The sequence below is a fragment of the Megascapheus bottae genome, unplaced genomic scaffold (assembly GCF_031878675.1).
Source record: "Megascapheus bottae isolate mThoBot1 unplaced genomic scaffold, mThoBot2.hap1 H_1, whole genome shotgun sequence".
NCBI classification, from domain to species: Eukaryota; Metazoa; Chordata; class Mammalia; order Rodentia; family Geomyidae; genus Megascapheus; species Megascapheus bottae.
The window spans coordinates 1,455,323-1,599,501 of record NW_028327858.1 but is presented as its reverse complement, the minus strand read 5'-3'; the positions used below and the strand labels follow the sequence as shown (position 1 = coordinate 1,599,501).

Genomic DNA, 144,179 nt, shown 5'->3' with positions numbered 1-144,179 from the left:
TTTTTTTTTTTTTGCCAGTCCTGGGGCTTGAACTCAGGGTGTGAACACTGTCTTTGGGCTTTCTCAAGGCTAGAGCTCTACCAATTGAGCCACAGCACCATATCTGGATTTTTCTATGTATGTGGTGCTAAGGAATCGAACCCAGGTCTTCACACAACACTAGGTAAGCATTCTACCACTAACACAAACTCCCAGTCCTGAAAATGGCTTTTGAGCTACAAGGTTTTTTAAATTTTATTTATTTATTTTTATTAGCTACGTACTTTCGTGTGTGTGTGTGTGTGTGTGTGTGTGTGTGTGTGTGTGTGTACATGCACGTGCACCAGTCCTAAGACTTGAACTTGGGGCCTGGGCCTGGGCTTTTTAAAATTTCTTTCCAAGGCTAATACTCTACAATAGGAGCCACAGTTCCACGTTCAGCTTTTTTTTTTTTTTTGCCAGTCCTGGGCTTGAGCTCAGGGCCTGAGCACTGTCCTTGGACTTTCTCAAGGCTGGAGCTCTACCACTTGAGCCTCAGCACCACTTCTGGCTGTTTTCTATGTATGTGGTACCAAGGAATCGAACCCGGGTCTTCATGCATGCTAGGCAAGCCCTTTAACCACTAGGCCAAACTCCCGGCCAACATTCAGCTTTTTTCGGTGATGAATTGGACCTAAGAGTGTCATGGACTTTCCTGCTTGGTTACCTTCAAACTGTGATCCTCAACTCTCAACTTCCTGAGTAAGATTACAGATGGAAGCCATTGGCACCTGGTTCTGCCAATGTCCTTTCTCACAAGCAAGGAGATTTTAATTCTTTCTCTGTTTCTTCAGCATCCACCCATCTTCCAAGAACACATCAGGAATCCTTCTCCCACATTCTCACATTCTCTTCCTCTAAACCACCAACCCAGAGGATGTCCCCTTTTACTATCCGCATAATTCATTTGCTGATATTCTTTCCCCGCCTCTGTCTCTCTCCTGTTGTTTGAATTCAGGGCTTCATTCCTGCTAGGCAAATGCTCTACCACCTAAGCCACCTCCCCCTTTCTTCATACTGAGGTTTGAATTCACGCTGCTCTGCATGCTCAGTTGGCTTGCTCTACCACATGAGCTCAGCTTTGCGCTGATTATTTTGGGGATGGAGCCTCAAGCTCAGTCCTCTGGATCTCAAACTTCGGAGTATCTAGGATTACAGGTATGAACCACTATCTCCTGGTCCGTTCTATTATTTATTTATTTATTTAGTGCCAGTCTTGGAACTCAGAAGCCTAGACACTGTCCCTGAGCTTTTTTGCTTGAGCCACAGCCCTACTTCTGGTGGTTAACTGGAGATAAGAGTCTCATTGACTTTTCTGCCTGGCCTGGCTTTGAATAAAACACTGAAATCTCAGCCTCCTGGGTAGTTAGGATTATAGGCAGGAGTCACTAACACCTGGTTATTTATTTATTTATTTATTTATTTGCATTTTTTTATTGTAATTAGTAAAAGGGTTACATGATATTTGCCAGATAGAAGGTGCATTAATTCACATACATTGATACCCTTTCACATGTCTTGGTACCCATTTCCCTCCCCCCCACACCCCCCACCCCTGGTTATTTATTATTATTATTATTGTTATTATTATTATTCAGATAGGGGCTCTTTCTTTCACATAGAGCCAACCTTGGACCATGATAATCTCATCTCTGCCTCTTGAGAATCTGGAATCACAGGTGTGATCTACTATGCTTAACTTGTTTTCTGGGTTTTTTTTGTTTTTTTTTTTTGGTCCATTGTGGGGCTTGAACTTGGGGCCTGAGCTAAGTCCCTGAGCTCTTCGGCTCAAGGCTAATGTTCTACCACTTTGAGCCATAGCTCCACTTCTGGTTTGCTGGTGGTTAATTGAAGTTAAGAATCTTACATCCTAGAGATCATTTCTTCAAGGCTCATCCTGTATGAACATATGTATATAGCTTTTGAGCTATTGTGATCCTCTGCTAGGAGAATCCTAGATGTGTACTAATTATTACAAATGAGGGAAACCATGGAGCCTATGTTCCTTTGGTTCCTGGCTTACTTCACTTAATAAGATTTTTTCCAAGTCTTTCCATTTCCTTATGAATGGGATAATGTCATTCTTTCTGTTGGCAGCATAGAATTCTATTGTGTATAAGTACCACATCCATTCATTTACTGAGGGGCATCTGGGTTGGTTCCCTATCATGGCAAATAATGCTGCAATGATCATGGTTGTGCTAGTAGCTTTAGCCCTTGTTTCTGGACATTTGGGTAAATGCCAAGGAGTGGGATTTCTGGGTCACAGGGGAGCTCTATGTTTAGTCTTTTGAGAAATCTCTTTTTCCCTGTATGGTTAATCTCATGTGGTTACTATATCTGACTTTGTTACTGGTACACTGTATATACATTTATTTGTTTAGTTGAAATAGGGAAGGAAAGGGGTAAACAAGATGATTGGGAGGGGTGAAGAGAGGAAAAGGGTGATAAAAACATGAGAAGGGGTATCAAGGTTGGAGAAGTAATGCACCCACTTCCTGACAAATATAACTGTAATCCCTCTATATTGACAATAAAATACAATAATAATAGTTTTTTTTTAAAAAAGAGCTGGGCATGATGGCTTACACCTGTAATCCTAGCTACTCAGGAGGCTGAGATCTGAGGATCATGGTTCAAAGCCTGCCCAGGCACTAAAGTCCATGACACTCTTATCTTCAATCAACCACTGGAAAATGTGAAGTAGTGCTGTGGCTCAAGGGGTAGGGTGATATCCTTGAGATGAAGAGCTCAGGGACAGCACCCAGGCCCAAAGTTCAAGCCCCACAATCGACTGAAAAGAATCTCACAGACATCTCTGTGAACTATAATCCTTAGATCTCAGCCTCCTGAGTAGCTAGGATTACAGCCATAACGTTTTTTGTAAAAAATAGTATCTCACTAGCTTTTTGCTTAGGCTAGCCCCCAATCATAATTGTACCAATCTCTACCTCTGGAGTAGTTGAAATCACAGTCATGTGCTACCACACCTAGCCTTGACTTGCTTGTGAATGTAATTAGATATGAGCACTTTTCTTTCCTGAGTAGGCTGTAGGTGCTTCACAAGGCTGCATGGTGGCTCCCTGAGCTGAGTACAGAGCTTTCAACAGTTGCCCAGGAGTGCAGCCTCGGTACCTGGACCCCTCTGATTGTCCTTTCCAGTCCTCAGCTGCTTTACCTGGCTCCACTGACAGACAGGAAGAGCATCTGGAACATTTATATATGTTGCATCTCTCCACACCAGGCAGCCGAGAATACACAAGAGATGGCTGTGTTTTTGTACAAAAAAAAGATATCAGAGAAATGGAATGTATTATCATTTACTATGTACAGAGGCGTATGTCAGAAATCACCACTATCCCAGACTCTCCAGGTTTTCTTTGCAAAAGAAACCTTTTATTGTTGAACAGCGCTGAACCAGAGAGAGAACAGAGAAACAGAGAGAGAGAGAGAGAGAGAGAGAGAGAGAGAGAGAGAGAGAGAGAGAGAGAGAGAGAGAGAGGGCTGGATCCCCAACCCCAAAGGTGGGACTGTAATCTACTACTAATCAGCAAAAGGCCAGAAGTAGAGATGTGGTTCAAATAGTTGAGAGTATCTCACACCTGTAATCCTAGCTACTCAGGAGGCTGAGATCTGAGTATCTCGGTTCAAAGCCAACCTGGGCACTAAAGAACCTGAGACTCTTATCTCCAATCAATCGCTAGAAAATGTGAAGTGGCGCTGTGGCTCAAGGGGTAGGGTGGTAGCCTTGAGCTGAAGTGCTCAGGGACAGTGCCCAGACTCAGAGTTTAAGCCCCATAACCGACAAAAAAAAAAAAAAGAGGGCTGAGTTCAAGCCCCAGGACAGGCACACACACACATGCAAAAATAATCATAGAATAAAGGTAGGCACTTGTGCCAGGCACTGGTGGTTCTAGTTACTCAGGAGGCTAAGATCTAAGGATTACAACATGAAACCAACACTGGCAGGAAAGTCATGAGATTCTTAGCTCCAATTAACCATCAGAAGTGGAGCAATGACTCAAGTGGTAGAGCTCCAGGTATGAGTAAAAGAAGAAGAGGGACAATGTCCAGACCCTGAGTTCAAGCACCAGTATCAACACAAAAAGAAAAAGAAAAAAAAATCCAAAGGGAATTGAATATATAACTAAGTGCTATGTTAATTAGATAGCAACTCTTACTTAAATATTCTCTGCCTCTGGAAGGAGAACTGTAATAATATATGGTTGGATATGTAAATGCATTCCCTTCCCCTTATTTACGAATCAGAATGTGCCAGAGACATACAATCCAGCTAGACAGATGAGGTAAGAAATGAAGCAAATGGGCTGGATCTCTCTTATGGGCAATCTGCAGGGAAAATAAAATTGTGGGAAGGACTTAGAAAATCTATCGTCATAATGATGAGAATAGCTAGCATTTGCCGGTATTTATATACCACTTAAGTCCATTTGCTGTCGCTATAACAAAATACTGGAGACTGCAAATTTAGGAAGAATAAAAGTTTTCTTAGCTCACTTATCTCCAGACTGGAATATAGTTTTCAAAATTTTTTTTAAAAAGAGACACAAATAGCCAACGAGCATTTGGAAAAGTATTCTATGTTACAAATTGCCAGGGAAATAAAAATCAAAACCACAATGAAGCTGGATGTCAGTGGTGTAAAATTTAGGGTCACCTAAAGGTTCAGTCATGATTCTCATGCTCTTCCGCACATATCTGCCTCCCCCCAGCTCCTCACTGATGAGAAGGAAGCCTGAGCAGAGTGTTTGCCAGGGCCCTCTTGCTGGGAGTCTGAGCAGATTCCAACTCAATATCCAAGAGAGATTGCAACTGAGCTGCCAAGCATTTCTGAAGAGGCTGAGAAGATCTAGAATCATTAACACATTCAAGTAAATGTCAGGGAAACGAGAAAGGTCTACGTGCAGGAAGGCAATCATTCTCATTCTGGATTCCCGTGCTATTTCCCCTTACGACAGAATCAGAACAGCCATGACTAGGTACACACCTGAATAGGCCTCTTCGGTACTGAGAACACAGTCCTCAAACTGTAAGGAGGCCCTTTGCATTCCATTTCCAAGACCTAATCTCTCTGAGTGGGTTATGGTTATAACTAACCATTGCATGGGATATTTACTTCCCTGAATATTATTAATCTGGCAATGTCTTAGTCCATTCAGGCAGCCATAATAAAATACTAGAGGTTAAACAGACTATTAAAAAAAAAAGAACAACAGAAATTACCCTTCATAGTTCTGGAAGCTGAGAAGGCTAAGATCAAGACAACAGCAGATTTGGTGTCTGGTGAGGGTTTCCTGATGCATAATCTCTATGTTTGGGTTCCTGGTTCATGAGTTGTCCTTTTAAGCCATTTCTAGAGCTACCTCAGGCACTAAAGACTGTGAGACTCTTATCTCCAATTAACTACTAGAAAACCATAAGTGGGGCTGTGGCTCAAGGAGTAGGGTGGGTAGCCTTGAGCTGAAGAGCTCAGGGACAGTGCCCAAGAGATCAAGCCCCACAACTGACCCCCTCCCCAAAAATAATAATTATAGGAATGAGCCATTGCTGCCACTTCTTTTTATTTTAGTTATATGTTCTGACACAAGAAGTATTTTGTGGGGCAGGGATGGGGGGCAGTTGTGGGGCTTAAACTCAGGGCCTAGGTGCTATCCTTAAGCTTTTACATTCAAGACTAGCACTCTAGCACTTTGTGCCACAGCTCCATTTTTGGTTTTGGGATAATAAGGTGAAGATAAGAGTCTTACTACTTTCTTGCCTGGGTGATCCTCCAGATTTCAGCCTCCTGAGTAGCTAGGGTTACAGGTGTGAGCCACTGGCACCCAGCTAAGAAGTGTTTCTTTCCTCTCCCCTTCCCAAGATGTCAGGCCCGGTATGCCAACAGGAATATGGCAAGATGGCCTGTCCATGGAAGTGAAATCACTGAATCTGTGGAATTGCTTCTGTAATGTAAAATCTCCGTGGGGACACTCTGGTCACCATAGATGTTAAGTGTCCACTTTGTTTTCAATCCCATCCAGAGATGCCTAACCAATCGGGGATGATGGAATGCCATTTCTTTCTTCTTCATTACGTTAAATTAAGCACCATTAGAAAGGTAAATGTTCTGCCTACAACAAATAAGTCACATTCCAGAGAAAACCTTAAATTAGTGTGTGTGTGTGTGTGTGTGTGTGTGTGTGTGTGTGTGTGTGTGTGTACCAGTACTGGGGCTTGAACTTGGAGCATAAGCACTGTCCCTTAGCATTTTTGCTCAAGGCTAGCACTTAAGCCACAGCTTCATTTCCAGAGTTTGGTGGTTATTTGGAGATGATAAGAGTCTCGTAGACTTTCCTGCCCAGGTTAGCTTCAACTTGCAATCCTCAGATCTCAACCTCTTGAATTGTTAGGATTATAGATGTGAGCCACTGGTGCCCAGCTACCTTTATTTTTAAAATAACCTTTCCTTTCCGAACTTCCAAGTCAACATTGCTTCCCTGACAGGAATAATTGAGAAGTGACACAAAAAGAGACTTGCCAGTAGCTTAAGCTGCTTTGCAGAGAGCCAGCAAGGCTACTATGGAAGACTAGAATGACCGCATTTGGGAAGATGTGTCAGCCCTGGGAACACAGGGGTGGTAATTTCTGCATTTGCAAGCTATGACTCATAGCAAAGCCTGCTGTGCTGTCGGGATAGACTCAGCTCTGGGTTGGATGTTTTCCCTAGGCAGAGTCACCCAACAGGATGGGGGAGCTTATTAATCCTCAACAGGGTGTGATTATCATTGCCAACCCAAGCCATCCTTGAGCACAAGTACCCTGCTGCAAGTCTCAGGCTGGGACACGTGCCACAGGACTTGTGCAGGAATGGGAATGGATGGGGACTCTCCGTCCCCTCCCTTGCTCACTGCTCACAGCAAGAGAGGCTGTTTGCCCTAGGAGGGAAGGACACTAGACTGGGGTGGAAGCAAAGTGGGCAGAGACAGAGGCAGGATGGGCAAGGATGGCCTTAGAATAGTCATGTCTGCCATCCCTTGGCATCACAGAAAGAGGGTAAAGTAGCCATGCCTGTCTCCAGGCCTGTTGGCAAAACAAACAGGTCACTTGAGGGTGAAGTAGCTAGGAGATTCTGCTTCCTTTTGTCTATGACCCTGAGCTCTGACTTAGAAGAGAGCTCTTCCTTCATTCCGTTTTGAGTCAGAAACTCATTCAGTAGTATGGTCTGGCCTTGAACTCAATGTCTCTGTCTTTCAGGTGTGGGGATTACAGACATGCACCACCAAATCTGCCCCTGCTTCTGTTTTGGAAGCAACCAAACAAGGGTACAAGGAAAAGGAAGATATCCCCACACACACCAAAAACAAAACAAAAAAACAAACAAAACCTGTGAAGTATGGGTAATTCCAGGCAAATGTCAAAGATGTGATGGTGTTTGGAAGAGCCATGGAGGTGCCCTGTAAACTTAAAAACCTCTCAAATTCCTCCCCTTCCTAACTTCTGTGATTCTTGTATAGTGGAGGATGCTAAGCAATAAGAAATAGAGTGGTAGTTGCGCTTTCCGCCTGGAATGTGCATTTTATAGCCTCTTCCTCACCAGCCCTAGATTGCTGACAGCATTGTTGAATGCTAGAGGATAGCGAGGTTGGATGTGTGGGATGAAGGACAGGGAAACAGCAGGGCAGTCAAGCTGAAAGTTTAGGAATTCGCTATAAAACAGATTGGAAGCCAGGTGCTGGTAGCTCACACCTGTAATCCTAGCTACTCAGGAGTCTGAAATCTGAGGATCGTGGTTCAAAGCAAGCTCAGGCAGGAAAGTTCATCTCCAATTAACCATTATTTTTTTTTTCTTTAAGCCAGAAATAGAGCTGTGGCTCGGGTAGTAGAGTACTAGCCTTGAGCAAAAAAGCTCAGGAACAAGGCCCAGGCCCTGAGTTCCAGCCCCAGAACCAGCACAAAGATGGGGAAGGGGGGAGGAGGGATGGTACCAGTTCTAAGGCTTGAAGTCATGAGCTAGGAGCTTCCCCTGAGTTTCTTTTGCTCAAGGCTAGTGCTCTACCACTTTAACTATAGCTCTACTTCCTGTGTGTATGTATGCGTGTGTGTGCGTGTGTGTGTGTGTGTGTGTGTGTGTGTGTGTGTGTGTGTGTGTGTGTGTTTAATTGGAGATGAGAAGAATCTCACAGACTTTACTGGCTGGCTTTGATCCTCAGATTTCAGCCTCATGAGATCTGAGCTTCTCAGCCTCCTGAGATCTGAGCTACCAATGTGCAGCTAGAAGAAATTATTTTAAATAATTCTCTTTTATTTTTCAAATTTTTAACTAGCCATTAGGTGCTGGTGGCTCATACTGGTAATCCTAGCTAGTCAGCCAACAAAACTATGCATAGAAATATCATGGTCTAGACAAATGAGGCTAGGGGGTTTGGATAAAAGAGGCTTGGATATACCTTGGGAATTTCATTACCTCCCACCAGAAAAAGATATTGCATTTCCTGGGATGGGGAGTTTGGCCTAGTGGTAGAGTGCTTACCTAGCATGCATGAAGACCCAGATTCAATTCCATGGTACCACATACATAGATAAAGCCAGAAGTGGTGCTATGGCTCAAGTAGTACAGCCCTATCCTTGAGAAGGCCCAAGGATAGTGCTCAGGCCCTTAGTTGAAGGCCCAGGAATGGAAAAATAAATAAATAAATGGAGTGTCAAGGTTCTACTTCTCCCCTCCTCTCCAACAGTATTGTTTTCTAAATATAATGCAGCATTTGCTACTTTTATTTTATTTTTGTGTGCTGGTCTTCGGGCTTGAACTCTGGGCCTGAGCTTTTTTGCTCAAGGCTGACATTCTATTGGAGCCACAGCTCCATTTCTGGCTTCTTTGGTAGTTACTGTAGATAAGAATCTCTTAGGCTTTATTGCCTGGGCTGGATTCCAACCACAGTCCTCAGATCTCAACCTCCTGAGTTTTTAGAATTATAGGCATGAGCCATTAGTGCCTGGATTTACTGCTTTTGTAGTTAAAGAAAAATGTGAAGCCAGGAGCAGTGGCTCACGCCTGTAATCCTAACTATTCAGGAGGCTGAGATCTGAGGATCACCGTTCAAAGCCAGCCCAGGCACTAAAGACTGTGAGACGCGTATCGCTGATTAATCACTAGAAAATGGAAAGTGGGGCTGTGGCTCCAGGGGTAGGGTGGTAGCCTTGAGCTAAAGAGCTCAGGGATAGTGCCTAGGCCCAGAGTTCAAGCCCAATGACACACCAAAAAAAAAAAAAAAAGAAACAAAAAAGAAAAATTTGAGGCCATATCTAACAAAAAATAAGCTTCGCTGTTAAAGAAAAAGTCTTATAAGCTGTTTAGCATAATAGAATTCAATAGACGGGTTAATTTATGAAGAATAGAAATGCGGGGCCGGGAGTTTGGCCTAGTGGTTAAAGTGCTTGCCTAGCATGCATGAAGACCCCGGTTCGATTCCTGGCACCACATACATAGAAAAAAAAAAAGCCGGAAGTGGTGCTAAGGCTCAAGTGGTAGAGCTCTAGCCTTGAGAAAGTCCAAGGACAGTGCTCAGGCCCTGAGCTCAAGCCCACGACCGGCAAAAAAAAAAAAAAGAATAGAAATGCATTTTCTCACAATTCTAGATGTAAGAAGCCAGGGTACTGGCTTCTGATGAAGGTCTTCAGCAGAAGGTTGGGCAAAAGAGATGTCCGTCTTCCCAAAGCCTCTTCATAAACCTCCCTCCGCCCCCGCAGTCCAATTCATGGGGAAGGAGCCTTTATGACCAGATCACCTCTGAGACAGGGTCTTGCTGTGTTTTCCAGGCTGACCTTGAACTTCTGATCCTCCTGTCTCAGCTTCCTAACAGCTTGGATTTCAGGCATGCCTCTGACTACTTCTTTTTTTTTTTTGCCAGTCCTGGGCTTGAGCTCAGGGCCTGAGCACTGTCCTTGGACTTTCTCAAGGCTAGAGCTCTACCACTTGAGCCACAGAACCACTTCCGGCTTTTTTTTCTATGTATGTGGAACCGAGGAATCGAACTCGGGTCTTCATGCATGCTAGGCAAGCACTTTAACCACTAGGCCAAACTCCCGGCCCTCTCTGACCACTTCTTAAAAGCCATACCTTTTTCCCTTTTATTTATTTTTTTAAATTTCTTTTTTTTTTTTTTGCATTTTTTTATTGTAATTAGTAAAAGGGTTACATGATATTTGCCAAATAGAAGGTGCATTAATTCACATACATTGATACCCTTTCACATGTCTTGGTACCCATTTCCCTCCCTATTTTTTTAAATTTCTTATTGTAATTAATAGAAGGGTTACAGTTATATTCACCAGATAGAAGGTGCATGACTTCACACACATTGATACCCCGTCTCATGTTTTTGTCTCCATTTCTCTTCCTCCACCCCTCCCCTCATCTTGTTTTCTCCCCTTCCCTTTCCTATTTCAAATAAACAAATAATTGTATATACAATATACCAGATAACAAAGTAAAATACTGTAACAATATGAGAATAACCAAGGGACAACAAAAGAGATGAGAAATAACATAGTACATTAAAAAAAACAATCACTGGGCTGGGAGTTTGGCCTAGTGGTTAAAGTGCTTGCCTAGCATGCATGAAGACCCAGGTTCCATTCCTTGGTACCACATATATAGAAAAAGCCGGAAGTGGTGCTGAGGCTCAAGTGGTAGAGTTCTAGCCTTGAGAAAGTCCAAGGACAGTGCTCACGCTCTGAGCTCAAGCCCAGGACTGGCAAAAAAAAAAAAAAAAAAAAAATCACACATTATATGGCTCCTGTTTCCATATCCTGGAGGTCCTTTCATTTAGCCTCATCCAATATGGACTTATGAATCTAGGTTTTGCGCTATTGTAATCCTCTTTTAGGAGGGTACAAATTATTACAGATGAGGGAAACCATTGTGTCTATGTTCCTTTGGGTCTGGCTTACTTCACTTGTTATGATTTTTTCCAAGTCTTTCCATTTCCTTACAAATGGGTCGATGTCATTCTGTCTGATGGCAGCATAGAATTCCATTGTGTATAAATGCCACATCTTGTTGATCCAATCATCAACTGAGAGGCATCTGGGTTGGTTCCATATCTTTGCTATGGTAAATAGCACTCACATTGACAAAACTTAAATTTTGGAGGCACAGCAGTCAAACCACAGCATCAAGGGTAGGGAACTGGTGGTTTGTGTACTTGTTACAGAATAGATACCTCCCTGTTCATAGTTTTGATAGGGAAAGATCTGAAGGGGGTTAGGGTGCAAACTGGGGTAACAATGTTAGTGAGGAGAAAAAGGAATACAGCTCATGGAATTAGAGTGTTTATGACCGGAGAGGAAAAGAGTTGTAAGTGTAAATGTGGTCATTTGTAGGTATAGACACAGTCTTGATTTCCCTCCATTGATCCAGAAAGGCTGTCTGCAGAAGGGGAGATTTTGCACAGCCACAGTGAGTTAAAAGAAGATACTGACACATCACTCCATTGCCAAGTGGCAACCAGTGTCTGGAACGGCTGAAGATGAACCTCTGCTAATGGCCCTAGATTGTGTTACCCCCAGTATAGCAGATGCATTCAGGGTTCTGTCATGAGGTTCTAGCATGTTTGTGGCTTGTTCTAGATACTACTGCGTTACTCCCGGTATGAATTTCACTCCTTCCCCATGGATAGAAATACCACTCTCCATTCTGTAAGACCTATCTAACGTTTCTTTATTCACTAAGTCAGATATGAATGAATCCACTTTCCAGCTGGTTTCTCAGAACTTCATGTTCTCTGTGTTTGGGAACTTGCTAAGGCCCCCATATGCCTTTTTTCTTTGGAACCTGTGACATCTGATCCTGCTAGAGTCATTTCAGGACAGAGAGCTTGCCTTTAGTCTGACTTCCTGATGACTGTTGATTGGAAGCCAGTATTATGTTCAGTCTGAGAGTGAGTGTACACGTGCTTCCTTGACTTCTGCTTTGAGAGGTTTAATTTACTGGAGGGGAAACACCTGTATTCCCTGTTTGGAAAAATGTCTGCTTAATAGCAATTTTCCCGGATGTTACCCACTTGACAACGAAAGTTCCGATGGAATCAGATTTCACTGTAGCCATTTCATGTGTAGATATAATCAGACATTTGGCCAGCTATTTGGAAATGGCTGGGTCCACCAGATAGCTTTATCTTCATCATACCTATCTGATTTTATCAAAAGCTCTAGTTCTTCTACCCCTCCATTTTCTACAAATCAGCACACCCCCTGGCATATTTTTCTTCTGCACCCTGATAGATGCCCACAGCATCATCTCTGACATTCTTAGTCTTCTACAGATTATCAAACCAAGATGGGCAATCATGTCTATAATCCTGGCTACTCAGGAGGGTGAGATCTGAGAATCACAGTTCAAAGCCAGACTGAGCAGGAAAGTCTGTAAGACTCTTATCTCCAATTCACCCACCAAAAAGTCAGGAGTGGAGCTGTAGTTTAAATGGTAGTGTGCCAGCCTTGAACAAAAACAAGCTAAAGGATGGGTCCTAAGTTCAAGCTCTACTTCTGGCACACATACCAAAAATAAAAACAACAAAACAAAAACAAATACAGAAAGCAGCTATGTTATCAAATCAGAATCAAATCTGCCATCCCTCTGCTTCTATGCCAAGGCTACCAACTCTTGCACCAGGACCTGGGTTTAGGCTCTAGCATTGTCATTAGGGAATAGTAAGGCAAGGGTTTGGTTCTGTTGGGAATGAGTGGGGCAACAATACAAGGACTAGTCTAGGTAACCAGAACATTGGTTACATACAGGGAAGACTAAACAAGTGTACAGATATGGAGGATAATAAAGGCAATTCTTTCACTATTAGTGAGGAGGATTACAAAGGAGAAGGCTAAACTAAACTGTGATGCTGGATAGAAATTTGATGCATGTTTGAGGACTCATGGCGTACATGTGTTCATTTGTATTTTCCTCTCTGTGCTAATACATAAATTCCTATTAACCAGATTGGAGACAATTTGAAGATCAAAACCTAATAAAACTAATGGATCACAAACTGTTAAATAGAATAGGAATCTGTGAATTATATAGGGATTCACTTTTAATGAAAAATGAACAATTTGTAAGGTTAATACCACAGATAGGAATAACAAAATATATTGCAATAATATATACCAGGAAGGATATAAATGCAAGCAGACTGGTGTATTTCTTTTTTTTTTCTGTGGGTCATGGGGCTTGAACTTGGCTTGGGCACTGTCCCTGAGCATTTCAGCTCAAGGCTACCACCCTACCCTTGGGCCTGGGCATTGTCCCTGAGTTGTTCAGCAAAAGGCTACTACCCTACCCTTGAGCCACAGCCCCACTTCCCATTTTCTAATGATTAATTGGAGATAAGAGACTCACACAGTCTTTAGTGACCGGGCAGGCTTTGAACCTCGATCTCAGACCTCAGCCTCCTGAGTAGCTAGGATTACAGGCTTGAGCCACCATGCCTAGCTTGGTGTATTTTTATTCCTTATACATAAAGTGATATAATCTTATTTCAAGATATATCTGTGATAAGTTATGAAGATAAATTATCATTGCTAGAGCAACTATGAAAACAAGACAAACAAATATGAAAATACTAAGTGGCCAATGGAGAAGATAGTAAAGAATGTTTTATTCTAAACAGTTGGGATCGGATGTGTGTCAGTGGTTGAATGTTTGGCATGCGTGAAGCCCTAGTTCAATGCTCCAGTAGCAGCATCTGGGATTTATATTCCCAGGACTGATATGGTAAATTACCACAGCCTCAGGATTTTGCAGGAATATATCTCAGGACATGATTACTTTCCATATTGAATATGCCTTGAGTTTGTTTTGTTACACTTTGTTATATAGCCCTATTTGGAAAAAGCACCCCGATTCAGACTTCAAAGTTGGAGGTGATAATGATTACAGAGTCATGAAATTGGACTTGGAGATGTCTCTCCTACCTGAAAAAAATTTTTTTGGAGATGCCTTGCTCCGACCTCACACTTACAGATAATTGGTCATATCTAATAGAAATTATTTCATACCTCCTGCTGCAGTCTTCCTTGGAGGAAAGCTGGAGTAGAAACTTCTTTTTTATGTGGAATGGAAACCTGCCTCACTGTAGTTGAAATTTCTCTGCATCTAATGTTCAATGCCTCAATGCATTTAGTGAGTGGGACTGAAGTGTAATGGAATTTCTTTTGGTTGTTTGTGTTTTGTGCTGGTATGGGGGATGTGAATTCAGGGCCTTGTGTTCTCCTTTAGCTATTTCCTGTCAAAGCTGGTGCTCTACTTCCAGTTTTTTGCTGGTTAGAGATAAATGTCTCAAAGACCTCTCTGTCTTGCTTGGCTTTGAACCATGATCCTCAAATCTCAGCCTTCTGAGTAGCTAGGATCAGAGGATCAGAGGCATAAAAAAAGTACCAAACCAAATTAGTAAGGGTTTTTGACTTGAATATATTGGCTTTTATCACCTTCACAAGGCCTGTCAAATGGCTTAGGTGTCAAAATTTAATCCCTTGGCCTTTGTTAAACCTTCCCGATATCTTCTGTCAAGAGGTTTCCTGGATGTTTGAAGGGAAAGTAAACCACATGGCGTTTGTTTCTTCATAAGTGAAAGCAAAGCATTTGCAGAGACATGCTGGTCTATTTTTATCTGTGTGTGTGTGAAGGGAGGGAGAAGAGTTGCCAAGAATAAGAAAAGGTGTTTTCCTGTGGTTAAAGACCAGAGACCAGATGGAGAAGGATGGTTCTGGATGCTGGAGGAGGAGGATTCATGAGCAAGATTCTGAATCTGGGCATCATTGAGATGATCTTAGACCTCTGTTCCAGATTCCCTTATTTTCCACCTCACTTTGTGTGTGTGTATGTGTGCCAATCCTGGGTTGGTACTCCACTACTTGAGCCACACCTCCACTTCCAGCTTTTTGCTGGTTAACTGGAAATAAGCCTTTCCAATGTGTCTGCCCAGGCTGGATTAACACCTGGATCCTCAGATCTCAGCCTCCTGAGTAGCTAGAATTACAAGCACGGACCACCAGTGCCAAGTTCCACTTCACTTCCCCCCCTACTCCCTCCCTCCCTCCCTCTCTCCCTCCCTCTGTCTCTCTCTCTGCTTTATTGTGGGGCTTGGACTCAGGGCCTGGGCTCTGTCCCTAAAGCTTCTATGTGCTCAAGGCTAGCACTCTATCACCTGTACCACAGTGCCACGGTGCCACTTCTGATTTTCAAGTGGTTAATTGAAGTTAAAAGATTCACAGGCAGCCAGACGAGGTGGCTCGCGCCTGTAATCCTAGCTATTGGGAGGCTGAGATCTAAGGATAGTGGTTCAAAGCCAGCCCAGACACTCAAGGTCCAAGAGACTCTTATCTCCAATTAACCTCTAGAAAATGGAACATGGGGCTGTGGCTCAAAGGTAGAGAGGTAGCCTTGAGTTGAAGAGCTTAGGGACAGTGCCCAGGCCCAGAGTTCAAGCCCCATGACAGAGAGGGGGGAGGGAGAGGGTACTTTACTGCCCAGTCTGGCCTCAAACAGTGATCCTCAGATCTCAGCCTTCTGAGTCTCTAGGATTAGAGGTGTGAGCCATTGGTGCCCAGCTTCCTTTGCATCCGTACCCCTAACGTTTCAGGACTGCATTAGATATTAAGGTTTTGGTTGGGCCAGTGTCCTCAAAGCCTCTTGTAGGATGCTTTAATCTCTGGTATTTGGAGCCCAAAGCCCATCCTCACTGACAGGATTCTGGCACTCCTTGGCAGCATGCAATGGCTAGACAGGGAAGATACAGTCCTCTGTGACAGTACAAGATGCCAAAGAGTCAAGTGAAGCCTTTAAATCTAGAGTCTGCTCCAGATTAAAAGTTTCAGTTGACTCCACAGAAACACTAGCTGAAGAGCTGCAGGGTTTCAGAGCCAGGACTATGGGACTATGGGATGAGGCGAAGCCAGAATCAAGTGAAGGCAATTTGAGAGTAGACCAGCGTTAGGCTAGGCCCTGGATTATTTTCGCATTTATGTTTAATGACCCATAATTAGGTGTGATAGTCATAAGTGTGCATTGAGCATAACACTTTTAAATAGATTTTTGTTTGTTTTGCTTGATTTTTCCTGCCCCAGTGGCCCCAGATCAAGATGTGGTCATGAGGGAATTTGGGTTTTCCTCACATTAGTTGTACAGGGAGAGTTTCAATATATCATTTCAATACATGAGTACAATCCAACCAGGTCAGCCTCACCTCTATCATCCTTTATCTCTCTCCCGCTTTTTAAAACTCCTCCAACAAAGTTCACTGTTCTATTGAAACAGATTTTGTATATGTGTGTCCCTGAACTGAGTGTCTTGGGGCTAGCACTTAGCGGCTGGTAATTGAGGATAGAAGCCATGAGCTAGGATCCTCAGATCCCAGCCTCCTGAGTAGCCAGGATTTACAGTTCTGAGCCTTGTTTAAACACAAAAAACTTAATGTAGATTTTTGAAAATGCAATTTGTAAAAAAATCTCCATTTCTAAGCCTTGTCCTCAGAGATTCTGGCTCAAGAGTGTGAGTTTAGGCATAGGAGGCTGAGATTTGATTCATTATGCAAAAGGTACAAGAGTTAAGGCTATCTAGCTGTTTTGAAGCCAGTCTAGACAGAAAAGTCCTTGAGTCTCTTCTCTTCCATTGACTAGCAAAAAGCCAGAACTGAAGCTGTGGCTATTCTTGAGCAAAAAAGATCAGAAATAGCTCCCAGGCCCTGAGTTCAAGCCCTAGGTTTCAGCACAAAAACAAAACAAAGTCCATTTCTTTCTGAAAATTTTCCCAGTGGATCCATGCTTAGCACAGTGTGAAGACATGGAGGCACAGAAATATGGAGAGGACTTGACTATTTTGCACATATCACTGCATTACCTGCTTGCATTAACTTTCCTCTTGCTTGCCTAAATGACTCCTACCACTCTGTCACTTCACTGCTTGGTCTTAGCAGACATGAGCACACGAGCATTATGTGTACAATGCATAGCACAGGGCTGGCATTTACTAACCACTCTGTAAAGGTCAAGTATCATTACCTGTGGTGAAGATTACATAAAACCTCTAAGTTGCATGACTCATTGAACATGTAATAATAATATCCCTGGAATATACAGTGAAATAGGGTCATCTTCTTACCACCACTAATCCCTAGCAAGCTTCCTGCTTGGCCCTATTGGCTTTTCACTTGGCACCAGTGTGACCTTCTTGGACTTGCTTTCTATTCTTTTGGCAGGCTCCAGAGCAGGTGTAATCCTCTTTGTGTTTGTTTAGAAATACTCTCGATCAGTTGGGAGGAATGAGGCTTCTCTCACCCAGTGTTTGGGTGGGTTGCTTCCATTCCTTTGTGGCTCTGTTTATTAACACTCTTTGGAGCTGAAATGTCATTTCTTTGGAGACAGGAGCCTTCTGTAGACATAGTCACGTTCCTTGGTGCTGGTGAGTCTTGACTCTAGAACTATGTAGAGTGGATAAGTTTAACAGTTAAAATTAAAAGGAGGGCCAAAACAGAGTCTATTCACTAATTTGGCCAATGATTGTGAGCTCCTCTAATGTACTAGACCCCATATTAATACTAAGAAGAATAAAGCAAGCCTGGCCATTCCACCACATTGTCTACATCTTTTGACCAATCCAATCAGCCTGATCCACCCTTACTCATTCATGCTCACATTTTCTGAACACTTATGTGTATTAGGCTAAACGGCTGATGGTTAAAATCTCTGTATGTTGGGCATTCATAGGTTGGCAATTTGGCAAGCTCAGAAACACACAAGTTGAGCCAGGAGTTTGGCTTAGTGGTAGAGTGCTTGCCTAGCATGCATGAAGATCTGGGTTCGATTCCTCAGTACCACATATATATAGACAAAAACCGGGAGTGGTTCTGTGGCTCAAGTGGTAGAGCTCTAGCCTTGTGAAAACCCAAGGACAATGCTCAGGCCCTGAGTTCAAGGCCCAGGACTAGAAAAAAAAAATTTTTAAGAAACACACAACAGTGGGGCTGGGAGTTTAGCCTAGTGGTAGAGTGCTTGTCTAGCATGCACAAAAACCCGAGTTTGATTCTTCTGTATCACATACATAGAAAAAAGCTGGAAGTGGTGCTGAGGCTCAAGTGGTAGAGCTCTAGCCTTGAGAAAGCCCAAGGACAGTGCTCAGGCCCTGAGCTCAAGCCTAGGACTGACCACCACCACCAACAACAACTCAAGGACAGTGCCCAGGCCCTGAGCTCAAGCCCCAGGACTGGCAAAAAATAAAAATATAAAAACACAACTGAGTCAGGCACCAGTATCTTACACCTGAGAATCCTGTTTTGAAGCCAGACAGGGCAGGAATATTCATGAGACACATCTCCAATTAACAAGTAAAAGATCAGAAGTGAAGCTGGGTTTAAGTTGTAGAGAGTTAGTCTTGAATGGAAAAAAAAAATCTAAGGGACAGAGCTCAGGTCCTAAGTTCAAGGCCTAGTACTGGCATAAAAAGAAGTAACTAACTAAACAAACTACAATATTTCAATACCTGTTTGGAAGGAGTAAAATATTTATGGTTTTCATGAGCTTAAGTACTAGAGTTACAATAGAAACATATGCAGGCAAGTGGTTCTGTGGCTCAAAGTGGTAGAGTGCTAGCCTTGAACAAAAAAGCTCAGGAACAGTGTCCAGGCCCTGAGTTCAAGCCCCATGACTGGCAAGAAAGGAAGAAAGAAAGGAAGAAAGAAAGAAAGAAAGAAAGAAAGAAAGAAAGAAAGAAAGAAAGAAAGAAAGAAAGAAAGAAAGAAAAGGAAAGAAGGAAGGAAGGAAAGAAAGAAAGAAAGAAAGAAAGAAAGAAAGAAAGAAAGAAGTATACACAGCACAAAAGTCTAAGAATTAAGTTTGATTGAAGGACACTTCCATTTTAATAAGCATTTCCTGTATGCACAGTGTTGTACTTGGCAGTAGAGGAAACAGCTTCTATTTTTATGGAATGTCATTTAGAAATAGACTTTAGAACAAGACAAATCTATGATTGTTACCCAGGTAACAACACTGGTGCCGTGTCCAGCAATGTGAAGATGGGCAAGTTACCAACCTCACCGAGCCTCTATTTCAAACCTCCCATCCAAGCATGGGAGGAAATGTCTTAACACAGGATTATTAGGAAGGATTGCTTTGGGGGTTTTTTGGTGGGTCATGGGGCTTGTACTCTGGGCCTAGATGCGCTCTTCAGCTTAAGACTACTGCCCTACCAGCGCCACTGTCGTCTTAGCCAGAAGCGGTGGCTCATGCCTGTAACCTTAGCTACTTAGGAGGCTGAGATCTGAGGATCTCAGTTCAAAGCCTGCCTGAGCACTAAAGTAAAGTCTGTGAGACTCTTATCTCCAATTAACCGCTAGAGAACAGAAAGTGGTGCTGTGGCTTCAGGGTAGGGTGGTTGCCTTGAGCTGAAGAACTCAAGGACAGTGCCCAGGTCCAGAATTCAAGCCCCAAAACTGAGAGAGAGAGAGAGAGAGAGAGAAAGAGAGAGAGAGAGAGAGAGAGAGAGAGAGAGAGAGAGAGAGAGAGAGAGAGAGAGAGAGAGAGAGAGAGAGAAAGAGAGAGAGGAGAAGCTAAGGGACAGCACCACCCAGGACCTAATTACAAGTGCGCACACACACACACACACACACACACACACAGAAGTCAGAATGAAGAGAAGTGAAGAGGTGAGCTTGACCAAGAATACATTGTATGTATGTATATATGGATGAAAATGTTGTAATAAATCCCGTCAACTAATATACGCTAATAATTATTTGTAAGAACATCAGCTGAGCAATTTGCTCTATCAACCACCACAGTTGTCCAGTGCCTGATTTTTGATCTCCCCCCGTGTGGTGATTATCATAGTCAACACTGTATTTGCTGTGACTGTTGCTTGTTGGGTTGACTATCCCAAGCTCACATCTAATCTCAGCCAACATTTCCACAGGAAGAAGGCCTGATACTGAGATGGTAAAGAGCCAGACAAGAATGTACTGTAACTCTGGGGAGAGCAGTGAGTTGGTCTATCCAAAGTCCAGCCAGGAGGCGTGAAAGAACTAAGGCTTTTTAAGGGAGGGACTCATGCAAACAGCTTCCTCCCTGACTCCTCCACCCAAAGTTCCTCCCTTTGGGAGAAACATTTTACTAGAGATCAAAATGTCAGCAGTGGATGAGTTATGTCATAGTCATACAATGAAATGCTATACCTCAATAAAATGCAAGTCAAAATTTTATCTTACGGAAAGAAATGTGATAGCCACACTTTGGTCAGTAATTTTTGCCTCTAGAAATTTGTGTTCTCCATGTGTTTTCCCAGGGGTTGAAAGGTGAAATGTACAAGAGGCAGCCTGATGAGTGTTTCTACCCGTTAAAAACTACAAATACCTTACATGCCTTGATAGATGATTAGTTACATAGGCAATATCCACAATATCCAGGTGATATTCCTTGAAATGTGCACATGGGATAGACAAACCTGACCACTTTCACAATGGAGCAGAATTTTAGTGGTACTTATACTAGCAGAAGTTGTAAGCTATGACTGTCCCAGGTAAACCGGGCATATGATTGTACTATTTTTGTTGTTGTTGTCAGTCATGAGGCTTGAACTCTGGACTTGGGTGTACTGTCTCTGAGCTCTTCAGCTCAAGGCTACCACCCTACCTCTGGGCCTGGGCATTGTCCCTGAGTTCTTAATTAGAGATAAGAGTCTCATTAGTGCCCTGGCTGGCTTTGAACCTCCATCCTCAGATCTCAGCCTTCTGAGGAGCACAGTGCACAGTGGCTCATGCCTGTAATCCTAGCTCCTCAGAAGGCTGAGATCTGAGGATGGAGGTTCAAAGCCAGCCAGGGCACTAATGAGACACAGTGCACAGTGGCTCATGCCGGTAATCCTAACTCCTCAGAAGGATCCTCTGAGGATCTCAGCCCGGGCATTAAAGACTGTGAGACTCTTATCTCCAATTAACCACTAGAAAACCAGAAATGGTGCTGTGGCTTCAGGGGTAGGGCCTTGAGCTGAATTCAGGGACAGCGCCCAGGCCCAGAGTACAAGCCCCATGACAGACAGACAGACAGACAGACAGACAGACACACACACACACACACACACACACACACACACACACACACACCACCATGTATAGCAGTAGGTATCGTGTGTTTCTATCTGTAGTTTTTAAAAAGAATATTCATATTTACATGGAAATACATACATTTTTATGAGAAGGATGAAAAGGCTGTTTAACATGGTCATATCTTTGGAAAACACAATACCAGACCCATGATTATTTTATGCTCTTTATTGAATGATTTATTTTCATAATAAAAATCTGTTAGTCACTGTGGGCTATGATAGTAAAATATCATAGCCTCTAGTAAAATATCCTGTGGCTTAGGAAACAACACAAATTTATTTTATTATGGGGGGCTATGTTCAGTTTGGAATCTCACCCTTACAACTTTATTTAACCTTAATAGCCTCCTAAAAGCCTTGTGTTCATAAACAAAGAGATTAGGACTGAAATGTGTAAGTGTTGGAGTGAGGGACACAATTCAGTCCATAGGATTCACCAAGTAGGCAGATGCCATTAGTGTTAATCCCAAATAGACTTGAGACTAAAGAAGATCTGATGTTTCAAGTATGAGAACAAGATTAAAAACTCAGAGTGCCAGGGGCCTGTGATCCTAGCTACTTAGGAGACTGAGTTCTGGAGGAGCAGAGTTGGAAGCTAATTGGGACAGAAAAATCAGACTCCATCTCCAAAAGAATCAGCAAAATAAAAACAGGGCTGGAGGCATGGCTCAAGTGACAGAATACCAACCTTGAGCTCCTGAGTTCAAATCCCAGTAACACCCAAAAATGAAATAAAATAACATCATAAAATACAAGTTTGTCTGGATACATGTACTACTAATTAAAAATGAAAACTTGCTGGGTGCAGTGAATCAGACCTGAAATCTTAGCTACTCAGGAAGCTGAGATCTGAGGATAGAGGTTCAAAGCCAGCTCAGGCTCTGAAGACTGAGACTCTTATCTCCAATTAACCACTAGAAAATCAGAAGTGGTGCTGTTACTCCAGGGTTAGGGGGTAGCCTTGAGCTGAAGTGCTCAGTACAGCGCCCAGGCCCAGAGTTCAAGTCCCACGACTGACCAAAAAAAAAAAAAAAAGAAAACTTAAGGCTGGGATGGTGGCCTAGTGGTAGAGTGCTCACTTAGGATGCACAAAGCCCAGGGTTCGATTCCTCAGTATCACATACACAGAAAAAGCCAGAAGTGGTGCTGTGGCCTAAGTGGTAGAGTGTTAGCCTTGAGAAAGCCCAAGGACAGTATCCAGGCCCTGAGTTCAAGCCCTAGGGCTGGCAAAAGAAAAAAAAGAAAGGAAAAAGAAAAAATAAATAAAACTTAAATAAAGCCAGGGAAAATAAAGTACACCTTCACGGAAGAGTTTGCTCTCGGTATTCCTCTATTTTATGGGTCAGCTCCTTCGCCAATTGGTTCCTTTGTAATCCCAGCCCATCTCCTCACACACCATTGATTCTGAATCTCATAGTACCCAGAGGAGGCTAGGCGAAAGCAAAGCAAAGTAAATAAACAAACAAGCTAGCATCACATATGATAAAAATGCTCCCAAATTACCAACTGGAACAATTATAAAAGTTATACAAATTATAAAATTATCCAGTGACAGGTCTCTCAAGCTGCAAACTTTCCATTCAGATTAGAGTGACCAGGTGGCCAGTTTTAGAAAATAGTTCTCCTTTAGATTCCAAAAATGACTGCAAGAAAATAAAATTCTTCCACCTATTCCTTTTTAAAAATCTGCACCAAAGGAAGGAACAACAACACATACACACACCATTTTTTTCAGTGATAAGTTTCTCCCAAGAAGGGAAGGAAGGGTTGAATTTCAGGTCATTTTTCCACCCACTTCCTGAGAAGAGGTCACTTCCTTAGTCACTATTAGGGCCTTGTCTGAGAGCAAGGGAGGAACTATTTCATGGTATCGTGGTTTGCTCAAACTGCCTCAGAGGGGTCAGGTTTGCCTGAAGATCTGTTGATTTCCACAGATTTTTATTTATTTTTTTAACTTCTGGGGAAAGGAACGGGATAGAAACTGAAGGTTTGAAAGAGAAGGCTGAGGTAGTTTGACTCTTATTCCTTTCATTCAGGGAAAAAACAATCCATACATTCTTTTTTTTAAATTTTCTTACTGTATTTTATTGTTGCAGTAGAAATTTGTGTATTATTTTGTCCTTCTTTTTTCTTTTTTTTTTTTTAATTTTTTTTATTGTAATTAGTAAAAGGGTTACATGATATTTGCCAGATAGAAGGTACATTAATTCACATACATTGATACCCTTTCACATGTCTTGGTACCCATTTCCCTCCCCCAATCCATACATTCTTGTTAGGCTCAGTTCTGTCATGACCTTTCCCTACCCCTCAGGAACACTTAACCAGAGGCCCAGAAGTGGGAAGTGGTTGAGCTAGGCTCTGACCAAGTCTACCAGCGTCCAAGAGCTTTCTTAGTTTTCCTTTGTGCTTGAACTCAGGGCCTGGATGCTATCAAGTAGCTTTTTCTCTCAAGGCTGGCCTTCTATCACTTGATCCACAGCTCTACTTCTGGCTTTGGGGTGGTTACTTGGACATAAGAATCTTATGGACTTTCCTTCCAGGGCTGGCTTCAGACTGAGATCCTCAGATCCCAGCCTTCTGTGTAGCCAAGATCGGATTTTACGTGTGAGCTACCAGCCTCCAGTTACCGTTGAAATCTTCCACACATTGGTCTGTCCCTCTTCACTTAGGGAAACTGGGTGACCCCTCTCTGATGGAGCTTTTCACTGTTCCTTCTGTCCCTCCACGGAGATGTCCACTCTTCACATCCCTGGAGCCATCCTCAGATCTGATCTTGTCCAAGTAGGACAGGATAAAACCTCCTGGTCCTATCTCTCTCACAAACACTACCCAGGGCTCTGAAAACCATTCTAAAAAGGGCAATTAAAAATGTGCAACCGACAACAGATTATTAGCACTATCAACAGTGCGCATTCAAGTGGGAAGCAATGCATTCTCCCAGTTCTGTGACCTAGAACCCCAGCACAGCCAGGAGGGCCAGGCAGCTCTCATTCAGAGGGGAAAAGCTAAGCCAGCCAGAACCATCCTGACCAGAGGCAAGGAAGAAAACAGGCTGTAGTTTGCATGGGAAATCCCAGGCTGTTTTGCCACAAACAGATAAGGAAGCATTCAGCATTTCCCACTCCTAAACTGGTACCATCAAAACAACTGGTGCACTGTTTCCAAGCACAACAGAACATGTATGATATTACTATCGGTAAGTTGTTTTGTTGTGCTGGTCCTGGAGCTTGAACTTTGGGCCTACGCATTGTCCCTGAATTTTTGGCTCCATATCTTACATGCACTGGAAGGAATGCTGATTTGTGAAGGGGATGAATCTGAGCCAGGCTCTACTTTGCCTGAATGCATTGCTGGTAGGGACAGGCTGTATTGCCTTACCTTCTGTTTTTGTTTCATTTTTTGGTACCAGTCTTAGAGGTTAAACTCAGGGTCTGGGTACTGTCTTGAGTTTTCTTTTTCTTTCTTTTTTTTTTTTTTTTTTTTGCCAGTCCCAGGGCTTGAACTCAGGGCCTGACCACTGTCCTTGGGCTTTCTCAAGGCTAGGGCTCTACCACTTGAGCCATTGCACCACTTCCAGCTCTTTTTCCTATGTATGTAGTATCGAGGAAACGAACCCAGGTCTTTGTACGTGCTAGGCAAGCACTCTACCACTAAGCCAAACTCTCATTCTCCTTTTTTTCCCCAAAGGATAGCACTCTATCACTTCAGCCAAACTCCACTTTCAGCTTTTGGTAGTTAATTGGAGAGTCTCACAGTTTCCTGCCTAGGCTGGCTGAACTGTGATCCTCAGATCTCAGTCTCCTAAGTAGCTAGGATTACAGGTGTGAGCCACAGGCACCCAGCTCTAGCTTACATTTTGATTCCCTGATAGCTACACATTGCCTGAGGTGCAGAGTTGAACAAATATCCCATTGTATTCTCGTTGCCAACAGTCTCTATATGAGCACAGGCAAAGATTTTTTTGTTTAGCTTTGTGTCTCTAATGCTTTCTTAGTGGCCTATAAAGAGTAAGTATTCAATCAATGTGTAACAAATGACTGAATTAACGAGAAACTAGAATAAAACCACCACAAAACTATGTAAACTAAAGGGGAAGGCATACTAGGCATAAGACATCACTAACATCTATTGGCATAAGTCAGCTAGGCCTTTTATGAATCTTTGATTTTCCCGACACCCAGTTCCACAATTCAGCTAAGTCCTTCCCTTCCTAGGTCCATATCATGTTTCCTAGCTCACCTCCTAGACAGAGTATTGCCTTACTGACAGACAATTCCTATTCATTTCTACCCAGGAGCTCACCAAACAGGAACAGCTCTCTGAGGGGAGACTGACAAAGTGTGTGTGTGTGTGTGTGTGTGTGTGTGTGTGTGTGTGTGTGTAGTACATGTGTGTTAGTGCTTGAACTCAGGACCTGTATACTGTCCCTGTGCTTTTTCTTTCTATGCTCAAGACAAGTACCTCTACCATTTGAGCCACAGCTATACTTTTGTTTTTCTGGTGGTAACTGGAGATAAGAATCTCACAGACTTTCCTGCCAGAGTTGGCTTTGAACCACTGTTCTCAGATCTCAGCTCCCTGAGAAGCTAAGATTGTAGGTGTGAGCCATTTGGTGTCAGGCTTAGAGAAATCTTGCTTAGGTCTCAGGAAAGAACTTGATCTTGGGATTGTGCTGAGGAGAATTACCATACAGACAGAAGAGGCCTTCAGAGTCCATTTCCATTGGCACAAAAAGAGAGGATTTGGCACCCAGATTGGGACACGAATAAGGAAGGATCAATCCTTCTCAGGCTTCCCTTTGCTTAGAGTTCTTAGGAAGGACCAGGTAGGAACGGGAGAACCGGCCCTACCTGGTCATAGGCTGGGTGTTGCTACTCAACCCAACTTCCCTAAAGTTTTGTGATTAAGACTTTCAGCTAGGGGTGGGGCAGAGGCTTGGCTAGCAGGATGAAGTAGCCTTGGGAACTTGTGGCTCAGGAAGGGCAGGGTGGAGCTGGGTGATGAGGGGTGGGGCTGTCCCTGGCAGGCAGGGGCACATCTGAGGACTGGGTGTCTCCTGCACAGCTATACTCTATTATAGACTCTGAAGCCCCAAGGCGTCTGTAGTTTGGTCTCTCATGTCCTCTGCTCTCAGATCTTAGGACAGCCATATACTGTCTCTAGTGCCCCTCAACGTCATTTTATAGAGCTTTAGTTTCTCCTTCTATAACGTGAGATCAAACACTTAGGTTGGGGGTGACAAATGAAAATGCAAGATGAACCTCAGTGCCTCTACCTTACTGTTCTAACACAGCCTAGATCGCCAGAGCTGACAAGGTGAGCAGAGTTGGGAAGTACCAAATTATTACTCTTGGATCACTTTTGCCTTTCTAGGTTATTTTTTACTGTAAAATATGTTTAGAAAGTTGTATATTATGACAACATTGCTAAGATGAATATAACTTGTATATAAATATGTATGAGCTATATTTGTTATCACATAGTTATTGGTGCTGCCCTCATTTTTCTTCTGATTATGAAAGAAATCTTTTTTTATGGCTCCCTAAACAATCATGAACTACAGCATTACGCACTGTGCTTAACAGACTAACCAGCTCTAGTGTCTGGCAGAAAACTATCTCTGCCAGCTCAAGACTCTTCCTTCCTGATTTGTTTTTTGTTTGCCAGCATCACTGTTTATTAACAGACCCAATCACAAAAACAGCGTGGCAGACACCTCAGTTCATCCTAATACACCTATTGATCTGATCTGCCCTGTTGCCAGCATCTCCACCTTCTACAAAGTGGGTGGTCTTCTTCTTCATGCCACCTCGTGGAGAAGATAACTTGAAGGGCCACAGGAAGTTATTTGCTTCCTTGAAGCGTTTTCCAACAGTATAGATCTCATGAATCAGATCCTCCATGCAGATGATGCCAAATTTACCAAGAGATCGGGCAATCAAAGCGTTGTCTGTTAAGGCAATTCACTTCTTATTGATTTTGCCATAACCATGCTTGTAAATGAGCTCATTGACCGACTTCAGGTTTGGGTACCCCCATGCAATATATGGTTCCACAATCCGAAGCATATTAATCGAAGCCTTATTGAGCTTCACAAAGGTGCCATTGAAGATCTGGCGAAGGCGAAGAAGCTGCAACACCTTACGGACTTTTGGACTCACACCACTGATACCTCTGATTCTGATGACAAAAGCCAATTTAGGCTCTGCAGGTACATAGAAGTTGCCCGCTTTTCTGGCCATTCTAGCCATTCAGATCTCAGTTCTGTACATTTGCCGGTATTCCTTGTGACAGTGCTTAGCTTTCTCATAGATGAGCTTCCTCCTTGCCTTTCGAAGTATCTTTTGGGCACATTTCTTTCTCAGACGCTTTATTTTCAGCTCAGCGAAATTCCTTCGCTTTTTCTTAAGGGTTTCTGGCACAGCAGGAACCTTTTTCTTCTCTTCGGCACCCTCCATGGTTCCAGCCAGAAAAGAGGCCTTCCTGATTTTTTAAATTTAATTTTTTTTTTGGTATGCTATTACTAGGGCTTGAACTCAAGGACTTTGGCGCTGTCCCTTAGCTTTTTTGTTCAATGCTAGCACAGTACTAGTTGAGCTACACTTCTGGCTTTTTGGTGGTTAATTAGAGATCATAGTCTCTGGCTTTGAACTTCCATTCTCAGATTGTGCCCTCCTAAATAGTGAAGATTCCAGGCATGCAGCTCCAACACCCTGACTTTTTCTGCATTTTTTGCCAGCCCTGGGGACTGAACTCAGGGCCTGAGCACTGTCCTTGGGATTCTTTTTCCTCAGGGCTAGAGCTCTACCACTTGAGCCACAGCACCACTTCTGGCTTTTCTATGTATGTGGTACCAAGGAATCAAACCTGTGTCTCCATGCATGTTAGGCAAACATTCTAACCACTAGGCAAAACTGCTTTTTTCTGCATTTTTGAGTTCGGTTGCAAATACGAGGGCCCAGGATAGTGAATAGAAGAAGAAGCCTCTGTCCTACAATGTATTTATTTATTTATTTATTTTTATTTTTTTTCCTACAATGTATTTATTAGCAAGAATATCTTTATTATATTGCATTTGCCTGGGCTTTTTTCTGCTTTTGGCTGTAAATTCCCTGATAACAGCTCAGACTACAAGAGCAGCTAAACCAGGTGGAGTTACCAGAATTCCTCCCCCACCCTGCCAGGAAACTCCCTCCCTTTCCTTTGTCTTCAGAGCAGTGCTCCAGAAGCCCACCTAGATGATAGGTCAGCTCAAACAGCAAAGGTGTCAGTGGTTGTCCCAGCCATCACTCAAGTATGTTAAGATTCCATGGGCCACCTGTGTATGGCCAAGCCCAACCACATGGCTGGTGGCCTATAAAGGTAGCCTGTGAGATTAGCCGGGGTCACTCTCTCACATCTTAGAGACGGCCCTGACTGGTCAGTATGATTCTCGATGCTAGGCATGGAATAAAACTGTTTAACTTCCACTTTTGTGTCAGATTCGTTCCTTTGATCACGGACCCTAATATTGGGGGACTGGACCCTAACACTTGGTACCATAGGCATAGAAAAAAAAAAAACAACAGAAGTAGTGCTGTGGCTCTAGTGGTAGAGCTCTAAGCCTTGAGAAAACCCAAGGACAGTGCTCATATCCTGAGCCAAAGCCCAGGACTGGCAAAAAAAAAAAAAAAAGAATGAAATGGGCATTTACTGAAGTGGGTTTAGACTTGGGGAGGACACCAAAGTTTGGCTGTGGATACTGAGATGATTAGTAGTTAGAGTTGTCTCAAATTGAGGCATTGACTAACGTATTGTACACCCCTGCTGGATCAAGCTTTCTGCCCCTAGTGAGGTAGCACTGGAAAAGTACACAGCTGTGAGCCAGGATGAGTCAACACTTCTAAGTTCTGAGGGGGATTCAGGATGGTCTATCACAGTGAGCCCTACAACCCACAAGGCAAATCTACTTGCTTCTTATGAGAGAGTTTAAATTAATGTCTGGGAGTAGGGGTCTGATTGGCCTTTTAGGAAACTTAAAGATTAGTGGGACGAACTAGTTACTCTTCCATCCATTACTGATATTTGCAGTTAATCAATGGGCCACAGCATCCACCTTCCAGAGGCCCTTATTCCTTGGCTCTTCCAAGTGGCTTCCCTGGAGATATGACCCAGACCTCCACCCCAAAAATATGTATAGCCAGAGCTTTCTGAGACTAAGGCTGCTCTATTTTTCTGCTTACCTTTACCATTAGGAGGAAAGATGTCTCCTTGGATTCCATGAATGCTGAACATTTTTTCTGCCAGCACATAGGAACAGCCTTATCACCTGCTGATAAGGTGATAACATCCTATCACCTTCTGCTAGTCAGGGTGAAGCCCCTGGGAAGAACTCACTCAGAAGGGGACAGCTTTCCGTATCTGCTAGTTTTTGGCATTAAGCTTATTGGAACTACCATACCTCCTCCTGGTGGAAGTATTCTGCTTTTTCAAACCAGGACTTTCAAAGCCATAGAGCCTCAAGTTGCTGGGAAAAGAAACCCAAATTTTTTCAGCAGGTAATAGGCAGGATGATAAGTGGTTCCCCTTGGTTCACAGGTCTGCTTACTGGGTATCAGTGCCTTATAGTAGTTGCTGATTTAGGATACCACCAGATGGGGAATCACATGTCAACTTTGCAGGAACCTTGTGATTTTTCATTCCTCATCAATACATGATGACTAAATCATTGTCTATTAGAAAGGCATTCTCTTGCCCCTATCCTTCAGGGTTGCCATGAAATCGGCAACCATGGGGGTACCAGTCCATTTGAAATGGAACGTTTCCACCAAGCGTGGCTTTCTATCCTCTTCCAACTTACCATAAGGATCTGTAACAAGGAAGAAACAGACAGACAGACAGGGGGAAGACAGTTGAAAGGGAAATGCTTCCATTTTAACCAGAAAGCAAGAAGGAAGCGTGCAGGTAAAAGCATTTGGAAACACAACATCAAAGCTAAACCTCTATGGAAAGCCAGAGAGGCTGGAAGGTCAGAGTCCACAGGAGTATACAGAATACTTGAGATAGCTGTTGACAGAGAAATGTGAGCCAATCGGAGAAACTCAGTAGAACTTTCTTTGGTCCCATATGGATTTAGTGATCCTGAATTAGCTGGAAACCTAACGTGTTTGATAAAGATTTTCCCAGAGGTTGTTTGGGTACAGACAAGAAAGTACGTAGCTTGGTTCATGTGGAATGAGGTTTAGCCATTAGGAAAGATGGAATGTCTCCTGTTTGCTTAGAGGCCTGTGACGATGAGAAAGAGCTAGTTGCTCAGCTTTTCTATAGAAGCAGAGCCAGAGGGCAAGGGGAAGAGGGCTAATGAGTTTCCCCGCTGTTCAGCTTCCAGCCTCCAGTCCCTAGGAGAGCTGGCCTGCCTTTTATTGCCTAGCACATTGCCCATGCAGCTCAATCCTCCTGTTTGCTGTTCTGCAGGCTTGTCAGGAACAATCCTTTCCTGTCTTTAGAAAGGTCTTTTCATATACTCTGCTTCTTGATCCGCACTGTGCTAGGGAGTGCTTGGGAGGGACAGGGGATGGCCCCCTGTGGAAGGTCACTGTTTAAAGTCATGAGGACACAATAACTTCATTAATGCTTCCCACTCACTTAATACTCAACAGTAACACTGCCCATAAGCAATAGGACTTCTCTTCCCTCTGGCCCTGTGTGCTTCAGCTTGTCTGGCTCCAGGGACTCATCTAAATGAAAAGGCATTGTCTGACAAAGGTTGGGGGGGGGGGGGCACTTTCCATTTCTGGACCTGTGACTGCCTCTAGAGTTTACAAATGGAACAGGATGGTTTTTAAGCCTCCTTTCAATCTATATGACTGTGACTGGTTTGAAATGTCACCAGATTTTATTTTCTAATATGAGTAGCTAGAATTATAGGCATGAACCCTAGGCACTCAGGCCATGTAAAGCATTTAGCATAGTGCCTTATAGTTAGTGTTCTATAACGATCCCCTCTCCCTTCCCACCCAACCTTAAAGGAGGCTTTACTGTGAGAATAGAATAAGGAAAAGCTTAAGGGAAGGCTGGCCCTGGTTTCAGTGTAAGCTCACCTAGCTACATGTTTAAGGTCATGTCAAGACAAAGTCTTTGCTAAGCACAGGTGGCTCCCGCCTATAACCCTAGCTACTCAGAAGGCTGAAATCTGAGGATCATGATTCAAAGTCAGGGTAGGCAGGAAAGTTCTTTAGTTTCTCATCTCCAATTAGCCACCATCAAAATAAGCCACCAACCAACCCCTGGAAGTGGAGCTGTGGTTCAAGTGGTAGAGTACGATGAGACGAGTAAAAAGCTCAGAGACAGCATTCCTGAGTTCAAGCCCCAGTTGTTCTCCTGCTGTCCCAAGACTCAAAGGCACAAAAAGAGAGCAGAACATGGTCTTCCTAGTCCAAAGATGAGGTGATCGCCATTTCCCAGGAAATGATCCTTGCACAGGTGGAATTTGTTCAAGATGAGAAAAGACCTACATGCCAACCAAAGAATGTCAGGAATTAATGCAAGGAATACAACAGTAGCTACAAAAGGTACCTGGAGAAGATAACCTGGAGCTTGTTCTGGGTATACAAAGAGTTCTAGCTGCATTTAGTGTGGGATCCTGGCTCCCAACTGAGAATCATACAATATAACACGAATTATATAATCATACTGTCTACTCAAACTTTTTTTTTTTTTGCCAGTCTTGGGCTTAAGCTCAGGGCCTGAGCACTGTCCTTGGATTTTTCTCAAGGCTAGAGCTCTACCACTTGAGCCTCAGCACCACTTCTGGCTTTTTCTAAGTATGTGGTACCAAGGAATCGAACCCGGGTCTTCGTGCATGCTAGGCAAGCATTCTACCACTAGGCCAAACTCCCGGCCCTACTCAAACTTTAAATCCTTCTATTCCAGAGTCTCATGTCCACCCTAGACAAATCTGAAATGGAACTGGTCAGTGGTGGTTCAGGACCTTACATTGTCTTCCTCCAACTTAGTTCATGACACAAAGAGAAAATAAAGCCATACTAATCGGTTTTGATATTGTTACAGTATCTCACTTTATCTGATATATTGGATATATATATATATATATATATATATATATATATATTTTTTTTTTTTTTCGCCAGTCTTGGGCTTAAGCTCAGGGCCAGACGTCTGTCCTTGGATTTTTCGCAAGGCTAGAACTCTACCACTTGAGCCTCAGCACCACTTCTGGCTTTTTCTAACTATGTGGTACCTAGGAATCGAACCCGGGTCTTCGTGCATGCTAGGCATGCACTCTACCACTAGGCCAAACTCCAGGCCATATTGGATATATTTGTATTTGGTCATTTGAAATTGGATAGGGAAGGAGGAAAAAAAGATGAGGGGTGGGGGAGGGGGAGGGAAATGGGGACCAAGACATGAGAAAGGGTATCAATGTATATGAAGTAATGCACCTTCTATCTGGCAAATCTAATGTAACCCTTCTATTAATTACAATAAAAATATATGAAAAAAATTTTGCTGTCAGTCTTTCTTCACCTTCCTTCCTTCCTTCTCCTTCCTCCCTCCTTTATTTTCTTCCTCCCTCCCTCGCTTCCTTCCTTCCTTCCTTCTATAAAAGGCAATGATTGAGGCCTGGAGTTTGGCCTAGTGGTAGAGTGCTTGCCTAGCATGCACAAAGACCTGGGTTTATTGTTACTGTATCTGACTTTGTTACCTAGTATATTGTATATATGTTTATTTGAAATAGGAAAGGGAAGGGGGGAAAAGAAGATGATTGGGAGGGGGTGGGGAAGGGAAATGGGGACAAAAACATGAGAAGGGGTATCAATGTGTGAGAACACACCTACTACCGGGCAAATGTAACCCCTCTATACATTACCCCAACCAAAAAAAAAAAAAAAAAAAAAAAAAGACCTGGATTCAATTCTTAGTACCACAAGCTGGAAGCGGGGGATAATTGAATTGAGTGCTTGTGAGACCTTCCATGTCTGAATGGTTTGTCAGTCATGGGGCTTGAACTCTGGGCCTGAGCACTGTCCCTGAGCTCTTCAGCTTAAGGCTACTGCCCTACCCCTGAGCCACAGCACCATTTCCAGTTTTCTAGTGGTTAATTGGAGATAAGAGTCTCACAGTCTTTAGGCCTGGGCTGGCTTTGAACCATGATCCTCAGATCTCAGCTTCCTGAGTAGCTAGGATTACAGGCATGAGCCACCATGCTCAGCTTGCAAATCTGAACTTTTGAGATTATTTTGTGGTTCTGAGATAAAAGCACTTATGTGCTCAGTTAGCTCAACCTCAGGAAGAATGAGACTTACAAACTTTGTCCAAGTAGCATTATTCTCAAGCTAGCCTTATTTTATTAAGTTTTTGGTGCCCAGTATTGGGCACTTGGCTTTTTTGCTCAAGGCTAACAGTCATTTGTGCCACAACTCCACTTCCAGCTTTTTGGTGGTTAGTTGGAGATAAGAGACATAGGGACTTTTCTGCCCTGGCTGGCTTTGAACTGAGATCCTCACATTGAGCCTCCTGAGTGGTTAGGGCTACAGGTGTGGGCCACCAGTGTCTGGAAAGCTAGATAGTCATCCTTTACCACAGATTTGTGGAATCCTGGAGTCCATCTGTGGACTTCATAATGCCTACAAAATTGTCGTCCCTCTCCATGCTTTTATAAGCAGTGTTCTGTGTTTGTCTCGTGTGTATGCCCTTAGATTTCAAATATTAGTATAAAATATAGATATCCCTAAATGATTAAGAAAGTTGAGAGCTTTTCATATACAAACACTTATGCTCTCAAAACTACTTGAGTGTACGTGTGTGTGTGCGTGTGCGTGTGTCCTGGGGCTTGAACTCAGAGTCTGGATGCTGTCTTTACCCCCTCAAGGCGAGTGCTTTACCACTTGAACCCCAAGTCCACTTCTGGCTTTTTTGGTGTTTAATTGGAGATGAGTTCCATGGCTTTGAGCTAGGATCCTTAGATCTCTGCCTCCTGAATATCTAGGGTAACAGGAGGGAGCCACTAGTACCTGACCACTATTGCATTTTATCGGATAAGTATTTATCTGATAAATATGTTAGTTCCAGTTGTGGTGAAGGAAGTCAGAACACAGGTATGAAATGGTCATTCTGTCTATGGAGGAATTCGGAATATTCTTTTCTTTTTCATCAGTCATAGGGCTTGAACTCTGGACCTGGGTGCTGTCCCTTAGCTCTCCGAAGAGACACAGATAAGTGGCTAAAAGTGTGATGGCATCCTGTCCAAAGAACACCTGCTTAGTGTATTCCAGCTCATATGACACAGACACCTTGAGTGAGGAGCAGTATATGAATTCTGCATGTCTTTGTCATGTCATAGTAATTACACACACCTTTGCAAAATGGGAAAAGAGAAAGGAGAAAGCAGGACTCTCTCCTATGAAACTTCCAGCAGAGGCATGCCCATTTAGGATGACCTGTTGGGCTGACTGCCTGAGTCTCCTTCAAGAAAGTGAAGGAGTTGGAATTCTATCTTCTTTCTCTCAGGCCTGCCTATTTGAGCACCTCAGGCAGTGCCTGCAGGGCTGGTCATCTGGACTGGAAGTGAGAGCTTGTCACCGTGGGTCAGGGACATGGAACTAGAGTGCTGCATCTCTGACGACAGCTCCCAAAATAAGGTGCCAAGCCCTACTTCTCACTTTCCCCTTGTGCCCTGTGAAGCTGTTGGCATTGCCTGTGGAACCATTACTCAGCAGCTTGATTATGCATTAGTAGATTGTGTACTGACTCAGGAAGCCCAGCTCCTTCCTGGTGCAGGTCCTGCAAAATACACTGAGTACTGCCGTAAGGGGTGCAGATAAGGCTGTGTGGGGACATGATTTCATCGCCAATTTCCATTTCCTGTTATCCTTGAGCTTTCTCAAGTCTATCACTCTACCACTTCAGCAACAGCACCACTTCTAGCTTTTTCTGTGTATGTGCTACCGAGGAATCGAACCTAAGTCTTCATGCATGCTAGGCAAACACTCTACACTAGGCCTAACTCCCGGACCAACCATGTTTTCTCTGCTTTTTTCTAGTAAACTCAGAGCTTTGTGCTATACCATTTAATCGAGAGGGCTAGAGCAGGCATCTGCCTGTGAGGCAGTACATGATGGGAGTTAAAACTGTGGGCTTTTGAGTCAGGCCTAAACCACAAGCTGCCACTTGCCAGCTGTGTCCTTAGGCAAGTTAACTTGTGCTTTAATTTCCTTATCTGTAAAAATTGGGGATAACCACACTCATTTAGGTATTGTGTAAATTACCTTTGATTGTATTCTTATGCATTTGGTCTTGCAGGCACACACACACACACACATAGAAACACACACACAAAGGCAGCATTCACATAACTTGTAGGCTGTAAAGTGTGTTCAATGTTTATCATGGGTCTCAACACTATTCCATTACTCCTTGTGGTGGGGTAGCTAAGGTAGATATCTGACATATGGTTTACGTCCACCAAAAATAATTTATCATACCAGAAGATTGGCTGGAACAGAAACAATTCCTAACCATCCAATCAACCACATTCTGTTTCCTTATCCTGCAGGCTTTCCACACCCAACTCCAGAGTGTCGTTTAATTATTTTGTTGTTGTCTTAAGAGATCATTATTTTAAGTTAGATTATTATAGGTATAACACTACAGAGATAACTTAATGTCTAATTAAGGAGCTACGAGTGTTTATCATAACCACCCTCAAATTACTAACGTTCATTTCAAACTTGTCTTCTAGTCAAAATATGTTTGTGAAGACAATTATGGACTCTTGAGTGTCATGCTTCCATATCCGGCTCATCACAAGGCTTTTCAGGACACAGCAATTGCAACCTGACATTAATAGTTGCTCTGGGAGTCTTTAATTCATTTCCCGTGAGAAGAGCAGAAAATAGTTCTTTATTGATTTCTTCTTACTGTTAACACTTATTTATAAAAAATAAATCCTTGTTAAAGTATTAAAGCTTATTATAAAGACACCAGTGCCATTTTATTTTATTTTTTGTGGGTCACAGGGCTTGAACTCTGGGCCTGGGTGCAGTCCCTAAGCAATTCAGCTCAAGGCTACTGTCCCCTACCCCTTGAGCTATAGTCCCACTTCCCATTTTTTAGTGATTAATTGGAGATGAGAATCTCACACTTTTTAGTGCCTGGGCTGGCTTTTTGAAGCACAATCCTCAGATTTCAGCCTCCTGAGTAACTAGGATTACAGGCACCAAGCCCAACACCAGTGCCAATTCTTGAACCACTAAGTTATTTCACAGTTAATAAGCTCTATTATGCTTCTCTTCAGTAGTTTTTGGAAAACGGCTAGAGCATATTGCAGGGGATGAGAAAGAGTAGTAGGAAGTAAAATTGTGAGTGGAATATCGAGTGATATATGACAATATTTGCTAATCCTCCATCAACATAGCAAGGCCAGATGGTTCCTTAAGTGTTTTGTTTCAGTTACTTGTATCACCTTGTAATACACCTCAGGAGGAAAGTGCTGGTTTGTATTATCATGGTCTAATGATCCTGACTTTAAAAATAAGGACTCCGTTACAGGGGGGAAAATCAATCTTAACACTTTAATTTGACTCAATATCTTCAGCACAAACATTCTGGAGGAAACTCAGGTGGCAAGATCATTTGCCAAGGAGCAGATGCCAGCTCCTGATAAGAGGATGCTACATTCTATAAGTTCCTGCAAATTGGAAAGCAGGGTCTCAAACGTCAGAGGCAGTGTAAATTTGATGCTCGGATGTTGATCAATGTTCAGTGTTGGAACTGTCCTATCACAATGTTCAAAAAACTTTCATGGTGAATATTTTGACACTGAAGTGACAATGGCAGCACATTCCTGGCATTAAAAGGAAGGTGAGGAAAAATCTCAAGTGAGAGCAAAGCAACTAGTAAACTCAATATTCCTCAAACAAAAGTTTTTTGCTTTGTCTATGTACATGGTACCAAGGAACTGAACCCAGGTCTTCGTGCATGCCAGGCAAGGACTCTACCATTTGGCTAAACTCCCGGCCCCATCCCTCTAATTTTATTTTCGTTTTATTTGGTATTACTGGTCAGGCATGGAGTGATCAAACTGGCACTAAGACTTAGCAAACATCTGTAGCTTCCTCTCTAAAAGTGATCAGAGCTGAACCAACTGGCAGAGCTGGAGACAGCAGAGAACAGGAGGGTGGCACTTTGTGTGAACGAAGGCCAGGACAAAGATTTGCAGATTATAGCCCATTTAAATAGCGGCCATTGAAGAAATAATGTCCAGAATGACTCCTGTACCTCTTAGCGACAAAGTCACAGTATGTCTTGGAATCTCAAGCCCCAGGAAAGCAGACCTTTCCCACAGGCCCACTTCTCCTGTTCAAAGAACTGGGATTGGAAGGTGCAGTACTTGTTTAATAAAAAGGACAAGCTTGCCAGGTGATTCTTATTTAGCGCCCATATCTTGGTTGGATGCAGATTTTGTAGAAAGGCAATAGGAGTGAAATCTTTATGTGAATTTGTCAAGTGTGGATAGTAAGTCCTGCCTTATGAGAATAAGAACCAACAGCAATTGTTCAATAAATGTCAGCTATCACTCCTCCCAAGGTACTGTTCTAAATTTTACATGCAGTACTACATAATCCCATTTTACAACCAGAAAATAGGTTAAAAAACTTGCCCAAAAACTTGCCCAAGGTTAAAAGTAGGGTTTGGGCACTCACAGATAGTAAAGACTACAATGGAACATAAAAACTCTACAATAAAGAATAAAATAAAAACATGGATAATCGTTTCGTGTATTAGTCAGCTTTCCATTACTATGACAAAATATTTGAAATAAATCAATTAATGAGAGAAAAGGCATAAAACTCACTGTTTCGTGGTCCCTTGGGTCTACTGCCTGTGGGGCCTGTGACAGCATAATAGCTCAATGGTGAAATCTCACCTCATGGCAATCAAGAGATAAGGACTCCTAACCTCTTTCAAGGGCACATCCCCAATGACCTAATTTCCCCTACTAGGCTCCACCTCTTAAAGGTTCTACCACCTTTTAGGTGTCAAGACTGGCAATCAAGCCTTTACCACATGGCCTATAATGGACATTTAAAGTCCAAATCATGCTGGGCACAATGTAATCCTAGCTACTCAGTGGGCTGAGATCTGAGGATCGAGGTTCAAAGCCAGGCCGGGTACTAAAATCCATGAGACTCATCTTCAATTACCAGCAAAAAGCTGGAAGTAGAGGTTTGGCCCAATGGGAGAGTGCTAGCTTTGACCAAAAGCTCAGGGACAGCACCCAGGCCTCAAGTTTCAAGTCTGAGGACCCAGTACAATACAAATAAAAATTAAAAAATCTGATCATGTGGGGTAGGTGGCTCAAGTGGTAGAGTACTAGCCTAGTAAACATAAGGTCCTGAGTTCAAACTCCAGTCCTGAAAAAAAAAAAAACTCATCTATGTCTCTCAAATGCTGATTTAGCCTACTGAATGTGCCAGTTTATAAAAGCAACTACTTTGAGAACTGAAAATAAACAGAAAACTTTCGCAAACAGGTGCCACACACAGGACTTGGCACCCAGGTGATGAGTAAATGATGGCTGAATTGAATATCTTCCAATCAAAGGCATTTCAAAATGTTCTACTGCTATTCATATTCTACAAAATGGCTTGAATACAATTTAGGATGTCATACAGAAAAGGGTATGTGACAAGTTAAGGAAATTGGACGTGAAATACTAAAGCTCAAAAATGAAAAATAAAGACCCTAATTATGTTTCTTTGAAATGCTCTTCAATCGGATTCCAAGGATGGGGAGAAATGGGCTTCTGGGATCTAATAAGCCTGATAGTTAATAATATAATGCTTCTAATCAGTGTTGTATATGTTGGCTAGTCATACTGATCTCAACAGGATGCTTAATATGCACCTGAGCTTATCAGCTGACATGTTTTTGGGTATGTGTATGCTGGTCTTGATGCTTGCTGCTGCTTTTTCATTTAAGCTTTGCCTCCATTCCAGCTTTTGGCTATTTATTTTGTAGGTGAAGTCTCAAGAACTTTCCTGCCTGCTGGTTTTAATAAAAAGATTATATCCTTGGGAATGCATTTTATTCAGTGAACAAGTAGAGGAGATTCTTCACTCTTATTACAGTTCCTTTGCAAATTGCTTCTAGGTTAATGTAAAAAGCTTGGAAAAAGACATCAGATAAGGTAAAAGGTGTGATTATTCAGGATCAACGCAAAGCCTAACAGGGACACAGGCAGGGATAATTATTACCCTCATTTCACTTAATCTTTGGCACTTGCAGCAGTAGTTTCACAAGTGGGGCAGATTATATCCACTAGTATCTTGGCAGTTTGTGACAGCCACATTTTACTCCAATTTCACTCATTAGTGTGACCAGAAGATATGAAGAGATAAGGCCATCCACTTGAGTAATTCTTTTCTTTTATTTCAGAGTGATATTTAGTACTATTGATAGGTATGGGGCATAAATAACACCTTCCCAAATCCTAAAATTAAAAAAAAATCAAACATTAAATAAATGTAACTAGATTTCCTATTTTGGTTGTATTTGGTTTTGATCACAGCAATTCTATGACTTCCTTTTATTTTTTTCCTTGGATGAAACCATGAAGAACTTATGCAAACCTGGTTAACTCAAAAGAACTAAAAGAATTTTCATTAATAGATTTTAAAGTCAGGTCAAAAGTGGAAATAAGGTCTATCTAGTTCCCTGGGATATAAATAAAATGAATCAAGTTTCATAACTGGAAAGGGATCTTTGCCCAATACACAAAGCTTCTTTCCATAAGGGAACACAGGGGAAAAATAACACACAGGTTCATTTCTGAACGACTGATGCATAATTGCTGTTTAATGAGAAAAATGTATTCTGCACATCATTAGTCATCTGATAACTGTATTGAACATCTAGATAAAGTTCCTTTTTAAAGACTATTCTAGAAGGCTATATCTTTTAAAGGAAAAAAAAAATCAAGAAAAAGTCAAGGTTTATTTTTCAGGTTTTGGATTTTCAGCTTAGCACTAGCATCTTTTATTTTTTTTAAAAAAGAATAAACCATTACTTTAAAAATATCTGATAACTTTAATTTTCTTGAAAGCTGCAGACCATGAAGAACTGAGGATGACACCTAAATTTAAACCCTAGCTTCAGTGTATGACTAATTATTTATTAATATTTAAATATCCTCCCTTATTAAGTGTAAAAAAAAGCATAATCTTCCCTAGGAAGTGATTATTTAGGTTATGAGTACAGAAGATGGTTTGGTAAGAATATGGAGACCTTAGCTGGGCATGGTGGCTCACGCCTGTAATCCTAGCTACTCAGGGGGCTGAGATCTGAGGATTGCAATTCAAAGCCAGCTTGGGCACTACAGTCTGAGACTCTTATCTCCAATTAAGCACTAGAAAATAGGAGTTGGGCTGTGGTTCAAGGGTAGGGTAGTAGCCTTGAGTTGAAAAGCTCAGAGACAGTGCCCAGGCCCAGAGTTCAAGCCCCAAGACAAAAAAAAAAAAAAAAAAAAAGAATATGGAGACCTTAAATCACAGAGATGTATTTCAGGGAAAAATGATGAATCAGAGCTTTATATCTCTGCATCCTACTTTCTCCAGAGTGCACATTCATTTATTAATTACTGCATTTAAAATGAAGACATTTTGATCAAGAAATTTTATTTTAACACAACCAGTATAAAGGAGCTAATCCGATGACATTTTTATACATTTAAAAAGTCACAAAGCATGTGAGAAGATTTATCTATTTCAAATAAATGTATGCTTGCTAGAGGCAGGACAGATCCAGATGTATGGGGGATGTCTTCAGCAGTTTGCCTTCTAACAGGCCTGTCCTGTAGCTTCCAGACATCCACTGTAAGTGAACTTTCAGGATAAGGAGACATTGTCTTCTTCTGCTCTCATAACCTGAGATGTCATTATTATAAAAAGTGTGTAATTTAAAAGGTACAGAGTATTCATTCAAAATGTTAGAGTGGCAAATTCACTTTATGAAATTTAAACAGCACTCACTGTGATGTACTGCAAGCAGAACCAGTGTAGGTATAATAAAAAGATGTTCTCAAAAAAAAATGAAAGGATGGCAACTTCTTTAAAGAGCAAAGAGCTACTCTTCATTGTTAGTGGACCAAAGTTCAGTTAACTCACTCAAGACTGGAATCTATAGTTCTGTCGAGTGTTCAGGACTACAGAAATCTTCTTGAGACTTCCTATGAAAGTACGTACAGATTTTCCTCATGGAGCTGGGCGTAATGGTGACCTAGAAGAAGGAATTTCAGAATTTTTCTAAGAAAACTACCTTATTAACTTACCTCTAACAGTGTATTAACTTAAAATTCCAAAATATTTACCAGGTAAGTCTATTAGGAACCAAAAAGGTTTTGTTAGCTAGTGTGCGAGTGGTTCATGACTATAATCCTAGCTACTCAGCAGGACTGAGGCAGAAAAGTTTCCATGAAACTCTTACCTCCAAATACCCACCCTCCAAAAACTGGAAGTGGTGCTATGGCTCAAATGGTAGAGCATTAGCCTTGAGCACAAAGAGCCTCAGGGATAGCAAGTAGGCCCTGAGTTCAAGCCCTACAACTGACAAAAAAAGAAAAAAGGTTTTCACTTTGGAATGAAAAAAAAAAAATCCTATGCAAAATCTGCTGTTTTATTGGTATGTGTTCAAGCTGGCAACTCTAAAAAATAAACAGATTTAAATGTTCTGACTTGGGAACTGTATCTAGAATCCTTCAAGTTAGGAAATGTATCCTACCTTTGCAGGGGACTTACCGGGCCAGGTGATGTCTTTCCACTCTGTCTCCTGGAATTGGGTGTCTGGGCTGATGGACTTCGTGGAGATAAAGCCTCAGCCTTCCGTTTGGCTGCCATAGCCAACAACCAGTTTTTATTCTCTGGGGAGCTATTCTCCTTGCCTACCACTTCAGAGCCTTCTCCACAAGGTCTCAAAGGAAGAGGCAGTGTTGCACAGCTTTCTGAAGTGTAAGGACTGACAGGAGACGGAGGCTCAGAGACACTTGTACTAGCTCCTTCAATCTTACTTGACTTAGCAGGACTTACAGAGTCCTTGCTAAGGTCTTCCTGGTTGCCAGCAAGGCAGCACAGATCCAAATGAAGATTTTCAACTTGGCCATCTAGATCAGTCACACAATTGCAACTCTTCACGCACTTTTGTTTCACACTCTCTAGACAGCTTGAGTCTAGCCGCCTCTTCACTCTATTTCTAGACTCAGAGCAGGCGTCTGCTTGGGATGATTTCTGGCTCACAGGAATGAGGGCTTTTCTTGGAGATGTGATCTTTGTCTCCGAAGCAGGTGGACTGATAGGTGATGAGGAAGGTGTTCGAGTCACCCAATTTCTAAGTGACATCTTGAAAGATGGGAGTGGCTTGGGAGAGACAGAGGAGGTGGAGCTCCTTCGGCTGACGGGAGACCAAACCTTGGCAGGTGGGGTTTTAATGGACAACATTGGCGTGTTTGATGGAAGAGGGAGGTCTCCAGAACAGCTTGGGGCACAGGCTGCCGATGACGGGGAGGAAACGGATGGAGTGCTCTTTGCCTTGGGTGCTTTGGCAGGTGTACTCTGGCTACTTGTTACTGCTACTGTAAAATGAAGACAGGATCATGAACATCAGAAGTGAAGCTGTAGAAATTCCCCAAATTCTTACAGACAATAGTAGCTAAGTTAACCACCCAAGGCTTGATTTGACAGTCAGTAGGTTACACAAATCATTTGATTCCTACCATCTGTCCTTTCTCCATTCCCAACCATCAGATTTCCAGCTACCCTGTTGTAAATTATATACTCGTAAAAATCTACAAAATAAAAAACTCTCCAAGTGCCCAGGTAAACCACAGTATTATTTCTATATATGAGCATGTTATAAAATATATACCTCAAAATTTGCCTATGTAAAGACTACAGTAAAGACTACTACTGAATAATTTTTTTGTCTCTAAGAAATTATTTTTGTTATATATGTATTTATGGAGTACAATATAACGCACTCTATATATACTGTAGAATGATTAAGTCAAGCTAATAATATATCACCTATTTTTTGGCATGGTGAAAACATTAAAAATTTTTCTTTTAGCTGAGAGCAGTGGCTCACGCCTGTAATCCTAGTTACTCAGGAGGCTGAGATCTGAGGATCAAGGTTCAAAGCCAGCTCAGCCCAAAAGGACCTGAAGACTTCTATCTCCAGTTAACCTCTAGGAAACGGGAAGTAGGGCTTGGCTCAAGGGTAGGGAGGTAGCCTTGAGCTGAAGAGCTTAGAAACAGTGTCCAGGCCCAGAGTTCAACCCCATGACGCATACAAAAAATTTTTTCTCTTCAGTCTTCAAATAAAGAAAGCAACATTATTAATTATAGTCACCATAGTACCTTACAGACTCCAGACTTACTCCATATCCCACTCTCAAATTTACCCTCACATATACATTAGTGATAATCAACTTTTCTTTCACATATCCACTTAGGTTTTCTTTCAAGAAATGTTTTAAAACTTTTGTCCCCCCTGCTTTCTTTTTTTGGCCATTCCTAGGGCTTGAACTGGGCTTGGGCCTGGGAACTGTCCCTGACCTTATTTTGCTCAAGGCTAGCACTCTACCATTTGAGCTACAGCACCACTTCCAGCCTTTTCTATGTATGTGATTCAGGGAACCTAGGGCCCTGGGCATGCTAGGTGAGCACTCCCAGCCTGTCCATTGCCTCTTACTACTCAAACAATAGTGAATTTTCTGCCTTGGGGCAGAATAAACGTTTGCTTAAATGTTCTTTGCAAACATACTTAAAACCAATCAAATTTATATTGCTCTTTCATTAAAACCACAACTGGAAAACACTTGCTTTGTCATATTGTGTTACCGAAAGGACAGCCTGATTATGGTCATCACTTCAGGAGGCAGTGTTGTTCACTTTCTGTACTCCTCAGAGCTATCTAACTTACTCATACTTGCATTGCACACACTTCCAAGTGTTTACTACAGGTCAATAGAAATCTAAGATGTTAAAAAGTTGGGGCATTTCCTTTTTCTACAGGATGTTATGACCCTAGAGGTTAAAGAATAGATTTTGTTAACTCTGAAGGTGAGCAAAAATTTAAACTTTCGTTTGAAGTTTAAACTGTAGCTACATTATAGAAGTATAAAATTTCATATAAAAGATTCTCAAGGGCCGGGAGTTTGGCCTAGTGGTTAAAGTGCTTGCCTAGCATGCATGAAGACCCGGGTTCGATTCCTCATACCACATACATAGAAAAAAGCTGAAAGTGGTGCCGAGGCTCAAGTGGTAGAGCTCTAGCCTTGAGAAAGTCCAAGGATAGTGCTCAGGCCCTGAGCTCAAGCCCAGGACTGGCAAAAAAAAAAAAAAAGATTCTCAAACAGTGGCTGCTCACACTTGTAATTCTAGCTACTTAGGAAGCTGAGGAGCTGAGTATCATGGTTCAAAGCCAGCCTAGGCAGGAAATTTTATGAGACTTTATTTCTGAATAAGGCTAGAAGTGAATCTGAGGCACAAACAGGTCAGGGATGGCACTCAGACCTTAGAATTCAAGCCCTTGGACCCCCTTTCATTACATATATACTTCCAAATTCAAACGAATGAAAAGGAAGAACGAGTTAAAGGTCTTCTTGGATTTTCTCATTTCACTCACATTCATAGGTGTACCATAATTTTCTACATGTGCAATTATCAACATGTATTTCCTTAAAATAACTCAAGACACAGCTTATATTTTACATGTTCATGCTCCACAACTTTAAAAAAAAAATCATTTTCTCTGTGTCTCTTTAAAAAAATATACACAGACGCACTGCATTCTTTCTAACAGCATGTCATTACATTGGCAATCCCTTACAGGCAAAGTATGAGATCCACTAACACGTACCAGGGTGGGTAGCAGAAAGTCAGCTCCTTTGAGGAATTTTAGAGTTTACTAATAATCTACCCATCTGCAGTTTCTTTCTCTATATATGAAGGCTAACCATCTGGTCTCACCCTACCTTTTCAGTCTTATCACATACTAGGCTCCTTTAGGATCCTGTTATAGATTATTGCTGCTTCCTGAACAAGCTGTGTTACTGTCACATCATTGTCTCTGTGCACGTGGTTTTTTTGGCCAGTTCTTTGCCGGGCAAAAATTCTTCTCATGTTTCAAGGCTCTCCATTGTGAAGCATTCACAAACTGTTTTCCTCCTCTCCCACAGGAAGTGGGTGTTTAAAGCTCTTCATTAATACAGCTATAAGAAATATTTACAATGTACTGTAGTTTTTGCATCTACCTCCTAAATTAAATTGTGACCCTACAGGACAAGTGATGAGACCGGCCTTAAACTCAGCTTCCTGAGTGCATCACTACACCAGGATTGGATGACTTATGGCTTCTGCTACTTCTCTGGTCTAAGTTGCCATTAACACTTCTTGGATTATTTCAATGCCTTATAAGCCTTGGGCTTTTACCTTGATTCCCTTAAAATTTGTTTTTAACACAAGAGCAAGAACATTCAACTTAATAGTCAGATCATGCTATTTCTCTGTTCAAAACTCTCTAGTGGCTCTTTGTCTGTGAGAATAAATGCCAAAGGCTGACGAGAATTTCTTTTCAACTACTTTTCTCTTCTCTTTCCTTTGCCGACTCCAGCACAGGTTCTAATGCTGAATTAGCCTCTTTGAACACTCTTGTTTTAGGACCTTGTACTTGCTATTTTGTCTGCTTATAATACCTTTATCAAAACATCCACAGGGCTCATTAAGTTACTTTACTTTTTATTCACTTTTTTTTATGGAGAACTTCCTGCCCATCTATTAGAAAAATTTAACAGCATGCCTTGCCATTCTTCCTTTTTGTCTTCCAAAGCACTTCATTGTAACACGTATTTTACTCTTCACCATATTTTTTGTCTCTCCTAATATATAAGTTCTTTATATATCTGAGATTTGTAAATCTTTTGCTTGCTGCTGAACAAAACTAAGCAACTAGGAACAGTGCCCAGTAAAAGGTTTCTAATAAATAAGAATTGAGTAAATCCAGCACTGTATTCTGATATAGCATTGCTTAAATAGTATTTCTTTTTATTTTTAAAATTAATTATTTTTTGTGGGTCATGGGGCTTGAACTCGGGGCTTGGGCGTTGTCACTGAGCTCTTCAGCTCAAGGCTACCACCACTCCTTGAGTCAGAGTCCCATTTCCCTTTTTTTAATGATTAATTGGAGATAAGAATCTCAGGCTCTTAAGTGGGCGCTATGGCTCTGTGGCTCTCATCTGTAATTCTAGCTACTCAGGAGGCTGAGATCTGAGGACTGAGGTTCAAATCCAGCTCAGGCACTAAAGACACTGAGACTCTTATCTCCAATTCATCACTAAAAAACAGGAAATGGGGAGTTCTCTTCAAGTCTCATGACCCCCCCCCAAAAAAAGTCTCATAGTCTTTAATGCCTGGGCTGGCTTTGAACCTTGATCCTCAGGTCTCAGCCTCCTGAGTAGCTAAGATTACAGGTGTGAGCCACTGCACTTGGCTAATAGTATTTCTTTTTAAAAAGAATGAATGCATGCCAAGAAGATGGTACTGTTTTTTTTTCTTTTGTGGCTCATAGGGCTTGAATTTGGCCTGGGCACTGTCCCTGAGCATTTCAGTTCAAGGCTACCACCCTCCCCTTGGGCCTGGGTCATGTCCTTGAGCTCCTTAACTCTAGGCTACCTCCCTACCCTTGAGCCAAGCCCCACTTCCCATTTTCTAGAGGTTAGAGGTTAATTGGAGATAAGAGTCTCAGGTCCTTTTGAGCCCAGGCTAGCTTTGAACCTTGATTCTCAGATGTCAGCCTCCTGAGTAGCTAGGATTATAGGCATGAGCCACCACAGGCAAGATTAAACCAATGAATCCACTAAATATCAGTAAACACATGATAGCCTTACCTAGGCCAGCTCTCATCTCTTTTTTCTTCTGAGAGGCCCAACCTACTATAGAATGTTTATCTCCTAGTGGTTTCTCCTCTAAGGCTCTATTCAAGCGCCACAGTTTTAGTGTATTGTCATCGGAGCAGGTAGCAATCTAAGAAACAGAAAAGGAGTGAAGTTTCAGAGATTAACAACCGAGTGAAAAATAGATATGCCTGAAGGGATTATGACTAGAATTATTTTTCCTGCTTTAACAATACAGAAAATGGTATCTGAAATATAGCAGAACTCCACTCCTTGACTTCAGCAATCATTTCAGATTTCTAAAGAAGAAAATTTTCTAGCTTATTTTTTAATGTATTTTCTGCTGATGAAATATTTATTACTGTTAATTTCTTACCTATCCATACATTGTATACATATACATACCCTATAATAGGCTCATTTCATTTTCTTTCATGAAGCAGGGCAACATTATCTTTACAACCACCTATTCAACAATAAAACATTTAATTAAAATATCCTTTGTACTCTGTTAAATGATGGATGACAGTGTATCATCAACATTCAGGTTCTACAGTTTATCTGAATTCTGTAATGTTCTCTTATTGCTAAAGTAATGGCATAATTTCTTATCAGATTCAGATCATGATCCCAGTAGGCTGTGGCAAAAACAATGAAAGCATTTATTGGAGATTCTTTTTCAGATAGGTATAGGAGCAATCTGGGAAAGTAAACTTGGTAGACCAAAAGAAGTTAAAAATAACCTTTGCCCCTTTAAAAATATCTGACCATTCTTGATCTTGGTCCCAGGCCTTTTAAGGCAGAGAAAGCCCAGCTGGAAGAGCCTGTGGCAAATGGCCACTGGTACCGGAGCTATTCCTCAGCATTTGTTTATGCAATTTCTCTATTTCAGTCACTAAAGAGAAAAAAGAACACACGTTCTCTTAAGTCTTGGCCCCCAAGAGACTGGCAACTTTTTCCTTTCCTTACTGGGAGGCCAAAAGAAAATAGACATATTTTACTGCCCAGCCAGAAATACTTCAAACCCCACAATCATGCTACATGATGGTAACAATAATTCTTTACAGAGCACCTACTGATATCTGATAATTTACATTCTATCTTATTTAAAAAACTTTACATTCTAATCTGTGAAATGGGACATTTACTTACTCAAAGTGGTTTTCACTTTACACTATTCTTTCATCTTAGATTTTAAGATGAATCTTAAGAACTTAATTCCATATGGGCACAGAGAGTTAATTGAAGAAAAGTAGAAATTCAATCTTATTCTTTAGTGTAGTGTATTCTTTTGGGAGAGGAAAATAGCATGGGTATATTAGTAATATTGATAACAGATTCCGGGTAGCTCTCTTTTAAGCTTCTAATCTCTCAAACCTTGGAAAGATCTACAAACTTGTGATCTGTATGTAAAACTAATTATAGAGACTTGTTCCAAACCTTTGTAAAGTCAGATGGACACCAGCACACAGATGTGACCTCTTGAGAATGACCCAGGAGCACGGTCGGAGGATGCCAGGGTAGAGAGACCTAGTACAACCAAAAAGAAACAAGTAAGCAAAGCAGTGTTAAGTAGCCCACATTCTACCCGTGGACCTTTTAAGTGCTTTAGGGCCATTAGCAAGGCCTCTAAATTTGCCTAGTTATTATAGTTCAGAAAATAAGAGTTCCAAGGGGCAATATAATTTCTGTTACCGATCTGAAAAAATGCAATTTTCAAAATAGTCCAAAATAGGTAATATGAAGATGAACTTAGATATCCAAACATACTACTTACTTCCAATAAGGACTACCTAGCTAAATATGTTTTGACTAAAATTCAAGACTGACATTTTTTTAGTGAGTTAACTTTCTGGAAGGATAGAGGTTCAGTTGCTAGGTACTACACCTTAAATAGATTAGCTAGTCCTGTTGTTACATGGCTTGGGTATTTTCAGAGCTTCTCTAGTCAGTTACTTCCAGGAACACTAAATTAACTGTGAATCCTGCAGATATCTGAAACATGCTACCAGCTCTCTTGGGATAAGAGGAGAATCTTCCTCCCAGAAAAACCAAAGTTATCCTTTCATTTTGAGTCAGATAACTGAAGGATATAAAAGCTGAAATTTACATGGTATTGTAATAGAAAAATATTTTCAGTTAATTTGCTTAAAGAAAAGTTAAATTTTCAAGCAAGTGTTATTAGTAAAAAAATATAATTGTGCTGAACTGCCCAGGTTACTAAGAAACATTTCAACACCATTGAATGCCATTAGTACTATGATTTAATAACATTGTACAACTCATTCAATAGCTTTAATAGGCCACAGGAATCAATCCAAACAATAGAATATAAACCTTCATTTCCACATGTTTGGGGAAAAAAAAAGCAAGGAAGTTATTCTCTATTCATTTTTTCCCAGACTTGACATATGGATTCATTTGTATGAAGTAGAGACAACTGTGGAAAGAGTAGCTATAAAAATGACTTGGTAAACTAATAGATTTCTTAGATTACAGTTGAGAGACTTATGCCAGTCCTGAGGCTTGAAGGCCTGGGTTGCCGTCCTTGATCTTCTTTTTGCTCAAGGCCAGTGCTACTTCCAGCTTACTCTGAGTTATTGGGGATGAGTATCATGGACCTTTCTGTGTAGGTTGGCTTCAAGTTGAGATCCTCAGAACTCAGCCTATTGAATAGTTAGTATTATAGGTGTGAGATACCAGTGCCAGGCCTAACTCAGTTTTTATTGCTCTTCTTGTGTTACATGGCAACAACATATGCAATGATTCTAATCACAAGGAGCAGTCCAATTTGACTTTGGGAATGAATTAATATTTATTAGAAAAGTAGCTTTTTCAGTACCTACAAAGGTCTTACCACCTACTCTAACAATGCCAAAGAGTATCATTATTTCACAGGGGGAACCTATTCTAGAAAGGACTTTTTGTCACAGGAATCCCCATCTTCCATTTGGAATGATCATTATTTCTTTTTCTTTTTTTTTTTTTGCCAGTCCTCGGGCTTGAACTCAGGGCCTGGGCACTGGCCTTGGACTTTCCTCCGGGTAGTGCTCTACCACTTGAGCCACACCACCACTTCCAGATTTTTTTATTTCTATGTATGTGGTACAAGGAATTGAACCCGGGTCTCCATACATGCTAGGCAAGTGCTCTAACCACTAGGCAAAACTCCCATCCCCATGGATTGATTGTTGTTTCTCTGCACCTTAAACCCACACAAGTCTGGTAGCCACAAGTGTATATTTAGTAAGGCTCATGCCTGTCTGTAATTCTAGCTACTAAAGAAGCTAAGATCTGGTTTAAAACCAGCCCGGGTAGGAAAGTCTGTGAGACGATTTTCACTAACTAACTAACTAACTAACTAACTAACTAACTAACTGGAAACTGAAAGTGGCATTGTGGCTCAAAGTGATAGAGCACTAGCCTTGAGTGAAAAAGCTTACAGATAGCTCCCAGGCTCTGAGTTCATGCTCTACAACCCCTACCCCCCAAAAAAAGTATATTTAAAAAAATATTACCACAATTACTTCATTTTTAAGCTCCTTTTTCCTTTAAGTAGGAAGGTCATTATTTTAAAGTCTAAGAGACATTTCCATCTAAGTATTTTGGAGACAGTCAAACAGAAAATGTCCCCTCATATATTTCACAGGATATTCAAGGCAGAAGGAATCTCAAAATTAAAATGACAAGGGTATCTCTAGAAGTAAATTAACTCTAACCTTCAAGTCTTTCAAAGCACTCTGTGTACTTAAACATACAAAAAAAAAATATCACTTTTCCTCACAAAATCTCATGCTATCCAGCTGGAAACCAAATCTACTCTTTATTTCTGCCATGAGATCATTTACACTTCCTAAAGTGTCAGGCTCAATATTTCGCCAGTCAGCGGTAGAATGGCTATGCCAAATCAGTTTATTTATAACCACTCCAATATTATTTAGTAGCTCTATCATAAACAAATTAGGCAAGAAGAGGAGGTAGGTGTCAGGGTGGGATAATAGGCAGGAGATTAAAGATATTACATCTTATCATTGCTGGGTAATTATGAGGACTAAAATGCTGTCCTCTTGTTTTTAAGATGAAACAACCACCCTCTCCTTTCTTTTTCTGCTTTCTTGTGCTTTTAAGCACAGAAAAATATTTCACTAAAAAAAAAAGTTGAAACAACCAGCTTGTATGAAATCACAAACTACCACCTCTCATACCCATTATTTTAATCACGAAAAACAGAAACTGAACTACCTCACTAGGCAAATTCAATATTAGGAGCAGCAAGTTTGCCAGGATCTCAAATATCAAGACTTGCACACTGAATTGGACTGTGTGGACAGGCAAGGGAACATCACGTCTGCACCACGCAATTCAGTGGCAACATGTGACTCAATCTAGAATTTACAAAGGATCACTGATGTATGTGGTGATCACTGACTGGATGTCTGAAAATGGGTTAGAAACAACAGCCAAGTATCCTTTTTAGCATGTATCTCTAAAGGGAAGCACACCCCTCAACTCTCATTCACTAAAATAATATATATATTTTTTTTTTTGCCAGTCCTGGGCTTGAGCTCAGGGCCTGAGCACTGTCCTTGGACTTTCTCAAGGCTAGAGCTCTACCACTTGAGCCTCAGCACCACTTCCAGCTTTTTTCTATGTATGTGGTACCAAGGAATCGAACCCGGGTCTTCATGCATGCTAGGCAAGTACTTTAACCACTAGGCCAAACTCCCGGCCCACTAAAATAATATTCTAAAAGGCTTTTGTGCTAGAGAAGACCAGAATAATTAACCAACAACAAAATTCTATGTATGTACATACACATATAACATAGCATATAACTAATATATAGAATTAAAGAATGTACCTAATATGATTATATAAGAATATACGGTGGCCAGGAGTATGGCCTAGTGGTAGAGTGCTTGTCTAGTATGCATGATTCGATTGTCTAGTATGCATGGATTCGATTCCATATACATAGAAAAGCCAGAAGTGGCGCTGTGGCTCAAGTGGCTAGAGCGCTAGCCTTGAGGAAAGACCAAGGACAGTGCTCAGTCAGGCCCTGAGTTCAAGCCCCAGGATTAAAAAAAAAAAAAGAATATATAGTTTATAGGGTTTTTTGCATAATCTTTTCAGTTTTTGATATGAAATTTCTGGCTTCTGGATTTTTTCTTAAGAAAGAGATCTCAAAAGATAGAGACTTAATACTAAAGTTCTCTAAGTAAGCTAGAGGTTCAATGTAGAGAAATGTAGGTAAGATAGTGAGGACAGAAGAGAAAAGCAAAAAAATAAGTCTAAGTCCAAATTTGAAAGTCAAATTTAAAGGTAAGACAGAGGTCTTAGTACTAATCACACATATTTACAAAGCCAAAGGAAGAATTTGACAGAGGGAACTAGGCAATAACTATTTTATAAGATGGAGTCTCAGGTATAAGTTGAAGATTTATTACCAAATCTTCATTTAAAAATACAATAGCACATTGTTACAGTATCTTACCTTGTTATCTAGTATTATTGTATATACATTTATTTGTTTATTTGAAATAGGATGGGGAAAGGGGAAAACAAGATGAGGGGAGGTACTGTGGAGAGGGACATGGGGATAAAAACATGAGAAGGGGTATCAATGTTTGTGAAGTAATGCATCTTCTATTTGGTCAATATAATTGTGGCCCTTCTATTAATTACCATTTTAAAAAAAGAAAAAATACAATAGCAGTTTTTAAAAAAAAAAAAAACCTGGGGAAAGGGGCTGGGCGTTTGGCCTAGTGGAAGAGTGCTTGCCTAGAATGCACGAAGACCCAGGTTCAATTCCTTAGTACCACACACATAGAAAAAAGCCAGAAGTGGTGCCGAGGCTCAAGTGGTAGAGCTCTAGCCTTGAGAAAGTCCAAGGACAGTGCTTAGGCCCTGAGCTCAAGCCCAGGACTCGCCAAAATAAATCCTGGGGAAAGAGGCAGGCACAACATAAAGTATTCTGGGTAGAATCCTATCTCCATCTTCTGCATTTAGGATATTGTTACTAAAAGCTTTTACATAATATGAGGTACTGTTGCATTTTTCCAACTCTAGGCATACAGAAATCACTTTTTTGTGCTTCCTCCTAGGATCTTTTTTCCATTACTTCAAATTAACAGCTTTGAATTTCTTAAAATATTCAATAATAGTATCAATGTGTGTAAGTGTGGACATGCCAGCAAGTCGTGGGAACTGGGCCCTGTTACTAAGCTTTTACATTCAAGGCTAGCTCATTACCACTTAAGCCAGATTTATTTATAGCTTTTTTGCTAGCTAATTGGAAAGAAGAATCTTACAGACTTTCCTGCCAGGGCTGACTTGGAATTGTGATCCTCAGATCTCAGCCTCTTGAGTAGTTAGGATTACAGACATGAGCCTCCAGTGCCAGGTTGTTATTATAAATTATATTTTACAAGGATATGTGGTAGCTCACACATGTAAGTAGAGGATGGAACTTTTTTTTGGTGGGGGGCTGGGGGTCATGAGGCTTGAATTCTGGGCCTGGGCGCTATAACTGAGCTCTTCAGCTCAAGGGTAGCACCCTACCCCTTGAGCCAAGCCCCACTTCCCATTTTCTAGTGATTAACTGAAGATAAGAGTGTCTTGACTTTGTAGTGCTCGCCTGGCTTTGAGAACCTCATTCTCAGATTTCAGCCACCTGAGTAGTTAGGATTACAGGTGTGAGCTGCATCACTCTGGAGGATGGAACTTTTAAGGCTAGCTTAGGAAAACAAGTATAAAAGCCTATCTGAAAAGTAAAAAGGAATTCAAACCCAGTACTGTAAGAATAAAGGAAAGGAGTCAGGTATGGTGTTCACACCTGTAACTAGTTACTCAGGAGGCTGAGATCTGAGGATCAAGATTCAAAGCCAGCCCAGCACAAAAGGACTTGAGACTTTTATCTCCAATTAATCTTTAGAAAACAGGAAGTGTGGCTTGGCTCAATGGGGTAGCCTTGAGCTGAAAATCTGGAGACAGTGCAAGGCCCACAGTTCAAGCCCCATGACTCACCAAAAAACAAATAAAACAAGAAGTAGGGCTGTGGTTCAAGGGTTAGGGGTGGTAACCTTGAGCTGAAGAGCTCAGGGCCAGCACCCAAGCCCCAGAGTTCAAACCCCATGATGCCCCCCCCAACCAAAAAAAAAAGAATAAAGGAAAGGAGGGAAGAATTCCAAGAAGGAATAGGTAGGGACATGGTTCAAGTGGAAGAGAAAGCGCAAGACCTGGAGTTCAAGCCTCAGTACCAAAAAGTGTGTGTGTGTATGTATAATATATATATATATGAAATATACAAAGTAATTGTATCTACTTTAATAGCCTGAAGAAGGGACTGGAGTGGTAAGAGTGTTTGCCTAGCATTCATGAAGAGCTGGGTTCGATTCCTTGGTACCACAGACATAGAAAAAGCTAGAAGTGGTGCTGTGGCTCAAGTGGTAGAGCACTTGGCCTTGAGAAAGCCCAAGGATATAGTACTCAGGCACTAAGCTCAAGCCCTGGGACTGGCAAGAAAAAAAAAACAGCCTGAAGAGAAAATATAATGTGATTATTTTTCATTACTTCTTTTCAAATTTATCTTCAGAAGCATATATTGGTTATACAAAGGGATTTTATTGATATTTACGTAAGTGTGTACAACATCCCTTCTATCTTCACCTTCCTTAAAAACAAATGATTTCATTTTTTCCCCACACATTTTTTTTTCTTTTTTTGGTGAGTTCTGGGCTTGAGCTCAGGGCCTGAGCACTGTCCTTGGATTTTGTCAAGGCTACAGCTCTACCACTTGAGCCTCAGCACCACTTCTGGCTTTTTTCTACGTATGTGGTACTGAGGAATCAAATTTGGGTGTTCGTGCATGCTACGCAAGCACTCTACCACTAGGCCAAACTCCTGGCCCCTGACTATATAATTTTTTACTTACATTTTATTTTGAATATACACGCATCAAAATTTTTGGGTTAGTACTCTTGCTCTCATGGGTATCTACCTCCCAGTAAAACCTGTTATACATGTTTATCATTCATTTTTAGTGTATATTAATTGCATATATTACATACAATTTTATATTTTGTTACAGTGTAGAATTTTATGCATACATTTTTATACTGTACTCAGATGAACCCCTCTATTGCTCTCTCTTCACATCCCAGCTTTTGGTGATTTTTCTTATGCCACCTTCATGCATAGACCCAATGTATTTCTATATTATTTACCCTTTAACATTCTTTTATTTTCTCTCCACATGGCCCACAATTACAATCATGTTCTCTATCTGTGAACACACACACATAACTGTATACGTATAAGCCTATCGTTTGTTTAAGACTAAAGTCTGTGTTATTAGAAAAAGCATTCAGACTATCTTCTGTATCTGTCTGATTTTGCTTAACATGAACTCCAGATTTATCCATTTTCCTGCAAATGTCTTACTTTTACTCTTTATGGCTTATGTGTACGCATGCATACATGCATACACACATACATACAATATACGTCACCTTTTATCAAATAATCCAACTATCCAAATAATTTTGAGTGACTTTTTCAAGGATATTCTATGGGTGATTTAGGTGCTAGATCTTAGGAATTGAGTATTTTAGGGGTTGGGAGTTTGGCCTAGTGGTAGAGTGCTTGCCTAGCATGCACGAAGACCCAGGTTTGATTCCTTGGTACCACATATGTAGCAAAAAGCCAGAAGTGGTACTGTGGCTCAAGTGGTAGAGCCCTAGCCTTGAGAAAATTCAGGGACAGTGCTCAGGCCCTGAGCCCTGAGTATTTTAGAGTTGGGACATGTGGCTTTTAGAAAGCAAGAAAAGATGTTACAGAGGCTATAGAATATTGTCTTCTGGTAAACTATAATCATAAACAAAACATACATATTTTCTGATAGCTTCTGTATAGTCAGCCAAACAACCTTTCTCAAACATTTGATGCAGAAAAAGCCAATAATACTTATGTTAAATTTATCTCACATTGGACAGAAAAAAATATTCAAAAGGTAACTCCACTCACATTCATAGGAGTAGTTTGGTAACTTACCTTCCAGATATAAGCAGCTTCATCACTTGAACCACTGACTAAAAACTGATCATCTGGACTAAGACTGGATTTAATATAAAAGGTAGAGTTCTGGTGTCCATTGAAGACAGCCACTGCCAGAGGGAAGAAAACAAATTGCTTGTTTTGTGTTGCTTTTAGTGGTTTAATGAACACAGACAGCATATACATATTTGAATATGTTTTATACTACTAAAATAGTGTCAAGAAACAGCCTCTTATAAAAAGAGGCTATTAGATCCAATCTCATAAACTCTGCTTAACTATAAATTTCTACGACAGATAAATCTTGCAAAATAAAGAGGCTCCTTTACTGCTCCAAAATTGCAATTATTCATTCTCGACTCTAAACTATGAATGGGAATTATAGTCTGAATTTCCTACTAAACTTGTTTTTATTGCCCTCTGCTGGACTGGAAATGACTGAAGTGTATTCCCTTTTAATATCTACTTTAGCATGGTGGCTTATGCCTGAAACCCTAGCTACTCAGGAGGCTGAGATCTGAGGATGAAGGTTCAAAGCCAGCCCAGGCACAAAAGGACCTAAGACTCTTATCTCCAATTAACTCAGGGTAGGACCTAAGACTCTTATCTCCAAATAACTCCAATTAACTCAATTAGCTCAGGGTAGGGCGGTAGCATTGAGCTAAAGAGCTCAGGGGCAGCGCCTAAGCCTTCAAGCTCCATGACCCACAAAAAAACAAAATAACTAAAAAAAAAATTCATGTTAGCCTTAGCTCAATTTAGCACTAAAATTGAAGTGTTGTATCATTTCAACTATACTTCCAAACCCTTTTTGCTTGTCATTTTTTTGGTCATGAGGTTTGAACTCTGGGCCTGGGCACTGTCCTTGAGCTCTTCAGCTCAAGGCTACCACCCTACCCCTTGAGCCACAGCACCACTTCTGGTTTTCTAGTGGTTAATTGGAGATAAGAGCCTCAGGGACTTTGGTGCCTGGGCTGGCTTTGAACCAAGATCCTCAGATCTCAGCTAGGATTACAGGCGTGAGTTACCACTTCCGGCTTGTAAGTCACTTTTTAGACAGGATCTTCTATTCTGTCAATGAGGTTAGACTGAACCTTCATCATTCTACCTACAACTTGCCTTGAAATCACGATCAAAAGCAAGGGCCACCACGCTTGCTCTTTTCTTAAAATGGGCATCTCTAACTTTTTGCTTTAGCTGTTCCATCTCTACCTCCCAAGTAGTAGTTGTTTTTGTTGTTTCATACAGGGTCTATGTTGCACTAGTGCTAGCCTTGAGAAAGGCAAGAATCGTGCCCAGCCCCAGGACTGGCAAAAAAAAAAAAAAAAAAAAAAAAATCTTATCAGCATATCTAGCATCTCTCCACGTAGCTACTAGTCCTAAGGAAAAAAACCAGGCCACTAGTAAGTATCATACTTAAATAATGGATGGTATGCTTAGAAGTAATGTAACCTAAATAACTTCCCTAACTTCCTTTTGTTAGTTTTACGTGTCAGATTCTATTTTTGAGGAGAAAAAAGAAAGGTGAGGTTATGAGAAAACATTTCCAGAGATAAAATGGCCTATATCCAACATAAAAAGAAGAGTGTAAAGAGGGAAGAAGGGCTGAAAATTCCACCTTTTAAACTAACAGTTTCCAAAGAAGACCAAAGTTGAACAGAAAATCATTCTCTAAACTCTGCAAGCTTATTACATAGAAAATTTAGATAATCCAAATAGATCAAAGGGCACAATTTCAGGAGATTATTATGTCACCACAAATAATAGGATTCTGCATTTGTAAATGATTGCAAGAGAAGTATACCCTTAATACTATCAATGGAACTAAAGACACCAAAGTCTTCATATAATTTAACAAGTTTTTGTTTTTTTTTTTAAGAAAATAAAGACATTAAGCTATCATTAGCAAAAAACCTGAAGTTAATTTCCTGGTAAGAGAATTCAAATGATTTAATATCTTACCTGGAGAAGTTTTTAATCCAGTCATATTGAACATATAAATGTTGTCATCTGTGCAATTAGCAAATAAAGTAGAGGCAGTAGAATCTAAAATCAGACTTGAGTATCCTAGAAGAAAACTTTAGTTAGTATAGCCTAATGATTGTGAGTAGACTTAAGGCTAAAATTTAGGCACACAAATAGCATATGAAGAAACACTAGAACTTTAAAGACACAACTATAAATATATCAAAGCTTCTCAATTGTATATTGCTGAAAATGAGCCTGGTATTTTAAAAAGCCATTTAACAAAAATTCCTATTTCCTTCCAAAAGCATTGTAACAATGAAAAGACTTACCCAGTTTTCGAGTGCTGCTACCTGGATACAGGAAAGATTTGGACGCTATGGGTTCTTGTCGGTAAATAGTGTAATTCTTACGTAAATCCCAAACTTTGATGATCCTAAAACCCAAGACAAATATTTATTTTCTAAGTCTCCCATCCCAAAGACTTTTACTTACATTGTGAATTGATTTTTAATCTAACTGCTCTGCCACATTTACCAGGTATAGCAAGAACATCTCATTGGGAAATAAATTTATGTCATACTATTGTTTCCAATGTCAAGCTTATAATGCTGACAGAACGGAAACAGATGTGATTTGACCCAGTGATGGGTCACTGCAGTTTATTCCAAAGGAGCGGAAAAGGAAGATAAAGTTTGGATGCTGATAGTAACTGTTCCATTGTTTTTAGGAAAAACATTTCCTAATCCTTTAATAATCTGCATTTGCCCTTTGACATCATAAGAAGCAAATTCTGTTCCTTTGGCTATATCTTTATACATAGCTCTTTAAGTAGTCCAGACACATTTTCCTGTGAAAGGGGAAAAATATTTTTCATTATTCTATTGAGATACTTGTCTATCCCTCTACTTCTATTATAGGCAAACAAACTTGATATATAAAATTTCAGTATAAAATAGCAGTATCAGGCCAGGAGTTTGGCCTAGTGGTAGAGTGCTTGCCTAGCATGCATGAAGACCCTGGTTCGATTCCTTGGTACCACATACATAGAAAAAAGCCAGAGGTGGTGCTGAGGCTCAAGTGGCAGAGCTCTAGCCTTGAGAAGGTCCAGGACAGAGCTCAGGCCCTGAGCTCAAGCCCAGGACTGGCCAAAAAAAAAAAAAGCAGTATCATTAGAAACAAGCAAGCTTCCATTTATAGTCCTAGTAATATCTTTTACTTCTACTTCTTATCCTTTTTTGCTCTTGTTGGTTGTGGGGCTTGAACTTGGCCTGAGCACTGTCCTTGAACTCTTCAGCTCAAGGCTTTTGCCTTGAGCTGGCAGGCATTCTACCAGTGCCATTATGCCTTCAGCCCTTTTTGCCTTTCTTATTTTTCAAATAGGGTCTTGTTTTATGCATAGGCTGACCTGGACTGTGGTCCAATGTATGCTTCCGAGTGAGATTTCATGCATACCCAACTTTTTACTGGCTGAGCTGGTAATCTTAAAAACTTTTGCCCAAGCTGGCTTCAAAGTGCGATCCTCCTTATTTCAGCCTTCTTATTAGCTAGGATTATAAACATAAGTCATGGTAGCAACATGCTTAGAGATATCATTGTAAGGTTCAGTGAAATGCTCTTCCCCCCCAAAACGCTTTTCTTCCTGAACTATGTGGTAGTCTCCTTTCAGTGAACCGTACAATAATGGACAAAGAAGTATGACTTAAAGAATATCTTTTCACAACTTACCTTCTACAATGCTTGGTATAAGTACGAAGCAATGAACAAACACCACAGACTTATCTGGAGGCCAAAATGTTCAGATTGCAAGTATGTGGAAGTATTTAGGCCTTAATGTTAATCTTGTTAATTACTCCAGAATAATCAAAAATCAGATTTCTTTTTTTAACCACCCCCCCTTTTTTTTTGCCAGTCCTGGGGCTTGAACTCAAGGCCTGAGCACTGTCCTTGGGCTTTCTCAAGGCTAGTGCTCTACTACTTGAGCCATAGCACCACTTCTGGCTTTTCTATGTATGTGATACCGAGTAATCAAACCTGAATCTTCATGCATGCTAGGCAAGCACTATACCACTAGGCCACACTCCTGGCTCAGATTTTTTCTTTCTTTCTTTCTTTCTTTCTTTCTTTCTTTCTTTTCTTTTTTTTTGCCAGTCCTGGGCTTGAGCTCAGGGCCTGAGCACTGTCCTTGGACTTTCTCAAGGCTAGAACTCTACCACTTGAGCTTCAGCACCATTTCCAGCTTTTTTCTATGTATGCGGTACCGAGGAATCAAACCCGGGTCTTTGTGCATGCTAGGCAAGCACTCTACCACTAGGCCAAACTCCCGGCCCAGATTTTTTCTTTTAACAGTATTCCTAGACCTGAAGAGTTAAAATCCAAAAAATAATAAAAATATATTCTATAATTATCAGTAAATTATACTGTGATGTGGCAAACAAGCTACCTATCTACCTTCTCTATAAGCAAACACTGTACCTATATGCTAGACAATGTGTTAAGTGTAAAACATGTCTTTTCATATTTGAGTGAGCAAAAGCTCTAATTCCTTATTTTCTAGTGATCTAATTCCTTTTCTCATCTAAGGTACTATGTCAAAAGTTAAAAGGACAAATACTCAATTGTCACTCAATGTGACTGTCTTATGCTCATGAAAGGTACTTTATCAAAAGAATCAAGACATGGTCTCTTACCCATCCACAGCTCCTGCTGAAACTAATGTATTCTCATCTTGAAAGAGGACCACAGTAACACTTTGCTGGTAATCCTAATAGCATAAGAAAAATAAAGAAGGAAATTCTGTCTTGAGTATCACAATCTTTATCATCATGAGAACAAGGTATTTAAAAAATGGCTCCCCCACAACTCTTTTCAATACACCTATTAGCAAAAAATGACCCAAACATCATTATAGCATTTGAGGTAGCACTTTATTTAAGAAACTGGTGACTAAAAAATTTTGTCTGAGTCTACTTAGAATCTCCCTACTAATGAGCTGTGTTTATCTATGGAAAACTGATTTAAGCAATTCTCCTTACTAATGAGCAATGTTTATCTACAAAAAACTGATTTAAGCTAGGCACTAGTGGCTCCTGTCTGTAATCCTAGCTATTCAAGTGGCTGCAATCTGAGGATCATGGTTTGTTTGAAGCCAGTGGGAACAGGAAAGTCTATAAGATTCTTATGGTAATAAACTATCAAAAAAAAAACTGTAAGTAGAACTGTAGCTCAAGTGGCAGAGTGTTATCCTTGAGCAAAAAAAACTAAGAGACAGGGCTGGGAGTTTGGCCTAGTGGTAGAGTGCTTGCCTAGCATGCACGAAGACCCAGGTTCGATTCCTCGGTACTACATGCATAGAAAAAAGCTGGAAGTGGTGCTGAGGCTCAAGTGGTAGTGCTCTAGCCTTGAGAAAGTCCAAGGACAGGGCTTAGGCCCTGAGCTCAAGCCCAGGACTGGCAAAAACAAAATGCAAGAAATTGATTTAACTTTTCTGTGCCTGTTTCACCCATAAGATGTTGTTATCCAATATACAGGTGTATCGAAAAAGCTGAGTGACAGTGGCTCACATCTATACTCTTTGCTACTAAGGAGTCTGAAGTCTGAGGATTGCGGTTCAAAGTCAGTAAGGGCAGGGGCACTGAAGTCTAAGACTCTTATCTCCAATTAACCCCCTGAAAACAGGAAGTGCTACTATAGTGTAGAGGGGTAGAAGGCTAGCCTTCAGCAGAAAAAGCTCAGGGATAAAGCACAGGTCCTGAGTTAAAATCCCCAGGCTCACACACACACACACACACACACACACACACACACACACACACACACACACACACACACACACACACACACACACACACACACACACACACACACACACACACACAAAAATTATGAGAAAAAGATGGCATCCTCTAAGAGTTAAAGGGGTACCACAACCAGGTAATTTTAATTGTTACTATGTAAGAAGTTCTTCTAGGGGCCGGGAGTTTGGCCTAGTGGTTAAAGTGCTTGCCTAGCATGCATGAAGACCCAGGCTCGATTCCTCGGTACCACATATATAGAAAAAAGCCGGAAGTGGTGCTGAGGCTCAAGTGGTAGAGCTCTAGTCTTGAGAAAGTCCAAGGACAGTGCTCAGGCCCTGAGCTCAAGCCCAGGACTGGCAAAAAAAAAAAAAAAAAAAAAAAAAAGAAGTTCTTGGGGCCAGGAGTTTGGCCTAGTGGTTAAAGTGCTTGCCTAGCATGCATGAAGACCCGGGTTCGATTCCTTGGTACCACATACATAGAAAAAAGCCGGAAGTGGTGCTGAGGCTCAAGTGGTAGAGCTCTAGCCTTGAGAAAGTCCAAGGACAGTGCTCAGGCCCTGAGCTCAAGCCCAGGACTGGCAAAAAAAAAAAAAAAAAAAAAAAAAGAAGAAGTTCTTCTAGATCAGAATCTCACTACATGACTAGGTTATATATTATCTTTATCTGAACTATACAGACCATTCTGTTTCTATTTATGTTGTATTTGGATACATTCTTAAGTTGTAATAGTTTAACAATTACATATTTCCTCAAGAACAAAATATTAGAGGAACATATTAAAGTGAAAGCAATGATTTTTTTCAAAAACAAAAAAAAGATGTATCAAGGCATAGTTTGAGCTATTAATAAAATAATATTTCTTAAATGTAATTAATACTATATTACATGTTTAAAAATATTAAAAAATTAACACATTTTCTATAGCTTTTATTATGCAAAGATTTCTTCCCCACAGAAAAACTGTATCCCTATACTTAATATGTTCCTTTAGGTATCCTCTATCTTTGGTAATAAATTCTATTTTATCACAGATATGTGAATGCATGAAGGTTTCTAAGGATAACTTCCAGAAAGCTAATTTTTAAAAAATGTTCCCTAGATAACTCATCAGTTTGAGAGTCTTAGTAGGTGCTGTGTAAGTGCTAACGTAGTGATATCAAATGGAAATTATTTTTATTTACCTAATCCATAGCACCCATCTTTATGCCCAACAAACTCCTTAAAAGAGAAACACATAAGGTGTGGTCATATGTCTGTAATCCTTTGGAAGTAAGTCTGTTGCTGGGAAGCTAAATTTGAGGGGATCATGAGATTGAGCCAGTTTAAACTACATCCTGATAATCTGTTTAAAAAAAAATCTATTCATGTGTGTATATCTCTGAAACCTTACCACAGAAGGAGCAAGTCCTTTTGAATTCTGCTTCTTCTTGGGTTTTGAAGGGGTTTGCTTGTCTGAGGCATTGTGAGCGCCACTGATTTGATTCACTTGCCTATAAAACCCGTCTGAAAGATATTCCATGAAGACTGGTTTAGCTGTTTTTAATCTCATGCTGAATGTAACATCTGAACATAAAGACCTCAATACTAATTTTTTAAACCATTATCAATGAAATTAGAGCAGTTGTACCAGTGAGATTTAAAACAAAACAAAACAAAACACAAGAGCCACGAGCCAGTTGTTCACACCTATAATCCTAGTTACTCAGGAGGCTGAAATCTGTGGATCATGGATCAAAGCCAGTTACTACAGGAAGGTCCATGAGGCTCTTACCTTCAATTAACTACCAAAAAGCCAGAAGGGGAGCTGTGGCTCAATGGCATCAAAAAACTAGGAGATAGTGCCCAGACCCTGAGTTCAACTCCAGCATTGGCACAAAAACAAAACAGTCAATATTTATAGAAGCTTTATTCATAATGGTCAACGCCTGTCAATAACCAAAGTATCCATCCTTAAGCAGGTGAACAGATAAACTGATTTATCAAGACAACAAATTACTACTTAGCAGTAAAATGAGCCTGGTAAGCCATAAAGAATTGAAAAAAAATGCATGAATATTACTAAGGAAAAGAAGCCCACCTGAAAAGGCTACATACTATGATTCCAAATTCTTGTCATCCTGAAAAAGGCGAAGCCATGGAGACGATAAAAAATCAGTGGCTGTTATGATTTAGTTAGGAGGTAGGAATAAATAGCAGTAAAACTATTCTGTAAGATATATCATTATTCATTTGTACACAAATGCACCAACCAAAGAGAAAACTCTAAAACAAATTATAGATTTGGGGTGATAATAATTTGCTAAGGTAGTGTGTAAATATACTACCACTTAGGCATAGGATATTAAGAGAGGCTGTTACATGTAGGGCTTTAGAGTATATGGAAACTTTCTGTTCAATGTTGTTGTGAAGCTAAAACTACTGTACAAAATAAAATCATATTAATTGTGCCATAGGAAAATGTAAGCTTATATTTAATTTCATTTCTTTTTTTCTTTCTTTTTTTTTGTGGGTCATGGAGCTTGAACTTGGCCTGAGTGCTGTCCCTGAGCTCTTCAGCTCAGGGTTATCACCCTACCCTTGAGCCAAGCCCCATTTCCATTTTCTAAAGGTTAATTGGAGATAAGAGTCTCAGGTCCTTTTCTGCCTGGGCTGGCTTTGAACCTCGATCCTCAGAACTCAGCCTCCTAAGTAGCTAGGATTACAGGCGTGAGCCACCACACCCGGCTCATCTATTTCTTTAATACTTGAATAGGTTTTACCCAGAAAACCTATGTATATATAAATTTAATGCTATCAACATTTTAGGTGATACTGTAAGTCAGATGATGATATAAAGACAAAAGTGCAACTATACTTTCAATAAGTTACTACTTATTCCCTGAGGGACCGGGAATTTGACCTAGTGGTAGAGTACTTGCCTAGCGTGCACGAAGACCTGGATTCAATTCCTCAATATCACATACATAGAAAAAAGCCAGTAGTGGTACTGTGGCTCAAGTGGTAGAGATTTAGCCTTGAGAAAGCTCAAGGACAGTACTCAGGCCCTGAGCTCAAGCCCCAGGACTGGCCAAAAAAAAAAAAAAAAATAGACCAGAAATGCAGGATTCTGAAAACATGTGCCCCCTAGTGGCAATAAGATGAAATCACTAACATTTTTCATTCAAAATAATTGTGGTTAATCTTTATCAAAATTAAAATACAACCAGATTAAAACTACCTTTTTTGTTGCATCTGATGTCCCAGACCATAATATTGCCATCTCTTCCACCTGTACAGAATACAGCTGTGAAGAAAATTTATCAAGATGTTAATAAAATCAGTCAATGATATATTTCAATTTTCCAGAGTGCCAGGTACTGAATTTGGCAATAATGACCAAAACATTTTAAGTATAGGTAGGTGTTCATGGCTCACATCTGTAATCCTAGCTGCTTAGGAGGCTGAGAGCAGGACTGCAGTTTGAGGCCAGCATGGGCAGAAAAGTTCTTGAAACTTGGGCACTGGAGGCTCATGCCTATAATCTTAGCTACTCAGGAGGGTGAGTATTAACAACCAAAAACCAGAAGTGCACTGCGGCTCCTAGTGAGAGTGAGCCTTGAGCAAAGAGAGCTCCAGGACAGTGCCCAGATCAAATCCTACGACCAACAACAACCAAAAGAATAAAAGGTAGCTTACAATCACTACACTTGCAAAAAAGGAAAGGTTAAGGTAAGTTCTTCAGAACAAGATTAAATGACACCAGAGGAAAGGATAAAGATGACACTGAAAGAGAAATCATGAGTTCAGTTTTGAGAATTTAAGTGTTTGCAGAGATGACAAGGATAAAAATATAGATCTGAGCTAGGCGGGTGCAGTGGCTCACTCCTGTATTCCTAGCTACTCAGGAGGCTGAGATCTGAGGATCGTGGTTCAAAGTCAGGTAAGGCACTAAAGACTCGAGACTCTTATCTCCAATTAACCACTAGAAAACAGGAAGTGGAGCTGTAGCTCAAGGGGTAGGGAAATAGCCTTGAGCTGAAGAATTCAGGAACAGCGCCCAGACCCAGCGTTCAAGACCCATGACCCACCAAAAAAAAAAAAAAAAAAAAATAGGGCTGGAAGTTTGGCTTAATGGTAGAGTGCTTGCCTAGCATGCACGAAGACCAGGGTTCAATTCCTCAGTACCACATACATAGAAAAAAGCTGGAAGTGGTGCTGAGGCTCAAGTGGTAGAGCTCTAGCCTTGAGAAAATCCAAGGACAGTGCTCAGGCCATGAGCTCAAGCCCAGGACTGGCAAAAAAAAAAAAAAAAAAATCTTTGTCAATACAAGCTCAAGCAGAGTGAAAAAACACAGAAACATCAAATTTTTAAGCAGAGAAACAAAACCATGGGTTGGAGGCATTAAGTAATAGAGCACCAGCCAGTGAGCAAGTATAAGAGTCCTAGTGTTGGACCAAAAAAGAATCATAACCAGTTTACTTCAACCTCATGTTCTATCTTTTGGGGGGAGAAGTGGGGACAAAGAGCCTTATACTTGTTCTACTTGCTTGCTCATATCTGATATTTGCAACCTGAGTCATGTCATCAATCTGGCTTTTTACTGGTGACTTGGAGATGGAATCTCTTGATTTTTTTGTCTAGATTGGCTCTGAATTAGAAACCTCGAGGACTCAGCCTCTTGAACAGCTAGGATTACAGGTATGATCCAACTGAGTGTAGCTTCCATCTCTATGAGAGTCAATGTGTGATCAGTATAAAAGATTTTACTTCAACAGACCTTTAATCTTAGGTAGAAATATGGTGACTGTTCATAAATTTTCACCTTATTTGCAAGATTATACCCAGAAAAAAAACTATCAGAAGACTCTCTTGTTTCTAAAGACGGGCTGAAGAGAATGACCATAAGAATGGCCCTATACTGGAGCCAGCAGTGTAGCCTAGTGGTAGAGTGCTCATCTAGCATGCAGGAAGCCCTGGGTTCAATTTCTTGGTACCACATACACAGAAAAAGCTGGAAGTGGTGCTGTGGCTCAAGTGGCGGAGTGCTAGCCTTGAGCTAGGCATTGTCCAAGGACAGCGCCCAGTCCCTGAGTTCAAGCCCCAAGACTGAAGAAAAAAAAAAAATGGGTCTAACTATCAACTTACTTTCTTTAAGACTTCCATTCAGGCCAGAATCTCAATCACCTATGTACTACGTAGGTAAAATAATGGGGGAAGGGGGAGTTGAAACAATTACAGCTTTAAATTTCCCTGCAGCAAAAAATTTTAAGGAGCTGGTACCAGTGGCTCACACCTGTAATCCAAGCTACTCAGTAGGCTAAGATCTGAGGATAGTGGTTCAAAGCCAGCCCAGGCAATAAGTCTGTGAGACTCTTATCTCCAATTAAGTACCGGAAAACCAAAAGTGGCACTGTGGCTCAAGTAGTCTCAAGTGGTCAGGTGCTAGCTGTGCTGAAGAACTCAGGGACAAAGCCCTGACCCAGAGTTCAAGTCCCACAGCTGACCAAAAAAACAAAAACAAAAACCCAAAAAGATTTTAAGGAGATAAAAAGGATAAGGACAAACCTACCCTTTTCAAACTTAGAGAAGGCAACAGACTTGAGGCTGCACTGATGACCTTTGCATGTTCCAATCAGCTCACCAGCTTTCACATCCCAAAATTTGGCTGACTGATCACCCGATGCTGTAACCTTTCAAAAAAAAGGTAGTATAATTTTTAAAAAGGAACCTTTTATCAGTATTTATCCAGAGTCAAATGAAGGGAAAGCTACTTACAAGTTTAAGTTCCCCAGGGACCCAGGCCAAGTCAAAGACAGCATTCCAATGAGCCATCCATTCTAAATAAGGAAAATATAAACATGAATCATCTAGATTGAATTGGAGCCATTAAAAGCATGTTAAGGGACCGGGAGTTTGGCCTAGTGGTAGAGTGCTTGCCTAGCATGCACAAAGGCCCAAGTTCAATTCCTCAGTATCACATATGTAGAAAAAAGCTGGAAGTGGTGTTATGGCTCAAGTGGTAGAGCTCTAGCCTTGAGAAAAGTCCAAGGACAGTGCTCAGGCCCTGACTTCAAGCCCCACAACTGGAAAAAAATAAATAAAAGCATGCTAAATGCCTTGACCGCTAATGAAATGATCAATGGTCAGCATTGTAAGGTCCATGGGCCAAGGAGACTCATATTACACATTCCCTTCATTACCACATAGGAGACCTTTCCTCTCACACCACATCACTTTTCATTAATAGACCAGAAGTACTCTCTAACATGGAATCTTTTTGAAACATTCTCCTGCTCAAAAATCTTTACAATGTTCTCTAAATGGAACGTTAGTAACCACATTTCTCTATTATCCGATTCCAACCAAATCAAATTGTTCCTTATTTTTTCAATATATTCATGTTTCCCACCCTCTAGGTTGATGGTTTTCCCTCTACTTATGTGTGCCCTCTTCCATTTCCATTCGTCTATCTACCACAGGTCAACTCAAATGTTCTATCTTTAAAAAAAGAAATCCTGAGCCGGGTACAGTGGCTCATGCCTGTAATCCTAGCTATTCAGGAGGCTGAGATTGGTTCAAAGTCAGCCCAGGCACTAGCACTAAAGACTGACTGAGAGATTCATATCTCCAATTAAATCACTAGAAAACAGGAACTGGGGCTGTGGCTCAGAGGTAGGGCTCAGGGATAGCACCAGGGCAAGAGTTGAAGCCCCATGACCTACACCCACACCCACAAAAATGCTGATCTGATTTTGTATATCAACAATTTTTTTTGGATGGGGGTTGTCCTGAGGCTTGAACTCTGCGCCTGTGCACTGTCCCTAAACTATTCAGCTCAAGGCTACCATCCTACCCCTGGGCCTGGGCATTGTCCCTGAGCTCTTCAGCTCAAGGCTACCAACCTGCCCCTTGAGTCACAGACCCACTTCCCATTTTCTAGTGGTTAATTGGAGATAAGGGTCTCCTGGTCTTTAGTGCCCGGGCTGGTTTTGAACTGTGATCCTCAGATCTCAGACATCTGAGTAGGTAGGACTACAAGCGTGAGCCACCTCACTGGCAGCTGTATGGCTACACAAGTGTATCTCTGCCCCAGTTGTACATCGACATTTATGGCCTTTGTTTTACTTTAGCTAATTACATACCATACTTCCTTGTTTAAAATGATCAGCTCCTCAAGGTCAGAAATTTGTTTTACATTTGGAAAATATATCTCAATATTTAAAGCATATTTCCCACACTAAGTGTAAAAAATTAACTTTGTAGCCTGTAATCCTAGCTGCTCAAGAGGTTAAGATCCTGGGATAAACTCAAATCTCCAATTAAGCACTAAAAAATCTGGAAATGGAGGCATGGCTTAAGTGTTAGAGCACTAGCCTTGAGCAGAAAAGCTCAAGGATAGTGCCCAGGCCCTGTACACATGTGGATACACATGCATATGTATAAGCACAGACACACACAATGGGAAAATAAGAACTATAGATTTACCTTTGTAGCACTTTTTTTTGCTAGTTTGTGATTCAGTATCATACAGTCTAACAAAGCCTTCTTCATTGGCAACTGCTAAAATGTGCTCCATGTTGGGGGCTAAATAAGAAATAGAAGTTCATAAAAAGTAAAAAAAAAAAAAAGTTTTCATTCAACTATTAGAGCATTAAGTGATTCAAAACTATCAAAATTATCTTCACATATTCTTAGAGAAAGAGTAAATCAAAATTGGTACTGGCCAATAGCAAATAAAAGCATATGATATAAATGGGCTGAGTCTATTAATCTTAAATGTTTTCTTTACAACCTTTTACCATTCTTCTCTTACGATTACAAATGAAAAGTTCTTCTATTTCTGTTCATATTTTCCCAGTAATCACAGAAAGATACATATTCAAGCGGATCAAAGAGATCTATTGGGCAAAATCATTTTCCTGGTGGTTGAAACTTAGTAACCTTTTCCATATATTTCTTTGAAAAACTAGTGCTATAAAATATAAAAGCCCTATGCTTTTAGAGAAAATATGTAATTATACTAACTATACACAGAAATTAAGAAAATGTCTATTTCATAAGCCAGGAGTAGTTATTAGAACAATTCTAACATCTATTTTAGTTTTCTTTCAAGGGCAAACACTACTTTTTCCCTCTATGTTATGAATAAATTCTGTGCATGATTAGCCACATTGACAGCTTTCTTACCAGAAGAAAAGGTGCATCCAAAAGGAGGAACTGGAGTTCCTGATTCTCCATAAGAAGTATGCTCATCATTATAGCTGCACTGATAACCATTTAGAAGGGACTGCAGAGGGTAATATGAAGACCACCCTAAAACAAAAGAAAGCTAAGTAATATCACACCTGAAGACTTTTCACAAATGCAGTGCAGAGATAAGTTTGTTTGTTCTTAAAGAGTTTGAACGTTTACTAACTAGAGTCTCCTCTAGAATGCTCTGTTTTTGGTATTTTCTTGAGACACTAAGGATCAATTCTCATTAGTATACTATGATTAGAAGTAGCCTTTATACAATTAAAAAAAGATCTGGATGCAGTAGCCTATATAATCTTAGCTACTTGGCAGGTGGAGATCCGGTTCATAAAATTCTATCTCAAGCAATGGCTGGCCAGTGTCTTCCTAGCTAGTCAGAGAAGCACCAATAAGGAAGTTCCAGACAGGCCCGATCTTCAGTTTAAACCCCAGTGCAGCCAAAAAAACCAAAGACGTCTTGTCCTTTGTCCTACAAAAAGCATTTTCATTAAACTGTTATTCTCTTGAATGAAACATCTTGGAGTCTCTAAACCAACACTACTACAAACAACTTACTAACAACCACCATACATAATCCACTGTTCAAAGGGCTAAATGAAATAGTGTGCCTATTACAGTCAGCAATATATTCACTAAGTTAATAATACAATCGTTTTATGCATGTTTTTCTTACTGTGCTGAAATTTTAGGATTCTAAAACTAAGGGCCAGTTGTAGTATCATAAAGCATAGAAGAATGATCTTGTTAATATGTGCATGGTCCTAAATGGTTTGCCCACCTTCAGAGATTTGTTTTCATGTTAACACAGAGGCTGATCTAGCAAAATGTGCGACGAAGTATGTTACAGATTTCAGGGATATTGCCATTGATTCCAGTTGGTAGGCACCCGTAATCTTAAAACCTAAAACCTTTGTGTGTGTGTGGGGGGGGTGGACTGGGTCCTGCTACTTGCTGGGCAAGTACCAGTTTGAACCACACCCCCAGCCCATCTGAAACCTTGACTATTATGTTTGTGTTCCAAATGTTTGGATTTTATAGAATTTCAAAATTCAGACTTTTGGATATAGGGATGTTTGTTCAATCTGTAAAAGAAGCACTCATTCGACAAAATTACTGAAAACTAATTTTTCCATTTAGCATCTTAGGAAACAATGATTTTACAAATTTGTTGTCTAAATAACTAACATACTTTGTAGTACTTTTCATTCTCATTATGTCGTTTTGTTTAGACAAGACATTTTAGCATGACAGATCCCAGAAAAATCTAGTCTGAGATGTGAGAAAGAAGCTTAAATGAATCAGTAGAAAGACAGCAAAGAAATTTAATCTCAATTTAACAATTCCTCATGAAGGCATTACCTCATAATTTCAATGTCAGATAAGGAAAACCAAGCAGTTAAAATCACTAAAAGTATGCAATAACCATTTGTTAGGTTCAAAAATATCTACCTACAAAGCCAATTTAAAAACAAAAGCCTCCATTTTAAGAATATGTAAATGTTCATGTGTAGTGTGAATTTTTTTTTTTTTTTTTTTTGCCAGTCCTGGGTTTGAGCTCAGGGCCTGAGCACTGTCCTTGGACTTTCTCAAGGCTAGAGCTCTACCACTTGAGCCTCAGCACCACTTCCGGCTTTTTTCTATGCATGTGGTAAGCAGGAATCGAACCCAGGTTTTCATGCATGCTGGGCAAGCACTTTAACCACTAGGCCAAATTCCCGGCCCCTGTAGTGTGAATTTTTAAACATTTAATTATTGAAATTCAAAAGCAGATCAAATTATTATCTTATGATGCTCTGGAAAGCTTAGTGTCCAACAATAGTGACTTTTCCACTTTGCCTCATGGCCTTCAACTACTATCCAATCCTAGGACTAACCTCAAGGTGATTTACTGAAAGGTTCCTGCTTATTTTTCTAGTTTTGCAATCCCCCACAACACAATCTTGATAATCTCCTTAACTTACTTTTGTTGTTTTTGCCTTTTTTTTTTTGGTACTAGGCTCAAACCCAGAATGATGCACTTGCTAGGTAAGCTCTGAGCCACTAAGGTACATCCCAGTCTACTTTTGGACTTTCATTGTGTAATAAACATAACTTGCAACTCCCACAACACTCATTTGAAAAAAATCTATTATTTATTCACCTATAGCTTAAGACTCTGGGGTTACATGTAAACTTCCGAGAAGTATACAGGATATGAAAGTTTTTAGACAACCAAATTTCTAGACACTCAACTTTCACATAGCATACATATATAGCTATACTACACACACACACACACACACACACACACACACACACCTACCTAAAACTGGTCTGAGAAGGTTGAGGTGAATCCCTTCCCTTCCATCTTCGCTACTTCCTTTCTTATACTTTACAAAAGGCATTCACACAACCCCATCTTACACCTTGCAAGGTATTTAAAAAATATACTTTCAGTAAAATTTTACTTTCTTCTTGAAAGTTATCAAACTTATTTGTACCAATTGCATATTACTACTACTACTAACTACTAGGATAATTCAGTCCAAGGGAAACTTTTAGTTCTTGAAATCCTATGTTCACCTTAAACAGAAATATATATACACACACATATATATATGCATACACACATATATTAGACATAGAGGAGTTTATAGGGAGATCAGTGAAAGAACTTTTTCAACTATACAATTATATTGCATTATGATCTATGAGACAAAATGGAAATGACGAGGGAAAGCAATGACTAAGTTTGTTAAAATATATGGCATTATGTCTATCACTATATTTACATTCTATTTAAGATGACCAATATTTACGTACATTTAAACTTGTAAAAAACTTCCAGACACATTTAAAAATACACAAAAGAAGTAATCAAATTTCCACTGTGTGGAGATCACTGGAACAATTAAGAGAAGATGATCAATTCAAGAAAATTTAAGGGAACCTTCTGAATATGTAATAAATAACAAGATAAAGTCATGGGATGACTCAGGTTTAAAACACTAAGGTCACTCACTAAAACAGGTCTGGGGGAAAGTGAGTTCAGTTTTGCATATTTGAGATGCTTGTCTAACCACCTGGTTGAAGATCAAGCCATACAGCTCTTATAGAAACCAATCTAAAATATAAGGAATGAAAGGTGGTAGGGTAGAAGGGTGACACCAAAACCGAAGGAAAAAGATGTTTGTATAGACTTCAATAAATGACATCTAATAATGAATCTTTTTCAGTGCCTATCATATAGGCGTATTTGTGAATAGGAGGAAAGAGCAATCAGGGAGAAAAACTCAGTCACAAAACAATGAGTGAATAGCTTTCCAATTTTTCACACCAACAGAAAAGAGTACGGTGGAATAAAACAACAGTGATTTAATGCTAGAGACAATTAACAACCACTGTGCAGTGCTGCCATTAATGACACCAAGGGCAAAGTTACTCAAACAGTAGAGATGGAGCCATTTTGCCTGTAATTTCCAAGAGAGAAGGAAGGATGGTATAGTTTTAGAAGGGCACTGGAAGTTCAAAGACTTTGGTCAACTTAATATCCTTTTCTTAGACCCACTCCTTAAATATAAAAAAGTTCTCAGATTCTTTTCTCTTTGTTTCCCATGTGGTTTCAGCGGGGAGGGGAGAAGGAAGACAGTTGGGTTGCAACTGTTCTTTACGCGAGCAAGATTTCATTTCTGTTCACATTAATCTAGATCGTTAAATTCTTTACCAGAGATTCAAGCTGGTGAAATCCAAACCAAACCTGAGCTCAAATCTCTGACTGTCAGACGTTTTCAACTAAAGAGGCCTGAAGGACTGTCGAAAATCCAGTTGAATTTTTACACACTGTCCAGAGACACACCTTGAAGAAGAAAACAAAACGCTTGGATTCCATTCCTCGAGTCCCTCTGGCATGGAAAAACATAGTTCACTTTATTATTAATGGTCACCCCTGGGGGGAGGGGGAGGCGGGGAGTGTGAATTCTCTAGGTCCAGTACTGACGAAGGGCGGGAGGGGAGGGGGAGATTTCGACGCGACTAACAGCAGAAGCCCGGTCTCCTCGGCTGGACCGGGTCGGCCTGGGCCGCGCGGGGTCACCGTCAGGGGCGCGTGCCACAGCGGACCGCGAGGATCACTGAGGTGCCGCGGCGAGGGAACCTACACGAGCCGACGATCGCACGGTCGTCCCGAGAACGCGGCCCCCCAGACTCACCCGGCCGCCCATGCCTGTCTAGTTAACGCGCGAGACTGACGTCAGCACGAGGGGCCCCGGAGGCCAGTTCACTCAACGTCCTTCCCTCGGCCTCCACGTCTACTTTTCAAGGCCCGATCACGATGAGGAGGGTCCGGAGGGGATGAAGATACAACATTCCCCGCTAGTGTTCGCTCACGTGAACTCTGGCCGCCCGAGAACTCCGAAGGCCCGAAAATCGGATCGCAGTCGGCCCGGATCCCCAGTGGTTGTTTTTTTTTTTTTTTTTTTGGAGGACGGGGGGGGGGGGGAAGCCCTCCAGCCGCGAGCACCGTTTAAGACCGTTACTCACCATTCCTCGAGACGCCGAGCTGAGGCTGGCGGAGCACTGAATTGAAGAGCATCTGGACCAGAAGAAAAGGCTCGGCTGAGGGGGAAAAAAAAAAAAGCCGTGAAAAACGGCCGCCACGTTCGCTAGGAACCGTGGATTGCGCCCTCCGCCACTCGACCCGTTAGGAGCCTCCAACTCCCGCCACTGTAAGCCCCGGCCGCCAAACTCCGCGCCAAACTGACGTCACGCGTTCTGATTGGCTCCCGCCGCTGCATCCGAGCGCTTCTGACTCATTTCCCCCCTCGAATCCCCGCCTTCTTTTTTACTCAGCCGCGGGAACTCCTGGCTCTGGAGCTCCCTGAGCGCCTGCGCGGGGGGGGGGGGGGGGGGGGGCGCGGAGGCGCCTGCGAACGGCGGGGGAGACCATGACGCATGCGTAATACCGCTTGACAAAGAGCGGAGGAAAAATCCGCGAGACGAGCGCTTGGAGAAGATGGCGGCGTGGAGGCAGAGTTTGCAATCTTTCTAGACTAGACTGGTCGAGGAACTATTCGAGTCATGGCGTCAAACTCAACTAAGTCTTTCCTGGCAGATGCAGGGTACGGTGAACAGGAACTGGATGCCAACTCCGCTCTTATGGAATTGGACAAAGGTATTGGAAAGAGCGGGCGGAACGCGGCTGGGGGAAATGGCGCCACCCCGTGGTGGTGGCCTCGGGAGAGCCCGGCGACGCATGCGTGTTGGTTCTCTCCAGGCGGGGGAGCGCCTGGTGGGCTGCTGGGCGCGGGTTTGGCTCCGGGAGGCTGCACACCCGCTGAACGAGCCCGTTTGGACCCCGTGAGGGCGCAGTACTCCAGTCTTTTCCAACACTGAAATGGTCAGGTTGTGAGATTGTCCCTCGGCACCTTCCGTCGAGGTCTTGTACTGAAGAAGTCATTTGCACCTGACAGCGACTTTTTTGTTTGGTCTCCTTGTATCCGTTCCCCCGCTCACTGTTTCCGGACAGGTTCCACGCGTGACCGTGTGTGAGCAGGGGTGCGTGCGTGCGCGTGCGCGCGCTGGTGGAGCTTGGGAGTTAGAGCGAGGTAAATTTAAACTGTGCTGATTTGGTCGTGGTAGATAAGATCTAATTTCAGATTACCGTCTGCTGCGTGAGCGTAGTACTGGGCCGGCAAGAGTGGTAAACATTCAACGACTACGACGGCATGCAGAAGATGTATCGATTAAGCGCTAAAATAGACCTTCCATCTTGGATATAGGAAGCCAGTCCTGGGGCTTGAGCACGGTCCTTGGGCTTTTCCCTCAAGGCTCGTGCCCTGCCACTTGAACCACACCACCACTTCCAACTTTTCTGTGTATGTGGTGCCGAGGAATCGAACCCGGGTCTTTGTGCATGCTAGGCAAGCACTCTACCTCTAGGCCAAACTACCGGCCTCAAGAGGGGATTGGTTAATTTTTTTTTATCAGTAAAGAACTCGAGTATTAATATGAAATCTTTTTTTTTTCAGTGTACTTCAAGGATCTTTATTATATGAGGGGACCATTTTAGCAGCTGGTCTACAGTTAATTCTTAGCTAACTGTATGGCCTGTGATGGCTACAGTAATGTATAATGAAGAGCTGGACTAGAAGTCATAAGGATCTTTGAGCCACCTCTTGGTTCTCTGACTTGGGTAGTGCCTGTTGATTCTTTTCAGTCTGTTGAGGTTTTTTTTGTTTATTTTATTTATTTTTGGCTGTAATGCTTTTATTAGGTTGGTCTACGCAAAAGTTTCTTGGATTTTTGTTTTAAGCTCAAAATATTTATTGATGGAACAAAGAATATAATTTTATTTTATTTTATTTTTTTGCCAGTCCTGGGTTTGAGCTCAGGGTTTGAGCACTGTGCTTGGACTTTCTCAAGGCTAGAGCTCTACCACTTGAGCCCCAGCACCACTTCCGGCTTTTTTCTATGTATGTGGTACCAAGGATTTGAACCCGGGTCTTCGTGCATGCTAGGCAAGCACTCTACCACTAGGCCAAACTCCCAGCCCAAGAATATAATTTTAATGGGATAGTAGACACAGCTGTGGATTAAAAGAACGTACTGGAAAGCCATAATTTTAGGAACTTTAAATCTGTAAATCAAGGAACTTGTGAAGTGCCTCTCTAACTGATCAACATCAAACAGTTCTTTTTACCCAATTCCCAAAATCAGAATGATATCCTTTCTTAAAGAATTCCTCTCTCTTATACTTGAGACATTCAACCTGTTTTTTTTTTAAACCTATCCCTTTTCAGCCTGATTTTTTTCTTATTTTTAGCAATCTCCTTCCTAAAGAATTGTTTACACATCTTGCATAGCTTTCCAAAGCAACGAAACAGGTACGCAAGCAAGCACTGAGTCCCAGAGTCAGCCAAGGTGAATGAAGACTAGTAAACGGAACCAGCTTTGGCAAAACAGTTGCTCTGGCTCCCTCAAAGAAATGGAATGCCACCTTAGGTTTCTCCACTAGTGCCAAATCTTGTTTCTTTTCTTTTCTTTTCTTTCTTTTTATGTATTTATTTTGTTGGTCCTGGGGCTTGAATTCAGGGCCTGCATGCACTGTCCGTGAGTCTCTTTATGTTCTGCTGTTTGAGCCACAGCACCACTTTCAGCCTTTTTTGAGTAGTTTATTGGGTCTCACAGATGTTTCCTGCCCAGTCTGGCTTCAAACTGGGATCCTCAGATCTCGGCCTCCCGAGCTGCTAGGACCCGGCTCCAAATGTTGTCTCTAAAGGATTTACAGTGGTCTAGGAACTAATGTACATTCAGTGCTTTAGACTTGCTTTGGGACTTGACTGTGGGTCCTGTTATTAACATTTATCAAGAACAAAATTTGTAAAGAATTTTGTAGAAAATTTCAAGAAGAATCCTTAATTTTTTTTGGACTGGGATCAGGCACTTCTATAACACTAGTCATTCTTTCTTCGTAGACAAGTGCCGGTTACTAAATAACTCCTGAAAATACAACATTTCAGAGACCCATTGAGGGTAGATAAAAATTACCAAAACTACCCAAACTGCTCTTCCAAGTCAGAAGGAGATTGAATAGGCATAGCTTCAATGCCAAATAGAACATAGAAAGTTTTGATAAAACAAAAGCTAGCTGGGCACCCATGACTTATGCTTGTTGTAATCCTAGCTGCTCAGGAGGCTGAAATCTGGATGCTTGAGGTTCAAAGCCATCCCAGAAGAGCCCACAAGACTGCCATCTCATAAACTAGCAGAAAGCCAGACTGGAGGCATAGCTTGAGTGGTAGGCCTCCAGCCATGAGCAAGCAAGCCAGTTGAGTATGCAAAGCTTTTTAAGTTCAAACCCAGGTTCTGGGAGCTGGAAAGAGGGACAGAGGGAGAGGGAATGCTTTAAGACCAAGTTGGTGGTAAGTTGGGTGGCAGGGAAGTAATAAGCAAGGGGCACATGAAAGGAAGTATGCAGGAGCCTCACAGGAGGGAAGGCAGCATCGCTATCACCTGTAAGAGCTTTGCAGAATGGTTCTTGGCATGAGCCCCTCTCACTTTCTCAAGACTGGATGGTATGAGCAGCAGAACAGGGGAAAATGGTATATGAACCCTGCTTATACATCAAAGACAGCTTTGTGTGGACAGCGATTTGGGGCTTTCATACAATAGCAGTAGTACTTGCAGAAGGGGGAATGGTAGGGTAGAGATAGAGGCTGGTATACAGGAAGACTTTAAAATTTCTGGTTCTTAAATACTAACAGCAGAGTACACTATTTGTCTTTGGCTACTGACTGGTTCTGGTCCATTCATACCTATTCATTTTTTGATTGGTTGTGGGGCCTGGGCGCTGTCCCTGAACTCTTCAGCTCTAGGCTGCTGCACTACCTCTGGGCCTGGGCATTGTCCCTGAGCTCTACAGCTCAAGGCTATTGCCCTACCCCTTGGAGATAAAAGTTTCATGGTCATTAGTGGGCAGGCTGGCTTTGAACTGTGATCCTTAGATCTCAGCCTCCTGAATAGCTAGGATTACACGCGTGAGCCACCTGCTAAAATTATTATTATTATTTTGCCAGTCCTGGGACTTGAGCTCAGGGCCTGAGCACTGTCCTTGGGCTTTCTCAAGGCTAGAGCTCTGCCACTTGAGCCATAGCACCACTTCCATCTTTTTTCTATGTATATGATACTGAGGAATCGAACCCGGGTCTTCGTGCATGCTGGAAATGCACTCTACCACTAGGCCATACTCCTGGTCCATGTGCTACTTATTCTTAATTGACCTACCCATTTTGTTGCATGAGTCAGTAATGCCTTAAAAAAAAAAAAGTACTGCTGGGAATGTGGCTTAGTGGTAGAATGCTTGCCTAGCATACATAATGCCTCGGGATCCATCCCTTAGTACCACATAAATAGAAAAATCTGGGAGTGGTACTGTGGCTCAAGTGGTAGAGCACTAGCAAAAGTAGCTCAGGGTCACTGCCCAGGCCCCGAGTTCATCCCCAAGACTGGCACAAATAAAAAGGTCTCAGGAATGCCCAAATTGGCTTCAAACAACAATCCTTAGAACTCAGCCTCTGAGTAGCTAGGGTTACAAGCACAAGCCACTGGCAATACTTTTAATAAGTGCTAGACACAAAAGCAACATATTCAAGAAGATCTGTATTCCATGTTCACAGTAGTCAAGATATAGAATCAACTGATGTGTCCATTGACAGATGGATGTATAAAGAAAATGGGGGCATATAAACAAGGGAATATGATCCAGCCTTTAAAAAGAATGACATGCTGTCTCTGTGATAACACACTTGAACCTGGAGGACATTCTGTGATGTGTGATGAGCCAGGTCCAGGAAGACAAGGGTTCATGTTCTTGTTTGTGTCACTAAAGGCCGGGAGGAGGCTGAGACGGGATAGCAGGAGACTGGATAAAAGGTATCGAAATAATCACAGTGAAGACTTTGATTCACCACATCTCTTTGTGTATTTTATGGCTGATTCTAAGAGAGAAATTGAAAGGTTCCTAACATGTAGATATGATGAATGTTTGAGGTGGTGGGAATGCTGATTACCCTGATTTGATAATTACCTGTTGTATGTATATGTATGTGTGTATATATATATATATATATAATCAAATAGGCACAGTTATTATGAGTTAAATCCTTACATTCTGGCTGAGAGTTTGTCCTAGTGGTGGAGTATTTGCCTAGCATTCATGAAAACCCAGGTTCGATTCCTCTGTACCACATACATAGGAAAGCCAGAAGTAGTGCTGTGGCTTAAGTGGTAGAGCGCTAGCCTTGAGAAAGCCCAAGGACTGTGCTCAAGCCTTGAGTTCAAGCCTAGGACTGGCAACAACAACAAAATCTTTATCTTTGCATGTCATGTGTATAGAATCAGAGCTGTATAAACTCTTCAACTATCTAGTACTAACAAACTAAAACTTGGAGTGATGAAAAAAAAAAAAGAAACACTATTGACTAGTAGTAGTTGTTCATTGTATAGATATGTAACAGCTTGCTTGTTCATTCAGCAGGTGATGACTGTTTAGGTTGTTTCCAGTTGAGTTATTATAAATAAGACCACTGTGATCATGTACATGTAGATCTCTCTGTGGATATGTATTCATTTCACTTGGGTAAATATCTAGAAGGCTTAGTGTATTGTTAGGGTGTGTTTATCTTTAGTTTAAAAAGTGCCAGTATTTTCCAAAAGAACTATAGAGTTTTACATTCCCTTCACCAATATATGAGATAGTCCACCTATATCTTTACCGGCTATTGGTATTGCCAGCCTTCTTTTGAATTTTAAGTTTCTGTCATTAAGAGTAGTGGGTTTCAGTTTCATTTCCCTGGTGACTACTAGTGTTAAGCATCTGTTTATGTGTTTTTGGTTATCTATATTTCCTAATTAATGAAGTTACTCTTTAGATCTTGCTCACGTGAAAAATTGGCTGGTTTGTTGTCGAGTAATAGTAACCATAGATAGTCTTTTCTTAGATACATGTTTTATAAACATTTTCTTCTCATGTATGCCTTTTAGTTCCATGATATTATCTTATGAAGAAACATTAAGATATTAAGAAAAGATATTAAGAAAAAATTTAATGGAAGTTAATTTACAACTTTTTCATTTTATGAGTCATGTTTTTTATGTTTTATAAGAATTCTTTGTCTAACCCAAGCTCATCAACTCTTGCATTTAGGTCATATGTTTTAGGTTCATTTACAGTCAATTTTTATATGTAGTGCAAAATTAAGGGTCGTAGTTCATTTTTAAATGGCTACCTATTTTCTAGAATCAAAATTAAGAACTATATTGGCACTTCGGTTAAATTATTGATCTTTTTCCTTTCCTAATATGTATTTGGTGGCACAAATGTTCTTGTACTTACTGATTGTGATTTGAGTTTTAATAATAAGTTCAAAGAGACTTTCCTAATTTTCCTTCTGACTTCTTTTGCCTTTGGATTAGTTGGAAGCACATTGCTTAATTACTAAGTATCAAGATATTTTTTGTCTAATGATTTTGATTTTATTGCATTATGGATTTATGTGATTTACTGATGTCTATACCATTTTCATTTGAAGTGAGTTTTACTTGTATTGTTGAGAAAAAACTTAATAGTTGCTGCTTTACCTTGCAGGTGCAAATTTGTAAGGTTGTTCTCTCCTTGCTGCTTTTGATAGGTCTAAGGTCTGGCAAACTTGGCGAACAGTGTGAAGCAGTTGTTCGCTTTCCTAGGCTTTTCCAGAAGTATCCATTCCCTATTCTCATCAATTCTGCATTCCTAAAGTTAGCTGATGTTTTCAGAGTTGGGTAAGTGTTTGTAAAACCTCATTTTCCTCAAGTACATAGTGCATATTCCTGGCTTTTGTTGTTGTTGTTTTATGTCATTTGTGGTCTTTTTTGCCCTTTAACCTTTTTACATGGTTAGTTATCTTTTTTTGCTCCTCAGCTCAAGGCTACTGCCCTACCCCTGGGCCTGGGCATTGTCTCTGAGCTCTACAGCTCAATGCTACCACCCTATCCTTGAGCCAAGCCCCACTTCCGTTTTCTAGAGGTTAACTGGAAATAAGAGTCTCAGGTCTTTTTGTTCCTGGGCTGGCTTTGAACCTTGAACTTCAGATCTCAGCCTCCTGAGTAGCTAGGATTATAGGTGTGAGCCATGAGCCCATCCTGGCTTAGTTATCATTTTAATGAGTTCATTTTTCATTGTGTCACCCTTTGGTGTCAAAGATTATCTTAGCAAAAATGAACAAATGCTTCTGAGAGTACTTAGGTTGAGGAACAAAATTAATCCCCAGAGATTATGCATATTATTTTTAGAACTTTCTGACTTAATGTGATGGTGTATAACTTGAAATGCATGTGAAGTTTCTGAAGCATAGGTATGTGTCTGCTCATATATATATACCCAATCCGATTTGACAGAGAAAAGAAGTGATGGGTTTTCGCTGGAGAGGGGAGGATCATCGGACCTCTTGGCTTTGCTTATAATGTAACTGAGGTGATTTAGTTTGGCCCCTTTGGTTTTCCTTGTGGTATAAATAATGTATAGCAAGACTATAGATCCTAGGTTCCTACTTATGCTCAGTTTCCACCTGAGGTGTAGACCTTAGGTAATTCTTTTAGTGGTGAGACAGATTATGACTTGACATAAGCTTGTTGTTAAAACTTAATATTGCATGACTTTAACTTCAGAGTAAATATTTCTTTCTTGAAGTGGCCTAATTTATTTTGCTTATCTCTGATTTTCCTAGAAACAATTTCCTAAGACTATGTGTTCTTAAAGTTACCCAACAAAGTGAGAAGCATTTGGAGAAGATTTTAAATGTGGATGAGTTTGTGAAGAGGATTTTCTCTGTGATTCACAGTAATGATCCTGTGGCAAGAGCCATCACACTCCGGTATAGCGTTTTTATAGCAACTTACGTTATGATTGAGCTGTGATGTGTGTACCAAAAAGGCAATATATATTTTGTCATTTTAAATATTGATTTTGTTTTTGTTTTTAAGACTGAAAAAATGCTCAAGGGGTAGGGCTCTAGCCTTGAGCTGAAGAGCTCAGGGACAGCGCCCAGGCCCAGAGTTCAAGTCTCACAACTAACAACAACAAAAAAGAATTCTGATATAGTAACTTGGTTAATTCCAGTACAGCTTAGTCTCAACTTTTTTTTTTTTTTTGCCTTTTTAATTTTGTTCTTACTGTCAGTATTCATCCCTGATAATGTGCTCATATGTATGTGATAGTTTACATTTAAAGTTCCTGGGAAACACCAAATATTACTGTAGTTTCTTTAGTCGTTAATTTTTTTTCCTGGCATTTAAATATATTTTGTTAGAATTTCTCTTTTTGTAACCTTTATATCATACTTGAATCATATTTTTAGTTCTGCTGTTTGTGCAATTATATGGGTAACTTTGGGGATATTTTTGAAATTTCCTAAATTATACCTTTCATTGTCTAGACAATCCTCCTTATAACCAGAAAGTCTAGGATGTTAATTTTTTGCTGAGTTTCCTTTCTCTATGTCCACATCAGTTCTTCCGTGTTCAGACTTTAGTGATTTTGTTTTTATCACTCTTATGCCCTTTGGATGAATAAATGAGCACTGTGTAATATTTTTGTTTTTGATGTTTTTGGTTTTGGTTTTTTGGTTTTTGGGTTTTTTTTTTTTTTTTTGCCAGTCCTGGGCTTGAGCTCAGGGCCTGAGTATTGTCCTTAGACTTTCTCAAGGCTAGAGCTCTACCACTTGAGCCTCAGCACCACTTCTGGCTTTTTTCTATGTACGTGGTACAGAGGAATTGAACCCGGGTCTTCATGCATGCTAGGTAAGCTCTCTACCACTAGGCCAAACTCCCAGGTCCATAGATAAACTTTTTTTTTTTTTTTTTTGCGAGTCATGGGCTTGAGCTCGGGGCCTGAGCACTGTCCTTGGATTCTCTCAAGGTTAGAGCTCTTCAACTTGAGCCTTAGCACCATTTCTGGCTTTTTTTCTATGTATGTGGTACCGACAAATCGAACCCAGGTCTTCGTGCTTGCTAGCCAAGCACTCTACCACTAGGCCAAACTCCCAGCCCCATAGATAAACTTTTTGAAAGATAAAAATCTTTGAAAATACTACACAGTTGGGACTGGGAGTTTGGCCAGTCTGAAATTACCAGTCTGGTGATTTCTAACAAGTTTTAAAATAGATAAAGAACTTAAAGTGGGAAGAGCCAAGTTGTATTTTTAATAATAACATTTGATGTAAAACGTTTTAAAGGAAATTTCAACTATACTTTTTTTTTTCCGACGGTGGGGCTTTAACTCAGGGCTTGGGTGCTGTCCCTGAGCTCTTTCACTTAAGACCAGCACTCTACCACTTTGGGCTACAGCACCACTTCTGGTTTTCTGATGGTTAATTGAAGGTAAGAGTCTCATGAACTTTCCTGCCCGGGCTTTGAACTGTGACTCTCAGATCTCGGTCTCCTGAGTAGCTAGGATTATAGACAATGAACCACCAATACTCGGCTCAAGCTCAAATTTTATTATTTCATCTAGTAGCCATTTAAAAGCCATTATAAGCCAGGCTTAGGCCTGTAATCCTAGCTACTTAGGAGGCTGGGATCTGTGGATCAGTTTGAAGCCAGCCCCTGCAGGAAAGTCCCTGAAACTTATTTCTAGTAAACTACTCAGAAAAAGTTGAAAGTAGCACTGTGATTCAAGCAGTAGAGTGCTAGCCCTGAGCACAAAAGAGGCTCAGTACAGCACCTAGGACCAGAGTTCAAGTCCCAGGACCAGTAAAGTAATAAATTAATTAAAAACAAGAGAATAATAGGGAAGAAATACTTTAAAGATGCCCCACTTCCCATTTTCTAGAGGTTAATTAGAGATAAGAGTCTCAGGTCCTTTTGTGCCTGGGCTGGCTTTGAATCTTGATCCTCAGATCTCAGCCTCTTGAGTAGCTAGAATTACAGGCATGAGCCACCACGCCTGGCTTTTATTGTCTTTTTTATATGAGCTCAACTACAATACCTAGGTCCAGGTGATTATATCACCATAATTAGGTGAGGCTATGTAAGAATACTAGGTTTTCTTTAAGTGTTTTGCAGTTTTCCAAGAGGCATGCCTTCTGCAGTTATTGTTCAAGCTTTGTTTATTTGTTTTTTTTTTGCCAGTCTGGGGCTTGAACTCAGGGCCTGGACATTGTCCTTGGTCACTTTTTGCTCAAGGCTAGTGCTCTGCCACTTGAGCCACAGTGCCACTTCTGGCTTTTTCTGTGTATGTGGTTTGGGACCCAGGGCTTCTTAGATGCTGGGCAAGCATGCTACCACTATGCCACCCTCCCAGCCCTGAGCTTTGCTTTTTGCATTTGGTATCACAACATATTTTTGTTTGCAAACCTATACTTTTACAGTATTGCTGTTGTAGATACTGTTGAGCCCCAGGGGTGCCCTTGTCTTTTGTTCTTGATGTTGAGTATAGTTCTGGAAAGTGTATCAGTGGGGAAAAGACTGGGAAGACTTATTAAAATATTTTGCTCTGTGAATCTGCTCAGTAGCAAGCAATGTCATGTTCTTGATGCTCTGTTAAAATAGACTTCTTCATGCAACATTGCAAATTAATAATTTCATGCCTTAATAACTTCACTTTGTTTTCTCAACCCTATATGGTACCTAATGATTGTTTTTAAAAATTTAGCTTGCATTAGATAACCCTTTTTTATCATTTCTGATACATTGAAATATGTAGAAATATTTAGGCTTTGAGCTACTGCTAGATCAGTTTGATTAAGCTTTATTAACCCAAGATGTATGAATGATCCACAGACTTTTAGTATGCTAATCTAGTTGCTTTGTGTTGGAGTTTACTGTGTTTCCATTCTTCTTGGGTTTCTCTGGTTCTTCAGGATGTTGGGAAGTCTGGCATCTATAATTCCTGAGAGGAAGAATGCTCATCATAGTATTCGGCAAAGTTTGGATTCACATGACAATGTTGAAGTGGAAGCTGCTGTGTTTGCTGCTGCGAACTTCTCAGCACAGTCAAAGTAAGCATAGGCCTTTTAATACTTTAGCTTCTCAAAAAGAAGATTTGAAGAAATAACTGTATTTTCAAGAGATTTACTTATTGGGAAAGTAAAACTTAATACATACGGCATAAAGGTTACATCAAATACTGGTTTTCAAAAGGACAAGATCAGAATGGATGAGTTAGAGGAAGCTCTTTATTGGATAGCAACTTTGTCCATTGAGGAGCCATTCATACATATTGCACATGTATAATCCTAGATAGTTACCTCTAATATTCAGCTGTTTTGCCCTTGAGCCATGAACAGTTTGGTAAAGACAGTAACTTAAAATGAATTTTAACATATTCAGGATCGCATGTCCTATTATCTTACAGAATGGTTTTTAAAAATCAGTGAAACCTTGAACATGACTTCACTGCCATGTTTAATTTGCTTATATATATATATATTTTTTTTTAATATTATCCCTTTTATGTAGCTTTGTCATTTGGAAGCACGTTCCTGGTAATAAATTTGAAATGATTTGAGTATGTGATTTATCTGTTTGTTTGTTTTGGATACAAGTCTTGGGGCTTCAACTCAAGCCATGAGAGCTATCCCTGAGCTTTTTTGTTTAAAGCTAGTGCTCTACGACTTGAACCACAGCTCCACTTTTGGTTTTTTGGTAGTTAATAGGAGCTACAAGTCTTACCAACTTTCCTGCCCAGGCTGGCTTCAAACTGCAATCCCTAGATCTCAGCCTCCCAGGTAGCTAAGATACAAGGGTAAGTGTCCAGCTATTTAGACCCAGAAGATAAGACTAATCAGCTTTTTTTTCTGATTTTAATTATATACATTTTTCTCTTCAGGTGTTCTTACCAGAACTTTAGACTAATAACATTACTTGTTAGGAAAGACTAGAGAATAAAAAGGGGCTGGGAATATGGTCTAGTGGTTAGAGTGCTTACCTAGCATGCATGAAGACCTGGGTTCAATTCCTCAGTACCACATACATTGAAAAGCCAAAAGTGGTGCTGTGGCTCAGGTGGTAGAACGCTACCCTTGAGAAAGCCCAAGGCCAGTGCTGAGGCTCTGAGTTCAAGCCCTCAGGATTGGGAAAAAAAAAGTATAAAATGGCTCATGCTTGTAATCCTAGCTATTCAGGAGGCTGTGATCTGAGGATCAAGGTTCAAAGCCAGCCCGGGCACAAAAGGACCTGAGATTCTTATCTCCAGTTAACCTCAAGAAAATGGGAAGTGGGGCTTGGCTCAAGGGTAGTGTTGGTAGCTTTGAGCTGAAGAGCTCAGGGACAGCATCCAGGCTGACTGAGTTCAAGCCCCATAAGACCCCCCCCTCTAATTTTTTTTTTGAGAATACATATGAATAAATACAATTCTTTGAGAATTTTTTTCTGAGAGTGATACTGAAAGAACTTTTAAAAACTGCTTTTATTGAGTTAAGAGTTTTTCCTGTAAATAATTATGTGATTACTACTGTCAAATACTTCATAATCTATTAAATATGTACATCCAGTACTTATAACAAGTTTTCACATTGAGTTCTAAATTTGGATACATTTATAATTTAGTGGGTAAGCTGTGTGTGTGTGGTGTGTGATGTGTGTGTGTGTGAGATAGAGAGAGAGAGAGAGAGAGAGGGGGGGGGGGGGAGGGAGAGAGAGAGAGAGAGAATGTCTGTGTGTGTCTGTGTCTGTGTCCTGGGTCTTGACTCTGTTCCTGAGTTTTTTTGCTTAAGACTAGCAGTCTATTAATGATTATATATGAAAATCATTGAAGTTCACTTTTTCTCTTGTGCTATCGAGAAACTTTTTATTTCAGCTGTGGAATTTCTGATATGTCTTGGGAGGTGATTTATGGTTTATGGAATTGATGACGAGTAAATACATTAGTTAGCATTCATGTAGAAACAGTGTTTTAACATACCATGCTTCCATATGATCGCTTGTATTTGTGATATTAAAAGATATTGAATTATTATAGTTAAAAAGAAAGCCTGAAGGGCATATGTAAATATATTGAAATGTGAGATTAGTGAACTGTGTGATTTTTAAGATTGAGGTTTATTTACCTCTTTTCCTAACCAGTACTGATGCATTTTTGTTTTAGTATGATTTATTGGTTTTAGATTTTGGATAAATTAGAAATGTACTACTATAATTATTTATTATCCTAACTTACTATTTTAATTGGTTAAGATTTTATACTTTTGAAAGCTAGCCATTGGGTCAAGAAGCAAGAATAGCAAGCACCAACTGCCTCGAGGAATACAGGCAGGCATTGTCGGTGAGAGTAGTGCCCTCTAGTGGTGACTGGTGAACTAAGCCCTCAACCTCAGAAAGGCTTAGCTGCTCTATGGCACAAGCCAGTTATTAGAAAGCAGGAATGTCAGCCCAGTGTGTTCATACCGGGCCGGGGGTATGGGAAGGTACAATTGAAATATTATTTTGTCTAGTTTCACTGTGATTAAATATTTAAGATTAATTTTAAATTTAGTTTTTAGATGTTTAATATTATTAGTCAAAAGTATTATCAGAATTCTAGTTTAAGTTTATTGACCCTTAATGCTTGTATTAGGCATTTAAACTCTGAGATGTTATAAACATTTTTGATACATTTAGTGAAGAAATATTCATTGTGTCTGGGTTCTGTTCAAAGAACCAGAGTATCGGGGCCAGGAGCATAGCCTAGTGATACAGTATTGCCTAGCATGCACGAAGCCCTGGGTTCTATTCATTGGTACCACATATTCAGAAAAAGCTGGAAGTGGCACTGTGGCTCAGGTGGCAGAGCCCTAGCCTTGAGCAAAAATGTCCAAGGACAGTGCCCAAACCCTGCGTTCAAACCCCAAGACTTGCACAAAAAAATGAAAAGAAAAAAGGAAAAACCGCAATCAGAGAATGCAGAGTAGAAATAGATCAGGTCCTTGCCAAGTGCCAGTGGTTCACACTTGTAATCCAGCTACTAAGAGGCTGAGATAGAATCAAAGTTCAAAGTCAGCCTGGACAGGAACGTTTATGAGACTCCTTTCTCCAATTAATTCTGACTCAAGTGGTAGAATGATAGCCTTATGCACAAAAGCTCAGGAATAATGCCCAGACTTTGAGTTCAAGCTCTAAGATAGGCACACGCATGAAGAAACATCAGGTCCAATTAACACACAATCATTTCAAATATTAGTGTTAAGACAGAAGAAAATGATGATGATGGAATAGCCTCAGTGTACTGTTTTAGCAAAGGTTGTTGGGGAATATTTTTCTGAATAACATTTTGGCCAAAACTGAGTGAATGAAAAAGATTCCTCATTCATAAAGCTGAATGATTCAAGCACGAGGAATAATAGATGCAAAAGCTCTTTGAGATGGGAAATAGCTCTCTATATGTACCTAATATAGGATACATTTTTGATACTTTTACTGTTTTGTAATGACCCGTTATACTATTTTTTGTTTTTGTTTTGAGACGGGGTCTTGCTATGTAACCCAGATTGTCCTAAAGTTCTCTGTGTAGCCTAGATAAGCCTCCAACTTGAATTTTTCCTGCTCTGCCTCCTGATGCCAGGGTTGTAGGCTCTATCATGTCTGACCTGGTTGTACATTCTGACAACTTTCCTGTTGTCCTGTGCTTATTTTACAAATAATCTATAATGTGTTAACAAAATATCTTTATAGAAATAATAATTGGTGCTGGGAGTTTGGCCTACTGATCGAGTGCTTGCCTAGCATGCATGAAGACCCGGGTTCGATTCCTCGGTACCACATACATAGACAAAGCTGGAAATGATGCTGTGGCTCAAATGATAGAGCTCTGGCCTTGAGAAAAACCCAAGGACAGTGCTCAGGCCCTGACTTCATACCCCAGGACTGGCAAAAAAAAAAAGAAAAAGAAAATAATTAAAGATTCTCAGCGTTAGGTAATATTTCTGTTATGATAGCACTTTGAAAAATACACATAAAAATTAAGATTTCTAACTTTAACTAATATGGCTTTTAAAGAGATTCTATCTGTATATCCAACTGTATTCTGTTATTTCAAACCTAGTCTCTTTTTACATGCATGATGTTAGGAGTTGGTTTTATTGCTTATGTACTCAAAACTTGTGTGTTAAAAGCTTTTCATATAAGTGAAATGTGTATCTTAAAATGTATTCTGTAATAGTGACCTTGATTCTCCGACAGCATTACTAAGATACAATTTCAACAACATTCACAAATCAGGGAACCTTTCTTTAAATGTCATCTTAGAGTAGGGTTGACATGACCCTGTTTGGTGGTAAAGGATGGGGGGATTTTGTTGTTGATTTTCCTCTCGTATGTGGTTCTGTGACTTGTCTGGCACCTGACCCTGGCATATTCATTATGATTTGGAATATTGTATTTCTCCCATGCTAATTGTATTCTGTATTCAGTTCTTTAAATTTTCTGGTTTTCAAAGATTTTATTTTTTTCTATTCTTTCTTTCCAAAGGGATTTTGCTGTTGGAATCTGTAACAAAATCAGTGAAATGATTCAAGGTATGTATACTTCAATTATTAATATGAAGCGATTTAATGGGATTTGTTAATGATGTATTTGTCAAGAACTTAGCACACATGAATTACTATTTCTCCAACTAATATTGAACATCTATTTGCTAGAACTGTTTTAGGTACTTAGGATACAGAATTGAACAAAACAAAGACTTTACCTTCATGTAACTGACTACATTGCAGTTGAGAGAAGGAATGACAGTACACAGATACAGAGATGACATAAACTCTGGGGGGAAAGGGAGATGGGAGGATAGAAAATCCCAATAGTCAGTGCAAAACAGGAAGTGGGGGGCATGTATTTTACATGAATTTGTCAGTGAAACCCTCTGATACAATGAAAGAAGGAAGGAGTGAGGCATGGAGATGAACAAGAAAATATTCTGATCTGGTATAAAAGTGTTACTTGGGAACTCTGGGGTTCTCTGTTAATCCTTCAGTGTCTTCCACATGCAACTAGAATCAGATCCAAATCCCTTGACATAGGCTGTGTGGCCCTGTTTTTCTAATTTCACTTCCTAAATCCCTGTGTCTTAACCTCCAATGTCTTATAGTATTTATTAAAGGCAGCTCTGGGGACTACAGCATTGCACAACCAAAGAACACTATTTTCTAGGTATTCTTTTTAGTTTTTATTTTTTTGCCAGTCTTGGGGTTTGAACTTAGGGTCTGGGCACCACCCTTAAGCTTCTTTTGCTCAGGGCTAGCTCTCTACCACTTGAGCCACAGTGCAACTTCTAGCTTTTCCTGCTTATGTGGTACTTGTTGGGGGCTGAGTAACCCCATGTCTAATAACTTTATGCTGAGACAAGGCAAGGTGCAAGAGGCAGGGCGCAAGACTTGATTATCATTGGTTACAAATGTGTTATTGTTTGTCACTCTCTGCTGGGACCTGGGTATATTAGCTGAAGGGACTTCCTCAGGAGGGGGGTTTTTGGAGAGAAATTTTCCTGCCTTGATGAAGCTGCGTGGCGTCTCTGTTCATGCTCCGGGGAAGGAAGGCTGAGTGCGGGAGGACAGTGGGCCCTCTCCTTCCTCAGCTTGGACTCCTTGGGGTGTGTTTTTCCCCATCCCTCCTAGTCAAGAGGGACCGGGGACGAAGGACCTGGACAGTACTGAGGAATTGAACTCAGAGCTTCATGCATGCTAGGCAAGCACTCTACTACTAAGCTACATTTCCAGCCCAGTTACAGACTTTTCTGCCGGAGCTGGCTTTGAACTGTGATGCTCATCTTAGTCTCCCCTGAGTAGCTAGTACTATGGGTATTAGCTACCGGTATCCAGCTTAATTGAGCACCTTTTTTAAAATTGAGTGTCTGCTGCATTAGATGACATCTCATTGAGGATGTGCCACACTCTGCCATGAGGAAGGCCTAGAGTAAGGAAAATACTTAAGAGACTCAGAACAATTTCAGTCAAGAGATGATAGTAGAAATGGATCCACATGATAACAAGTGTGATGACAGTCATCTTTGAGTTACAAGTTAACTGTGTAACCAATAAGATGTACTGTAAGTTTAGAAACTGGATCTTAAAATGTGAAAACACTCTGAAAGTCTGAGGAACTATAATTTATACTAAGATGGGAAACTTTTTAGAGATACATTTTTGGGATGAGATCAGAAGTTCTCTTTAGACTCTTATTAAGTATGACATGCTTCTAGGTCACCCTGGTAGTGGACAAACCCAGTAGATCATGTGTTGTATATGTGCCTGAAGTTCTGGGATGGAGAGGAGGGGAGTGTATTTAGTATTTAGGTGATAATGGATACCAAAGGATTATATCACGTAGGAAAAGGTACAAAGAATAAGAAGAGAATTTACTGCCAGTTCAGGGGAACGTCAAAAACCAGAATATGACAGGAGACTATGGAAGAGATTAAGAAGGGAAAGTGGCACTGTGACTCGAGTGTTAAGAGCACTATCCTTGAGCTGAAGAGCTCAGGAACAGCTCCAGGTCCAGAGTTCAAGCCACACAGTGAAGAAAAAGAGAGATTAAAAAGGAAGAGCCAGAGAAAGAAGGGAAAACCCAGGAAAAGAGTGAAAAGCAGAAGGGTCAACATGTGAAGTTCATTCAAAGATCCAAACAAAATCACATGAGCATCATGTGACGCTGCAGGGGAGAAACCAGGGAAGAAATACTCAGATTTCACTCTTCCATTTCTTGTTGGAGCTCTCTGCTCAGGCCAAACCTTACTGTTAAGGGTGAGATTGTTAATAGAAACCAACATTGCTTATTAAATGCTATCTTACACTCTTAAGTATTATTTCACAGTGGGAAAACCAGTGGTCTGCAGAGTATAAATTAGCTTTGGCATGATTTGTAGTACACGATAGTTGACACATTTTTGTTCTCTATCCCCACAAAGCTATGTTATAGAAGAAAAATCTGTTTAGCTCCAATGCTGACAGGAAATGATACATTGGTGTTAGACTTTGTGGATATCTACCTGTATTAATTAATCAAGGAAAGGCATTTCTACACACAGTTCAGAGAACTTCAGAGCTATTCACACCATCCATTCACATCCTGACCTTGATTAAGTTGTTGAAAATAATAATATTAATTTAATCAAATTGTAGCCACTGAATGTGTTACATGTTTATGTATACATTTGTATGTGTTTAGTGTTTTTAACATGATGTGAAAAGAAGTAGGTAGGAAATATGACCATTTTCTACTGTGCCTTTTGGTGGGGGGTACTTTCTACTATCAATATATACTGGGTGGTGGGGTTTTTTTGTTTGTTATTAGTGTGTGTGTGTGTATGTATGTATGGTACTGGAATTTGAATTCAAAACTTCATGCTTGCTAGATAGGCACTCTACTGCTTGAGCTAGGCTTCCAGCCCTTTTTTGCTCTGGTTATTTTGAGATAGTCTCATGCTTTTACCTAGGCTGACTTAGATCACAGACATGCTAGTTCAGCCATAGCTGGTAATATGCTACTACATCTAGCATTTCCTCTTGAGATGGAGTTGCAACTGAACTTTTTTTTTTTTTTAAACCAGGACTGGCCTAGAATTCTAGTACTCCCAGTCTCAACCTCATGAGTAGCTAGGATGATAGGCATGTACCACTATATCCAGCTATTAGCTTAAAATGCATTGAAGTCCCTTTTTCTTTCCTTTTCTTTTTTCTTTTTTTGCCAGTTCTGGGGCTTGAACTGAGGACCTAAGCACTGTCCTTGGGCTCTCTCAAGACTAGCACTCTACCACTTGAACCACACCACCACTTCTGGCTTTTTCTATATATGGTATCTAGAAAAGAAGCCAGGTCTTCATGCATGCTAGGCAAGCACTCTACCACTAGGCCAAACTCCCAGCCCTCATCTTGAACTCTTTTTGCCTGCGACCCTCTGTCTCCTCTGATCACTTTCTCCAGCATAGCTAGGATTCCAGATGTGAACAAGTGCCTGGACAACATGCAGTTTTATAATCATTAACAAATTAAGAGAATACTTTTGGGGGGAAAAACAACTTGAGTTATCAATCTGTTGTACATAATTATCTTTAATGTTATAAGTGATATGGTCTGTTTATTTTTAAATGGATATTTTGCTAAATCTGTACCATTGTTAAGAATAATGGTCAGAGCTCTGAAAATTCTTTTTGTGTCTAGGCTTAGCTACGCCAGTAGACTTGAAGCTGAAGTTGATTCCCATCCTACAGCACATGCACCATGATGCTCTCTTGGCTTCCAGTGCTCGGCAGCTTTTACAACAGCTAGTCACGTCCTATCCTTCCACCAAAATGGTGATTGTTTCTTTGCACACTTTTACTCTGCTTGCAGCTTCATCTTTGGTTGATACACCTAAGCAGGTAATCCCAGTTTTCTTTGGTCTGCTTATTCTTCAGTAAACAAAACATAAGATAAAAATGAGGAAGTAGCTCATAGTATTTGGTGATCCTAAAGTTCCTTTTTCTAATAAAGATCAGTTGAACCGGGTGCTAGTGGCTCCCACCTGGAATCCTAGCTACTCAGGAGGTTAAGATCTGAGGATCATGGTTCAAAGCCAGCCCAGGCAGGTAAGTCCATGAGACTTATCTCTAGTTAACCACCAGAAAACACAAAGTGGCACTGTGGCTCAGACTGGTAGAGCACTAGACTTGAGTAAAATTGCTGGGGGATAGCACCCAGGCCCTGAGTTCAAGCCCTGTGACCCACCAAAAAATAAATAAAAAGGTCAGGTAAATAATGTTTTTCTTCTTTTGAACCTGGGTGTTGTCCCTGAGCTCTCCGGCTCAAAGCTAATGCTCTACCACTTGAGCCACAGTGCCACTTCTTGTTTTCTGGCGGTTAACTAGAGATAAGAATCTCCCATGAACTTATCTGCCTGGGTTGGCTTTGAACAGTGATCCTCAGATCTCAGTCTCCTGAGTAGCTAGGATTACAGTTATGAGCCACCAGCACCTGGCCAGTTTTTTTCTTCTTTAAGTTCATAGGAGTGATTCTTGGAAGCCCTAGAGAAAAATGAGATGTTGGGGAGTATATGACAGGATGTATAGTTGGCTATAAGGAATGTCTGTGAAGTGATAGTTACTGTATTAGAACCTTACATAAATGATAGTATTTTGAACACCAGGAGAAAGAGGCCCAAACCTGGCTCCACTGCTACTATGAAAAAAGACAGCTTTGATTTGAAGGGAGTTCTTTACCAACTCTTAAGTTTTACTGAACTATACTTTATCCCTAATAATAATAATATCAATTTTTTTTCTTAACATACATTAGTTGTACAAATGAGGTGGTTTCATTGTGTATAATGGTAATTTCAGTGATGGTATTATTATTATTATTATTACAGTTCTGGGCTTGAGCTCAGGGCCTGAGCCCTATCCTTGGACTTTCTCAAGGCTAGAGCTCTACCACTTGAGCCTCAGCATCACTTCTGGCTTTTTTTTATGTATGTGGTATCAAGGAATCGAACCCAGGTCTTTGTGCATGCTAGGCAAGCACTCTACCATTAGTCCAAACTCCGGCCCGAAGATGGTATTATTTATGAAATGATACAACTGTCTTTATAGATTCAGCTTTTGCTGCAGTACTTGAAAAATGATCCCAGGAAAGCAGTAAAGAGACTTGCTATTCAAGATCTAAAATTACTTGCTAATAAAACACCACATACTTGGAGCAAGGATAATATTCAGGTATGTAGCTCTTAAAACATTAATATTTTATATAGGAAAATATAACATTACAATATATCATTTTTTGCTGGATATGATTGAATACACATATAATCCTAGCTTCTCCAGAGGTGGAAAATATATTATCTCAGCTATAAGGGAGGCATAGGAATTATAGGTAAGAGAATCAAAGCCCAAGCCCAGGCAAAAAAAATCTGAGGTCCTATCTAAAAGAAAACTAAAACCAAAAAGGATTGATTTCAAATCGCCATGTGCCCAATTCCAGCCTCTTGAGTAGCTAGGATACCAGGTATGAATCCTTGGCACCAGGCCCCACCCCTGGGCCTGGGCTGTCCCTTGAGGCAAGCTCCACATCCTGTTCTCCACTGCCAACCAGCTCCTTAGAAATAATTTATCTAAACTGGCACAGTGGCTCATGCCTATAATCCTAGCTACTCTGGAGACTGAAATCTGAGAGGATCAAGGTTCAAAGCCAGCCCTGGGCACAAAAGCACTTGAGACTCTTATCTTCAATTAACCTCTAGAAAATGGGAAGTAGGCTTGGCTCAAGGGTAGGGTGGTAGCCTTGAGCTGAAGAGCTCAAAGACAGCACCCATGCCAAGTTCAAGCCCCATGTCCCACCAAAAAAAAAAAAATATATATATATATATGTATATACATATGTAGATAGATAGATAGATATTTCTAAGGAGTAAAGTAGAACATAATAGTAGAAGTGTGGAGAGGACCAAAATGGCTTATCTTGTGGTGGCAGGAAGCACAGAGGAGGAAAGACCAGGACAGATAGACCTTTCAAAGACACCTCATCCCTGCCAGTGACCTGCTTCCTCCAGCGAGACTCCACCTTCCATAGCTCCACTGCGTCCTGGGAAACACTAACTCAGGGTACAGCATCTGGTTGAACAGTATGTTAATCTAGCATAGAGGGAGAAATTCAGACCACATAATGAATGAGGTGGCAGCCAATGAGACAGAGACATCATTTGAAGAGATGGTTGTTGTTGATATTAAAAGTAGTCCTGGTAAGAACAATTGTGTACCATTTAATGTCCTTGAGACAGAAACTTGAACCAGACTTCATCATTGAAATATAATTGATGTGCTATCCCTAGAGAACTTCATTTGCTCTGTTAAGCTTTCTTACTTTAATCAATGAGCCTTTAAATCATTTTATACTTCCCAAGGCTATTTTAGATATCCAATAATGTGCTATATGACAGAAAGATAACATTGTAAATAATTTACCAGAAGATTTTCTGTTTCATTTTTTAAATAGTAATATTCTTGTTGAAAATTATTAGTATCTTTATTCAGAATTACTGAATTTTGTTGAAAATTCTTGTCTTTTTTTTCAAACATAGATTTCAACCATATTTCCTGGCATTTAAAAGCTATGAAAGGGTCTATAGTAAAATATTTCTCCTACTGTTCTGCTATGTGCACAACCACCTTTTTTTTTTTTAAAAAATTTTGTTAACACTGATTTTTACATCATATTTCAAATTTCATGTTTAACAAACAAGAATTCAAGAAGGGAATCTATATGCAATTACGGGCACTTAGATTTTAGAACATAATTAAAATTAAGCTGAGGGTTTGTATGTCATAGATGCACGTTAATCTATATAATAAAACATGTCTATAGAGTATATATCCCATCATAGATTTTTATGTCTATGTAGTAATGTTTATATCTCTAAGACCATGTCCATAACCTTGGGTACCCAAATATTGAGTCATCGATCTTGTACTGTTTGAATTTAATATCCTCATATTAAGGATACCATGCTCCTTTTGTTCCTTTGGTCTTGACTTATCTCACTCAACATGATTCGCTCTAGTTTCATCCACTTTCCAGCAAATGCCAGTATTTTATCTTGTCTGTTAGCTATGTAGAATTCCATTGTGTACATATATACCACATTTTTTTGTATCCATTCATCTGCAGTAGGGCATCTGGGTTATTTCCATCGCTTGGCTATTGTAAACAGTGCAGAGATGAACATGGCTGAGCAGGTGTCCATATCATATCCTGGGTTATGATGGTATGGCCGGATTGTAGGAAAGGTCTATTTTCAGTTTTTTAAGAAACCTCCAAACTGCCTTCCAGAGTGGCTGAACTAGTTTACATTCTCACCAGCAGTGCAGTAGGGTTCCTCTTTCTCCACAACCCCGTCTACATTTGAGTTCAGAATATTGGCCATTCTAATTGATATCTTAGGGTTGTTTTTATTTGCATTTCCTGTATGACCACCGATGATGAGCATTTTCTCATATAATTTTTTGCCATGTTAACCTCTTCTTTGATAAGTCTCTCTTTAGTTCCCTGGTGCACAACTTTTTTTTTAAAACATAGTGGCAAGCAGTATAGTTTCAAGTATGTCTTTCTATAGATTTTTTTTTTTTTTGATGAAAACTAGCAAGTCTTTGTTTTGTTTTGTTTTATTGGTTGTGGGGCTTGAACTCTGGGCCTGGATGCTATCCCTGAGCTCTTCAGCTCAAGGCTAACACCCTATCCCTTGAGCCCCAGAGCCACTTCCAGTTTTCTGGTGGTTAATTGGAGATAAGAGTCTTAGGTTCTTTTGTGCCTGGGCTGGCTTTGAATCGGGATCCTCAGATCTCAGCCTCCTGAGTAGCTAAGATTACAGGTGTGAGCCACTGTGCTGGGCAAAAAATATTTAATAAATATTTTGTCCCATTGTTTACACAAAGAAGTTGAGATTCAAAGTTTTCAGTAATTGGCTCAGATCACAGAAGTGACAAGTGGTACAGCCAGAATGTACAGGCAATATATGTATTTGTTAAGGTCTGGGCATGTTGCTCAGGGGTACATGCACAAGGCCCTGAATCCAATCATTAGCATTCCTTTTACCCCCAAAAGAAAACCCAAAATATCTCTCATCTTTATCTTCTAATCTCTATTCCTGCCTCCAAACTCAAAGTCTGGTGTAATTTGTCTTCACCACCTACCTCAATAATTACTCTTGGTTGTAGCGCCTAACTGTCATTGTTAATTTATTGTGCCATCACTGGAACAATCTTCTCTAACTCTTCATATGCCTTTATTTATTTTATTTTCAGCCCTGGGGCTTGAACTGGGGACCTGAGCTCTATCCTTGTGCTTTCTCAAGGCTAGAGCTCTACCACTTGAGCCACCACACCACTTCTGACTTTTTCTATGTATGTAGTACCGAGGAATCAAATCTGGGTCTTCGTGCATGCTAGGCATGCACTCTGCCACTAAGCCAAACTCCCAGCCCACCATTATTTTTCTCTATGGCTTTCTTCTATTAAGTTTCATCAGGTTAAACTTACTCAACCTAATTGGGCTCTGGTGGCTCACTCCTGTAAGCTACTCAGGAAGCTGAGATCTGAAGATCATGGTTCAAAGCCAGCCTGAGCACCAAAGTCCATGAGACTCTTTTTTTTCCATATATTTTTATTTTAATTAATAGAAGGTTACATTATATTAACCAGATAGAAGGTGCATTACTTCACAAACATTGATAACCTTTCTTATGTCTTGGTCCCCATATCCCTCCATGAGACTCTTATCTCCAATTAACCACTAGAAAACCAGAAGTGGCTCTGTGGCTCAAGGGATAGGACAATAATAGCCTTGAACTGAAGCGTTCAGGGAAGCACCCATGCCCAGAATTCAAGCCCCATGACTGACCAAAAACAAACAAACAAACAACAACAAAAACGGGCACAGTGGCTCACACCTGTAATCCTAGCTACTCAGGAGGCTGAGATCTGAGGATCAAGGTTCAAAGTCAGCCTGGGCACTAAAGACCTAGAGACTCTTATCTCGAATTAACCACTAGAAAATTGGAAGTGGGGCTATAACTCACAGGCGAGGGTGGTAGCCTTGAGCTGAAGAGCTCAGGGACAATGCCCAGGCCCAGAGTTCAAGCTCCACAACCAACAGGAAAAAAAAATTACTCAACCTGACTTTTAAGGCTCTTGATAATCTGAAGCAGCTCTCACTGTCTTAGTTTTCATCTATTTTGAATACCTCTCTTTTAGCCCACAAATAAATGCTTTATATTCTGACCTAATTACAAAGTTTTTGTATTACCTAGACTTTCTTTCCCTTCCATTAGCAAAACCCATGGGCATTTTCCCATTCTATCCATGAACATTTTTGCTGCTGTTACTCTTTTCTACATAGTTACTAACTAGGTTTATCTTTCAGCAGGAAATGTGTGCATACACATAAGTTTATAGGACTCAAAGATGTTCAGTGAAGTCAGGTACTGGTGGCCCATACTGATTCATTCATACTTTATCCAAGTTTATTTGGTTTTTCTGATTCTGAAGGTCACTTTACATTTAGTAATCATGTCTTAGGCTCCAGTTTGACAGTTTGGCTGGGTGCTGGTGACTTCCATTACCATCCTAGCTACTCAAGACGCTGAGATCTGAGGCTCATGGTTTAAAGCCAGCCCGGGCAGAAAACTCCCTGTGAAACTCAAATCTCTAATTAACTACTCAAATGGGAAGTGGTGCTGTGGCTCAAGAGATAGAGCACTAGCCTTGAGTACAGAAGAAGGTCAGGGACAACACACAAGCCCTAAAAATGACAAAAAACAAAAAGAAGTTTGACAATTTGATTTTAATATATCACTTTTCTACGAGCTAGAAAATGTAAAGTCAACAGCTCAGAAGTAAACTGATGTTTTCACTTCATGTTCCTCTGCATTTCAGGCACTCTGTGAATGTGCTCTCCAGACTCCTTATGACAGCTTAAAACTAGGAATGCTGTCTGTGCTTTCCACACTATCAGGGACCATTGCCACCAAACATTACTTCAGCACAGCTCCAGGTAAGGTAGAGACAGTGTGCTAAGTCCTTTATCCTTGGTTATGTCCCAAGTTTGTTTCTTCTCTTAAGCTAGAGAAGGTTGTAATTTCATTGTATGCTAATGATGTACTTGAAGATGAGTTTTTTTATTAGCATGCATTAATTTCAAAAAGGGCAATTTAATATTAACATTTCTATACATGTATAAAACAATGGATTCCATTTGATCTTGCCAATCCCTTCACAATCTTGGGGAAGTTTCATAGTTCTATTTTCATATTTGCTGGCAATCTATTGAAGATGATTTCTTGACTCAAGAATATTATTCTTATGATTTGTCCTTTTTTAATATATGTGAATGAAACAATTTTTTTAGAATGTTTGAAAAACTGGTTTAGGGGGCTGGGAATATGGCTTAGTGGTAGAGTGCGTACTTAGCATGTATGATGCCCTGGGTTCTGTTCCTCAGTAACACTTTAACAGAAAAAGCCACAAGTGGCTCTGTACTTTAAGTGGTAGAGTACTTGAGCAAAAGAAGCTCAGGGACAGTGCCCAGGCCCTGAGTTCAAGCCCCAGGACTGGCAAAAACAAAAAAAACAACAACAAAACTAATTAGAAGCCAGGTGCTGGTGGCCTAAGTCTGTAATCTTAGCTACTCAGGAGGCTAAGATCTGAGGATCACACTACAAAGCCAGCCTGTGCAGGGAAGTCCTTGAGATTTATATATGCAATTAGCCACCTTAAACTGAAAATGGAACTTTGATTCAAAAGTGGTAGAGTTGTAGCTTTGAGCAAAAAAAGTTCAGGATCAGTGCCAGGCCCTGAGTTTAAGCTCCATGTCCAAAAAAACCAAACAAACAAACAAAAAAAAAAACCAACGTTTTTTAATTAAATAAATTGGTTAGCTGACAGGCATCTGTGGCTCATGTCTATAATCCTAGCTACTCAGGAGGCTGATATCTGAAGATTGTGGTTAGAAGCCAACCCAAGCAGGAAAGCCTAGACTTTTATCTCCAGGGTGGTCAAAGATGGCCTTTATTTATAGAAGAGACAGCTTAATTCTTCATGTAACTCAGACAGCTTGGGCTTGTTCTCGGAGTGCTAGCTAAAACCAAAAGAAAGCAAACCAATACACAGCTCTTTTCAATATTTCATGTTTCCACTTACTGTCTTGTTGATAAAAGCAAGTCACACGATCCAGCGCAGATGGATGTGTTGGGCATGCCTATATGGAATACAAGAGAGATTTTCACAGCCTTATTTATAAATAATTAGTCATATATATCCAGTTTTCTTTCAGTGAATTATTTTTCTGCATAAATCAGCCAGTCACTTATATCCTTTCCTTATAATTAACATTCTTGACTATCATAGTTTAAAAGAGCTATTTAGCAGTCTTGATAGTATCTTACGATTGGTAAGATACAGATATATACAAGGGAGTTTTAAAATTGAAACAGGCTTAGAAAAGTACATCCAAAGTCTTATATAAATATATTTGCATTGTTAAATATTTAGTTACATATGTGTGTGTATGTTCTGATTCCATTTTTTAAAAATACCAAGCTAACCTGATGATATGATGGCTTGGTGAGGCTTGAACTCGGTCTAGATGTTGTCCCTGAGCCCTTTTGCTCAAGGGTAGCCCTCTACCACTTGGAGCCATAGCTGCTTCCTGTAGTACATACATACTCTTTAAGCAAGAAATTTGTCCTTTCATTGAAATTTGTTAAGATGTGGCTTTTATGGAATTAAGCAAAAGATATTAAGTGCTAAACTAAGTAATGTTCATTAAACCTCTGCATAGGCAGTTTGGAAATACTTGTTAAATTACAGTTGACTCAGAAATTCCACTTGAGGGAATTTGTCTTATTTATATATATTCATGCATTGAGTGATGATATATATACAACATTACAGATAGCATCAATTTATGTAACAGCAAAATATTGTTCATTAATGGAGGACGTAATAGCATCATAAAAAGGTCCATTGAGAGGGAACTCATTAAAAAATTACGATAGATCACTGCATTAGAAATTGGAGCAGTTTATTAAACAAAATAAATGGCATGGAACAATCTCTGTAAATAAATATTTGAAGAAAATTATAACAAGATGCAAGCTCATATATAAAAAGGGGAAATGAAAGGAAAAGATAAAAAAGTTCTCGTTACCTTTTACTATACTTTCTGAAATAATCTTCGTGTATGTCTGTTGAGTTATTAATAGCGTTCCCTTTATCCTTGAAAAATGTGATCATTCACGGGGGTTGATGTTGACAGGAATTATGAAAAAAATAAGCAGAGGAAAGGAAGAAAGACTTGTAAGAAACTGAAGATGCTTAATTGTCCTTATTGTTCTTGAAGATGACCCAGTTATAACTGAGAACTTCTCTTTTATAAACTAAAATCTTCATAAATCCTCATATTATAGAATTTCAAATATGAATTTGAAAAAGTGCTATAATCTGTAGCACCCTTTCCTTTAAAATATAAAGTACAGGAGTAGTGTATAGGTTTATGACCTTGATGGAAGGATACTGAAAAATCTTTGAACTTGATCCCCAAATTTTTCCAATTCTATAGTCATGAATTCTTACATAAACTTTAAGGTTATCAACAATTTGGAGTTAAAGAAAAGCCAATAAATATTTCTTTTTTATCTCCTTGAAGGAATGGTCTTATCTGACAAGCAAATAGTTTAACTTAGAGCCATTTGGACTAACATAGCAGTGCAAGTTTAATTTTTGTAGAACTTCCATCTCTAGATATATGTAAAGATTTGCATCATCAAGAAGAACATGCAAGTGCATCCGTTGGCTCAGAATCCATTATAACTCCCAGTATAGACTATGGTTGTTTTGGCCTTCATTACAAAACTGTAATGATGTCATAGGCACATAGTGTGTAACTGTAATAGGGCAGTTTAAGTATTAAGTAATTTGACAGAGGAAACAAATGGTGATATATGTTGTTTGTTTGTCTGTTTATGTTGGTCATGAGGCTTGAGCTAAGGGCCTGGGGTGCTGCACCTGAGCTCTTTTGCCCAAGACTAGCAAACTACCATTTTGATCCATAGCATCACTTCCAGTTGTCTGGTGGTTAATTGGAGATAAGAGTTTCACAGACTTCCTGCCTATGCTGGCTTTGAACCATGATTCTCAGCTCTTAGCCTCGTGAGTAGCTAGGATTATAGGCATGAGCCACCAGCACCTGGTTAAGGTAGAACATTTTATTAAATATTCCTATTAGAAGCCAGGTGTGGTAGCTCACACCTGTTATCCTAGCTACTTGGAAGGCTGAAATCTGAGGATCAAGGTTCAAAGCCAACTCAGGCACAAAAGGACATGAGACTCTTATCTCCAATTAACCTCTAAAGATTGGAAGTGGGGCCGGGAGTTTGGCCTTGTGGTAGAGTGGTTGCCTAGCATGCACCAAAACCCAGGTTCCATTCCTCGGTACCACATACATAGAAAAAAGCCAGAAGTGGTGCTGAGGCTCAAGTGGAAGAACTCTAACCTTGAGAAGGTCCAAGGACAGTGCTCAGGCCCTGAGTTCAAGCCCGGGACTGGCAAAAAAAAAAAAAAAATGGAAGTGGGGCTTGACTCTAAGGTAGGATGGTAGCCTTAAGCTGAAGGGCTCAGGGACAGCGCCCAGGCCGAGTTCAAGCCCCATGACCATGACCCACCCCCCACCCCCAAAAAAGGAGATTTTCTCAAACTAAAGAACACTAAACTATAAACCATTTTGAACTTTGTGATCAATTATAACCTATAATCTATATATAATTATAACCTATATAATCTATGTTTCTTTTTCTGCTTGTTTAGGAAATGTAGGTTCCTCCCCCAGATCCTCTGATCTAGTCAAATTAGCCCAAGAGTGCTGTTACCATAATAACAGAGGCATTGCAGTGCATGGAGTTCGAGTCCTAACTAACATAACTGTCTCTTGTCAAGAAAAAGGTGAGCTTGGCCAGTACTGACATGTATGAGTTTTGAAATGGAATTGGAACATAGCAATGCAAGTTTAATTTTTGTAGAATTTCCACCTCTACCTGTATGTAGAGATTTCCATCATCAAGAAGGACATGCCAAGAAATAGTGGATACATTTTAATATATTCCTAACATATTTTGACTTAATGACTTGAAAAATTTATGTTTAAGAATAGAAAGTTCATTTTGGGCAGTTGATCCGTTTTGATACTTATTTGATCTTCATGAAGATCCCAAGCTCAATAGTCTTCCTTGTCCCCAATAGCCTTTAGCACTGCTTGAATCCTGACCTGTATTGGTCTCTACACTGTTGCTAGGGTCCTACACTAACTCAGGAAACTATCTACAAGTTATATGTTGATTCTGATTTGAGCAGTTGTCTGTTTTACTTGGAATATAGAGTATTTCTCCCACGTAATTTGAATAACTCCTGTATGTTCTCAGTGCTGATATATATTAATTAACCTAAGTATAGCCAAGGAAGACATTTCATAATATTCTAGACCCTACAGAGAAATTATTGCCTTATGGTAGTGAAAAGATGCTACAATACTATTATATACCATCTAAAGGACTCTTTCCTTAAGGTTAATTTTATTTATTTTTGCCAGTCCTGGGGCTTGAACTCAGGGCCTGAGCACTGTCCTTGGGCTTTTTCCTTAAGGCTGGGACTTCTGCCACTTGAGCCACAACACCATTTCTGGCTTTTTCTATGTGTATGATACCAAGGAATTCAACCCAGGTCTTTGTGCATGCTGGAAATGCACTCTACCACTAGGCTAAACTCCCAACCCTCTTAAGATTCATTTTAAACATTAAAAAGATTATGTGGCATCTTCAGTACTTTTTTTTTTTGCCCAGTCCTGAGGCTTGAACTCAGGGCCTGAGCACCATCCTTGGCTTTCTCAGGGCTAGAACTCTACTACTTGAGAGCCACAGCTCCACTTCTGGCTTCAGTGTATACTGAATTGCATACACCGCTTCAGTGAATGTGATTCTGAGGAATCAAACCCAGAGCATCACACTTGCTAGGCAAGCACTCTACCACTAGGCCAAACTCCCTGCCCCATCTTCAGTACTTTCTAAAAGTCAGTAACTTTCATTAGAACCTGAAAAGTCTTATCTCCTAGGTGAAAATAGAACTGTATAACTGTGTTTCATTAGAAAATTATATAACATGTTGCATAGTTTTCTGTTCTTCATATTTTTTTTCTTAGTTGAGATGGTACTGCTATTTCCATTCTGCTTTTTTTTTTTTAGCTTTGTGGGTTCAGCTTACGATTTAATGTATATATTTTTATAATATCCAACAAAGTGGTAGAAATAAATCTGAAGATAGCCTTTACATTTCAGAACAAATGTTCCTTACACATTCGTTTCCTATATCTCAGGCTCCTTAATATTTTTCCCTTGTATGAATGTTTATGTTTTAACCCTTTATTCAGTCATCCTAAAACTTAGTGTTTCTCTTCTAGATCTTTTGGCATTGGAACAAGATGCTGTCTTTGGCCTAGAATCTCTTCTGGTGCTTTGTAGTCAAGATGATAGCCCAGGTGCTCAAGCCACTTTAAAGGTGAAAACATCACTTAATGCCTGGTTTGGTGGCCTAAACTAGAGAGTAGCAAGTCCCAGTTTGTATGCCATCCACTGTCTACCAAGTCCTAATATCAGTGGGCAAAAATAGCATGGGCAAGTGGGTGAGATGAAGAGGGGATATATGTCATAAGACTTATTAACAAAAAGAAAAATCAAATCTACCCCTAACTACATTTACCCTTGATCTTCACTTTGGAAAAATACCCCTTAGACCATAATATATTTACCTTTTTTATTTTAAAGCAAAAACATAACCTTTTGCCAGTAGTTGCAAGTTTCCATAAAACATTAGACTGTGCATTAGGATGTTAGTAGATGATCAACGAAGTTCCTATATTGAAGACATTTCCTTCATGGAGTAGATACTGACATTATATAAAGGGCTATAACACCAGAAAGAACACAGAAATTACAAAGGTGCAGTTTTAATGAGAAAATGAGTTGGGAGTGAATAATTTCTTCTTTTTCTTTTTTTGCCAGTCCTGGGGCATGGACTCGGGGCCTGAGCACTGTCCTTGGGCTTTCCTCAAGGCTAACACTCTACCACTTCAGCCACAGCACCACTTCTGGCTTTTTTCTGTGCATGTGGTACTGAGAACTCTAACCTGGGTCTTTGTGCATGCTAGGCAAGCACTCTACCACTAGGCCATGCTCCCGCACCTGGAGTAAATAACCAAGATTATTAGGGAAGATTTCAACATATACATGTCAGTAAGAGTTGAGCCTTGAAAGATGTATTATTAGGATTTCAGTAATGGAGATTGTTTGATCCATTGGGGCAGTATTGCAAAAGTTCTGAAAGCAGGAAGGTGCCTTTTGTATTGGAACAATGGTGAGTAGCCTCATGTGACTGGATAACATTAAAGTAATCATGGAAGATAACAAGTACCAAGCTAAAGATTATAGATTTGATCCTGTATATAGTGAAAAGATATTAAAAAATTTTAATGTATAGTCTTTCTCTAATAATCTTCATTGTAATTAGTATTTGTGAAATGAGCCTTATCCTTTTATGTGTCAGATTCTCACACTTGTGATGTGTTGGATGTCACATAGATAACAACCAATGGTGATATGTAGGATAATTGTTGGGTCCATCTTACCGAGAAATTAGATTTAAAAAAAAAAAAACACATTTATATTGTGTTAAAAGCATGGGAAGGAAAAAAAAAGCATAGGGAAGAGTTAATAGTAGATAAGATTCTTGACAAAAGAATTGGCTGTAAAAAAAAAAAAAAAGGATTTCCGTTAGCTGTGGGATGAGCTGTCATAAGCTGGGCCTGAGAGGGAAAGGTGGTACATTAGTTGGTTTTTAGACTTCAGTTGAGAAATGGAAAACAGTCATTATGGGCAGTTGTGAATGCCCACAAAAAATGAATTCATTACATTTGGGATGACCTGAAAGTCTGTGTGTATGTGTATCTGTATATGTGGCGGGGGGGGGGGGTTGTTGTTGTTTTGTTTTTATTGTTGGGTTTTTTAGAAGTTAAAATAGTTTATTTTTTTTAAAGTCCATTCAACCTGTGTGTCGTGGCTCACACTCAGGAGGCTAAGATCTGAGGATCGAGGTTCAAAGCCAGCCCAGGCATTGAAGAACTCTAAAGAAGGGGAGACTCATCTCCCTTTAGAAAATGGGGAAATGAGGCTGTGGCTCAATGGTAAGGGCGGTAGCCTTGAGCTGAAGAGCTCAGGGTCAGCACCTAGTCCCAAAGTTCAAGCCCCTTGACCCGCAAAAAAAAAAACCCAAAAAACCTTCCTAGAACTGAATGACTAATTAGAGCTGCTAGTAATTTTGACAGTTGAATCAACTGTGTGGCAGTGAGATAAAGCACAATGGCTGAGAGAATAAAGGTTGTCCTCACAAGGATATTCCTTTTACCCAGGAACTTGGGATAGTTCGGGTTTTTTGTTTGTTTTAAACAGTTGTGAAGCCTGTAGTGGATTTTTCCCTTTGTTTTGTTTTTCTGATACCAGTACTGAGACTTAAACTCAGGACCTGGACTCTGTTCTTTAGCTTTTTTGCTCAAGACTGGTACTCTACCACTTGAGCTACAGTTCTACTTCCAACTTTCTGGCTACTTTTCTGCCTAGGCTCAGCTCTTAGCGTCCTGAGTAGTGAGGATAATAGACATAAGTCACCAGTGCCCAACTGAATATGTGCATTTTTGAATCATCCTGAGAGATGCCGGCATTCTGAACCACTTCAGCGGCACTTCTTGAAAAGTAGTAAAAGGACAGTGTTGACATTTTATTTGGCATAAATTTGATCTTTAGCATTAATTCTCATGATTTTCATCTTTTTTCTTTAATAGTCTTAGGTTGAAATGAATAGTTGAAATGCTGATGTACAGTTCTAACTTACAACCCTAATGTAGGATTCAGTATGTCCTGTTTCTTACAAAGAAAAATATTTTCTGCCTAATGCTTGTTGTTTCTGTTTTTGTGGGTCATGGAGCTTGAACTCTGGACCTGGGCGCTGCCCTTGAGCTCTTCAGTTCAAGGCTGCAGCACTATCCCTAGAGCCACAGCCCAACTTCCCCTGTTCTAGTGCTTAATTTGAGATAAGAGTCTCATGGTCTTTAGTGCCCAGGATGGCTTTGAATCTCAATCCTCAGATCTCAAGCCTCCTGAGTAGCTAGGGTTACAGGTGTGAGCCACCACACCCAGCTTTAATGCTTGTTTGTTTTTTTTTTCTTTTTGTCATAAATAACTTATATAATGTTCTCTTTTTTGTCATAAATAACATATAATGTTCTCTTTTAAGTTTCACTTAATACCTTCAAAATGTAACTATTCCATTTTCTTCTTGGTGTGTAGATTGCTTTAAATTGTATGGTGAACTTGGCTAAGGGCCGGCCCCATCTTAGCCAGTCAGTGGTGGAAACTTTGCTGACTCAGTTACACAGTGCTCAGGATGCTGCCCGGATCCTGATGTGCCACTGCCTGGCAGCCATTGCCATGCAGCTGCCAGTCCTGGGCGATGGAATGCTTGGTGACCTCATGGAACTCTACAAGGTCATTGGGCAATCAGCCACAGACAAACAGCAGGAACTTCTGGTAAAGAGCCATGTTTTAAACCTACTTCAAATGACTAGGATCTGGTCTAATAGGGGATGTTTAAAAAAGTCAATACCGCTGTTGATGTTACAAAGCAAAACAAGGCCTGTGCTGTTGGCTCACACCTGTAATCATAACAGCTCAGGAGACTGAGATGTAAGGATCAAGGTTCAGAGCCAGCCTAAGCAGAAAAGTCTGTGAGACTTCTTTCCAGTTAACTGACAAATGCCAGAAATGGAGCTATGGCTCAAGTGGTAGAGTGCTAGCCTTGGGTAAAAAAGCTCAGTTCAAGCCTTAGGACTGGCACAGACAAACAAAAGCAAAACAGGCAAAAAGCATGCTGACATCAAAATATAATTGATATGCTTGGATCTAGCTTAGTGGTAGAACATTTCCCTAGAATGTGCAGGGTCTTACATTTGGTCCCTAATGCCAACAATAAATAATAAATCAGTACTAGGATTTTTTTTTTTACTACAAATTTTCTTAACCTAGCTTAATAGTATTAGCAGGATAGTTAAAGTCCTAAGTGTATTTCCTTAATCATTTTCTCCTCCCTTCTCTCACAGGAACCAACCACACTCGGTTTGATATTTATTATCCCATGCATACTATACCTATATGCAATATTACTTTGTTCATTTTAACTTTAAGTAAATGTTAACCTATAAGTAATCTTTTATAGCTTATCTGTTTTGGCAGTATCTACGTCCATTTCATTAATGAAGCATCTCACTGTATAACTATATTATTTATCCTAATTCTTTCAAATTATTTAGTGGGGCTTTTTTTGTTGTTGTTTTTTTCTTTTCTTTTCTTTTTTTTGGTCAGTGCTGGGGCTTAAACTCAAGGCATGGGCATCGTCCCTGAGCTTTTTTTCTGCTCAAGGCTAGCACTCTACCACCTGAGCCACAGCACCACTCTGGCCTTTTCTGTTTATGTGGTACTGAGGAATTGAACCCAGGGCTTTATGCATGCTAAGCAAGCACTCTACCACTAAGCCACATTTCCAGCCCCCTTAATTATTTAGTTTTATAAACAGCCTTCTTAGACAGTGGAATACATTGCTTAATGATGTCAAAATGGGAAATTAAATATCCGTGGAAAACAAAAAAAATGGTTATTTTCTTAGGAACTGTAATTCATTTCTCTTTTTGGTAGGTTATCTAACTTGGGTAAAATTATGTTATTTTCTTTTTGCCCAATGTTAGGTGAGTTTGGCCACTGTGATTTTTGTAGCAAGCCAGAAAGCATTATCTGCTGAAGTAAAGGCAGTAATTAAGCAGCAGCTTGAAAGTGTCTCCAATGGATGGACTGTCTACCGAATTGCCAGACAGGCTTCCAGAATGGTATGTACTTCCCTTCTGAGTGACCAAGATTCATAGAAATTTCACATCATGGAACAGGAGTTTGGCCTAGTGGTTGAGTGCTTGCCTTGCATGCACAAAGCCCTGGATTTGATTCCTCGGTACCATATACATAGAAAAAAGCTGGAAGTGGTGCTGAGGCTCAAGTGGTAGAGTATTAGCCCTGAGAAAGTCCAAGGACAGTGCTTAGGCCCTGAGCCCAAGCCCAGGACTGGCAAAGGAAGAAAGGAAGGAAGGAAGGAAGGAAGGAAAGGAAGGAAGGAAGGAAGGAAGAAAAGAAAGAGAAATTTCACATATATCATAAGTCATAAATTCTAAATATATAGAATAAAAGAATCTAATTTTTAGCCTTTCTCATAAAAAATATATCATTTTACTTCATCTTGTTATTATAAGTGAAAATGTGAACACTGACTGTTGTATTTAGTATCACTCTCATTTCACCCTGTGTTGTTTTATCCAAGGCTACCTTACCTGCTATTTCTATTCTTTTATCAACATCAAACATCTTCCCTCATTTTTTTTCTCCCCAAACTTAACATTCTTTAGTAGAAATGGTGAAGTTTTAGTATGTTGTAATCTTCTGAGCCATATGAAAAGCCTAATACTTTTTTATTAACTTCCTTTATTAACTACAAAGCATTGTAGTACAAAAATCCTTTGAGGATAAGTCTGGATAACACATAAAACCCTCTCTGTTTTCTCAATGGGAGAGGGACGTCATTGTCAACCAGTTCTTCATTGTAACAAGCTCTCCCAAGCATTTCAGGACATTGACCTTCCCCACCTGGAGACAGCAGATAGCACCCCTGGGGTTCACTTCACCCCACTAAATAGCTCATCTAGAATGGCAATGCACTTTTAACTAAAATTCTAGACTTGGATTATAGTTTTCTTTTTGGAAGTGTTTTAGTAAAGAACAGTAAGCATTATGTTACATAAAAGCAGCTCAGCATATTTTCACTGAAGAAATTTAGAGTGAGTCTTGAAGAGTTATGTAATATGAGGAATGATTGTACAAGTGTATCCAGAGTATAGGCATAATCTTCTATCTGCTACCTCCACTCTTTTATGTATAAGAACTTCATCACATGCTTCTTCAGTTTCTCTCTCTTTTCTTTTTTAGGGTAATCATGACATGGCCCGAGAGCTTTATCAGAGTTTGCTGACTCAAGTTGCCTCAGAACACTTCTACTTCTGGCTGAATAGTTTGAAGGAATTCTCACATGCAGAACAGTGTCTCACCGGGTTGCAGGAAGAGAATTACAGTTCAGCACTTTCTTGCATTGCTGACTCTTTAAAATTCTACCACAAAGGGATTGCTTCCTTAACAGTGAGTACTCTCAGTTCCACCTTGCGAGTCATGATTGGTGTAAGTTCCCCCCTTTCCATAAGTTAATCCTGTTTCCAACTATTTGGAAACCGGCAAGCACATATATTTATCAACATAAGTGTAATAAACAGAAATAATCAAAGTAATAAAGTAGTCAGGGAAATAAGCATCAACCTTTTCCCCCTACCCTTTTAAATATTCATAGGCTTGTTGAAAGATTGCATTTTGTTTTTCAATGAAGTTCTGGGTACTGTATGTGAGGAAAATTTAATTCATGAAGAAAGGACATGTGGCATGGAGATGGAAAGTTTTTTTCTCTAGGTTTTCACCCGTCATCTCCCAGCCTAGCCCAGTACCACCCTCAGCCCGAAACCTCTGACCTCATCACCCCAGGTCATATATGGTTACTCATCATGAAATAAACCACAGCTTCTGGCCTCCCTTTCCAAGGCCCCACAAGTCCTTGGGATTAAATCCAGGACCTTATGCATGCTAGGCAAACATTTGACCACTGAATGTCATCTCTAGGGAAAGTTCTGAGCTTTTTAAATCAAAGGTTCTACTGAGCTGCTTTTTTACCCTTCTGATACCCAAATTAACAATTTACAACTTTTTGTTTTCACTGCCATCAAGAAGAGGAAAGATTGATAAAAATTCTTAACATTCTTAAATTTTAAAATTTTTACTAATTTCTTCAAGTTTATATTCCGAAATAAGACTGTATTCCCTAAAATGAACACTTTTACATTAATCAAAGGGCATTTTCCACTACAAGAAAAGAAGTTTTGTTCGTTTTGTTTTGTTAGTCCTGGGGTTTGAACTCAGGGTCTAAGCACTGTCTGGGCTTTCTCAAGGCTACAGCTCTACCACTTGAGCTACAGCATCACTTCCAGCTTTTTCTATGTATGTGGTACTGAGAAAACGAACCCGGGTCTTTGTGCATGCTAAGCAAGCACTCTCTCACTAGGTCACTAGGCCAAACTCCTGGCCCCAAGAAGTTGTTTTTTTTTTTTTTTTTTTTTTTTTGGCCCCCTTCTCTTTCTGGCCCCGCTCGCTCCGGCCCGGCTCGCTCCGGCCTCGCTGGCTCTGGCTCGGCTCGCTCCCGCACACTCCGGCCCTGCTCGCTCCGGCCCCGCTCGCTCCGGCCACCACTCGGTTGGGCTCCGCTTGCTTGCTTTCGCTCTCTGTCGATTGTTGCAGTCTCATCTCTGCCACTTCCGGCTTGGTTGTGTATGTGGGATACCGAGGAATCGAACCCGGGTCTTTGTGCATGCTAGGCAAGCACTTTAACCGCTAGGCCAAACTCCCGGGCCCCCCAAGAAGTTTTATAGTCAGCATTCAACTTTTGTTTTGGTACTGGGTTTCAACTCAAGGCCTCATACTTGCTAGACAGGTGCTCTACCACATGTGGCATTCTTCCAGCCTTTTTGTGTTATTTTTTACAGTAGTTTTTCTTTATATGCAGGCTGGCCTGGACTCTGATCTTCCTACCTGTGCTTCCCCACATCTCTAGAATGACCGGTGTGGATCACAGTGCCCAGCCGATCTTGTGAGCTTTTCTTTTCTCCCCAGGCTGTCCTCAAACCACAATTTACCCATCTCCCAAGTAGCTAGAAATACAGACAGGAGGGAGTCACCATGCCTGGCAACACAGAACATTTTTAAAGTATTTCAACAGTACTTTAAAAACTATTTGTGGGAGACATAAACTTTCTAATAGTTGTGTATATCCATTTATATTGGTATATGCATTTTTAATGGTCTATCTGAAAAGTAGTACTTTGAGAACAAAGAATAGATAGCATAAAAGATACAAATTCAGACTTCTATAGGGCACATATATTTTATTTATTTATTATTTTTGCCAGTTGTGGGGCTTGAACTCAGGGCCTGAGCACTGTCCTTGGACTTGAGCTCTACCACTTGGGCCACAGTACCACTTCCAGCTTTTTTCTTTTTTCTTTTTTCTTTTTTTTTTTTTTTTTGCCAGTCCTGGGCTTGAGCTCAGGGTTTGAGTACTGTCCTTGGACTTTCTCAAGGCTAGAGCTCTACCACTTGAGCCTCAGCACCACTTCCGGCTTTTTTCTATGTATGTGGTACCGAGGAATCGAACCCGGGTCTTCATGCATGCTAGGCAAGCACTTTAACCACTAGGCCAAACTCCCGGCCCTTTCCAGCTTTTTTCTATGTATGTGGTACTGAGGAATCTAACCCAGGTCTTCATATATGCTAGTGCTCTAACACCAGGCCAAACTCCCAACCCCAGGGCACATATATTTTAAATTGCTTATGCTTTTTTGGGGGGAGGGGTCAATCATGGGGCTTGAACTGAAGGCCTGGGTACTGTCCCTGAGCTCTTTTGCTCAAAGCTAGCTTTCTACCACTTTGAGCCACAGTACCACTTCCTGGAGGTTCATTGGAGATAAAGTATCTCATGACCTCTCCTGCCTAGGCTGGCTTTGTGCCATGATCCTCCCATCTCTGCCTTCTGACTAGCTTCTATTTCAGGCATGAGTCACCAGTACCCGGCTTGAATAGATTCTTACTGGTTTATAGCTCTTTAGAACGAGAATTCATAAATATTCCTGTTTTATTTTGCTTTTGTTTTTAGTTGGGCCAGGTATAGAGCCTCAGAACTTATTCTGAGCTCATGCCTTACTGTGAACTACATTCCTAGTCCTTCTCTCCATTTTAAACGGTAGCATTGACTATTATGACTTTTATTATTAATACCTTATTATTCTTGGAAATATTGTTGATCTCTGTATTAGGATAATGTCACAGAAAATTTAAAGGTATAATTATTAGTTCACATCAATAAAATCATTTCATTTTCTGGCTTATATGAAGCAGAAAGTTACTAATCATTCACTGTAATAAAGTTAAGACTCACAAAACGGTGGTATACCTGGAATTAATTTTTGAAAACTATTGAATACCACACTTTGTGTATGTATTTAATGAGTGTTAGCCATAATTAAAGACTATTCTGACGTAGGCAGTTACACACTTGACTGACAGGTGAGCTGCTGAAACTTAGTCTGGTTCGTCTATACATACAGTATGACTTGAGGTAGAACATTAATCTCAGATTTTCTCCTTTTGAAATGGAGTTATTCTATCTACCAGATCATAAGAACTTTGAGGATTAAAAAAATAAATAAGAGGAGCTATATATGATAACATGTACCTGTCATATCAGCTACTTGGGAGACTAAGTAAGATAAGACGATGACTTGAGCCAAGGTTTATGCCCAACCTGGGAGACATAGTGAGACACTGATCTCAAGAATTTAAAAAATATATATTTTTTTCTACCTCTAAGTCATTTCAGAGGGGAAAGCAGTATGATCTGTGTAGTCCTTGGAAACTTCCAGCATTTTTAGTTGTACTATGCTTCACAGAACTTTTTTATGCAAGGAGAAGGTTGAGCATTTTTGTTTGATCTGTGTACTTGAGAGTGTGGACTTGACAGTAGCTTCCTATTTTTTATCTGGGTATGAGCATTGACTTCCTGACATAAATTATTTTTACCCAAGGTCATACAGCTCTAAGGCTCGTGTTTGCCACCTGCTTCAGCCAGACTAAACAGAAGTTTTTAATATACTAATTTGTGTTAGAGCAGTATTACCAGTATTTTTATTAATTTTTTTTTTGTTGGTCATGGGGCTTGAACTCTGGGCCTGGGTGCTGTCTCTGAGCTTCTCAGGTCAAGGCTAGTGCCCTACCACTTGAGCAACAGAGCCACTTCCACTTTTCTGGTGGTTAATTGGAGATGAGTCTCATGAAGCCCACAGCACGGTGGCTCACACCTGTAATCCTAGCTACTCAGGACGTGGAGGTCTAAAGACCAAGGTTCAAAGCCAGTCTGGGAACAAAAAGACCTGAAACTCTTACTAACCTCTAGAAATGGGAAATGGGGCTTGGCTCAAGGGTAGGGTGGTAGCCTTGAGCTAAAGAGCTCAGTGACAGCACCTAGGCCAAGTTCAACCCTAAGATCCAAAGGAAAACAAAAAACAAGAGTTTCATGGACTTTTCTTTATATAAAGGCTGTTAGCATTTTGAAAGGTATATTGGGCAAGTATACATTACTATATATGCATAGTCAACACAAATGTAAAATAGTGTTGGATTTGGGTTTTTTGGTTTGGTTTGGTTTGGTTTTTTTCCACTGATATCTGGGTTTGAAATTAGAGCCTTACTTTCTTTTGGCTTACTTAATGGCTGGCTTTATCACTTGAGCCATACCAACAACCCTATTTTTTGCTGAACAGATTTTTTTTCTTTTTTTTCTCATATATTTTTTATTGTAATTAATAGGAGGGTTACATTATATTCATCAGATAGAAGGTGCATTACTTCACATACATTGATACCCTTTCTCATGTCTTGGTCCCCATTTCCCTCCCCCCACCCCCACCCCTCATTTTGTTTTACTTTACCGCCTTCCCTATCCAATTTCAAATAACCAAATATGCATTTATCCAATCAGATAACAAAATGAAGTACTGTAACAATATGAGATAACCAAGGGACAGCAAAAGAGATGAGAGATAATATAGTACATTAAGGACAACAATCACCCATTATATGGCTTTTGTTTTTATATCCTAGAGGTCCTTTCATTTAGCGTCACACTGTATGGCCTTATGTATCTAGGTTTTGCTCTATTCTAAATCTCTGCTAGGAGAGCCCAAGGTTTCTACTGATTATGACAAATGAGGGAAACCATTGAGTCTATGTTCCTTTGAGTCTGGCTTACTTCACTTAATATGATTTTTTCTAAGTCTTTCCATTTCCTTACAAATGGGGCGATGTTGTTCTTTCTAACAGCAGCATAGAATTCCATTGTGTATAAATACCACATCTTATTGATCCACTCATTGACTGAGGGACATCTGAGTTGGTTCCATATCTTTGCTATGGTAAATAGTGCTGCAATGAACATTGTTGTGCTAGTGGATTTAGTATGCCCTTATTTCTGGACAAGTGGGTAAATGCCAAGTAGTGGAATAGCTGGGTCATAGGGGAGCTCTATGTTTAGTCTTTTGAGGAACTGCCATATTGCTTTCCATAGTGGTTGAACAAGTTTGCACTCCCACCAACAGTGTAGTAGTGATCCCTCCTGGCCACATCCCCTCCAGCATCTATTGTTAGTACATTTCTTGATCCTGGCCATTCTAACTGGAGTGAGGTGGAATCTTAGAGTTCTTTTGATTTGCATTTCTTTTATGACCAGAGATGTTGAGCATTTCTTCATGTGTCTATAGGCCATTCTTATTTCTTCTTCAGAGAAGACTCTCTTTAAGTCTTTGGCCCATCTTTTAATGGGATGGTTGTTACTTTGGAGATTAGTTTTGGAGTGATTCAATTTTTTGAGCTGTTGATATATTTTAGATATGAGACCTTTGTCCGTTGTATGGTTAGTGAAGATTTTCTCCCGTTCTGTAGGCTTCCTATTTAATTTACTAGCAATGTCTTGTGCCATTCAGAAACTCTGCAGCTTAATGCAGTCCCATTTATCCAGCCCCTCTCTGATTTGTTGTGTTTCTTGGTCCTTATTGAGAAAGTTTCGGCCTGTGCCAAGGAGGCCTAGTATGTCTCCTATTCCTTCCTGTAAAGTTTTCAGAATATCTGCTTTTACCTTGAGATATTTGATCCATTTGGAGTTAATTCTAGTGCAGGGTGACAGAGAAGGATCCAACTTTAGTTTTCTGCAGGTGCTTAACCAGTTCTGCCAGCATCACTTGTTGAAGAGGCTATCTTTCTTCCATTCTATTTTTTTGGCTCCCTTGTCAAAGATTAGGTGGCCATAGATCTGTGGTTTATTATCTGGGTCCTCAGTTCTATTCTATTGGTCTTCAGGCCTGTTCTTGTACAGTACCAAGCTGTTTTGATTATTATACCTCTGTAATAGAGTCTAAAGTTTGGTATTGAAATTCCTCCTGTGCTATTCTTTCTGCTAAGAAGTTGTTTTGCTATACAGGGTCTTTTATTATTCCATATGAAATTTTAGATTGCCTCTTCTATTTCTTTAAAGAATGACATTGGGATATTGATGGTTATTGCGTTGAATTTGTAGATAGCCCTTGGCAAGACTGTCATTCTGAACAGATTTTTGTACCTGGACTGGCCTCTTTGCCTCCAGATCTCTGACTCCTGAGTATCTAGGATTATAGATGTGAGCCACCAGGGTCTGGCTTCCTATAAACCAGAATAGGGTAAATACATAGATGCAAACTTTCCAAATTCGGAAAGCCAACTTTAATTCATAATGTCCCAACTCCTATTGCTTTTACTTTATCCTAAATATGTATTTTTTTTTTTAATTTCAGGCTGCCAGTACACCGCTGAATCCTTTAAGTTTTCAGTGTGAATTTGTGAAGCTCAGGATTGATCTTCTCCAAGCCTTCTCTCAACTTATCTGTACTTGTAATAGTCTCAAGACAAGCCCTCCACCTGCAATTGCCACAACAATTGCCATGACCTTAGGAAATGACCTTCAGAGATGTGGTCGAATCTCCAATCAGGCATGTCTTAACTCTCTTTTCAGTATAATTTTCATTTATATTCTTGGGGCTTTAGAGGTTGTAAAATGAAAATTTTTGAAAAGTTAAAAATCAGTGATTTAACTCAGAGATGGTATCAAATGTCTTAACTCTCCTGTCTTGCCAAATAGACTGATGTGTTTTAGGAGCATAGCCTAGTGGTAGAGTGCTTGCCTAGCATGCACAAAGCCCTGGGTTCAATTCCTCAGTACCACATACACAGAAAAACCAGAAGTGGTGCTGTACCTCAAGTAGCAGAGCAGTAGTCTTGGGCAAAGGACAGTGCTCAAGCCAAGTAAAAACAAACAAAAACGTGATTGATGATGCCATGGTTTGTACTACATATTTAGGGGTTTTTTTTGTTGTTGTTGTTTGTTTTGTTTTGGCCAGTCCTAGAGCATGAACTCAGGGCATGAGCACTGAGGCCCTATACTACATATTAATATGAAGAAAATGGAATTACCGTGAGGAAGCTTGGAATGCTTATAACTATCCTACTGAAAGTTATAAATTGTTTTTATTTCTAAATATCATATATAAATTATAATCTTGTGAACATTTATAGTTTTATTTGCCACCTTGTGTTTATGAAAATGAATAATGATGGCTGGGAGTTTGGCCTAGTAGTAGAGTGCCTACTTAGCATGCAGGAAAACCCAGATTCAATTGCTTGGTACCACACATAGAAAACGCTGGAAGTGCTGCTGTAGTTCAACTGGTAGTGTCCAAGCCTTGAGTTCAAGACCCAGGACTGGCAAAAAAAAAAAAGAAAGAAAGGAAAATGAATAATTATATACAATTTTTCTTTCCGTTTTTGAAAAATTTTGTTTTCATATTTTTCATGTAATGACAGTAATGTGCTTGTATTTATCATAGCTAATTTATTTTTCTTCTTTATAGATGAAGCAGTCCATGGAAGAATTCCGAAGCCTTGCTTCACGATATGGGGATCTTTATCAGGCATCTTTTGATGCCGACTCAGCAACTTTGAGGAATGTAGAATTGTATCCTAACTTGCCCTAGTATTTCTTGTTCTTGAGAACTTTTTTTTTTTAATTTATTTAATTTTTTTGCCTGTCCTGGGCTTGAGCACTGTCCTTGGACTTTCTCAAGGCTAGAGCTCTACCACTTGAGCCTCAGCACCACTTCCAGCTTTTTTCTATGTATGTGGTACCAAGGAATTGAACCCAGGCCTTCGTGCATGCTAGGCAAGCACTCTACCACTAGGCCAAACTCCCGGCCCCGAGAACTGGTCTTTTAAATGTAGACCAACACATTTATACACATACATGCACACACACACACACACACACACACACACACACACACACACACACACGATAACTTTGAAATTTAGAATTACAGTGGACCTGTAAACCTCAAGCACGGTAGGAGAACATCCGCAAAGTAGCAGCATTATATAGTTGTCCCTCACTATATTGTGGCCCACTTGTTGCTACTTCTTTTGTTTTACTGACCTAAACCTGATGAGTGCTTTGTACTCGCCACCTTACAAAATGCATATGTTCCCAGGCACCAGTGTCTGGTGCCTGTAATCCTAGCTGCTCTGGAGGCCAAGATCTGAGGGTTGTGGTTTGAAGCTAACCCTGGCAGGAAAGTCTCATTAAACTTTTGAATCTCCAATTAACCACCAAAAAGCCAGAAGTGGAGCTATGGTTCAACTAGGCCCTGAGTTCAAGCCCTAATGCATACAAAATACATCCATATACATTCCAAAAATAAACTTAAGATCGTTGACAGATTCCTTGAGCCCCTGCTTAGGAACTGTTAAGGTAAAGGCACTGCATTTAATAGGATTTCTTTCTTCTTTAGAATTTTGCCAATAAAACTTCTATATTTTTATTTCAAATTCTTATGAAGAGTTGCTATATAAAACAGATAAAAACCAAGTTTTGTTTTTTGTTTTGGGTTTGTTTGTTTTTTTTTTTTGTCAGTCATGGGACTTGAACTCTGGGCTTGGGCACTGTCCCTGAGCAATTCAGCTCAAGGTTACTGCCCTACCCCTTGAGCCATAGCACCACTTCCAGTTTTCTGGGGGTTAATTGGAGATAAGAGTCTCAAAGACTTTAGTGCCTGTGCTGGCTTTGAACCTTGATCCTCAGATCTCAGCCTCCTGAGTAGCTAGGAATACAGGTGGGAGCCACCAATGCCCATCTAAAAACAAAGTTTTTGAGCAGCCTCTGAAATACAGAATTTGAAAATCAGTAGTACAGGCAATATGTATCACTTAGAAGGAAAAAGTACAGCTGCACACCGTTTTGAGTTTATAACATGATCACTTTCACTAAAAGCAATCTTCTTGGCTCATTTAATATTCAGATAATATAAAATATAAAATGATTTCTATGTTTACATGTCTAACTTAACATTAATTTAGACAGCAGCAGAGCTGTTTGCTGATATCTCATGCAATAGAAGCCTTAATTTTGGATCCAGAATCAGCAAGGTAATTCCAATATTAGTTTGCATCATAAAATATTTTCAAATGTGTTATTTTATCTAATTTTCACAAGATTATCTCAGAAAATACATTTTAGAAGTAAAAACAGAAAGGAAGTAGTTTTCTAACATTTGCCCAGGGTCACATAATTAGGGGAAAACATACATTTTCTAACTCTAGATGGTATAGGGAAACATCCTATATCATCTATTTGCAAAACACTCAGATAAATAATTGAGCAGTTTCTTGTATAATTGAGCTTTATTGTGAAAAATTGTGAGTTGATAAAACAAGTAAGCTTGACCTTGAAATTTTTATTCTTTGGTTTCCTAAACCAAAAGACATTCCTGATTTTCTTTTTCTTTCGTTCGTTCTTTCGTTCTTTCTTTTTTTTTTTTTTTTTTTTTTTTGGTTGTAAGGCTGATTTTTCTTTATTGAAATTCTTCACCAGGTGCCAGTAGCTCACGCCTGTGATCCTAGCTACTCAGGATACTGAGATCTGAGGATCTAGCTCAAAGCCAGCCTGAGCAGGAAAGTCTGTGACACTTTATCTCCAGTTAACCACCAGAAAAGCAGAGTGGCACTGTGGTTCAAAAGTGGTAGAGCCACTGGCATTGAGTGAAAAAACTTAGGAACAGCACTCAGCCCCTGAGTTCAAGCCCCATCCAGAAAAACAAAACAAAAATTCTTATCCTCTCCCCAAATAGCTTAATTTTTTTGTATTAAAGAGTATTGTATTGAGTTTTCCTCAGGAGAGTATTCTATTTTGGAACATGCATTCCACCATCTACAATTTGAACGTAGTGGAGCCTCAGATTCTGAGATGAGCTTTCTCCAAAAAGAATATCAACAAAGCAGGTTAAATTTAACCAAAATTGGCTCACCACTTCATTTCAGAACCAATTTGTCTCAGTAGAGAATTTTGGAGACCAGCAAGGATCCCTTATCACATGAGCCACATAGGCCTTAAGGAGTCATGCCAGAGTAATTGTGAAGATGAAAGAAACAATGTATATAAGGTTCCTAGTTGACCTGCCTTTCATGCAGTAGGCATTAAATCTGTGTGATATTAATGTTAGGCTCAGTATATTTAAATCACACTGTCCTGTCAAGAAACCCTCTTAAAAGTTTTATTAAGCAAAATTTTGCCTTCTTTAACTCATTTAGAGGTATTTTTTTTTTAGAATTTTAGGGGTTGGTTTGTAGCAGTAGAGGAAAAAAGAAGAAACCAAGGTGAAACTTCCTAAAATGCTCTGTTACATACTAGCAATTTTGCACATTCCTGGTTTTTATTTGTATGCTTTAGATTTATGTAATTTCCCAGCCATTTATTTTTCATTTTAATTCTTGTCTATCATGCTTCCCTAGTACATATAGACACTGACATATAGACTATGTTGGTTGGTTGTTTACTGATGTTTGCTTCAGTTTCCAGGAATATGGATGTACTGGAGCAGCTCATGCCGATAGTGAATATGAGAGGAGAATGATGTCTGTATATAACCATGTCTTGGAGGAGGTGGAATCACTCAATAGGAAGTACACTCCTGTTTCTTACATGGCAAGTTACATTCCTTCTGTTGAGTTTTTGTTACTGTGACATAAGTTTTCAGTAATCTTGATACTAGGTGAGCTCACAAGTTACATCTTGCCTGTTTAATTATCTGTAGAACAGGGGTGATATAACACCTGCCTTATAGCATTGTAACAATTAAACGAGATGACTTATGATACCACTTGGTATATCTGCTCGCTACAAAGCCACAATGACATTTAAAAGTCTGCTCTAGTCAAATGGAAGCAAGCTATTTTTACATAAAATATATCAAGTCAGGCTCCAGTGGCTCTACTCTGGTCATCCTAGCTATGTATGAGGCTGAGATCAAGATCACATTTCCAACCTGGTCCAGGTATTAAAAACCCACAAGACTCAAGCTGGTGTGATGTCTGCCAGTTTCCTAGCTATTTCAGGAAGTGAAAAAAGGGAAGATTACAGTTTAGGTATAACCAGTACTGAAAAGGACAGGAGGCATAGCTCAGTGGCAGGGAGACTGGGGGGAGTCGTGAAGGGAACAAGGGAAAGAGACAAGAGGAAGAGATCTAGTTTCTTCTAAAAGAACTCTAATCCCTTCTTAGCAACCTCTTCTCCAGATATCATCTTGGAGCATTTCAATACCATATATGAATTTGAGGGGATATAGAAATTCAATGTGTAAAACCCATCATCTGAAGAGTATCTCTTCTGCTCATATTTTTAGGTGTTGTTCTCTAACTCTCCTGCCTGTTTGCTTCTTGATATGAACTCTTAGTATATGGTTTTAAATGCCTTCCTAAGTGTCTGATTTGTTGATTCAATTTGAAAACTTACTTTGTTTGTATTTTCCTCAGCATACAGCATGCCTCTGCAATGCCATCATTGCCTTGCTGAAAGTGCCCCTTTCATTTCAGAGGTACTTTTTCCAGAAACTGCAATCTACCAGCATCAAGGTAAAATAGGAAGAATATTAAAGTTAACATGGGTTGAGAAAAAAACAAAACAGCTATCTTTAATTTTAATTATATAGGGACATAGCTGTACTTCAGTATTTGGATTTTGACCAAATTTATAAATATAGTTGTATGCTTTTCCTCTATTTAACAAACGATCTGAGAGCTAAACTCCCTTTTAAACTTGGTGCCAAATATATTGAGACATATATTTGAGTAACTGAAGATAGTCCCTGTCCCTTACCTCTAGGAGTCAGTTGATGATTTTATTATAATCACCCGGACGGATCTTGAACTGAGTCTGTCTGATCAGGCTTTGCAGATGCAACTTAAACCAAAATAGATCCAATAAAATATGACCAGTCCTACCTTCAGAGTCCTTTTCTTTTTGAGTGACAAGTTTTGGAGAACTGGCCATGACTGGAGTTACTCTTTTGAAGTCTTTTTTTTTTGGTCAATCGTTGGGGCTTGGATTCTGGGCCTGGACACTGCCCCTGAGCTCTTCAGCTCAAGGCTACTGTCAGATCCTAGGGCCTGAGCATTGTCTCTGAGCTCTTCAGCTCAAGGCTCCCACCCTACCCCTTTGAGCCTCAGTGTCACTTCTGGTTTCCTAGTGGTTAACTAGAGATAAGAGTCTCATGGTCTTTAGTGCCTGGGCTGACTTTGAGCCAGGATCTGAGGATTGTGGCTCAGGTGTGAACCACTGTGCCTGTTTTTTGTTCGTTTGTTGTTTTTTTTTTAAGCAGGAGTTGGGCAGTGGTGGATCTTGCTACTCAGGAGGCTGAGGGCTGCAGTTTGATAACAGCTGGGGCAGGAAAGCCTATGAGATTCCTATCTCCAGTTACCTACCAAAAAGCTCGAAATGGAGCTGTTGCTCAAATGGTAGAGTACTGGACTTAAGCTAAAAAAGTTCAAGAACAGCACCCAGGCCCTAAATTTAAACTCCACTAATAGCACCATTTTAAAAAATAATCAGAATTCAAAGTTATAGCAGAATGTTTGAAAGCTGAAGTCCAGTCATCAGTACCTCAAAATAAATTTCAAAAACTGTTTTTGAATCTTAGAATGGAATTGAGAAAGGAGTAAATTTTCACTTCTGAGAGATTCCCTGTCACTTGCTGTCTTCAGTGAACTTTTGCCCTCTTTCAGATATTTTTTATTACAAATAACAATTCCATTTCAAAATGACTTACATAATCAAGAAAATTAATTATCTAGACAAGAATACCTCCTAAAGCAAATTGACTCTAGGGTTGATTAGTTCAGTGGCTTAGCAATATTATCAGTAACAAATTTTTTTTCATCTTTTCATTTGGCAAGAATTGAGCTTTCTGCAATTGAAGTGCACTTAGGTCTTTAAATGTTTTACTTTTAAATTTAATTTGTTTTTTTGTTTGTTTGTTTTTGCCCATCCTGGGGCTTTAACTCAGGGCCTAAACACTGGCTTTGGACTTTCTCAAGGCTAGAGCTCTACCATTTAAGCCACAGCACCACTTCTGGCTTTTTTCGATGTATATGGTAGCAAGGAATCGAACCTGGGTCTTGGTGCATGATAGGCAAGCACTCTGTCACTAGGCCAAACTCCTGGCCCCTAAATTTAATTTTTTTAAAAAAAGTATTGTATTTAGCATACAGAAAGCCTTAGGTTCAATCCCCAGTGCCACTGACCAAAACACATGGAAACATTACTTTGTGACATTTTTATATCATGACTTCATTAGGCAAGTAATCCCAGCATTTAAAGTTAATTTGCATTTGAATTTAATCTATTTTAAATTACCTTAGAGCAAAGAGACAGCAGGTAGACATGAAAATGTCAGTATATTTCCTACTGAAAGGAAGTCATTATCAAATGAAAGTCCTGCCACAAACCCTGGCAGAGCAGTATCTTAGCTAGTCTCTAATCCTGTTAACCTCGAACAAAAATGAAATCTGGAATGAAACTCTCTGTAGTATTTAAAAGGGACAAAATGCATAAAGAAGCTTGAGTTTGAAGGTCTTTCTGCTTGGTTATCCCAGCCTGGGAATAGTGGAGTACTTAGGCCAGTGTGCTAGTCTGGTCCCAGTGGTTAGCAGAAAGAAGCTTGCTCTTGGTTGTTGGCCATTTATTTAATGTTTGCATTCCAGCTTGCACTGTCTCCATCCCCTCGGAATCCTGCAGAGCCCATTGCTGTACAGAATAACCAGCAGCTGGCCCTAAAGGTAGAGGGAGTGGTTCAGCATGGATCTAAACCAGGACTCTTCCGCAAAATTCAATCTGTCTGTCTGAATGTTTCTTCAACACTACAGAGTAAATCAGGACAAGACTACAAGGTAATTTCAAGAACAGGCAGAATTGTGATACAGATTTTACCAGCTTAGTTTACCAGTATTCTTTTGTGATCAGGTGGTAGTTTTACCTCCCAAGGGATCAGATAGTGTGGTTTGAAGAGTCAAAAACACTTACCTTTCCTCTGCCTGGACAAAGAATGTAGGCAGATAAGAGATCTACCTTTGACTTTAATTACTTTTAGAGCTATAAAAGCACCTAACTTAGGTACCTAACTTAACTTAGTGTTATGTTCTTTTTAGTCCCTTAGATTTTAGACTCCCTGAAATGGGTGGTTATTTATGTCTTATTTGTTGACTTGTATTTAGACTATGTCTCTACAGAATGAAGATGGGGATTAGGATATGGGGAGGAAAGATCATGGAGAGAGGCCAGCCTATGAAAGAGTTGAAAGGCTGAGCGCTTATTCTGATCTAGGAGAGTTAAGTGGCAATGTTACTTAATGGTTAAGTGGGTAGACCCAAGTCAGCCTGCCTGAGTGCACATTCCTGCTCTGCTTTAGTATCACCTTGGACAACATAACCTCTCTGTCTTAGCCTCCTCATCTGAATAGCAGGGTGATTGATAATAATACCTTGTATCTTGGTTGTTTGCAATAACTAAACCAAGTACTTGGAACAGGGCTTGGCTCATAGGACGCTCTGAATATGGGTGCTACTGTTCTTTAACATTCTTTCGTTGCAGATACCCATTGACAATATGACCAATGAGATGGAGCAGAAGGTTGAGCCTCATAATGATTACTTCAGTACCCAGTTTCTGTTGAACTTTGCTATTCTTGGAACACATAACATCACAGTAGAATCTTCAGTGAAAGATGCCAATGGCATTGTATGGAAGACTGGCCCCAGAACTACTATATTTGTCAAATCACTGGAAGATCCTTACTCCCAGCAGATTCGCCTACAGCAGCAGCAAGCCCAGCAGCCCTTACAGCAGCAGCAGCAGCAGCAACAGCAGCGCAATGCCTACACGCGATTTTAACCTCGCCATGAGCACACTGCACTTTCAAAGGATTGACCAAATTGGCAGAAGGGTTTGTTTTTTTCATAGTACATGTGAAAAAGTTGCAATGTGAAGTCCACTTATTCATTGATTTCTGCAGTGTAAAATTCTAGGGTGGGATGGGGAATTCTCCTTAGAATTTTATTTTGAGAAATAATTGTGTTCCTAGCCCCCTAAATTTTTTCTTGTTTCCTTCTAAAGGAAGTCCTTTATTTCATATTTAACATTCTCATTTTATTGCAGTTTTGTTTTTGTTTTTGGTTGCGGTTCTTGAACTCTTAAGCCTGGGCACTGTCGCTAAGCTCTTTAGCTCAAGGCTAGCAGTCTACCACTTTGAGCCACAGTACCATTTCTGGTTTGGAGATAAGAGTCTCAACAGTGTTTCTTGCTTGGGCTGGCTTCATACCATGACCCTCAAATCTCTGCACTCGTAGCTAGGATTACAGATGTGAGAGCCACCTATACTCAGCTTATTGCTATTGTTTTGTTTGGTTTTGGTTTTTTGGTAGTGGTGGTTGTTACTGAGCTTATTCTTTTTCTTCTTGTCTTAAGAATAGTCACATATTGGAGTGATTGAATTAGTAAATTTGACTGCCTCACTACCAAAATACACAGCTTGCTGCTTGACATTGACCTGGAATTCTGAGTTAGCATTGGGAACTGTGAGCAGTCCACACAGCGTTTGTCTGTGGTGGTAGTCACACCATAGACAGGCTCCAGGGCATATCTACAACATCCTGCCTTCCAGAGCTTGAAGCATGCTGCTGTATTGTTTTAACTACTTACCTGTCTTTTTTCTGAGCTAAAGCAATCTTTATTTATTTATCTTTGTATTTAATAGTCTCAAAGAGCCGCTAGCAATTACACAGGAAAATTGCAAGTTAATTTGCTCTGTTTTCTGATGTGTGTTGTTAGTATAGACTTTTTCCACTGTTTCTACAAGTGGGAAAAAAATGACATTTACTCCCTTAATGTCTTAAAAAGGGCGCATCTTTTCTTTGGTTTTTTTTACTTGACAAGGTATGTGATGCTAAATTTGATCCTGTAGAAGGAACAATCTCTTTTTAACCTCGATCAATTGGGATGCTCAGGGAATAGAGTTTTCTGATTAACCAGAAAAGCCGTTTTTTTCTATAGCAGTACTGATTGAAGACCATATAATTACATACTTTCTTGTCTTAACACAGTATCATAGGCATTGATAAAACTTTCTCAAGATCATTTAGTGCTGGGGGATCATGAATTCTGAACACTAGGGTGCTGGTAGGATTGCAGATATTGATAATAGTCAATTGGGCTAGATACAGCTAATACAAAGAACAGCACATTCCCAGGAATTTTCCCCTTTCAAATAAATCTCCCAATTTCTTCACCTGTGTTTTAACTTTTTCTCATCAAGGTCACATTGATTCAAGAGAGAGCTAGAGTTCAAGTTTTAACAAAAGGAGTTGTTTGTATTTTTTTCTTTTTTAATTTTTAGCCTCTAGGAACGAGAAGTAAGTAATTAACAATTCTAGTCCCTTCAAGATCACTTTGCTTGGTGAACAATATATTGTCCCAGTGTGAATAATAGTACGTTATGCTGCCCTGGTTGGATAGCTTCAAATCTTCAGGGTCCACTGTAGATCACAGTAGAAGCCCTGCTGTATACAGTACACAGTGTGCATCTTTAGTGAGCGTCTAGGAACATGAGATTTGAAGAAAACAACCGAAGTGATGGCAAAGACATGCACAATTCTTTGCTCTTTTGAGCATGTAAAGAGCTGATTCAGAAAGCCTAGGTTCTACTTTTGGTTCTGATTATTTAGCTCTTTGATCTAGGGCAAGTCATTCTACCACTGTCTCAAAACTTGGTTTCTTTGTAAAGTGGCTGAGTTAGACTAGATTTCTACATTCAAGCATTATAGTTTCAGATAGCCCAAAGACTAACAGTGAAAAACTTTTTATAGCTTCTTTTTTTTTGTCATTTATGGGGCTTCAACTCAGGACCTGGGTGCTACCCCCTGAGCTTTTTCTTTCAAGGATGCCACTCTTATCACTTTACGCCACAGTTCTACTTTCAGTTTTCTACTAGTTGATTAGAGAGATAAGAGTGTCACAGACTTTCCTGCCCAGGCGCTTCACACTGTGACCTTCAGATCTCAGCCTCCTGAGTAGCCAGGGTTACAGGTGTGAGCTGCCAGCGCCTGGCTTGTTGTTGTTGTTTTTAATGCTGGTGATTAAACCCAGAGCCTTTTACATCCATTCTACCACTGAGCTATACTTTGCTACCAGTTCTTGGAAAACCTTTATTTTTTAATTAAGTAGCTAATATTACAGTGTGGATTTCAAGTTTCTGGCACTTTCAAAGTAGAATTCTCTAAAAAAGAAACGAATTTAGAAAGCCACCAGTTCCTTTGAGACTTTCCCAGATTTTGTGACCTTAAAAGACATTTGATTGTTAATTACAAAAATTCTGACCCCTGGCACAAATTTGGAATTGAATTATTAAAATAAGAGCATATTCAAGTATTTTAGAGTATAAAAATAACTATGGAAGGAAAAAAATATGTTCATTAGACCCAAGATCAGAATTCAGTATAATAATCTACTGTATTTTTTGTACTAGTTGTTAGTTTCTTGAAGAGGGGAAAGCTATCATTTCAGTACCACAGTTAATGAAATGAAAAACTACTTAGGGAAAAACAAAAGGTAAACATTCTATAATGAAATAAGAATGTTTAATGAAATAAGCATGTTCTAAGAATTCAGAAATACAGATTGTAAAGAGCACTGATTGACTCTTAAGAAGACAGGGCTATTTGTTCTTAATGCTTAATGACTTTAATATAGCCTAAAAGCTGGTGGCATCATCTATCAGATGCCATACTACCCAGATCAAACCTTAGCTCTACCTAATTTTGTGACTTTGAGCAAGCTTATTTAAAAGGAATCCTTCCCTTATATCTCAATAATAGGAAAATGATGGTGCTTCGAGGGTAGGTGTAGCACACAAAAGCTTTCCTGCTCCATAGCCTTTTTTCTCTATAGTTATTACTAGTATTATTATCCTACTTTTCAGTTTTAGGTCAGGCTCTGTCCTTGAGTGCTTTTTACTCAAGGCTAGCACTCTGCCACCAGAGCCACAGTATCACTTCTGGCTTTTTCTGTATATATAGTACTGAGGAATCAAACACAGGGCTTCATGCATGCTAGGCAAGCAGTCCACCAGTAGGCTTCACTCCCAGTCCCTTAGAGCAGTTCTTAAGTTTGCATTTTATCTCTTCCAAATAAAAAGTTGTTTTTCTGTTACCAAACTATCTTTCTTTATGTGCAGTCTGAGTGTAGAATGATAAGCATAATGCTGTCCTAATCAAAATACAATTTTTGTTAGAAATAAAGTATTTCAAGATAAACATACAAAGAAAATTATGTAAAATAATTTTCTGCTTGTTGCCTTTAATGAAGATAGCAGTAGTATATTGACCATATAGTGATTAAAGAGCTGGTGCATTCCAGCTTAAACCAAGAGAGCTGATATGGCCTATCTAGCTCCAACGAATCAAGATGGCAGATGACTGAAGGTGATATCTAAGTCTCTCTTCTGTGAAGAGCTAACCATCCAAAGAAGATTTGCACATCCTTGGGATGTCCTCGTAAATTCTCTTTATAAGACTAATGTGCCATGGCTCCTTAAGTGGGTCACTTGATAGATAAATGCTAGCAGAATATTGAGGTCTATGACTCAAGCAAGAGAGTGCCCAAGGAAGCCTTGAGTTCAGTCTCCAGTACTGGCTCTCCCTCCCACTTCTACAAGAAAAGAAAACTCAAGAGCTATATTTTGATTCAAAGAATAGATTGTTGAGACAGAAGTGAAGATGAGCTTGCCTCTTGGTATACGGAATATAAGTAGCATTGGCCAATAGAACTTTCTGGGATAATGAAGATGTTCATAAGACTATCTTGTCCAGCCAGGTGCCAGGGCTCACATCTGTAATCCTGGCAACTCAGGAGGCTAAGATCTGAGGATCAAAGTCAGCCCAGGCACAAAAGTCCATGAGACTCTTATCTCCGGTTAAACCAGAAGTGGCTCAAGAGGTAGAGCTCTAGCCTTGAGCTGAAGAGCTCAGGGACAATGCCCAGGCCCAGAGTTCAAGCCCTACTACCCCCAAAAAAACCAAACCAAAACCAGACTGTCCAATACAGCCCCTAAGCACACAGAAGTACTCAGTATTTGAAACATGCCTAGTATGATGAAAATGGCATCTTTTATTTACTGTTACTTCATTTGAATACCTATATGTAGCTACTGCCTGTAACATGGGATGGTATAGGGAATGACGATGAGAAAACTAGATAAAACCCTCAAGTAGGCCACTAGATGAGGCACAGAAGTTATTTGATGTACCAAAGGTTCCGTATGGAAGAGTATAGCTACCAATGGATTGGTGTGTTTGCCTTGCTTCTGGTAACGCAATACTGTGTGGCTCAACAAAACCCTATTCTTAGCTACAGTGCTGCCTTGGATTTAGCTTCTATCGATCAAACTAAAAGTAATATGGGACGTATAAAAAGTCCGAATGTCTGGTGCTTTGGTTTAGATTTCCTATCAGCAGATTATCACCTCCCCCTTGCATTTCTTGCCTAAGAAACACCAACGGCTATATTTTGTTGTATCTGCTAGAACCGGTCCACTTGCCTGGTAGGTCTCAGTCCAGTAAGCTATGAGCAGCTGAGTTAGGAATTACAGTTATGATTAAAGCATTTCTAAGGATGGTATCGACTCCCTTTAGGTTTCTTAGAGATGTAATTTGTCTGAGTGTGTGTATGTCCATTTGTGTTTGTCCATGTGTCCCTAAGCTTCCATGCTTAAGGCTAGTGATCTACCACATGGACCACAGCTATGTTTTCATCTTTTGAGTGGTTGAGTCTCACAGACTCCTAAATGGGCTAGCTTCAAACTGCAGTCCTCAAATCTCATGTTCCTGCGTAGCTAGGATCTTAGGTATGAGTCACCAGCCTCCAGCTTCATTTGTGAATTTTGATGAAGCTTTTTTGTGACAGTGAATCAAGTGTTTAGATGATTAGGAACCCTCAAAATAGGACTAAAATAGGTTAAGAATTGGGAAAGATTACCAGTGCCTAGAACTTCTGTTTCCTAAGATCTACGTGAAACAGTGGAGCTAATGAGGCTTCCTGCTTCCTGCTTCTCCTGATGGCATGGAGTGAGTGAGCTGAGCAGGGTGAACTGTTAATTTAAAAAAAAAAAATGGGCCAGTCCTGGGGCTAGAACTCAGGACCTGAGCAGTGTCCTTGGATTTTCTCAAGACTAGCATTCTACCACTTGAGCCCTTGAGCCACAGCACCATTTCCAGCTTTTTCTATGTGTGTGGTACCGAGGAATCGAATCCGAGTCTTCATGTATGCTGGACAAGCTCTCGACCACTAGGCCAGACTTCTGGCCCCCTACACCCCTTTTTTGTCCCTACTCACCAGCAAAGGCAGATGCCGTGTAATAGGGAGAGCAGCTCCCATCCTGCTGTGTGTATAACCAGGCCTAATACAGAGATGGAAGAATCCACAGAAAGACTCCTCAAGGTGTTCCATCTCCAGGTGGAATTGGCCCTCTCGTTTCAGAGAACATGGAGATTAGACACACTACCCCTTCATTTTCTGGTGGTTATTTGGAAGTAAGAGTCTCACGGACTTTTGTGCCAGGACTGGCATTGAACCATGATCCTCTGATCTCAGCCTTCTGAGTAGCTAGGATTACAGGCGTGAGCCAACAGCACCCAGCCTGGGTTGTTTCATTTTTGTACTAGGAATTGAACTTGGGCTTGGTAGGCAGGTCCTCTGTCTCTTGAGGCACAATCCCACACATGTTCTAAAGAATTTTTTGTGTGGGGAGTCTTAGGGCTTGAACTCGCCTGGGCATTGTCCCTGAGCTCTTCAGCTCCAGGCTACTACCCTACCCTTTGAGCCACACCCCACTTCCCTTTTCTAGTGGTTTTTGGAGATAAGAGTCTCAGGTCCTCAGGCCTGGGAGTTTGACATAGTAGTAAAGTGCTTGCCTAGCATGCATGAAGACCCATATTCTATTCCTTGGTACCACATACGTAGAAAAAAACCGGAAGTGGTGCTATGGCTCTAGTGGTAGAGCTCTAGCCTTGAGAAAGCCCAAGGACAGTGCTCAGGCCCTGAGTATAAGCCCCAGGACTGGTGAAAAAAAGAAAGAAAGAAAGAGTTTCGGTTCTTTTTGTGCCAGAGCTGGCTTTGAACCTTGATCCTCAGATCCTAGCCTCCTGAGTAACTAGGATTACAGGCGTGAGCCACCGAGCCCGGCCTAAAGATTTTTTTTTTCAGTAATGCTAGGATTTAAAATCAGGACAATGTATTTCCTTGTGAGGCACTCAGCCCTTGTACCCCAGATCTTGATACTGTTTTTTAGTAACAGACAGGAGGGAAATAGGGTAATTAGGAAAACAAGGTGTTTACAAACATTTAAAATGCCTTATGTCCCAGCCGGGTTCTGTTGGCTCATGCCTGTAATCCTAGCTATTCAAAAGGCTGAGATCTGACAATCGTGGTTCAAAGCCAGCCTGGGCAGAAAAGTCCCCATGAAACTATCTTCATTTAACCACTCAAAAAATACAAGTGCACTGTGGCTCAAGTGGTAGAGCACTTCTAGCCTTGAGCACATTGAGGCTCAGGGACAAATGCCCAGGCCCTGAGTTCAAGTTCCACAACTGAACCAAAGAAAGGTACCTACATCCCTCTCGGTCTCTACTTGGCATGATCAGAGAGGGACAAAATGTTTTTGGAAGAAAAATAAGTTCCTGAAGAAGAAGCTACATAGCCTTAAGGAACCAGGAGTTCATACTCAAAACTTAAATGGATTGCTGCTGCATTGGCCAGGCTATCAGATGACTCAAAACCCCTCAATGTCATTCCAAGGAACCAGAACATTAAGGCGAAATAACTGTAATCACGGAATCACTTAAGCAGCATCAGCTCTTTCCTACTCCGTGGTTACTGTGTCCCCTGGGATGCACAAAAGTGTATTAGTCCTGGCAAGGTTCGCTGTCTCTCAGGGAAGGAGTACCTCTGGACTCTCCTTGAGAGTCCTTGTCAGAGGAGAGAACCGACTGAGTCTCAGGCTACCCTCCCTTCCCCATCACGGCTCCCCCCTCCCACCCAAGTGACTGATGGAAAATATTTCCTCATCCTGAGCGCTGAAGGTAAGTCAGCTGACATTACAGGGCCCTAAGCTCAGTCAGCAGCATTTGTCTTATGTGCCAAAGGCACAGCCAGCAAGGCCACACCATTTCAGTCTCAATCACCAAGTGTTTATTGAACACTTAACAACTCACCAGGCACTGGGAATATAGTTATTTGTGTGCTACTCTGGTTCTCACAGAGACTGGTGTGGCTGCAGATGAGGAAGCCCTGCTGGATGAGGCAGAGCTGCTTCTGAGCCTGATGAGCTTCTCCAGGGAAGAATGGAAGAACAGGCTTCCCCATGGCTGCCCTCTGTGGCCTGCTACAGGTCTCTGTTGGAAGGAAATGGAAAACTCCAAACCCTGTCGGAGAAAAATAACTGATCACAGCGTGGTCTCTTCTGTCTCTGAACTATTGCACTGTGAAAAGGGCACTTGCCCTTCCAGGCCCTGCAGAAACACCCTCACACTCAATCCCTCCCACGGTATGTGCCTTTGTGTATCTCTGTGACCCAACACACGTTCAATATTGTGTATCATCAGCTGCCTGGCCCTCAGGGTTGGCTTAAATGTGGACACATGGGGAAGATGTCACCATGTCCTGCTAATAGGAACAGACTGCTCCTTCTAGTATCCCCTGCTCCACTGCAAACCCCTGGCTATTTTCTGTGTTACTAATGGGGATTGAACTATTGAACTGAGGGCCTTGGCACTGTGTCTTAGCTTTTTTTTTTTTGCCAGTCCCTGGGCTTGAACTCAGGGCCTGAGCACTGTCCTTGGATTTTCTCAAGGCTAGAGCTCTACCACTTGAACCTCAGCACCACTTCTAGCTTTTTTTGTATGTATGTGGTACCAAGGAATCAAACCCGGGGCTTTGTGCATGCTAGGCAAGCACTCAACCACTAGGCCAAACTCCCAGCAATGCCTTAGTTTTTTGGTTAAAGATTAGCACTTTACCACTTGAGCCACCGCTCCACTTCCATTCCTGTTTTCTGAGTATTTCTCATATCTCTCTGAGCCTTGGTTTCATGTGTCAAGAGGAGCTAATAAGTGTCCTGTTAAAGAGTGGTGAAGGCTAGAATGAGAACATTCATACAGCCTGGCATCTGGCTGGTGCCCACCAAACGCTGGTCACCTTCCTCAGAAGTAGAGTTTGTAGGCCCAGACAACCATATCCTCCTTTTAAAAAGTAGGCTTATATCCAGTGATAATATGTGCTGTCACACCTATTGGATATGAGTCCCATGAATCTGGATACTTATAGCTAACTGATCAGAATTTATTTGTTGACTGGGTATTGGACAGTTAGCCATGCCTTCCCATCCACCCCCAATCTTCCAACCCCAGAATTTTAAAACAAGGAGATTTCAGCCAGAAGTTTAGGAGTAAAAGGAAAGAGGTGATGTGATGTGAGAGCTGTTGAGGGCCTTAGGACAGGTCTGTCCAGCCACCAGGGCACCTCAGGAGGCAGATGGATGGGTCATCTGACCTCCTGGCGCCATTCCCTTAGAATCACATGGTGGTCACAGCTGCAGGCTCCCTACTGAGGGCTTTGCTGGGAGATGAGGTGTGGGCCTGCTCCCCACCAAACAATTCCTCTGATAGAAGGCTCTGGCTGTGCAGCTGCAGATATAAATAACCTCTGTCCTTAGCGTAAATGCCTCCAGCTGTGGCCCAGAGTGGGTGGAGGGAAAGAAGAGGGATACAGAGAAGTGTTGGGGGGTAGCCTGGGGTCAGGACAGACAGCTGAGAATGGAATGAGGGTGAACAGGCTGTGTTTCTCTCACCTCACAGTGTGTGTCTGCGTGTTTCTATGAGATAATGTGTCCAGGCAGAAGCTGCCCTACTTTGGAGGCCAGGAGGCCCCATCCTTCCCAGCATTCTCCCTTTCTGTTTCCACAACTGTCATCCTGGCTCATAACCTTGGATCTTCCTGGAATATTGCTTTCACTTCCTGGTTTCCTTGCTGCTCCATTTTGGTCTCCTTTGAGTAAACTACTTACCATTATTTCCCATTTTACTCTTCTGGTTTTTAAAAGAAAAAAAATTGGGCCAGGAGTTTGGCCTAGTGGTTAAAGTGCTTGCCTAGCATGCATGATGACCCGGGTTCGATTCCTCGGTACCACATACATAGAAAAAAGCCGGAAGTGGTGCTGAGGCTCAAGTGGTAGAGCTCTAGCCTTGAGAAAATCCAAGGACAGTGCTCAGGCCCTGAGCTCAAGCCCAGGACTGGCAAAAAAAAAAAAAAATTAAAACTATGTTCATTTTGATCCTGATAAGAGTCTACATCCTTCCATCTGCTATTGAAGACCCCGTATACTATACACTGACCCCAGCCTAATGGCCAAGCTCAGCCCTGGACACCCCTATGTGTATGACACAGAGTACAAGAGAATTAGCTTCCCAAAGTTCTCCAAGTTGGTTTGTACATTCTCACCTTTGTGGCTTTGTTCATATTTTTCTTTCCACCCAAATACTCTTTTCCTACAGTGCACACACGCACCCTTTCTATCCCTCCATGTCTGGTTCTTTAGCTAGACAGAATAGCTTTGCATCACCTTCAACCTTGTCTGAAGTGGCCAGGCTTACCAGCCCTTAAGATTGGCATCAGTGTGAACTAATGGTGGCTAATGTTACTATATCCTGGCAGTGGGATCCAAGAGCACCCTCCACTGTCTCATGTCCCTTTATTAGCTTAGAGGCTATCCCCAACCCTCATCCCTGCTCACAGCCATCCTGACAGATAGGCCTGCGAGGCTACCCACAGTTCACCTCAGACAGGCAGAAGCCAAATCTCCAAGTTCTGAGTGCTGAGCAGAGAAAAGGTAGAAGTGTGGCCCAGGATATCACAAAGGCACAATAGAACCCTAGCATCACCAAGGTTGTGGTCTGAGGTGAAAAGGAGTTAGGGTGTGTAAGAAAATTATTAAGATACTTCATTATCTCTTTACTCTTTCGCCCTGTTCTCCTGCAACAGCATCCTCATAAACATTTAAGGTTTCAGTGTCCAACTAGGTCTTCCTCATTCATTCTTCATCTTTCCTTCCCTTTCTGTTTCCTCGTGGATGGATGAATTACCCATGCAAGCCACACACATGTGTACAAAACACACTCAGAGTCCCTGCCCTCTGGAAACTTTTGGTGTCAGGTAAGGAGAAACAGTGCATGGTGCTAGAATCTAGCAGAGGTGCATGGGAAGAGACTTGGGAATGGCGCCTTATTTGCATTGACTGAGAAGATGCGTAAAGCACCATAATGGAGATGGGCACAGTGCTTATGTCCACAGCGTCATGGCTTAGAGGCTGGCTGAAGCAAAAAAGAATCTGTGACAGTCCATTCCAAAGAACAAGCTGGGTGTAAAGTCACACGTCTGTAATGCTAGCTATGAGGGAGGCAGAGATAGGAAGATTAAAGCACAAGGCTTGCCCCCAAAAAATGCAACACCGTATTTGAAAAATAAGAGGAAAAGAGAAGATAGGGCTCAAACTGGCAGAACATTTGTCTAGTGAGCTTGAGGCTTTGAGTTCAAACTTCAGTACTATATAGATAAAGCACTACCCAGAGGGCCCTGTCAAAGAAGGAGAGACCAGGAAAGAGAAAGACAAGGAGGGAAAGGAAGCTCGAAAGTGGCCTTTGGTTTCTCCCTACTGCAATCCCGCCTGAATCTAGAGCCAGCTACAAATTAGATTCCTAAAGTTCAAAGGTGATTTTTTTTTTTAACCACCATGTTGGCCAGCTATTAGATTGTGAGCCAGCTCATGTTTTTCCTTCATGCTTCTATTCACCCCCATGTACTTTCACCTACAGCGTCTGCAAGTCCCTGCCTGAGGCTCCGTGTTAAGTAAAACACTCATCTTTGTGTGTTACCATTGAGCCATCCCTGGCATAGGATCCTCCCTAGTCCGAGAGATCCTTAGCTCCATGGAGAGAAGTGCAAGGTTAAAAGCACTAAGGCAATGACAAAGAAAAGCAACAACAGCCCATTTTCTTAATGTTCCAAATCAGATACGAAGAACAGGAGGATTTGAACTAAAGTTGGCTATAGCCACTTAGGACATGATGTTAGACTCATTGTTTCCTGAGCCTAGGACATTGTGTATCTCTGCCATCCCCCTTATCCCCAACTCAACATAAAAACAGGGAGACTTAAAATTGAAGCAAGTAATTTAATTGATATAAGGAAGAAGTAATCATATAGTATCAGAAAGAGGCATGGGCCTTTTTTTGTACTAGAGGATTTGAAAGTTTTGGTGTCCAACATAGTTCCTGGCACATAATATATAGTCAATAAAGTTTACTTAATGTAGAATTCAATTTCAAATAGCCTACCCTCCATGTAATTTCTTGTCCTAGAAGCTTGGCCCCTGAGAACTGATTGTAAACATTAGAGTTATTAATCAATTCCTGGGTCCTCGATTCAATAGCAGATGACCCTACCTAAAGCAGGACTACAGGACCCAGAATTCCCTTCCATGAACCTATGCAGACAAATTCTGCCAACACAAAGCAGTGTCACCTGGGTCCTGCACAGCCCCCAAGTAGGGGCCAAATTTAGTCTTGGCTGCCTTATGGCCAAGGTGAGGCTTTGTCATTTCTGCCTCTGGGCTTCAGTTTCTCCATCTGTCTTAAGGTTGTGGGTCCTAATTAGAAAGCTCTTACAGATTCCTGAAAGGACTCTTACTGTGCTGCAGCACAAAGGGTATTATGTCACAGTGGCATAAGAGCAAGGCAATTAATGTGAACTAGGAAATAATAAGGGCACTTATTCCCAGAAGCACATTGATTTAAACCACAAAAGCTCCTTGGAACACGGCTTGAGAATTGTAAAAACCTGAGCAATCAGCAGCCCCTGAGGGAGAGGAAGCCATGCCAGGCATTGCTGGAGAGTTCATTTGGTGGATCTTGGTGGGCGAGTGTTGTCACTCAGGTGTTCCCACTTGGGTGAAATTTCCCCACTGTAATGAGTTGGGCCTGCAGCTGGGTTCTAGGACGGAGAGACAGTAACTCCCACCTCTTTTGCATAACAAGCGAACAATTGTCCTTACCCCAGCTCACTTCATTTTTCATTCTCCACATGATGCCAATGGGTCTGTAGATAATGGAAAGTCTTTTGCCACCACTTTTCACTTCTAAAATCGGCAAAGCAGAAATCTGATCCGAGTCGTGCCTCCTCTGGTCAGCAACTTGGAAAAACCACCCCCATACTGTGTGTCTATGAAAAACAAAAGTCAGGGCCCGGGAGTTTGGCCTAGCAGTTAAAGTGCTTGCCTAGCATGCACAAAGACCCGGGTTCGATTCCTCGGTATCCCACATACACAACCAAGCCAGAAGTGGCAGAGACGAGACTGCAACAAGCGACAGAGAGCGAAAGCAAGCAAGCGGAGCCCAACCGAGTGGTGGCCCGAGCGAGCGGGGCCGGAGCGAGCAGGGCCGGAGCGTGCGGGAGCGAGCCGAGGCAGAGCCAGCGAGGCTGGAGCGAGCAGGCCGGAGCGAGCGGGGCCAGAAAGAGAAGGGGGCCAAAAAAAAAAAGAAAAAAAGAAAAACAAAAGTCACCATAACGAATGTGGTATCATGGAGAAAACCATCTTCAAGCATGGTTCTAAACAAAGGAAACATGGCTGTAATTGTACAAATACTTAAAAAAAACTTTCAAATTTGAAAAAGTGCCAAAAACAAAACTACAAAAGAAACAGAACAACATGCAGGGAATATATTAACAATATTCATAACAGATAAAGTAGTAGTTTCTTTAACATAAGTGATGCATGGTTCTTTTAGTCAGGATCTCAAGTTCAAGGTCAACCTGGGCTACATAGGAAGACCCTGTTGGGAAAAATAAAAAATGAAAACATCCTAGCCTGGCATTGGTAGCTTGTGTCCATAATGCTAGCTGCCCCAGAGGCTGAGATGAGGGAATCATATGAGGCCAACCTGGGCAGAAAAGTTTAAGACCTCAAGAGCTAAGTGCAAGGAAAAGCATCAGATAGATGGATAATGGTGAGGAATTGAGACTGTACCTCAGAAATATCCAATGTTAAAGGAAGGGGCATAAGTGTGGCTTTGTATTCAGGCCCCTGTCTAAGCAAGCATAAGACCCCAAGTTCAAACTCTTAAACCACCAAAAGAAGAAGGAGAGGAGGAGGAAGAGAAGAGGAGGAGGAGAAAGAGGAGGAAAAAGAAATGGTTGATTGCAAAATAGTATAGTTATAACCCCCCCTCTCTCTCTCTGAGGCAATATTTATCTATCTATCTATATATCTATATCTATATATATATATATCAAGCTGGCCTCAGACTCATGATTTTCTTGTCTCACCATAGCCTGGTTTATATTTTTTGAATGATATGTTTTCATGTACAGGCCCAGGAAAATATATATAGGAAAGAGTCTGGGAGGTCTACCGAAATAAAGTTGATTTAATATAATCCTTAAGAAAACAATATTAATGTCAATATGTTGATAGATCCACATAAAATATCCATATTTGATTACTAGATTCCAAGATACATTACATGAAAGAGTATAATCCTGAGACATGAATGGAAGCCCCACAAAGTTTAAGGGCACTTTACATTGTAGATGATATTTAGTATGCACATAGGTAAAGCAGGTTTGAAAACTGTCTTCATATGCCAGCTCCATCTCCTTCTCCTTTGTTCAGTCCTTCCCAGGATGTTGCTAGAAGGCAAGGAATTTGGACATCGAGGATCCTCAGCCACACCAACAGCATTACTGCTGTCAACATGCTCCGGCTGTCCACCAGGCCAAGTCCCTGAGAGGGAGAGCAGGGCCCAGGCCAGGGACCGGGGCTGTTGAAGACATAGCCTGAGACTGCTTTTTTTTTTCTTTTTCTATTTATTTATTTTGCCAGTCCTGGGCTTGAGCTCAGGGCCTGAGCGCTGTCCTTGGACTTTCTCAAGGCTAGAGCTCTACCACTTGAGCCTCAGCACCACTTCCAGCCTTTTTTTTTCTATGTATGTGGTACCAAAGAATCCAACCCGAGTCTTGGTGCATGCTAGGCAAGCACTCTACCACTAGGCCAAACTCCGGCCCAAAAGACAGCTTTTCTTGACTCTGAATCTCTTCCATCCATCTAGAACCACAACCTGGGCCTCTATGAATGCATTTAAAGGACAGCTGGAATGATCAACAGTTATCCAAGAATAGTTTTCCAACAAGGAAACTGCTTAGCCTTGAATAGTCACCAAAGGACTCTGTGGAAAGTTTCCTAGTAGTTTTACTATGGCCCCAAGCTCACCAAACACATTTCTGGTTTTCTAGCTCCAGCTGGCTCTCAGCTCTCCCCTGGGCCTCCCTGCTCTCCGTGCCCTCCTGTGGTCGTGAATGTCAGCAGGGCTGCTGGGGCCTTGGTGAGGTGTGGTGGGCTGTCCTTGGCATCTGAACAGGTCCACCATAGGCAAGGACAGGGAGGAAGCTCCTGGAAAGGGCACCACCCAGAGTTGGGCAAAAGAGACAGGGAAAGGACAGAGAAAGGGCAGAGGGTAGACATGGAGAAGGAATCTCACCAAAGCAGAAATGACAAGTGATCCATGGGAGTTTCCTCTTTTTCCTCCCTCTTGTCTTTCTTTGTGTTATTAAGAAAGGCATGGATGTATGCTAAGTCCTTGCTCAACCACTGAGCATTGTTCTTTTAAACAAGTACTTAATGGCTGTCTGGATAAAGGAAGGACAAGTGATTAAGTCTGACTGTAGTTCTAATACCATAGTTCTAACACTATATATATATATATATATATATATATATATATATACACGTATATATGTATATATAGTATATATACACATATATATGCTAAGCATTTGCTCAACCACTAAATCATAGCACAATATGTTAATACAGGAAGGATAAGTGATTAAGTTTGAATGCAGTTCTAATATTGGTTATCGTAGGAGTGATCAAATTCACCATTTTGTCAGTTAATCTAACTTAACTACAATCTGGGGAGAGTCAGGATTAGGCCTAGGGGAGCCCCACAGGTAAGGCATGTTCTTGCTTTCTGTGAGCCAACCCATGCACAGCCTGATATTGATCCCTGAAACAGGAATCAAAACCGCAAGCTGTGATGATGCTACAAAAGGGCAGAGAACAGCAGAAAAAAAAAAGAATTTATTTCCCAAGTCTATCCATAGCCATATGTCATCCACTGACAGGACCGTGTGCTGAGGCAATGAGCACAGCGTCACTCTTGTGTGCATGTTCACAAAGCTACATGATGGAGGTCAGCATCTACCCTAGCCTCCTGATGCAATCAAGATGTGGTAAGCCTAAAATGAATGGGCTGCTCAGATGTTAACATGGTCAGCTGTTTACACTGAACCTTTTCAGGTAGAAAGAATATATTCTAAAATGATAATAAAAAGTATTGTAGAGCTGAGCACTGGTGTCTCATGCCTAGAATCCTAGCTTCTCGGGAGGCTGAGACCTCAGGATCAAGGTTCAAAGCCAGCCCAGACAGGAAAATCCATGAGACTCTTACCTTCAGTTAACTGACGACGACGGCGACGACGACGACGACGACGACGACGACGAAGAAGAAGAAGAAGAAGAAGAAGAAGAAGAAGAAGAAGAAGAAGAAGAAGAAGAAGGAGAAGAAAGAAAAAAGAAGAAGAAAGAAGAGGAGGAGGAGGAGGAGGAGGAGATGAAGGAGGAAGAGGAGGGGGTGGTCCAGGAGTTTGGTCTAGTGGTAGAGTGCTTGCCTAGCGTGCACAAAGACCTGGATTCAATTCCTTGGTACCATATACATAGAAAAACCAGAAGTGGTGCTGTGGTTCAAGGGGCAGAATACTAGCCTTGAAGAAAGCCCAAGGACAGTGCTCAATTCCTGAGTTCAGTCCCCAGGCAAAAAAAAAAACAAAAAAAAAAAAAACAGAAAAGAAAAGAAAAGCTCACACTGGGTGTGGAGGCTCTCGCCTGTAATCCTAGCTACTGAGGAGGCTGAGATCTGAGGATCACAGTTCAAAGCCAACATGGTCACTAAAGACCATGAGACTCTTATCTTCAATTACCCACTAGAAAACCTGAAGTGGTGCTGTGGTTCAAGGGGTAGAGCTCAGGGACAGTGCCCAGGCCCAGAGTTCAAGTCCCATGACCAACCAAAAAAAAAAAAAAAAGGAAAGAAAGAAAAGCTAAAGCATAGCTTTGAGTTCAAACCCCCCACTCCCCACCCCCCCAAAAAAAGCATAGGATAGTAGATACATAACTTGTAGTCTAGGCATTTATTGTCATTATCAAGTATTACGTTCTATACATAATGTATACGCTATACTTTTTTCCTGACAAAATTGTTTAATATGAATGTAGTCAAGTCTCTAAATCTAACTTGAAATTCGCTAGATGACACAGCAGATGAAAGTCCAATTAAATAACACTATGACAAAAGAAATCAGACAGAGAATATAAAAACATTGCACAAAGACACCTTGCCTGAGCTCTTTGAAAACCATGAATTTTATCTGGCTTTTGGGGAAATTTTGAACATGGATTCTTTTCAGATGTTATAAAATTAATGTGTGTATGGGGGGGGGGGGTCATGGGGCTTGGACTCTGGGCCTTGGTGCTGTCCCTGAGCTCTTCAGCTCAAAGCTATTGGCCTACCCCTGGAGCCACAGTGCCACTTCCAGTTTTCTAGTGGTTAATTGGAGATAACAGTCTCAGAGTCTTCAGTGCCTGGGCTGGCTTTGAACCAAGATCCTTAGATCTCAGCCTCCTGAGTAGCTAGGATTACAGGTGAGAGCCGCCAGTTTTTTTGTTTGTTTTGTTTTATTTTGTTTTATCTGGGCATGGGCACTATCCCTGAGCCCAGTTTAGAATTAATTATATTAGTTGTTAATAACTTTACTGAGATTTTGTGGCATAACTTCCTTCTTAGAGGATGAATTCTGAGTACTCTCAGTGTGACATAGTATCTGGAAACTTATTTTCTAGAAATTCAGTGGTAGAGAGAAAGAGAATATGGTAAAATATTTTGGTGCAGTTGTCCAATCTCAGTGCAAATTCTTTTCTATGTGTTGGAAATCTCTTAAAATAAAAACTAGGAGAAAATAATGTATGCTGGCTATCAAATTCTTTCAATGAGTCAGCAACCATATTTCATTTTGCCTAATTAAATTTTCCCCATGTAGAAATAAAGATTTCAAGAGGTTTATCTTTGTGACTGTTGTTTTTAATGTACTATGTGAAGTTATTTCTTTTCCCATTTATTCCCCTTATGGTTAAATTCATGTAGTTACTGTATCTGACTTTGTTACCTGGTTTATTGTATATATGTTTATTTGATTATTTGAAATAGGAAAGGGAAAGGGAAAAGCAAGATGATTGGGAGGGAGTTAGGGAAGGGAAAGGGGGAAGAAAACATGAGAAGGGGTATCAAGGTTTGAGAAGTAATGTACCCACTACCTGAAGAATATAACTGTAACCCCTCTATACATTACCCCTACAATAAAATACAATTTAAAAAAAAAGAAATAAAGATTTCAGAAACTCAAGGGAAGGCTAAAGTTAGTAGCAGGATCAAGCCCATCAATTATACTTTTCCAGGACACACATCTACTCCAGGCAAGTTTGGTAGTTGAAAAATCTCGGGATGTGTGCCCTGTATTGTACACTGCAAATGTTGATAAAGCTGCGTGCTATAATTTTATTTGACT

The 144,179-nt window shown here is 40.6% G+C and overlaps 2 protein-coding genes and 1 pseudogene across 7 annotated transcripts; 1 reads left to right on the top strand and 2 right to left on the bottom strand.

Moving 5' to 3' along the window:
• Positions 1-26,886: 26,886 nt before the first annotated feature.
• On the bottom strand, positions 26,887-27,627 carry LOC150038979 (large ribosomal subunit protein uL30 pseudogene; annotated as a pseudogene).
• A 13,197-nt stretch (positions 27,628-40,824) lies between these two features.
• Positions 40,825-74,848, bottom strand: LOC150038978 (denticleless protein homolog). 3 transcript variants are annotated; one of them, XM_090328128.1, is made up of 15 exons: positions 74,681-74,848; positions 70,097-70,222; positions 69,395-69,493; positions 67,685-67,746; positions 67,479-67,599; positions 65,147-65,212; positions 63,320-63,432; positions 60,824-60,897; positions 58,466-58,569; positions 58,131-58,235; positions 56,166-56,278; positions 48,555-48,644; positions 47,109-47,244; positions 41,965-42,791; positions 40,825-41,446 (listed from the first exon to the last, which is right to left on the bottom strand). In XM_090328128.1, the coding sequence occupies exons 1-15, from the start codon at positions 74,730-74,732 to the stop codon at positions 41,348-41,350; spliced, it is 2,187 nt and encodes a 728-aa protein (XP_090184254.1). In that variant the 5' UTR covers positions 74,733-74,848; the 3' UTR covers positions 40,825-41,347. The 3 variants fall into 3 exon arrangements, with proteins under 3 accessions (XP_090184254.1, XP_090184253.1, XP_090184255.1); XM_090328127.1 differs by having other exon boundaries at positions 41,965-42,794; positions 74,681-74,847; XM_090328129.1 differs by lacking the exon at positions 74,681-74,848 and adding an exon at positions 74,350-74,439 and having other exon boundaries at positions 41,965-42,794.
• LOC150038977 (integrator complex subunit 7) lies at positions 74,467-126,393 on the top strand. 4 transcript variants are annotated; one of them, XM_090328123.1, is made up of 21 exons: positions 74,467-74,596; positions 75,252-75,311; positions 81,328-81,457; positions 82,402-82,548; positions 85,534-85,671; positions 90,116-90,162; positions 93,799-93,998; positions 95,205-95,327; positions 100,038-100,155; positions 103,965-104,099; positions 105,607-105,704; positions 108,545-108,784; positions 109,996-110,133; positions 111,278-111,484; positions 117,820-118,014; positions 118,933-119,036; positions 120,431-120,499; positions 121,922-122,054; positions 122,882-122,980; positions 125,108-125,293; positions 125,994-126,393. In XM_090328123.1, exons 2-21 carry the CDS (start codon positions 75,296-75,298, stop codon positions 126,291-126,293), a joined length of 2,823 nt encoding a protein of 940 aa, XP_090184249.1. In that variant the 5' UTR covers positions 74,467-74,596; positions 75,252-75,295; the 3' UTR covers positions 126,294-126,393. The 4 variants fall into 4 exon arrangements, with proteins under 4 accessions (XP_090184249.1, XP_090184251.1, XP_090184248.1 ...); XM_090328125.1 differs by lacking the exon at positions 75,252-75,311 and having other exon boundaries at positions 74,494-74,596; XM_090328122.1 differs by lacking the exon at positions 74,467-74,596 and having other exon boundaries at positions 75,104-75,311.
• The last annotated feature ends 17,786 nt before the right edge of the window (positions 126,394-144,179 follow it).

What these genes read in the sequence shown, in the direction of transcription:
- LOC150038977 (XM_090328122.1), top strand. Translation starts at nt 75,218, where the DNA reads ATGGCGTCAAACTCAACTAAGTCTTTCCTGGCAGATGCAGGGTACGGT. An exon ending in TGGTTGATACACCTAAGCAG is followed by an intron (nt 93,999 to 95,204) that starts GTAATCCCAGTT and finishes CTGTCTTTATAG; the next exon opens with ATTCAGCTTTTGCTGCAGTA. An exon ending in ACAAACAGCAGGAACTTCTG is followed by an intron (nt 108,785 to 109,995) that starts GTAAAGAGCCAT and finishes GCCCAATGTTAG; the next exon opens with GTGAGTTTGGCCACTGTGAT.
- LOC150038978 (XM_090328127.1), bottom strand. Translation starts at nt 74,732, where the DNA reads ATGCTCTTCAATTCAGTGCTCCGCCAGCCTCAGCTCGGCGTCTCGAGG. An exon ending in GCTCGGCGTCTCGAGGAATG is followed by an intron (nt 70,223 to 74,680) that starts GTGAGTAACGGT and finishes CTTTTGTTTTAG; the next exon opens with GGTGGTCTTCATATTACCCT. An exon ending in GAAAGACATCACCTGGCCCG is followed by an intron (nt 41,447 to 41,964) that starts GTAAGTCCCCTG and finishes TCCTTCTTCTAG; the next exon opens with GTCACCATTACGCCCAGCTC.